Genomic DNA, 136,536 nt, shown 5'->3' with positions numbered 1-136,536 from the left:
ACAAAGACTTGAACATGAATATTCATAGCACCTTACTTGTAATATCCAAAAACTGGAAACAACCCAAATGTCCATTAACAGGTGAATAGATTTTGAAAAATGATATGACTACACAACTGAATACTACTCAGCAACAAAAAGGAGTGAATTATTGGCAAAAAATGCAATAGAATGCATGAATCTCCAAATAGCTATGCCAAGTAAAAGAAGCCAGACAGAAGAATATAAGTATGTATGATTCCATTTATGTAAAATTCTGGAAAATACAAGCTAAAACTTCTCAGCAACTAAAAGCAGATCAGTGGTTGTCTGGGGAAGTGGTAGAAAGAGGGATGGATTACAAAGGGCCATAAGGGAACTTTTGGGGGTGATAAATATATTCATTACCTTGATTGTGGTAATGGTTTCACAGGTGCACACATATGTTATATGTACTAAATATGTACAGTTTATTGTATGCCAATTATACCTCAATAAAGCTGTAAATGAAAAATTACAATAGAGTCCTATTAAATAGACCTTATATTCACTCAAATTGTACTAGAATCCTCCCAAAATACACCAATATGCACAATAAAACAAAGATTTGCCAGCAAGTGAGACCCAGGTGCCTGAGGGACTACCAGTATGCCAAAATATTGAGCGCCCCCCTCCACCCTCAAGAACCAGATAGGACCCCCAAGCCAGCTGCCTCTAGCAGCAAGCAGCCCCTCCACTTACTCCAGTGTTGGTATCCTTTTCTTTTTTTCTTCTTTTTAAAAATTACTTTCTTTTATTTAATAATATAGAGATGTATTATGATGAACTGTTGAAAACAAAAATGTTCTTAACTATCTGATTTAGAAAATTCGAAACTGTCAGAAGAGAAGAGATGCAGAAAAATTAAGTAAGGAAAAAAACTTAGATCATAATGAGAAATGAGTTTTGACCTTGATTTCAATCTCCCATAGCAAAGCCTGTCAAAGAAAATAAATGATAGTTACATATTTAATGAGTTACACCATATATATAAAGGTTATCATACCCTAGAAGAATTATGTAAAGTTAATGTTTGATTAAAATATTTACATCAATGGTGCTTTGTAGACTGTTTGCCTTTTATTTATTTATTTTTTTGATTCTTTAAAAAGATGGACAAAATTTGTAAACCTTTATCTAAACTGACCAAGAAAAAGAAATAGAGAAGACAGAAATTACTAAAATCAGAAATAAAGCAGGGGCACAGCAGAGCAGTTGCTTCTTCTCTTACGCTGGAGTGGGCTTTGAGGAGAGAGACATCCTCTTCTTTTTCTGGTCTCTGATGGTGACTCCCCTTGTGTCAATGCAGTTGGGTGTCTGGTGGGCCACCTGCATGGTAGCCATGGCTACTGCTGTGGCATTGAGCTGCTCTCGTGGCAGCCGTGGCTGTGGCTGCAGTGGGCCACCCACAAGGAAGTGGTGTTTTCAGTGTGCTCCTTGTCTGTTCCCAGGAGTAGGGGGCTGCCCTCGCCTCCTACCTAAGGACCCCAGGAGTGCTCTCGGTATCCTTTCCCTTTGAAGCCATGACACGAGAAAAGTTGAGAGGCACTGAACAAATGGTTGTATGACAAGGTCAGCCTAGCCCAGTGGTTCCCAACTGTGGCTGTACATTAGAAACACTGGGAGAACTTTTTAAAAGTACTGATGCCCAGGTACTTTCAAGAGATTCTGATTTAATTGGTCAGCAGTAGGGTAACAGTATTTTTTAAAACTCCCCAGGAGATTCCAGTCTGTAGCTGAAGCTGAGAACCATGGACCTATCCGTGTGTGTGTGTTTGTGATTGGATCTGGGGAGGTAAGTGTGAAGTATTCACTTCTGACCCTTGGCATCAGCAGCCAAGAAGTGCATGATTTCATAAAATTATCAAAAATCTTTCATTATATCCTAGTGCTTTACCCAATGGGTAACAAACGTATGGAATGTGTTATTCTTTATGATTAGAAAGTTGAAAACGTCAACAGGAAAAAGGTTCAGATAGATTCTTAGGTGGCAAGTTCCATTAGATTCAAAATGAGTCAGGACAAGGGTATACCTTCACCTGAGCTGCCCTTGCAGGACCCCGATGCATCTGTCAGGCACCAGAATCCTGGCCTGAGGGGCATGGCTGGCCCAGTGAATCTGACAACTCTTCCACTTAGGAGGCAGTTCCCCAATGACGGAATAGCCCAAGCCCAGTCTTGGGGTATCTGAAGCAGCTGTCTGCTAATTTCTCTGCCTGTTAAGTTTCTCCACCCTCCTGCAGGTCCCTACAGATTACTTTTTATCCACAGAGGGTATGAGGGAGTCTTGCTATTTGAAATTCAAAGGAGTTGGAAGAACAGATGGATATACCCAGAACTTCGTGGTCCAGAGCTGGGAAACTGGTTCCAGGAAAAGGAGGTCTTAGTGCTTTATGGATAGGAGACCCTAGAGCAATGCTCAAAGTTGGACTGAGCTTAGAGAACGACTGTATTTTCAGCCCTGAACTGGGAGAAATAGAGTATTAAGAGTTGCCTTCTCCAGGCACCATTGCAAGAAGGAAAATCGAGGCCATTAGAAATAATCTTTCCCCACTTCCTGCCTCTCTTCCAATACTAACTTATCCACACTTGCATCCAGCCTCACTGTCTTCCCTTTGGTCTCAGGGGAAGCAGGTTCCCCACCTGCTGCTGAGGCACACCCTCTTGTGCTCTTGCCCCATCCTCCAGCTCCTCCAGGATAATGCTCCAAGGATTTCCCTTCACTCTCCTGTATGTTCAACCTCTTCTCCTTAACGTGGTTTCTCTTTTCAGCCCATGAATACACCTCTTCTAATCTTAAAAAAGAAAAACTAACTTACACCCTAAACAACTTTCCTTGACTTTTTGTCCTCTCTGCTCTTCCTTCCCTTCTCAGCCAAGCTTCACAAGAGAGTGAACTACACCTGACATTTCCAAATTCTCTCTTCCCATTTACTTTCAAACTCATTGTAATCCAGTGTCAGCCCCCAGCACCCCACTAAAACTGCTCTAGCAGCAATGCCCAGGCTGCCCAGCTCAGCAGGCATTTGTATCTGTCAGGACATTTCTGCTGCACTAGGCTCTATAAACCCTTCCCTTCTACTCGAACCCTCCTCTCCCTGGATTTTACATTTTTTTTTCTTGTTCTCCACCTCGTTCTTTGTCCTCCTCTTCCTTTGTCCACCCCTGAAATGTTGGTGTTGGCTCAGAGTTCCATTCTCAGCCCGCTGTTAACTCTCTGCACCCAGTGCTTGAGCAGTCTCATCTATTCTTGTTTCCTGTACATACCACTCACACATTGGTGATTCCAAATGTGTATCTCTCCTGCAAATTTATATGCTCGCCCATATTCTCAAAATCCAAATATCAAAAACTGAACTATCACCTTCTTTCCTCCCTGCTCCTCCTTCTGGTTCCCCATTGACTGGCACCATGAAATCACTGAAGCTAGGAACCTACAATCATCCTGGATTCCTTCTTCCTTTCACCCCCATATCCAATCACCAAGGGCTGGTGACTTTTCCTCCTTAAACTTCCCTAATCTAGTTCTTTCTTCTATTCTAACTGCTGCTGCCCTCATTCAATCCCTTATCTTCCTTCACTTGGACTATTACAACAGCCTCTAACAGTTCCTCCTACTAATCTTTCCCTCCTCGAAGCATTCTCCACTGAGCAGCCAGAGGGCTCTTTCTAAAGTGTAAATCTGATCATCTCACTCCCTGCCTAAAATCCTTCACAGGCTCTCTATTTCCCCCATCTCCCTCTCATGTCCAACCACTCATTACCATGTGTTTGATACCTCCGTGATCTGGTTCAAGTTCTTCCTTCTCCTGGGCATGTCCTTCCCGACGCTATTAGCTTGTGACTCTAACTCACCCTCCTAAGACTTTGCGCAGACCTCATGTTCCTCGGGAAGCCTTCTCTGAACCCCTAGATAAGACCGCTTCTCTATGCTCCCAATAGCAACCTGTATATATCTCAAATATAGCCTCAAAATATTTTATTAAAAATTATATATTTATGGATCTGTCACCCCCACTAAACTCCTCAAGCTCCAAATTCACCCTCATTTCCACTGAGAAAAACATACTTGAACGGGAACGTAAGGGCAGAGCTCTCTCGCAGTGAGAATTTTTAGACATGAGATGGGTAATCAAAATACAGGTGGCGTCCTTCCTTAAGATCCTTCAAACACAGGACTGGGTTTCAAAGCTAACTGGGCTGGGTTTGGCATCTGTAAGGCTGGTGCATGGACAGACAAGAAAACCACACAAAGTGCCTTCATACTCTGGGATTCTTTGATTCAGATCTACTGATTCCCTTACAGTCAAATTTCTCAAATGACTCCAAGGTCATAGGAAATAGAAGGAAAGGCCTGAGGGTGATCCAAGAAGGCCCCACTCCTGAGGCTCTTCCCAGACTGGAATTCAGACAGAAGAAAGACGAGCTACCCCTCTCTAACCACCATTCCCCGGGCTCTGGGCCAGGATGTCACTAGACTGTCTCGGCCATGCAGGGAAGGAAGCCCATCTCGCTGACAGATGTCACACCCGGGGCCACACTGACAGCTGCTCCTTCTCAAAGTCTCAGCACTCAGTTCACTCTGATGCTGAGAGACCAGGGTGCAGTGAGGAGGCAGGACAAACAGCATCCCCCCCCACCCCAGGATCAGGAGAGCCACCCGCAAGGTGAAGCATGGTTCAGAGAGCAGACAGGCACAGGGGAAATGCAGACAGGGAAAGGAGAACAGCAGGAGCAACCAGTCCCAGCAACCTTGGGACAGAGCAAGCTGACTTCTAAGAACCCAGGCCCCAAATTTCATTTTCCAGGGGTGGAGGACGTGCACGGAGCATTTTAGGAATCAGGGTCTCATGTTTCCTGCCTCCCCCCTTCCCCAATTCATTTCTCTCTCTTACAGCCCCATTAGAAACTGTTCTCTTCCTTAGTTCTCAAGGACTACTAGGAATTCTGTAAAAAAGCAAAGCAGACAGACAAGTAGGTCCCAGGAAGGAGGGAGGGTGGATGAGGGCCTGCATCTTTGCTACTCTGCTGCCCATACAGAAAGAGATGCGCCAGCATCATTGTGTTGCACAACTCCAGAGAGCATCTCGTAAATGTATTCTATGTGAATGACACACTGTGACCATAACAAAGAAAGCCACGTGAATGGCGCCGCTTGGAGTTGTGCACCATGGTGGCCCTCGCTGCGTTCTCTCTAAATGTCCATATCTTCGAGAGCTTTGTCTGGAAGGTCAGTAACAGCCTGCATGCACTAATTATTCACATTTTCCCTCATTTGCTTTGTCTCTGCTTAACCATTTGAAAATAAGATGCAAACACCATGCCTTTAAATACTTCAGCCTGAATCTCCTAAGAATTAAGACATTCTTCTATATAAACACAATGCCATTAGCACACCCACAAAATTTAACGTTGACACAATATTACGTAATATCCAGTCTACATTCAAATGACCACAATTGTCATCTGGGAAGTTTTTCAAACACACAGTTTCCTGGTCCCTCCCCTTGAGGTTCTGATTCAGTAGGGTGACTCCCTGGACTTTGTACGTTTCAAAAGTCCTTCAGGTGATCTGGATGTGCAGCTAAATTTGGCCCCAGAGACTAGGATTTCAGAATTCTCAGGAAGACAAGAAGGAACAGAGTAAAGGGACCTCAAAAAGCACCGGGCAGTCAGTTGGTGAAGGAAGAGGACACACTTATAGCAAGTTGGTGCCAGGGTCTAAGCAGCACCAGGCACCAAACTCAGTCCACACAGCTGCCCACAGATGGCTGGGAGCTGCCAGGGGAGGAAATGGGGTCAGGGCAGAGCCACACAATGGCTCAGAGTCAAAGGGTGGAGAGAAAGGAGAGGGGAGTTCCTCCAGTGGAGCCAGTTATTTAGTCCCCATGCCAGAGAGGGAGGGGCCCCAGGGGCCACCACCTAAGCCAGGGGGTAGAGAGGCTTCCTGCTGTCTTGCCTAAGGGCACCATATCAGACTTGTTCTGCTGGGGACTGGGAGAACCTACATGGGTCTGGGTCATCTCTTTCTCACTTCTTGAGCCACAGAATTGGATCCCAGTGGTTGCTGAGTACCAGCTACGTGCCATGCCAGGCTCATATATATATGCTGGAAGTATTATTAAATGCTGGAAGTATTGGGCCGAGCCCGTGGCACACTTGGTAGAGTGCTGTGCTGGCAGCGCGGCGACGCTCCCGCCGCGGGTTCGGATCCTATATAGGACTGACCGGTGCACTCACTGGCTGAGTGCTGGTCACGAATAAATAAATAAATAAATAAATAAATGCTGGAAGTATTCAGATGACCATGGCACGATTCCAGGGAGTTTACAATCCAGCAAAGATGACAGACATATACATAAATGATTCAGTCCCCCTTGCGGCATAAAGCAGGGAGGTGCTGCACTTCTTGGCCCATCTTCTTGGCAGGGAAAATGGAGAGCTCTCAAGCAAGGTGGTGAAAAATATGGAGGCTATCCAGCCCCCAGCCTTGGGCATCCCAACTTCTAGTAGTTTCTACTTAGAGAAGAGAACTCAGTTCTAGGACTGCTCTAGGAAGAGACTCTTAGCACCTCCCTTTAGGGCAGACAGGTTCCATAAGAACTTAACCCCTTTGGCTTCCAGATTTTTCTCCTCAGAGAGGACCCCTGCCTCTATCCATCCCCCAACACCCACACTTACCCTTACCCCAAATCCCACTGGCTTTGCAGCCAGGTACCCATACCCCCACATCTCAGTCCACAGGCCTGCTGCCCTGCTCTGCCTGTCCCTCCCACAGCTTGAACAGGGAATATCAACCTGCACTACCCCGGGAAGCGGACTCCTCCAGCAGGAAGGTATAGCAACGGAGTCAAGTAGGCCAGCTCCCTGCCTCCAACAGACATGCATCTGATCCCTGCTTCCTTATTTAAAACCCACAGGTTTTATACGGCTCTGTGAGCTTCTCTGATGTTAGGTCCATTACTGAATCACAGGTACCAACAAGATCTTTCTCTTATGTAGCCTATGGTCCCTCTGTGAGGCTCTCATGTAGTTCCAAATGTGAGGAGACAGAAAATAACTGCTGTGTTTTCTTCCTATTCATACATCTCCTCTCTAGAGTCCTTTTAGCCAAATTTAAGCAGCCCCACGTGGCTCAGCATTTCCTACCAGGACTTAATCTCCATCCCCCTGTTCCCTGAGTGTGCCATGGACTGTCCACTAATTTGCAGACAAAGTGGATACGAGAGTTTAGTAAAGGGCTTTCTGGGTTCTAGACCAGCAGAGGAAGAGGAATTAGGAGGCTGTGGAACATGATTAGACAGAGCCAGGTTTGCATGAGCTGATGACCTTGATTTGTAGTCCTGGGGTCACCTCTCCCAGCTCAGAAACTATGCAGCTGGTCCTGTTCACATGCACACACAGAGAATCCTTGGAGAACAGAGTTCTTGTGACATACCCTGCAGATCCCAAGCTCTGAGCACAAGGAAAGACAGGAATGAAGAGGCAGCTCGTGGCTCCTCGAAAAACTTTCCTTCCTCCAGAGCCGGCCATTTAGATCACAGGGCCGGGAACCAGAGCTGGCAATCAACTGAATGGAACATTTGGCAAAGAGGGAAGAAAAGTCTTGGCAGTGTGTGGATTTCTAACCCAGGAATCATCCCAGGAGCCAGAATCACCACATCTCCTCTGTCTGCTCCATACCTCTGGCTTCCTCCTCCATCTCTCTCTCCCACCACAGCCCCAAGAACCAGCCCTTCTTGAGCAGTTCAGCCCCAGGCTCCCTCCAGCTTCCTAGGCCCCCCAGAGTAAGGTAGTGGCATAGGATGGTGGAGAGGAAAAGGGACAGTCCCAGGGTGACCTCCCCTTACCAATTTTGGCCTCCAGCAAAGGGGACTCCTGAGGAAACTTCTTTACATACAACTTTCACACCAGCCCATCTCAAATCAGAAAAATATCTCTTGGAGTGAGCAGGACTGAAGCCATGTTGGGACCTAAAACTGCATGGGCTGTAGGCAAATTTTTTAAAAAAACAGTTTTTTCTTAGCATGCATTTCTCTGAGTTTCCTCTTTTCCCATGGTTATTGATATTTTGAACCTTGGTTACAGGGCAAGGTGACATTATTTACATATATGTAAAGTTGTTTTCCAGTCAGCTGAGTTGCAGGCTTGCCATGAGACATGCATTATCCAGATCCCGAAAAACCAAGGAAGACATCAATAAAGCTATGCTGATTCCGTCCCTCCAGCAGGACCCTGAGATAATACCAACGATGAGAACAGAAAACAGATGGAGTCTTGGCAAGACCTTGCACCTGAGACCTTGCATGGAGTCCCCACCGCTCACGTCCCCCTCCCTCCTGCTTTTTACTTCCCACGTTCCATTTCCTCAGCCCCCTCTTTAAAAACCCCTCGGTAAATCTGAGTCTGAGATGGCTTTAGTCTGGCCTTTCTCTTTCAGGTTTACCGGAGAGGTGGGTTAGCCCAACATCTCTCCTCAGGTCACCCGTGTTCCTGAATTAAAGCTGACTTCCATTTTCACCCACGTTTGACTTTTGTTTGTTTGGGGCAGGCAGCTAGTCTTGGGCCTGGCATTACAACCTCGACATTTTCAAACAGCAACCTCGAGGAAATCCCAGACTCTCTGAAGATACTGTAGATCCGGTGAGGTATGAAGGAGACTCATCTGAAGGAGGACGTGGAAAATGAGTAGTGTGGGATATGGGGACTCTGCCGCTGTCTTTAGTCTCTCCCTCCCCCAGCTGTCATCCTCCTCCTCAGCTTTGCTGCCACACAGTTTGCTTCCTGCACCTGAGGTCTCCTGCTTGGCCCAGATCACCTCTGTCACCTCCAGCCTAGGTTCAGCTTCCCGAGCTCATGACCTTGGGAATCCAGTTCTGCAGGATTCCTGCGTGGGTGTGGGTGTGGGCATGGGTGAGGAAAACTCCCTGGAGGAAGCCAGCCCAGTAAGCAGAGTCTATAAAGCAGGTCACAGCTGTTCCCATCTAGCCAGGGCATCAAAATGGGGACAGAACATACCAACAAAGCTTGGCTGTGCCCGGAGGACTCACCAAAGGGAAGACATGAGAGGCAGCGTCCGACGCGCGGCGCTGCTCAGGTCCTGACTCCCAAGTCCTGGCATACTCAGCTGGGCTAACCCATCAGTGTCTGCAAGGAGCAAGGTGGCATTGTTGACGAGTGCTTCAAATTAGGGCCCAGCCCCATGGCAAGGGGATGCAGATGTACATCAGTAACTGAAGGGGCCTGAGACTGAGCAGAGGGCACCAAACAATGCCGTGGAGACCATTCTCTGGAAAGAGGACATCTTTGCTGGGGGCCAATGTTTTGTGTTTTAGCAAGTGTCTCCAATTCACTCAATTATAACAATTCTTTAGGTGTTTTCTAGTAGCATCTTTCTCAGACATCTGAAAGGTTCTCTCTCTTCTCAATGACAGGGTTCTCCTTACTGTGACCGTAAGAGGAGGGTGAGGCCCACTAAAGGTAAATGACTTTGCCCTGGGTCTTACACTGGAGCCACAGCAGAGCTGGGAAGGGTCCATAGACCTGATGGGGGGGAGGCTATCATGGCAGTGATGCTCAAAACAAGTTCGGCCCCAGCCCTGGGCTCTCCCTCTACAAGTGCACACTCAGCACAGTTGTGCCAGAGTTCTGGGACCAGAAGGACAGGGGGTATTGGAACCCAGAAGGATCACAGAGTGGAGAAGGTGGGGCCAGGTGCTGTCCATTGGAAGGGTGGTGCTATAAGCCTGGGTGGGGAGCCAGTGGGCAGGACGGACCATGTGGGCGGTGGGCTGCCTGCAGCTGACAGCCACCTGCTCAGCTCTGAGGAGGGCCAAAGGAAGTCAAGCAGAAAGAGGCCCAGGCAGCCGCCCGTGGGAACCGGCTAAGGCACCAATCAGCCCCCACACCACGCGGGGGGTCAGCTCCTTCCTCCCTCTGGGTAGGGAGGTTCTGCACCACGTGTCCACAAGCCCTACCCACTGTCCCTCTGCCAACATGGCATGCCTAAGCCAGCAATCTAGATGTGTGTTCTGATAATACAGCAGAATATCTTCAGTGAATGCCAGCTCCCCAAATCAAGACCATCCCTCGCAGACTACAGTCATTCTCAGGAACCAAAGCCATGATGATCACACTACCGTGCATGCCTCCCCAAGCACACCCCCTACACACACCCACACCTTCCCCCCACACTCCTTGCTTATCCCATGCCCCTCACACCCTCCCCATACACCCCCTGCATATACCTTTCCACACACCCTCCCCTCCCCCACCTTCCCACACCTCCTATACCCCTCACATGCACCATCCCATACAACCTACACCCCCACGCCTTCCCACGCTACACCCCCACACCCTCCACCCCCCACATAACCTACATACACCTTCCTGCATGCCCCCACCCCCACTTTCCCACACACCCTCCACCCCCCCAACATTCCCACACACGCTATGCCCCCAAACACACCTTCCCACACATCCCACACCCTTCACGTACACTGTCCCTCCCCCGCACCACCCATATTACCACACACCCTCCACCTCACTCACTCTCTCATCAGCTTCCTGAAGACAGGAGAGGACTAGCCCAGACCCCATGAGGTCACATTCTTAGAGTCACTGGCAAAGAAGTCTGAGAGAAGTAGACAGAAGGTTGCACCCAGAAGAAAAAGTTAAAACAGGCCCTGTCACTCCAGGAGACAGCTCTGGCCCTTCCCCAAGCACACTCTTCCTTCTCCATATTCCAGCACCCTGGGGGCCGGCCCAGCAGGCCGGGGAGCACCCAGAGAGAGAGAGAAGGCCAGAGAAGGAGACTCACTCACGTAGGAGAGCACCAAGAGGGGCTTTTCCCAGATGCCACCAGGCTTTCTGTCAGGCCCCAGGGGCTCTGGTTATTTCCTAAGTCAGAAAGGTGTGGAGAAGCCCTGGGGTCCCCACAGACCAGGGTGGGAAAGGAGAGGGGCACCAGCTCTCCAGCAGCCCCCACCTTTCATCCAGAAAAAAGCATGAAAACAAACCACCACCAAACATCTGATACTAATTTACACAGGGGTGTTAGAGGCCAAGGTGTCAGTCCCTCCCAGGGACATTTGCATTTAAAAAGCAGAGCCTAAGAAGGGGAGTGCCCAACCTAACAGGCCCCAGAAACGGGAAGAAGATTTCTATATTTGCTGGGAAGAATGAACAATCCATTAAAAGGTACGCAGGGTGGATCTTAGTGTAGGCCATGCCTCTCTACGGCCTCCGCTCCCGAGTCCAGGAATCTCTTGCCCCTCTCTAGAACATAGCCCCCTATCCAATCCCCAATGCTGCCCACCTGGCAGCCTGTCCCTTTAAGTGACTGACCCCTCCAACCCTGCCCTGGTTATTCTGAGCCCAGCCTGACCAGGTGGCCACTAGGCCTTCCCTAGTAGTCCCGCAGTTCCCAAGCTGGGAGCTTCCACTCTTCCTGGTACCAGGGTGGAAGGATATCCTGCTCCAGGGTCAGTCAAGGACACTGAACCCAGGAGGGAGACCAAGGATTCTACTTTACCCAGATCAAAGAAGAAACCTCACTCGGGGTGCAGGTCCCTAAGAGAGAACTCAGAAATGAGATACTCCCCAAGACAGCCTCTCGGTATCCCAGAATCCCCAAACCATAAGAAGGGGATACCTAGATGGGGAACTGGGGGTGCCAGACCACAGGGGATCCCAGTCAGGACTCTCCGCAACAGTCTGGTCACCCCCTGGCCAGGTCACAGCAGTAGGTTTCAGTTTCCCCTCAGCATCTGCATGTACTACTGCCTGGTCTGGACACACCAGGCCTTATTTCCCATTCTCACCTGACTCTTAGGGCCTCAAAGCCATGGCAACAGCCGGGGGTCCCTTTCCCTTCCTCCTGCTTTCTCTCTCTCCTGTTTCCATCCCAACTCAAGATCCTCAGAGCCTTCCCTAGTTAACCCTTCCAGCCTCTCCTCACTTCCTTTACTCTTGGTGAATCCTTAACACCCTAATGCTCTGTATGTCACACTGGTTAAAATAGCGGTCCTGCTGTCTAAGGGACAAGAGCAACACCTTGGTCTTAGATGGCGTCAAAGCAACCATTTTGCATCTCTGTGCATGGGGAGTCATGAAGATTTTCAAAGCAGAAAGTGAGCTGGGTGCGGGTGGAGGGTGTAGAGCAAGGAATCACACCAAGTACTTTTGATGTTGCTTCATACACGCTCTGACGCCTTTCTCTGATCTCCTATTCCCCAATTTGCACAGGAAGGTCCCAAGGGAGACAGAGGTACCCCTAGGGCAGAGCTGTATACTTGGAAAGGGGACACTCAGCAGAGGGGTGGACAACCTGGCACACTCACATTCCATCAGCCCCTTCTTCATGGGACCCTTGGCCATGTACCCTCAGCCACGGTCTCCCAGGGTAGCAACAGTCAGAGGCCTTTCTCATAAGGAATGAGCTGATGTTGCTTGCAGCTGGATGAGTGTAACCAGAGTGTGACTGCATGTGCAGCCAACAGTCCATAGGAACTGGCTGAAATGCCCTTCCAGTGTGTGAATGCTGTTACAAAGTCTGCAGGATCAGAACGTCCAGGAGTATATCCACTGTTGTGACTGGAGTGGGGGCATTACACTTTGTTTTGGTGAAAGGGAAAGAGGAGAAGGGAGGGGGGCTAAAGGAATATGAACATCACTGAAACAGAAGGAAGGAAACAGACCTTTTTTCCCCCCTGGTGTTTTGTGCCAGGTGTTGTCTTACTTAATCCTCACAACAATCCTTAAATGTGGCACTATTATACTTATTTTACAGATGAGGAAACTAGAAAACAGGAAAGGGATTGAGTAATTTGTACAAGGTCACTCAACTCGTAAACAACAGAATCTGGACTTAAAATGAATCTGTGTAAGTCGAAAATTTATAGTCCTTTTCCATCCTGCTATGAAAACCCAGGCACATCACCTATGACCAAATGTTCAAGCTGATGTTGGCGATGATTCTGGAACACCCCTCATGCTATCTCCCCACACCCCAGAACACTTCACTCTCCCAGGCCACTCAAAACTAAACAAAACAATAAGCAAATAAACAAACAAGAAAAACAACAACAATCCCAAGAGCTTGGACTCCCACTCCAGTGCTCTTTCTAGACTGAGCCATAACCAGTCTCTCTCCCATTCTTAAAATCCTTCAGGGAAGGAAATCCCCCCAGCCTTCCTGTTCCAATCTTTCTTAAATTGATCCATTCCTTTCCAAGCTTCTGATTACTTTCATTAAGTGAAACAACCTATACAAAGCATAAAATTGGACACCAAAAAAGAATTGTTCCTTTCTCTTACCTGAACAATTATTCTCTTACCTGAAAAATTATTCTATTGAGCACCAAAAAAATGCTTATTCCTTCCTCTTACCTGACCAACTGAGATAGCCTCCTGACTAGTCTGTCTCCCCTGCTGACACCCCTAAAGCATTCCTGCAGTGTAGCTCTGGTCATGTCATTCTAATAAAAATGTTGTTTCTCCACGTCCTTATCACATTCTCAAGACTCCACACTGAGTCCCAGCCCAGTCTCCTGCAAGCTCCCCTAAAGGCTGATGGTTATTAACTATTCTCCAGGGCCCAAGTGTTCCTACAAAGCTTCGCACATGTTAGCACCTCCACTGGAATACTCTGGCCTGCTCTCTACAGGTGCCTGCTCTTCAATTAGAGTCTTTGCTCACGCCCAGTGACTGAAAGTGACATTGCTATCTTTTGAACATCTCTAAAATTTTCAGTGTGTCCTACTGCATTTTTATTGTTTTTTATTTTCCCTATTTGTGGTTAGAATAAAAATAGTAACTTTTATTTGTGTAGGTACTTAAAGTTATAAAGCATTTTCATAGACATTAGCCCACTAATCTTAAGAATAAAGATGACCTCTGGGGCCGGCCCATGGCTCACTCGGGAGAGTGTGGTGCTGATAACACCAAGGCCACGGGTTCAGATCCCATATAGGGATGGCTGGTTTGCTCACTGGCTGAGCATGGTGCTGACAACACCAAGTCAAGGGTTAAGATCCCCTTACCGGTCATCTTTAAAAAAAAAAAAAAGAATAAAGATGACCTCTTATTTATCTTTGTTTCCCCCATGGTTTTTTATACAAGGTACATGCTCAATACAGAACTGTTAAATATTGTGTTCTGAAGGTGGTCTGACCAACCCAGAGAAGAGTTAACACCTCCCTGTTGTAGGTCAGAGGTTCTGAGGCTGGACAAGGAAGGTAAAATTATGATGTACTTTTCCAGGTAGATCCCCCACAGCATTTATCAGATTCTCAGAGTTTAGAGACTTCTAATACATTAAGGACTATGGTCCTAGTTTCTATACTTGTATGAAATGCTGTGTAAGACTATACTAATTCTTGGGCACCATATCACAATTGGTTCATATTGAGCTTATAGAATTACCCCACTCCATGAAGAAACTCATCCATTTATCTGCATTGTGGGGGGATACAATGTGGTTCCCTCAAGGTCAGGGACCACACTGAATTCAAGGCTGTATCGCTCGGTTTGGCACAAACCTGCTATTGAGGGATGATAAAATAATTGGAACAACCACCAGCCACTGAGCCACCATTCACCCATATCAGGCACTGCTCTAAGTAGTTCATTAATTAACTCATTTCATTTTTACAACAATTTTTTTGGGGGGGGTACTATGATTTCTCCCAACTTACATGTGAGGAAACTAAAGCACAGATAAATTAAACAACTTTCCCAAGGTCAAGCATGTAAGTGGTGGAGCCCGGCTTTGATCCCAAGTTATGTGGCTTTACAGCCATCCTCTCAACCATCCACTGAGCTTATACTGCCCTTCATCTGATGAATGAATGAGTGCAAGAATGAATGAGCATAGGCACTGAAGACATTTTTGTCGAATGAATAATTAACCAACCATTAATTATCCCTCTTCATAGGAATATCATGAGAGTCCTTCTAAACTTTCCTTGAGTTCAACCAGAGTATATTTCCAAGTAATTCCCTGATCCAGTATAGAATCCTCGTCAATAGAATAAAGAAGCTTGGTTTAATGTATTCTTAGTGAACTAAGTTTTCTCAGAACATAAGCTCCACGAGGACAGGGATGTTCACTGTCTTGTTCACTACCATGCACTGAGAAGAGTGGTGTTGTGCATTCAACGTATGATGGTTTAATGAGTGAAGAAAAGACAAAATGCAAACTCCCTCAACGGCCCCGGCCAGATCAAACCACTCTCAGTTCACCTCTTTCACCACATGGTTCATTCTCCCTCTTGCCCCATTTCCTACTCATCGTTCAGATCTCAGCTAACACTTAATTTCCTCCAAGAAATCTGATCACCTAAAATGTCCCACTTGTGAGTTCACAGGCGTCCCATATTTTCCCCACCACAGCCTATTTACTTGTCTGTACTCCCCACCCAATGACACATTCTGGGAGATTGTCTGCTCCAGTCATCGAAAGTACCTAAAGCCACCGGTAAACACTCAAAAAAAGTTTGCTGAATGAATGAATACATAAATGAGTTCCTTTTTAACATTATGGGACAACACTTTGTGATCAACTCCTCTTCCAGATTTGACTCTGAGAACCCCTTCTGTTATTACCTGGCTCTTGGGGAAGGCCCCTCTCATGCAAAAAACATTGACATTTTTTTCTCACAGGTCCCTTCAGCTCAGCGCAGAAGGAACACAGGTTCTGGAGATACTCTGACCTAGACTCAAACTTTGGCTCTTCTGTGGTTAATTGTACAATCTTGGTCATGTTCTTTAATCTTGCTAAACCTCAGTTCTCTCATCTGTGAAGGGGGAAGAGACAATTTCATCATTATCCATTTCCTCCAAGGTCGGGTGGGGGGAGGAGAGGAAATTAAGGTAATGCTCACAACACTACAAGTGGACAGACACCCAGGGCTGCTAACTGTTCTTCATGTGCTCTTGCCTTTCTTGGTACTTGAACTTTTGCTCCAGTGCCTCCTCTTTTGCCTTCCTTACTGGGATCTTCTGCAACAGCATAGTCAAAAGTGCACTGCTGAGAATTTTCCAACTCTTTGGAACCACGCTATATCTCAAAGTCTCTTGTCAAGGAACTGTATCTTTTCTCTTTTTAATGGAACTGAACTTGCTTTTCTATTTTTTAAATTTTTATTAATATTTTTAACTGATAAACTATCCTTGTATACATTTATGGGGTGGCTATCTATTCTCTTAATTTTAAAAAAATGTGCCTTCTTAAAATCTAGAGTGGAAACCTGACATCCCTGGCTATTACATTCTATGGGAAAATATAGCTACCTTCCCCCAGGTTCCCGCAACATCCAATCTGCAAACAGTCTCTCTTTTCTTGGTCAGAATGAAATCTACTCTAATGGTGCTCCTAGTCACTTCAACTTCCTTTACCCTCTAGAAGACAAAACAGCATGGCAAGTCAGGAATGTGACAGACACTCGGCTCTCAGAAAAGCAGGGCTCTTGGGAGATAGCAATAGTTGAAGAACTCCATCATTACTTGTATTCAGGTTCTAGGTTAGTTTGTGACCTGAAACAAAAAGAGCTCATACCTATTTCTTTTACCTGTCAAGGCAAACTGTAGCATTTCCTAAAAATGGAATCTCCTTGGCCCTCTACTCTTTTCTCCTCACCCTTATTATGCCTTCGGGTTTGCTGCCAAGGATACCAGCTGGTCTAAGAGAGAGAGAGAGAGATGTGGCTGGAGAGAATGCCTCCACTCAAGCTTATTCCTGGTGGGCCTGGCTTAGCCAGGCATGGGCCATGGGACATGAGCCATGTGTGTGGAGCAGCTCTCATGGAGGCACCCACCTCCATCGTGGAGAGGTAACTAACCTCTAGGACAGGATCCCCAGGGGCAGAGACATAGAAGCAGGCACAAACCATAGTGGAAAGAACTGCTTGGAAGAAAAGACACCAATGCCCAAGAGAAATCTGTGGGGAGGACAGTGATAGTCTCACAGTGACTAGGGTTGGCTAAGGTTAGAGAGGAAGGTCCAGGAAAAAGGAAGGTAAGCAATGTTTTGAAGAAGGGATAGTGGCAGGAATGATACAGCTAAGGTGAAAGGATAACAGTTTCCAAAGAGGCAATGATTTTTGGCTTCTCTTTGAAATACTATGGAGCCTCTGCTAGGTGAGACTTCCCGCAGGGTGTTCTCAGGACGCAGAAGGAGAGAATTGCCAAAGATTCCCTCAGCCATGGGTTCTTATTTCTGCCTCAGGACCCCTGAGAACCTCTCTGCCCTTTCTTCTCTATACCTTGAGGGCTTCTGCTCCCCAAAACACAAATGTATTCTGCTTCCTTGGTCTCCTTAAGCAGGTGTTGATTCGGGGTGAGTGGATTCCATCACCAATGAATTTACTAAAGGAAGAGAATTTCTCACCAATGAAGCCACTGATAGGGTTGACACAAGACTCCAAGGTACTGAAGGACAGAGTCTTCTCTTTTTCTTTTTCTTTTTTTTTTTTTTTGGCAGCTGGCCACTATGGGGATCTGAACCCTTGACCTTGGTGTTGTACATCTTTCCTTTCACTGGTCATATTGTGACCTATAGGGTTAGCATCAAGTTCCAGCATTGCTAGTAACCATGTGACCTTGGGAAGTCACTTCTCAGGGAAGTGATCTCCAAGGTCCTTTCCAGTTCTAATATTTTATGTGATCATAAGAAATGCAGGAATAGTTCCTCCAGATTCATTTTATAAGACAGGTACAAAATGAAACTGAGATGAAAATGCCAAAACAAGAAATCTGCCTTAAGTTTCCCAGGGTACCCCCAAGTCCCAAACCTCCTATAAGAGTTGCCCAGAAGGTGGGAAAATGACTTGATCTGATTATACCAAGTCTTCTCCTTCCAGGGAAGGTTGAAATAAAAATGAAAACGCATAGAAAGGCAGGTAAGACAGGAGCACATGGAATTCACACATGTGCCTTAGCTCCCAAACAGTTGGGAATTAAAGAGGTACTAGGCTGGGGGCAGAACAGTCAGCTCAGGTGGCGAGAGCACAGCCTTGTCACACCAAGGTCAAAGGTTCGGATCCCCACACTGGCCAGCCACCAAAAAAAAAAAAAAAAAAAAAAGAGGTATTGCCTGCTTCAGATCCCACCTCTGTCATTTACTAGCTGGCTGACATCAGTAATTGTTAGCTATTACAGTATCTGCCAGCTCGGCATTACCCTGTCTATGGGCAATAGCTAGCCTTTGGAACGTGTTTGTCCCCACAAATATCAAGCAGCCTTTCTTTCTCTCCCAGTTCCCATCCTGCCAACCCTATTTAAAGAGAAATAACCAAGGAAAAGTTACCTTAAAATTGTCACATCACTCTTCTCTTAGCCAAAGAAGAAAGGTTCCAGAACATTCCCTACTCCACACCCCTCTCCCCTACCCCCACCCCCATCCTCGACAACTGTCCTTCTCTTATGACAGAGGCTAAACCCAGGATGAATAACCAATATTTGTACAGTACTCTGCATTTTCAGAGTGTTTTTGCATACAAGATTTCATTCAATTCATGGTAAGGAGTATATTTCATCCTTTAAAAAATCCTGTGAGCCACAGATACTTTTTTCCCCCATTTTACTAAAATCTTAGACAGGTTCATGTCCGTGCTCACACAGTTAGGAAGTAAGTCACACCAGGACTCGAATCCAGGCCCCCTGACACTATTCTCTACTCTTCCACATTATGATATCCAAGTTCACATCCTAGGAGCATGAGAAGCCTGAAGTTTACGGTCAGTTACAAACCCCCAAAGGGAACAGAGACCACCCTCTTTTTTCTCCCCACCAGCCCAGGCAGGGCTGTCCAGGCTGAAGAACCACAGACATGAGACACCCGCAAAGTGCCAGGTCTAGGTGAGGTAGGGACACCACAGAGAGGGGACCAAAGGCCCACAAGAGTGTGGAGTATCTGCCATAGTGGTACTAGGTCATGGCAAAGACCACAGGCATTACAGATCTGGTGATCTGAATCTGGGGCCAGGGTGGTGGGCCCCAGATAAACTGACCCTTCCTCACCCCAGCACACCCGCTTGGCTTTCCCTCACCCATGCTTCCGGTAGAGAGGGAAATGGACAAACTGCCTTCTGGCCAGGGCTGAGAGCTTGATCAGATTCAGACATACACACCCATGCACACTAAGCAGTAAGCTCAGAGCCATCGAAATCAACACTTGGGCTCACCCAAAAGCCAAAAGAGAAGCAGCCATAGCCCGGGTCGAGGGCTCCGGCTCAGAGCCACCATCTTCTCAGACACTGGCAGCCAGGCAAAGCTATAAAATGTGCCTCAACTTAATTTTTCCATGGACACAACCTCAGATGGGACCGTCAGGCTACGGAGAAGCTGTGATTCCAAAGCCTCATTTCCTCTCTGCTCTGGGATCCGGAGCAGGAATTAGGAAGAGGAGAATATTTTGGGGTCAGGGCTGCCACCCCCTGGGCCATTTCTCTTCCTAATATCTTCGCAAGACCTGGTGCAGCAATGGAGTAAGTTTTCATTCAGGACTGATTCAGGGTTGGAATTCGGTGCAAATTGCTTACATCTGCTTGGCCACATCCCAGACAGTCAGGTAGTTTAGAGAAAGGAGGGGCACCGTTGGCTCACTTCTGGGATCCTGGGTAGCTGCTTGCTAAAGAATCTGGTGCCATGCTGGGACCAGCCGGTCCAGGATACAAAACTCCCCCAACAGAGTTGAGAACAAACATCAGGGCAGCCAGAAACAATAGAGATTCCATCCCAGGCATCACTGGTGGGTCTGGAGCAGGGAAGCCACAAAGACCCCAAAAGGGATGGAGGTGGAGGGAGAGAAGGTTGGCCTGAAGGAGCAAGTGCAATCAATGGCAGATCACACACACACACACACACACTCACACACACACGCGCGCACACACACACACACACCACAGACACACACACACACACCACATACACACACACACACACACACCACACACACACCACAGACACACAGACACACGCACACGCACACACACACACCACAGACACACAGACACACGCACACACACCACAGACACGCACGCACGCACACGCACACACACCACACACACACACACCACACACACACACACACACACACACCACAGACACACCAGACACACGCGCACACACACACACACCACAGACACACACACACACGCACACACATGCACACACGCACACACACACCACAGACACACACACACACGCACACACATGCACACACACACACACACACACCATAGACACACACACACACACACACCACAGACACACACACACACCACAGACACACACACACACACACACACACACACACACACACACACACACACTCCAACCTCAGCCAACTAGGGTCTGTGCATTAACTAATCTCATACATTTGGTAACCTCTTCCCACTACCCAGGAGCCGGTCAAGCCCCTGGGCTCCCCACCCCACGCACCCCAGCTTGGCAGCCTAGCTTGGGCTTCCTGCCGCTGCGATTGCTCCCCAACATCAAAGCCAGAGCCGAAAACGAGAGACAAGTACAGGCCAGGACAGCAGCGCCTTCCCTGAAGGCCGAAGAACTCAGGCCTTAGGGTCCCTTTCCCTCTTCCAGGAAGCTTTCTGTCTCATGCTGCTGCAGTATCCTTATAAGGGAGAAGCCAATCCTACCCTCCGCCTGGCTAAAAAATGTATATATTCCCAGGCCAGATGCTGACTTTTCACCCACCACATGGGAAGGCACCAACCCCACTCCAGGACAGGTTTTGCTTTTTATTTCTGATCTTAAACAAACAAACCAACCTCAAAGCCATTGGTAGGTTCTGACTGCCCAGCAGCTGGGAGCTAGGAAGTGTGCGTGGAGAGAAGGGGTGGGGATGGGGTGCGCTGGGCCGCGGAGGCCCGGGGCGCAGCTGGAGCGGGCTGGGGGTGGGCAACCTGCGCCGCGCGGCGGCTGGAGCTCTGCTCCCACGGCATCCGCCGCTCGGCCCGCCGCCGGGAGCCCTTGGCCGCTTCCATTGTTGCGCCTCCGCTGTTGCCATGTTGGAGACAGAGCCCCTCGACCTCCACTCCGGGGGCACTTTGCAGCCCCTGGGGCCGGCGCCCCCGGCTCGGTGCGTGTCCTACCTGCGCTCGCTGAGGGCTTGGCGGCAGGACCCGACGTGTCGCGTGCTCGGCGACGTGGGCTGCTCGCCTCGCGGCTCCAGGCGTCTCTCGCACCCGCGCGATGTGGGGCTGGCCCGCCGCACGCCGCCTTCTCCCGGCCGCTCCCCTCTCCCTGCTTCGCGCTGGCCTGGGAGTCCCCGGGGCGGCGGGAGAGGCAGCGAAGGGCGCGAGGACCAGCTTGGAGGGGGGGAGTGCTCTCCGCGACAGCGTGCGCGAGCTCGCAGTCAGGCCACCCCGGGTGAGACAATAGCGGGAGCAGCGGGCGAGAGGGGAGAAGCCATCTCCCGGACACCCGGCGCACTGCACGGCGACGCGACGCTCGGCCAGACCCTGCCTGGACAGCAGCCGCCCGGCCGCCGGCTCCAGCCGCAGCGCCGACTCGGCCGCGAGCCGGAGGGCGGGGCGGCTGCGGGGAGCCCGGCCGCCCTCCAGCTCTCCTCTCCCCGCCTCTCCCCTGCGACTCCCGCCCTCCTTGCCATACGTGGAGGAAGAGAAACGCGCTGGCGTCAAGTTGAGCTCTGCAGACCCAGGAGCCGGGATTTCCACTGCCCACTTGGGTGAGGGTTTTTGCAGATGGTCGTTAGTTACATTTGCCTGCTGGAACCCTTGGCTTTGGGTCAGACGAAAGCATTCTGTTGCAAATGACAGTGTTCAGATCCAGTGATTGGTTTGATGAATTTCCCCATAATTACAGTGACGATGCCCGAAAGAACCCCTACCTTGAGGGTGGAGGTGGGAGTGGAGGGCAGCTGTCTTCCCACCTGCAGCCCAGAGAAAAGCAGTCAGCAACCTGGGGCCTGGAGAGGGACGATAGGGGATCCTCCAAACCAGCTAGGGGAGGGAGAAAAAAACTGTCATGCAATATGTTATATGTAAAATTTTGACCGTAAGTACCTTTCTTTGAGCAGTGGTCTCTAGAAGAATTTTCCTAAAGACTCCACCCAAAGTAAGCCAATAGTTGGCCAGCTCCGTCTTTGCATTTGGTCTGCATAACTGTGAGCTCTGATCTCAAAAGTACATTTTCCTCAAAACGTGAACCTTCCCCCTTCTCACTACTGCACTTACTTGACTTAAAAACAAAAACGAAAAACCGTGAATCTTGTTCTCCCCCACTGCCTTCCTTTCTTTTCTTTCTTTCCTTTTCTTTTTTGTCAGAGTATGAACATCAGCGCCTGGTTCTCAGCCTCCTTCCCCTCCAGGTATCCAGGGTCTCAAGCCACCCAGCTGCCCACAACTCCCCAGCCAGGGTTCCCATGGAAACAGCTCCCAAGCTTCCCCTTCCTTTGCCTCAAGGAAATATTTAAGATGCTACTATTCCAATCTGTCTTGGGTTCACTAGAGTTAAAAGAGAGAGACAAAAGTGTAAGAAAGGCCTTTTTTAAAAAAATGTGGAGCCTTTTAAAAATTTTTCCCTATTAGTATGAAACTCTGCTGCAAACCCAAACAGAATTCTCCAGGAGACGATGGTTAAAAGTCATCCTAGATTCATAGAATTATAGAATGGGAAGAGACACTAGAGGATAACTATTTATTGGGAATGGAATTTGAATAACTAGAGGAAGTCCTACGTAGGGGAGGAATAGGAAAAGTGAGTTCACAATTCAGAAGTATTTCTCAGGATATTGTTTTGTTCTCTGTAAGATGATATCTGGGCAAATGCAAAGGACCCTTAATTGCAGACAACCCTGGGTGTGACGATAGGAGAAGCCCATGAAAGGAAAGATCTAGGCATAGTGTGTCTTATAGGGACTCAGAAAATGATACCCCAAAGTGAAGGCCTCAGAAGCAGAGTTTCTGCCCTCGTGTCTCTCGCCCCTCATCCTCCCATGAAGAAAACCATAGAAATTAGAATCCCTCTTCCCCAAGGCAGGTCACAGAAACCAGAACCTCTTCTCCCCAAAGCCAGCCACAAAACCTAAAAGTATTACTCTAACCTTCCCCTACCTTTTTCTTTTCTTTTTTTCTTCCTCCACCTTTCTGTGTAAGACCTGGACATTAAGAAATTCTGTGACCTACTTAGTTTGATACTAGATCACAAGACCCCTATTCCAGAAAGGGTCCTGCCCCATAAGTCAGAAAGAAATGCTGCACAGAGAGGCCAAGAACAATATAGACCAGCCTTGCTGGGTTTCCCCACCTCAGTCTACTAGCATGAGATATTTCTACACTGCAGTGCTTTCATCATTGAACCTAAGCATAAAAATAGATAGTTCTCCCTGTCATTTTTGGTCTTCATTCTGAAGGCTCCCATGTCACCTAAAACTATGATTAAGTACATTTGTTATGCTTTTCTCTTGTTAACCTGTCTTTTGCCCTGATCCTTATGATTGGGAGGGAAGGGAACACCCCCTTTCTGCCCCTACAGTCTCTTCTCGACCCACTGCTAAGTGACCTTGGGTACTCCACTTCACCTGTGAACGTCAATAATAGCATCAGCCTCGCCTGCCGCTCAGGGCTGTTGTGAAGATGAAAGGAGAGAATGTAAGTGAAACATCCTGCCAACTGAAGGCAGCCAGCTCTGCACATATATCATAATGTATATGTGCTATTCCTGACCCTCAAGAGCCACGTGGGGTTAAAAAACATTCATTCATTCACTCACTCATTCACCACTTGTTCACAATACAAATATTTATGACAGCTTACTCTGTGTCTGTCATCAGGCCAAGCTCAGAAGCATGAGAGAACAGAGTGGTGTAGGGGCCATTGGTGGTTCAATGTGGCTGGAGTGAAAGGTCTGAAGTGAGGGGCTGGCCCGTGTCTTACTTGGGAGAGTGTAGTGTTGGTAACACCAAGGCCACGGGTTCGGATCCCTACATAGGGATGGCCGGTTAGCTCACTTGGGAGAGCGTGGTGCTGACAACACCAAGTCAAGGGTTAAGATCCCCTTACCAGTCATCTTTTAAAAAAATTTAAAAAGAAAGTTCTGAAGTGGAGAACTAACAGGAGATAGGCCTGAGTAGCTGGGTGGAGGATCACATCAAGGCTTTATAGTACATTTTGTAAGGAGAAAATTTTGGTAAAGAGAAACCAGGGCATGCCAAAAATTTAGATTGTGGAGGAGACAGAGAACCCAGGTGTGCACAGATGGAGCTGGAAAACTTTCTGGCATGTTATAGAGGAGGATTTAGAAGACACATTGCATGTCTGCCCTTTGTCTCTCAAGATCCAGATTGGCCCTCTGGCTTCCTAGTAGGAGTTGGCCAATGGGGAGCCATGACAAGAGATTGAGCAGGGGGAGGGAGGTCACAGAGGTCTGGATGTTTATTATTCAGTATCCCTCTCTTTGCGGTCACTGTGGGCTGCCTGCCACTCTCAACCAAAGATCATAGCTCCCACCAGGTGGCTATCTCTCTTTCCCTGTCTCTGGATTCAGATAATCATTCCCTTCTTTTGACTTTTCAGGCCTGGTGGTGGAAACGTTGCTTTAATACTAGATGTAGTATACTGCACACTATTCCTGTGGTTTTCCTATACCCTGCTGACCCTGTATAAGTTGTCTATTTTTTAAACACTCCTCAAATTACTCCTCAAGTTGGAGTGTGCCATGAGCTTCCTGCCAGGACCTATCTGATGCTGGTCAGGAGTATAGACTGGGAGCTCAACAAGGACATCATGGCTACATTCAAGGTGTGAGATCAGGGACTCTCAAAACTGTGCCACAGTTGTGGCAGTGAAATGAAAAGGAATGGACAGATACAAGACATAAGAAGTCAAATCAATAATATTTGATAATGTGTGCTCACTTCAGCAACACATACACTAAAATTGGATCGATACAGGGAAAATTATTGGTGAAGTGTTCCATAAAATAATAATAGTAATAATATTTGATAATGTATTGAATGTAGGGAATTAGGCAGGAGAGGAATCTAGAATTACCCCCACTCGAAGCCTTAGGAATTGGTGGCAGGTGGTGCCATCCCCTAAGTTAGAGACTATTAGTAAGACAGGGCCCAGGTGTTGGGGGAATGATCCTGAGTTTAAAGTAGGACATGATGAGTTTGAGGTGTCTGTGGAATGTCTAGGTGGGGATGTTTAGTAGATAGACTTATGAAACTAAACTCAAAGCAGGGGAGTGGATGAGTGATATCAATTTTTGACTCCTTAGTTTACAGGCAGTCAATGAAGTTATGAGCATGTATGAGATCATCCAGGTGGGCCTATAGAGGAAGGAAGAGGCTTGCAAAAGAAATCTAGAAGAAACAACCAGAGAGGTAGGAGAAAACCTGGAGCCTACACAGGGTCAGAACTAGGGTGGTAGAGCATATCAGGAAAGAATGACAGGGTAACATAAGTGCAGCAGAAACAACCAGGAGGATAGGGCTAGAAAATGTCCTTTGGGTTAAAAGGAAAGTCACTGGTACCCCAGAGTGAGAGCAGTGCTAGTTAAATCAGTCTCCAAAAAAGATGCTCTCTTTCTAGAAGCTTGGCAATTAAAGAAAAGGAGAAATATAAGGTCAGGGGATAGAGGGGAATGAAGGATCAAGGCAGAGTTTTATGTTTTTCTTTTTGAAGATGGGAAGGGCTTAAACATGTTTGTATGTTGAGAGGGAAGTCCAAGGAGAAGGAGAGAGAGAGATTATAAATGAAAAAAAATGTCTCCGAGGAGATGGAACCCAGACGTGGGGGCAGAGTTGCCTGGGATGTCTTTGAGAGGAAGATGTACAAAGCAGATGCATTGGCAGACTGGTAAACCTTGAGGCTAGACCTTGAGGGGACTGGTTGCTACCTGATAGTTTTTAAGCAATCTGCTAAGAGAATGGGTCAAAATGGGGTTGAGGACTTAAGGAAAGCAGTTAAGGTTAAAATAGCCACCCGGAGAAATGAGAGCAGCAGCTCCTTAGAATGGACTTGTCAGAGTTGAGGAGACAGCCGACATTGGATATTCTAGGTTGTGGCTACAATCTGAATTTTTCATCATTTTCTTCTGCAGTGCTTGGAAGCCCAGGTGTAGAATGTTAGGTCAGGGTTGGGAGCTTGTAAGATAGGTGCAGTGGAGGGATAAAGGGGAAGAGGACTCCTGATAAGAGAGGAGGTGCCCAAGGAGAGAAATGAAGCTGAGGAAAGGCTGTGAACCTTGAAGAAAGAGGAGTAAAGAGACTCGGCTACCCCTAGGCTTATTCTCTCTCCAATCTTTTCACCAGCACCCCAGACAGAGTGATCTTTCTAAAACAAACATTTGCTTCACATGCTTGAAGTCAACTAGCATGTAGGGTGTGGGATTTTTGCCTTTGGTTTTTAAACTTCTGTATTCCCAGAGCCTAGAACAGTGCTCGGCACATAGTAGGTGCTCAATAAAATTTTGTCAAATGAAATGAATGGATGGCTCCCTATAACTCTTACAGTCCAAACTTCTAAAGAAAGCCTATGTGGCCTCTCACAGTGAGCCCTTGCTTTTCACTCTAGCTCACGGGGACGAGGACTTTGTCTTGTTTATCCCAGTTGTCAGGCTAGGGTTCAGAGACACTTCGAACCCATTGGACAGAGTGGGTCACAGACTCCTCACACGTCAGTCTGGGTCACCAGATCCCTCAAATGTATGTCATGAGCTGGTAGCAGGAAAGAGATCCTGGGAGCTGTTGGCAGAGTTGACAGGTTCATGCCAATGGGAGCTCAGAGCTCAGTCCTCAGCAGCAGCAGTGATGGTGGCCTCCCGGGGGCCTTGGCAGCAACAGCCTCCAGCAGTGGTAGCAGCCTCCCTGGGGGCCCCTGGGGGGGGCATGTTGATCAGAGCCATTCATCCCTTATACTTAAGTCCGATAACCCAGGACACCTGGGTGCTAGTCAGACAACACAGGCACACCTGGGCATACATGTGCAATTACATCAGACAATAACCAAGCAACACCTGGGTGCACGTGTACAGTTATTTACATCAAATGCTCGGCCAGATTCTGAACCCCTGAGAGATCCTGACCATTTACTTTCACTTTCCCTACACCAGTATCCCCAGAACAGCACCTGCCGCACAGTATTCAATGTGTATTGGATGAATAACCTCCTACTTTCCAATGCAAACTCCAGACTTTGGTCTTACTGAACTCTGTGCAGTTCCTTGAAAACACAATATTCTCATTTAGGGGCTTTTCTACAAGTTTTTCTTGCTGCCCGGAAAGGGCCTCCTGCCTCCAATACCCACGTATATCCCCTTTCCTTTATGTGGCTGACTCTCTACATGGTAGGCATAACAATTGTTTCCCCAAGGATGAAATGTCTACTTCCTAATCCCTGGAAATTATGAAGGTGTTATTTTACACAGCAAAGAGATTTTAAAGATGCGATTAAAGTAAAGACCTTGAGATTGGGAGATTATCGTGGATTATCCAGGGCCCAATCTAATAACACTGGTTCTTAGCAGCTGAGAACCTTTCCCAGCTAAAAACAGAGACGTGATGATGAAAGAATGGTAAGAAAAATGCAACATCGCTGCCTTTAAAGTTGAAGGATGGAGGTCCTAAGCCAAGGAATGCGAACGGACTCTAGGCATTGGAACAGGTGAGGAATAGATTCTCCTCTAGAGCCTCGAGAAAGAAACACAGTCCTTCAGATACCTTGATTTCAGCCCAGTGAAACCCATGCTGGACTTCTGATCTACAGAAGTGTAAGACTAAAATTTGTGTTTAATCTACTAACTTTGTGATAATTTGTTAACAACAGCAATAACAAACTAATATACCCCTACAACTAGTTCTCCAGGTAGTTTCCAGAGAGTGCCTCAAAGAGTGTCTAGATACCCAACAGCTACCAAGATTGTAACACTGGTCATGAGGGAGATGTAATTGCTGCTTTTTTTTTTTTTTTTTTTTTTTTCTGGTTGGGGAGGAGACGGAAGAGGGGAACTATACTATAAATTCCTCAAGGACAAGAAAATCTCTGTTGTGTTTATGTTTGAATTTCTAGGGCTAGTTTATTGCCTGATTCAAAGCTGGTGTTCAATAAATACTTGGTGAGTGAATGAATGAAGACCTTGATCGAGTGATCAAGCCAGACAATAGAGAGCTTGAGAGTTTAAGATTTCAGTGGTAATAACAAGAACTGGCTGACTGGTCAGAGAGTAAGTGGCTGAAATCAATGAGAAGAGAGATCATGGAATCTGTTTACTTATGCGATATTCTTTTAGACCTCTGCTCTAGGCTAGGACTAGTTTGTAAGATGAATTCAAGCTAAAATTGAGAAAGGCAGTATTTGTAACATTTATATTTTAAAACCCTTTAGTAGGCTTTCTTAAGATTCAAATACCTTTGATGGATGAATGGTTATTGGAGATGGAGTAGGGTTGCTCTGAATATTTTGTGGACAGATGGACTTCTTCAGTCTGTTGACTCATACTGGCTTTGAAATCAGTCCAGCTTCTTCCTTTTCAATGACCCATGACATTTGAGGGCTGCATTGTTGAGAGAGTATTTAGCTCAGTATTGAGCTCTTGAAGTTGTACAAGATTCTTGGGTTGCTAGCCTCCCAGTATTTACAGAGAGGAGGCTGGTAGGAGAGAGTTTGGAAGGCCCACCCGAAAACCAGGCTACTCTCAGTCTGGAGTCACAGGCTGAAAACACAATCAGAGACTTCTGAAAATGAGGTCTTTGTACCATGCATTTTCCAAGACCTTATAATGGTCTCAGCTTCAAAGACTCTAACAGTGATGATAGGAGACTTTGTCTCTGAGTAGGTGACTACTCTTGCTATTGGTTTGGGGAGCCCTGGGAAGGCCCCCAGAAGTTAAACATCTTCCTGTTGGCCTAAAATTCCACCATTAGAGATGTGCTTTCTGACTCTTCAATACAATTATGTTTAACTCACAACTATCTCCATGCCAGAAACCCATCCACACACCACTGTGGAGAATCTCAGGTTGAGGAAGATAAAACCTCACCATCCAAGTAGGTGCCTGAGCCCCTGTGAAAATTCATTGCTCCAAGGTGCCACCACTTAAGCCAATATTTGCTTGTAGAAGTGTACTGTGTGAGGTCCAGGTGACAAACGGGGCCATTGATAGGGCAAAGCTGTGAGAATTGCAAAAATAAACCTCTCATGCTCCATGACTTCCCCCACATCAATACAGAGTTGATGGTGAATTTTTTCTTTCTTTTTTTTTTTTTTTAAAAGATGGCCGGTAAGGGAATCTTAATTAACCCTTGACTTGGTGTTGTCAGCACCACGCTCACCCAGTGAGCTAACCGGCCATCCGTATATGGGATCCGAACCTGTGGCCTTGGTGTTATCAGAACCACACTCACCGAGTGAGCCACGGGCCGGCCCATGGTGAATTTTTTCAAAGACAGATAAATGTGAGTAGGAGGGTAGAAAACATTCCTTTAAAATTTAGTGGGATTGACTGGTCCGAGTACAGTGGTGTTTATAACTAATTGATCGCAACCAGTTACTGATTTCTTTGTTCCTTCTCCACTCCCATTGCTTCACTTGAATGGCCTTTAAAAAAAAAATTAGTAGGGATCAACAAAATGAAAAAGGCACTCTACAGAATGGGAGAAAATATTTGCACACCATACATCCAAAAAGGGGTTAATATCCAAAATATGTAAAGAACTCATACAACTCAATAGCTGATAATAGTAATCTGATCTTAAAATGGGTCAAGGACCTGGATATTTTCCCAAAGAAGACATACAAATGGCCAACAGGTATATGAAAAAGTGCTCAACATCACTGACTATCAGGGAAATACAAATCCAAATCACAGTGAGGTATCACCTCACAGCTGGTAGAATGGCTATTATCAAAAAGACAAGAGGTAAGTGTTGGCGAGGGTGTGCAGAAAGGGACCCTTGTATATTATTGATGAGAATGTAAATTGGAATAGCCATTATAGAAAACAGTGTGGAGTTTCCTCAAATTAAAAAGGGAACTACTGTACAAGCTCGCAATTCCACTTCTGGGTGTATATCCAGAGGAAACAAAGTCAGTATGTTGAAGAGATATTTGCACCTCCATGTTCATTGCAGCATTATTCACAGTAGTCAAGATATGGAAACAACCCAAATGTCCATCGACAGATGAATGGATAAAGAATGTGGGTGTACATATATACTTGAGACAACATGGATGAACCTAGAGGAGATTATGCTAAGTGAAATAAGCCAGGTGCAGTAAGACAAATACTGTATGATTTCATGTAGGAAAAATATAAGAAAATGGTCAGGGCCCCTCAGATGTTCAGAATCTTGCTGAGCATTTGATGTAAATATGCACGTGCGCCCAGGTGTTCCTTGGTTATTGTCTAATGTAATTGCACATGTGCACCCAGCTGTCCTGGGTTATGGATTTAAGTATAAAGGATGAGTGGCCCTGATCCATCGCCCCCCCCCCCCAGGATGCCCCAGGGGGGGGTCACGGGGAGGCCTCTACTGCTACTGGAGGCTGTTGCTGCCCACTGCCCCTGGGGATGCCTTGAGAGGCTGCCACTGCTGCTGCTTAGGACTGAGCTTGTGTTGTCTTCCGATAGCTCCTGGGATCTTTCCCAATTGCCTAACTTTGCAACTGGCATAGTTGGCAGGATGCCAAGCAGGTAGAAGAGCCATTAGCTCCTCGGGATGGGGGGGAAATGTGGTTATCTTTGGGTGTGTGGTGCCCAGTGGCCACTTTCCTGTTGAATGGGGTCTGGCTGTTGTTTGCTGTACTGTAAGTCAACATGGACCAGAAACCCGATGAAGCATTGAGTTTTGAGACTTGTAGTAGAAAGGAGACAGGTTGGAAATGCGAGTACATGCCCTGGAGGCTGAAGTCCAGCAACATGTCTTCTCTACTTCTGACACTGGGGATGATGACGCACCCAATGGTGAGTTGAAGATGGTGCATTTCCTGGAACAACATGTTGCTCATCAGAAAGTGAAGCATGAGTAGCCTGTGGGACTGGGCAGAATGGTAAGCAACGCACAGATGACTCAATTCACTACCTATGTCCTATATACCCAGGTTGAATTGGCTGGCTTGGAGAAACAAAGTGGCAGAAACAGAGCCCCTGGCTGCTGCAGCTATGGGACCTCGGGTAGATGGTGTAACGTGCTCTGGAGACAATGGAGTAAATGCATGTCATGTTTGTCCGAAGGCAGATGGCTCACTGGGTGCCATTTAAACCTGAGAAGGCTCAGAAGGTGCCGCTTAAACCCAATGACTCTCTGGGTGACATATAAACTCAAGGAAGCAGATAGCTCGCCGGGTGCCATATAAAACGAGAAAAGAGTGCCGCATGCAGATGGGCAGACGGACCTGAGGACGGGTGGCCCTGCGGAATTTCAAGTATGTTTTCACTTGATGAAAAGGTGGAAAAGTTAGCCTCTGTTACTATGCACCTGTCTCTGTAGCATTGGTTACGGAACAGCCACTCCTCAATGGACTGGGCGAATGCAACTGTTCAAACTATGTGGGCAAACTCTGGAGAACTGCCCAAGACTGTGAGTAAATAGCCTGTGTAAGCCAAGCTGATTCGAGTAATTCAGGAGCCGCAGAGGGAACAGCTAGGTGCTAATAGCCAAGACAATGGGAGAAAGGCCCTGAGGGCGTTTCAGAAGTTTGGAAGGGTGCCCCTCCCATCATAGGCCTGGAGGCCTAAGAGAACTGAGTTTCTCCAGAGGGCCTGGGGTGCCACTGCCCTTGGGAAACTGCTTTCTGCATCCCAGCCCTGCCTCGAGTGGCTCCAAGTATGGTTCGTGCAGCAGCCCCAGAGAGTACAAGCCAGAAACCTTGGCGTTCACATCATGTTAAGTTTGTAGGTAGGCAGAACATGAGAACAGTGGAGTTGTGGGGGCCTCCACCCAGATTTTGGAAGATGTAGGAGAAAAACTGGGGGACTCAGGCAGAGACCTACTGCAGGGGTGGAGCTGCTGAGGAGGTCGTCTATTGAAGCAATATGGAGCAGAAAAGTGGGATTGGAGCCCCACCAGAGAACCCCCACTGGGGAAATGTCTAGTGGAGCCAGGACTGCAGGGCTGCCATCGGGAGCCCAGAACTGTGGGGCTGCTGGCAATGTGTAGTGCCGGCCTGGAAAAGCGACAGGCACCAGGGCAGCTCAAGGGACTGCACCTGGCAGAGCTATAGGTGCAAGGCTGCCCAATGCTTTGGGGCCTAGATGCCCCAGTGTGCTTAATGTTTGCTTTGTTTGGGGCCTGTTTCTTCTCTTTCCTGGTCTATTCCTCCCTTTTGGAATGGGAATGTGTACCCAATGTCTGTCCCACCACTGTGTCTTGGAAGTAGATAAACTTGTTTTTGGTTTTTTTTTTTTTTTTTTTTTTACAGGTACACAGCTGAAAGGAGTTTTGTCTTTACTCTCAGATGAGACTGGACTTTTGAGTTGATGCTGCAACAAGCTAAAGAGTTTGGGGACTATTGGGTTGGAATGTATAATATGTGAATGCAAGGGTCAGTTATCTTCACTAAAGGAATATTGTGGAAGACTCTGAACATGTAGATTGTACAGCGAGGGACCCTGAAGGGGTGAATTATAGGGAAAGTATAGGAAAATGGTCAGAGCCCTTCAGATGTTCAGAATCTTGCTGAGCATTTGATGTAAATATGCACGTATGCCCAGGTGTTCCTTGGTTGTCTAATGTAATTGAGCATGTGCACCCAGGTGTCCTGGGTTATGGACTTAAGTATAAAGGATGAGTGGCACCCCAGGATGCCCCCTGTGTGGGGAGCTTGGGGAGGCCAATACTGCTGCTGGAGGCTGTTGCTGCTAGTGCCCTTGGGACGCCCCTGGAGGCCACTAGGGCAGCTGCTGCTAGCTACTTGAGCTTGTATCTGAATAAAGCCTATTCATTTTTTTTTACCGATGGCTCCCAGGATTTTTTCTTATTACCAAACTTGTGGGACCTGTATGTGAGGGGTTTGTGACCCAGTCTGTACAACAGGTTTGTAGGGTCTGTGAGCCCTAGCAATACACTTCACATGTATGTGGAATCCAAAAAGGTCGAACTTATAGAAGCAGTGAGCAGAACATGTTGCCAGGGGCTGGGAGGTGGGAAAAATAGGGATATGTTGATAGAAAGGTACAAACTTTCAATTGTAACATGAATAAATCTGGGGGATCTAGTGTATAGCATGGTGACTATAGGTGATAGTACTGTATAATTGAAATTTCTGAGTGTAGATCTTGTGTTCTCCCCCGCTAGTGTACACACAAAAAGTTAAATTAGTGGGATCGATTAAGAAAGACACTTCGAACATAGAATATGTGAGTTTAGTCTGCCCTCTAGTGGGAAAATAAATCCAGTAGTCTATGAAAAGTGAGAAGCTTTAAGAAACTACTCCAGGTAGACTTTATGCTAAATAAGGTACGAGACAGAACACTTGTGGTGGTGGTTTTAATGCAGCATAGGTGAAGCAGATTCATTTCATGCTACGTCAGGTGGTCTTTGCAATGTTGACAAGCCAAACTTTCAATAGTTCACCATCGCCTGTAAGATAAAATTAATCTCCTTAGCCTGATGTAAGCTTGGTCAGCTGTCTCTAATCTGGCCCTACCTCTCTTCTACTTTCCTCTCTATTCCAGCCAGATTATTCACCATCCTGTAAATACAACTTGCACTCCCCACATTCTTTCTACATTTACTGTTTTCCTCCCCACTGTGCATAGCTGACTGATATGGAAATAGGTACTCAATAAGCAATTTGATTGGCTAATCCCATTCCGTCTATTTAACTTTAAATAGCTGGGTTTTTTTATCCTAAAGGAAAGGGAATATGATATAATAGCCCTTGGGCAGGAAAAAATTTGAAGGCTCCTTTATTCTTGCCCCTTTAAGGCGTCCTGGGCAGATACCATTTCTCTTTCTTAAAAAATTGAAGGTACAGTTTTCCCTCGGTATCCATGGGGGATTGGTTCCAGGACTCCCCTAGTACACCAAAATCTGCAGATGCTCAAGTCCCTGATATAAAATGGCGCAGTATTTGCATATATTTATGCACATTCTCCTGTATACTTTTAAATCATCCATAGATTACTTATAGCACCTAATACAATGCAAGTGATATGTAAATAGTTTTTATACTGTATTGTTTAGGGAATAATGACAAAGTCTTTACGTGTTCAGTACAGATGCAATTTTTCTTTAGAATATTTTTGATCTGCAGTTGGTTGAACCCATAGATATGGAGGGCCGACTGCATAATTCACTTCCACATCATTCATTGAAACGGAACTAGAAGTTTTTCCTTTAACTGTTGGGGCTCAGTACACAATACCCCAAAGTATGATGCCTTGGCATGTTGAACACTTTGAAGGAAAGGGGCTTAGAAGTAAGATCTTTCTGACCTCCTCTTACTTTTCTTTGCTCTGCTCCTTTCTCCCACGAGGCAAGCCTTAGAAACTAGAATTCTTCTTCCCCAAAGCCACCCATAAAACCCAGAAATATTATTCTAACCTTCCTCTGCCTTTCTGTGTAGGGGCTGGCCATAAAGAAATTCTCTGACCTACTTCGAAAGTAGATCACAGTACCCCTCATTCCAGAGAGGTTCTGCCCGATACCCAGAAGGAAGAAATGCCACACTGAACGGTCAAGAAGAATGAACAGACAGACCTTGCTGGCTTTCCCCAATCAGTCTATTAGCACTAGATCACAGCCTTTGTCACATTTTTGCAAGGCTGTCCACTCTTCATTGAATCCTAGCATAAAAATAGACAGTTTCCTTTGGGTCTGCATTTCTGAAGGCTCCAGTGTCACGTAAAACTTTGATTAAATAAATTTTTAGTGCTTTCTCCTGTGAATGTGTCGGTTTTATTTCAGACCCAGCCTGGAACTCTAGGAGAGTTGAGGAAACTCCATAACACAGTGCTCAAGAAATATGTCTAAATAAATAAATGTCTCTGATAAATTACATTTTTTTAAATACACCTCTGACAAATGCTTGTTTAAACTCAACTCTGATCACGTGGTTTCCTTGAAGAAAGCTCAAGTGACACTGCCCTCATTTCACAGGCCCTACCTTTCTGTCTGTTCCAATCTCCTGCCACACCTGCCCTTAAATTTTTGTCACTGCATTTATTACTTTATGTTAAAATTGTTTCTGTGTCTGCCTTTCCTAGGCTGTTAGGATCCATGTCCTATTCATCTCCGACTGTAGAGCCAGCACAGAGTCTAAGCCATAATAATCAATGTTTGTTAAATTAAATCACTCCTTCTTGGTGTATTTTGAATCTGTTCCTTCTAATCTTATTCACAATGGGAAAAGTAACAGAATGGTAAAACTTTATAGACTTAGAAGGTATCTTAGAGGTCGTCTAATCAATGTCCTTCATTTTATAGATGGGGAAACCCAGGCCTGTTCAGCATCACACAATTTGTTGGTCTTTGTTCTAATAGAATCAAACAATTGTAGGAAAGAAAAATTCCTCTGAGTAAGGCCGAGCGATTTTGTTGTTCATTGTGTTCGGAAACTTCAAGTTCTCAGAAACAAAAATGAATTCCCTTATCGGTCTCGGAAATTTCATAATCCTGTGTTCCACACCCTATGCGTCAGGGTTGAAACTGATTTTAGGAAAAACTAGGCTGATCTGGAGATTTTTTATTCTTCATACCCCATGTTGCCTCCACTGGGACATACTAACACTGCTTTGGAAGGATTCCTCTTGTGAGATTGTCTTCAAAACTGCAACCTGCCTGAAAGGGGAGAAAAGGCAAAAATTCAATCAAAATCTAAATTCCCTTTCCCACAACCTAAATTCAGACCCACCTTTCCAGTAGCTTCTATTTTCCTATAATATTAGCTCCTCTACTCCTGAATCAGACGTCTTTTCCTTTTGTGCTGAGGAATGCTGGTCTAACAGCTACATCATCTGGTGAATGGAAATGTATTTTTCCATTAATGGAAAATGTGCTATACTCTGGTTCAGTGGAGTCACTAAAATTAGGAGTTCCTATCAGGGAAGTGATAGATGGAAGACACAAGTGTACTAAAAAGAGGTTGCAACCCTGTCTGAATTTTGAATTTTCATCATGTTTGCCCGTTTTTCTGTAATTTACTACCATTCCTTTTGTTTTAGAGAATTTAGTAGATACTGGCAACTTATCAAACATGGAATAGGAAAGAAGTTAAAGAACACATGTCTTAAGTAGATTGGCCAAAAAAAGAGAAAGAAAATGTTTGCTTTATCTTACTAAAAATAAAGCCCAAAACCTTTGAATCTAGTGAAAACCTGCTGTTGACTTGCTGAAATGAAGCAACCTATTATATCAAGTAAACAAAAGAGGGCGACGTGTTGCAGAGAGCCCGGATAGCTCAGTCGGTAGAGCATCAGACTTTTAATCTGAGGGTCCAGGGTTCAAGTCCCTGTTCGGGCGCTTACGGCTTTTGCTCCTTAGATTACCAAACACTGGTTTGTGTAGTACCCTAATGCTGACTGGATTCAATTCATTTTTCATTGATTTCAGAATACGCTAGGTAAACATGTTCTCTGGGAGGGGAAAAAAAAGAATTATGCAAAAATCATTAAACCTCCTAGCAAGTATTGAGGTTTTGCAGGTGGTTGCCTAGCGAGAAGAATTTTTTTTCAGATGACTAAGAATGGGAGAAAGGGTGAAAAAAAAGTTGAAGCGAAGCGCGCTGCGTCCTCGCCACAAAAAAAGTCCATGAGGTAATTCACACGTTAATTAGTTTGATTTTACGCATTCCACATGTGTACGTATTTCACAACATTACACTGTACACCATAGATACATATTTCTATTCGTCAATTGAAAAAAAAGTTAAAAAAAATTGAAGCGCCCGAACAGGGACTTGAACCCTGGACCCTCAGATTAAAAGTCTGATGCTCTACCGACTGAGCTATCCGGGCTCTTACTGCAGTTGGCTCGCGCTTCAATAACTTACATAAGAATGAGAAACCTTGCGTAATTGATTGCACGCCCCAGCATTTTATGAAACGGCTTTAAACCCAGGAAAGCTCGGGATTTATGCGCCAAAGAAAAACAGAATGCTCAAATTCGAGCACCGCCTTTCACCAGTATTGCCAGCTAATCCAGAATTGCGAGATAGTTATGTGCCTAATAACCATTGTTCAGGAGGCTGCTTTGATCTGTAATAGCATAGGTTTAGGACTAAGAAAACGGTGAGGCGTCGCTTTTGAAGCGCTGTAGTGACATCAGGTCTATATTACCGTTGACAATAGGGTGGATTTCAGCGCTAAAACCCACCTGACACCAGAGAGAAATGTCTGTGTAAGAGTATACAAATATGCTGTTCTGAAGCTGTTGGGTTGAACTGTGGAGTACAAAGCAACAGAAGGGAGGGACAGTGAGATTGTCCTGCAGGGCCCCTAAAGGCGTCCAAGTAATTTTAAGCTGTGCAAACCCTGGAGGGGATTACCTGCAGTGACCTTGGAGGCAGAAGCCCCAGGAAGCCGAACAAGGTAGCGGAGAGAGATTGTATTTATTCTGACACTGGAGGCTCTTTCCTTCCACAGCCATCAGTAATTTGAGCGATGGCTTCTGCAGTGGAGCTGGCGTTGAGAATTACCCACAGTAGAGCTTCAAGAGCGGGACACTAAAGGGTTTTTGTTAGCTGCTGTTGCCTTCCCTTAATTCCATCCTTCACTGCTTTCGAAGTGATTGCTCAGTAATTCCCCTTTTAGGAATTTGTCCTAAAGAAACAATCAGCGGTGCACAAAATGACTACGGAAGAGATCGTCATGGCATTTTAATTGGAAATGACATAAATGGCTATATAAATTGTAGTATAGCCTTAATATGGAATATTGTGCAGCCATTAATAATCGTGTTACAGAAGAATATGACTTGGGGAAAATTGCAAAATATTAAGTTAGGAAATATTTCAAATCAGAGGTTTGTTTTTTGTTTTGTTTTGTCAAGAAAAGAGTGCACATACGTACATTGAAAAAGAAAGGATAAATCCTTCCACAAAAGCCCGAGTTCTAAGTCCTGACTACCATTATTGTAATCTTGAGCAAGCTACATCTTTGTGTCTCAGAACAATAGGATGATTGTGAGAGTTAACTAAGATAGTATATGTAAACTATTTACAACAGTATCTGACGTGTAATAAATATTCATGAAGTCACTTATAGACTTAATAGCAAATATCTAATGAAAACATTACACACTGTGGAATTCTGCTATTATTTTCTGACACTATCCACCCTTCAACAAAGGCTTTATATGTTTGATTGAAGTAGAGGGAGATGTAGAAAATTGAGAAAGCTGACAACATTAGGTTAATTCCAGGCAAAGGAATAACTTTATCCTTTAATCAATGGAGAATATTAAACATTTGTTACATTAACGTTTTCCCACTCAACATTAGATTTGTTCCATTTGTTTTACATTAAAAACAATAACAAGGCCTACCATATTAAATATTCTCTGTAAGAATCACATCCAAATACTATCCAGATCTAGTGGTAGAATGGTTTCTAAAACTGGCTATGTTCAGATGGGATGCTGAGTCATCAAATCAGGAATATTAGACTGCCTTTTCTTTGCTCAAAACCCTTTGATTCTTCCTCACTACTTATTGAACAACATATGGAACTTGTTATAGCAGCTGTTACAGTAACTTTTGAATATATATTCAAAATCCTGTACAATTTGACCCCAGCCTACTTCGCTAGCATTCTATATCAGAGCTATTCAATGGAAATATAATGCAAGCCACATATGAAATTCTAAATTTTTTAGAAGTCACATTTTAAAAAGTAAAAAACAGGTGACATTAACTTTAATAATATATTTTATTCAACCCAGTATATCCAAAATGTTATCATTTTAACATGCAATCAATATAAAACATTATTAATGAGATATTTCACTTTTACATTCTTTTTTTCCTACTAAGTCTTTGAAATCTGATATATTTTACATTTACAACACATTTCAATTTGGACTGGCCACATTTCAAGCCATGTGTGGCTGGTGGTTACTATATTGAACAGTGTGATTCAATACTATATTCAATACTACATCAATATTCTACACAGTAAATACCAAACTCAGAATAGTGGTTTCCTCTGGGTTGAAGGAGGGAGATGCCACACAAGGGACTACGAGGAACTTATTTATATTGGTAAAGTATTGTTCCTTAGGAAGAGTGGTGGGAAAAAGGAGATTATATTCTTCTTCATACCTTTTTGTATGTATGAAGTAGTTCATTATATTTTTCTCATCAATAATACTGACTTCGAATTCTTTCAAAAGTAGAAGGGCCATAAAAAAAAATCATCTAATTCAGCCATTTTATTTTACAGATTGGAAAACTGAAGACCTGAAGAACTGTGTAACTTTCTGGTTTCTAGCTAAACTAGAACCCTTATTTCCTGTCTGTTTATTAAATCCACAGTGTGTGTGCATAGTTTTTAAAGAAATGGTGATGATTAAGAGTCAGTTATGAGTTCTGATGACAATTTCATTTTCTTTTTTGGTAAAGTTATTTGGTAAAAAAGAGACATACTATAGTTATGTTTTTTTTTTTTTTTAAATTATTATTACAGCAAGTCATTTGATGAAGTCTTATGAAATCCTGGGAAAGGATGGAGAAATGATGCCAGATGTTAACCTCTATTAGGTGGGATCATTGTGGTTTAAGAACAACACTGGAAGATGAACAATTAATTACGAATCAGTGTCAACAATGATTTGAAAAGCTCTCTTCTTAACCATGTTCTATTCAACATATTTATCAAGGCTTTAAATAAAAACGAAGATGTTGATCAATATTTTGCAAAATGCTAAAGTGAAAGGGTTAATCTCTCTTGACCCTGCAGGCAATACTAACTCAGCTTATCAATCATTGCACTTATCACATTCTCTTTACCTGGACAGTCTGACTCCTCCACAAGACAGATGCCAGGTCTTAACGTGTTTAAGAATCCTCTGGGTTGGTGCTTGGCGCACAGCAGGTGTTCAATAAATACTTGTTGACCTTAAACAAACAGTAGGAAGGGACCTAAACTAACCAAATACCTAAACTAACCAGATTTAAAAGACACAAAAATTCCTGTTTGGAAATTTTTTAAAACATTTATTTTAAACATGTTTTAAAACATTAATTGCACAAAAGGAGAGGGGAAAATAGTTGACAGTGGTTCACCTAAAAATGTCCCCACCTCCCACCATCACCATTTATTTGGGGGGTGGTTGCTGACTTCAAGCTCTCTGACTTTAAGCTCTCTATGAGCAACTGTGAAAAAGGAATTAATTCTCCAGCTCCTTTACAGAACTCTGGATCTCCCAGCTATGCAGGAGGTTATGCTAGAAGTAGCCCAAAGTGCAAATGTAAATTAAGGAAGGTCATTGCCCTATTTTCTTTGAGACTGTATCTATCTCTGGGAGCCACATTTTAAACTGAACAAACATGTGCTTGTCTAGAAGATGGTGACAAGAATGGCAAGGGGGCTTGAAGCCATGCCAAATAAATAGTTGAAGGCTCGAGGGGATTTTTAGCCTGCAGAACGAGGGAGAAGGTTGGACATGTGAATTAGAAGCTGTTTTCAAATAACTGAATAGTGTTCATTTTGGAAATAATGAAGCCTTGCTATGTTCTCCGAAGTGTAGAGCTAAAACCGAAAGAAATTGGAAGGCAACGTATTTCAGCTCAGCAAACCCTCTAACATTCAGAATCATCCTGAAACAAATGAAATGAGGTATCTGGGGGAGGTAATGCTATTTGGCACCCGCAGAAGTTGAAGACAGCCCGCCTGAAAGGTTTGCTGAAGTTACCTGTATATTGGGAAAGGTTAGATGACATGGTTGTGTGATCCAAGTAAGCTCCATCTCACTGTTCTTTGCACCTCTCTTTCAGCATGTACCACATATCTTGTAGTTATTCGTGTATTTACCAGCCTTTTGGGCTTGTTTTATCTTTTTTTTGTCTTCTTTTTTCCCTATATATACCAATCTTATCTCCAATTAGCGACAACACTCCAACCACCCCGGGGGAATGAGGACGAGTAAGTCAACACTGAGAACAGAGGGGACGGCAGAGGAAGCGTAGTTTTTCCGAAGAGCTGAAGGTTGCCTCCGACTCTGCTCTTAGCTTTCTTCTTTCCCTGTTTTTCTGATCTCCTAGGACACGTATGTAGGTGTTACAAGACCCTGCGAGAACCCCATACGCTGTCTTTGGATATCTCACGACTATCAGGGCTCCAGCTCTCGCGACTCTCTCCCCGGACTAGGATTTACTCTATGGTAGAGAGCGCAACCTTTCTAGCCCTCTAGTCCTCCGATTGCCCTCATCTATGATTTCCGGAGGCCTCACCGAAAACTCTCGTGGGAGATGGTTTGGGAGGCCGGAAGTTGCGCGCTCAATACTCGCCATTTCAAAATGGTGCTGAGGCCATAGGATCTGTGACTGCCATCCCCCCCCCCCCGCGCTCGGCGGGGGAGCGACTCATGGAGCAGCTGTAAGGTGTGGCTCTCGGCTTTTGTCTGCGGGGTGCTGGGAGGCCGGGAGCGGGAAACGGGGAGTGGGAAGCAGGCGGCGGTCTGCGGGTCTCGGAGCGGGGGTAGCGGGCGGGAGGAGATGGAGGCGTGTGTGGCGGCCTGGGGAAGGTCGCGCCGGGCGGAAGAAGGGCTGGTGGGGGAAGGGTTGGGAGGTGAGGGTCCGCGGAAGATAAAAATGGAGGGGGAGGGACGTGATGTGTTGGCCAATAGGTGACAAACGTAAAATCTAAGTAGTCGGATTGACCGGGTTTAAGTGGACGCAGTATTTGAGGAGTCCCGAGGCACTTTGGAGGAAAGAGGGGGGAGGGAGGCGGAGAGTGTGACACTGACGTGTCGTAAGATTTTAAGGTAGTAAGTTTTAGGGCTGCGGACCGTCTGACTCAGACCCTTGACTGCGTGTTTGAAAAATGCTGATTTTGGCGCCACACCCAGACCTACCGAAAGGAGAGTGTCAGGGCATGGGGCTTGGGGAGATGTATTTTCATCAGCCCACCTCCTAATGATTCTTGTACACCCTGCAGCTTGAAGACCCATGTTTTGAAGCGGCATCCGGAGAAAATGCTGCTGTTCTTTTCCTTCATCCGGTTATTATTATATAACGTTTCACAGTACAAAACTTAACTTTGTTATGCACTATTTTATTTTCTCTTCTGTTCTATTTTATTCATTTGGGAGGGATGTTAAGACCAATTGAGGTACAGCTTGCAGTTTGAAAAACTCGACACTAAAGACACTTGAGAGGTGAGAGGTAAGGAGGGTAGTCAAACTCAAGAAACTGAATACATTCATTATGGTGGGTGTTGAGTGGTGGAAATGGAGACTTGGAAAAGAGTACTAAGATGGAGTGGAAAGTAAGTTGGACACCGATCACGAAAGCTTATGTGCACGTACCCCGTGAGGGTGGCGAGTTCCTGGAAATGGGAGTGCCTACTGAGTCAGCTCTCCAGGCCCATTTAGGATAGCAGTTTGTGCATAAAAGGCCTTGAAAAACCATGGTATTTTGGCTTGCTTTGTATATTGCTATTTCTGTTATATTGTGGAATGAGTCATCCCTAGACTGTTGTCAAAAAATACATCCTTCTTGAGGGAGAGCCCTTTTGAGAGGAAGCAAACTGAAAAAAGGACTTCCCTCATTTATTTAAAAGCAGGCAAATTATTTTCAGTTCTCTATATTCATCCCTAGGGTTTATTTTATTTTATTTTCACTTTTTTCTTTTTTTTCCTCCATATCCCCCCTCCCCTCCTTTTTTGTCCCTAGAGTTTATTGTTAGTTGGAAAGAAACACATCTTCAGAGAGCCAAAGCAGTACAGGCTAGTGATACCGATTCTTTTGCTGTAACTGGGATATTTTCTAAGAGTACCAGTTTTTTTCAAGATATAATACATTTACAAAGAATTTTTATGTGAATTCTTCCATATTTGTTGTGTACTATTCAGTAAGGTAATTAAAACCTATTTACTCAAAGCAATATTTTTTTCTATCTTTCCCACCTTTTTAATAAATATTTTAAAGCATATCCAGATGTGTCATTTTACCTTTTAGTAATTTAGTATTTAGTATGTATCTCTTATTTTTAGGTAAAAGAGGTTTTTTAAAAAAATCTCAGGTAAGGATTTTAAATTAGCCTTTCTGCTACAATTAAGTTTCTTAGTAGTATTTCATATCTGTACATAATTCAGAATTCCCTGATTGTTTTAAAAAATGGCAGTTTATAAATGGTTTGTATCAGGACTTAAACAAGATCCACACATTGCATTAGTTTTATGTTTTGTTTTTTTTTTTTAAAAGATGACCGGTAAGGGGATCTTAACCCTTGACTTGGTGTTGTCAGCACCATGCTCAACAGTGAGCGAACCGGCCATCCCTATATGGGATCCGAACCCGGGGCCTTGGTGTTATCAGCACCGCACTCTCCCGAGTGAGCCATGGGTCAGCCCCCTGGTTTTGTGTTTTTTAAATCTATAACAATCCCGCCACTTCAGCTGCCCCTTGTGCCCTAGGTCCTGTAGAATTTTCTACATTCTGGATTTGGCTAATTGCCTCATTTTAGTATTGCTTACTTATTCCTCTACCATCATTTTCCCTACAAACTTGTAGTTAGATCAAGATTTCGATTCTTTATTTTTTGGTCAAGAATACCCAATGGGTAGCGCTGGTTGCTTTCATATTGCATCATATCAGGAAGTACATGATGTCTGAATGACTGTTTTGGGACTGTCTTTTAGTGATAAGATTGGGGTGGGTCAAGTGGTCAGCCTGTTCCATGCATTTTAAAATCCACCCCCCCCCCCAACTTTTTACTTAAATGGTTTTAGCATCTCTTGATGACTGAGGAGTTGATGTTTAAGCTGAGACTTGAAGGTTCAGGATGAAACTGTCTTGTACAGAACTCATAGTGCCCCAGATGAAGGAACAATGTGTGCAAAGGCCTTGAAGTAGGATGTAAAGGCTGTTTGAGAAACTAAAAGATGAGTGTGGCCAAAGTGCAGCAAGCAACGGGGAGAACAACAGTGCAAGATAAGACAGGAAATGTGCGGAGGGGCTAGTGCATGTGTTTAGAGCAGTAGCAAGTTATTGGGCAGGACCTGATGCTGTCTGTAGTGTGGAGTTTGGATTGGAGTAGAGCGAGAAAGACCAGGTTAAAATCTATTGCAGCTACCCGGACAAGAAATAACACTTTTTGGTCTGGGCGAGTGAGTGATCATGCAAATGGAGAGAAGGGATAGTTTTGAATGATTTAGGAGTTTAAATCTACAAGGTTTGGTGATGGATGTGGTAGTAGGGCTTAGAGGGAGAGGTCAAGGATGACTCCTAATTTTCTGGCTTGAGCAACTAAATGTGACTACTAACTGGCAAGATGTTATAGTGGAAAAGGATAAGCTTTAGACCTGGGCGAGTCATTTGACTTCTTTAAGCCTCAGTTTTTTCTTTAAAAAGCATTACCTAACTCTGCTGTATTCAAAAGGGATTCTAAGTGGAAAAGAGACAAAAATCTTGCTTTGAATTCAAAGCCCATTGGTTAACTTCATTTCTCACTGCCTTCACTGGTGATTTTTCTCTCCCATTCTTTCCAGTATTGTCCCATTTTAAAATACTACCGCTCCTACCTCCAGTCCCTCTTATTCCTCCTCTGCCTTGCCATCAAAAGTAATTTCTTCTGTTCTGAACTTGCATGGCCCTTATACCAGTATCTATGTAATGGCACAACACTTTCTATGTGATGTTAAAGTAATTTAAGAAACTCGTTGTGGTTTAAATTCTTCAAAGCTGTCAGTGGTCAGTTTCTGTTATTACCAAGATGCTGAACTAGCATGACTGCTACCTCCCCTTCCCCTGTTCACTTCTGAAGGAACTATAAAGGGGAGGTACTGTGGGAGACAAATAGGTGATGTGGGCTGTTTTGAACTATGTTGGGGGTGGGGTGTGGAACTGCCCCGCACAGCTGGCCTGAAACAGTCAGCCAGGCACAGCTGTGGGAGAATAAAAACCGTGGGAGAAGAGAACTGTTGGAATAATGCTCTAGTTTCTCCCCTACTTCATTACTTCAGAATTACCTTTTTCCACACCATCTGTGACTCAGAGCCCTAGTCCAGCTATCCTCAAGAGTAAATCAGGGCATGAAGGAAAGGAGGATGCATCTGTACACAAAGGAGAGATTAAAAGAGAATACTGATGACCCTGTGCCAGCAACTTTCAAAACTTAGACAAAAATGGAAGAAGAAATAAAAAGTTTGCATTATCTAATGTCTATTAAAGAAATCGAAGCAATGATTAAAAATCTTCCTACAGAGAAAACACTGGGTTATAAGTTTTACAGGTGAGTTCTACCAATCATTCAAGGACCAGAACATCCCAATTTTGTAGACTTTTTTCCCCAGACATAGAAAAGTAAGGACAACTCAACAATTTGTTCTGAGACCCGTATAACTCTGATATCCAAACTAGACAAAAAATGTGACAAAGGAAGCTTTAAAACCCTTTTTATTTGTTAATATAGATTTTAAAACCTAAGTAAAATATTAGCAAATCCAAACCAACAGTGTAGAAAAAAAGATAATATACAAATGATAAGTTAGGTTTACCTCAGGTGTGCAAGGATTTAATACTAGAAAATCCATAAATGAAATTCAAAGTTTGCCATATTAATAGACTAAAAGACACAAAAAAATCATGATTATCTCAAAAGATACAAAAAAGCCATCTTTTAAGTCACTCTTTCATGATATATTCTTGGTTAATGAGGAAAAGAAAGAACCCTTCTAAGCTGATAAAGAGTAGCTGTTAAAAAATAAAACACGACAAAGGTCCAGGGTTTGATCCTGTACTGGCCAGCTGTTCCCCCCCCCAAAAAAAGAGCAGATATTATGTTATAAAGGGAAATATTAGAAGCATTCCCTTTAAAGTCAGAGACAAAGATGCTTGATTTGTATATTCAATATTGTATTGAAGGCCTTAAGCAGTGATTGGTAAGATAGGTAGAAGAAATTAGAGACATGAGAATTGGAAAGGAGGGAATAAAATTTGTTGCATGATCATTTACATAGAAAACCCAGAAGGATCTACAGACAAATGATTAGAAATGATTATAGAAGGGTTGGCTGGTTAACTGTGGGTTAGAGCACAGCTTTATAACACTAAGGTCACAGGTTTTTGGATCCCCTAACCGGCCAGCTGCCAAAAAACCCAACAACAAACAAAAATAATTATGGAAATGTAGCAAGGTGACTGGATACAAAATTAATGAAAGTCATTTGTATTTCTGTTCATCTGCAAAAACCACTAAAAAACAATTAAAGGGAAGGTATTACAGTAGTAGAATATCAGTTTCAGAAATCTAGCATAAATGTGCTAGGCCTCTGAAGGGAGTATTATAAAATGTTATTAAGAGATATTAAATAAGTCCTTAATAAATAGAGGAATATATTATGTGTATGGATTAGAAAACAGTTTGATCTATATATTGAGTGTAATTTCATTCAAAATCCCCACAGAGATTTTTCCACTTGATAAGATGATACTAAAATTTATATGGAGGAGTCAAGGGGCCAAGAATAGCAAGTCACTTGTAAAAAGGAATAGGAACAGAGAGGAGAGGACTTACCATACCAGAAAGCCAGACTTTTTATAAGATACTGGAATTAAGATAGTGTAAGTGTAGGATTGTATAAACATAGAAAAATTGACCAGTGGAATAGAATAGAGAGCTAGAAACCCCCATGCATGTAAGGAAAATTTGATACATGACAGAGGTGGCTGTCTGTCAAGAAAGAAAGCCATGTTCAATAAACTGAGCTGGAAAAAATGGCTGTCCATATGGAAAAAGAATAAATTGTTCTCTAAAAAGAAAATAAGCTCCAGATGGATTAAGGATTTAAACGTCATAGACAAAAGTTTAAGAATCTTAGTAGATCTCTATCTTTCCCTCCATCTTAATAGAAAGCATAGGTGAATATGAGAATTTGGGGAGTAAAAGATTGCTTCAGCAATGTGCAAGAATGTTAATAGCACTACTCATAAAAGTGAAAACCTAGAAACATCTCAGACGTTTATCACACAGGACTATTGTACAGAATTTAAATGAAAAATGAAATAAAGTATCTTACAACATGGATGAACCTTGAAAACTTTTTACTGAGCGGAATAAGTTAGACACAAAAAGGGCAAATATTGTATGACTTCACCTGTATGAGCTGCCTAGAATAGGCAAATTCATAGAACAGAAAGAATAGTGGTGACTGTGTGCTGAAAAGGAGGAGTAATGGGGAGTTATTGTTTAATGGGTACAGAGTTTCAGTTTGGGATTATGAAGTAGTTCTGGAGATGGATAGTGGTGATGGTTGTACGACATTGTGAGTATACTTAACGTCACTGAATCGCACACTTAAAAATGGTTAAAATGCTAAATTTTATGTAGAGTTGATCACAAAAAAGTTTTTAAAAATGCACTAAAGGGACCTGACAGTAGGAATTAATCTATTTTAGTAAAACAAAACTCCCTCAAATTACATGTAGTATACCTGCTTGTTTAAAAGGTAAGAACAATCTAAAAAATACACACTTTTTAGGAATCCATTTTGATTCAGTAAAATACATAATATGGAAAGCAAGGGAATGAAAATGTAGGATTGAAGAAAATTGTTGCTGAGAGGCAGGGCAGTGGAATGGGGGATATTACGGTTAAATGTAGGTTATTGTCAGAGTTCTAGTTTGTGGATGCTTACTGCATTATTAAAAATACAAAATAAGTTGTGTATGGATGAACAATTGCATGAAATTATGATTAATCTAATTCTGTGCATTTGAGGTCTAATGGGAACAAAATGTTACCGAATAGGGACTTCAGAGCTTGTCTGAATTTGAAATCTTGACTGCAACAATTTACTAAAGGTGCAATCATGGGCAAATAACTTTTCTGTGCTTCTCTTACCTCATCTGTAAATTAAAGGTGATAATAATCTACATCGTACGGCTATTTAGATATTAAATGGATTTACTTATGTGCCTGGTACAAAGAAAGTTCTGTGAGTCTTTGTTATTTGTCTCAGTTATCCTAACGCTATATAATAACCACCACAAAATATAGTGGGTTAAAAAAAAAGCCATTTTAGTTATTTCTCATGATTCTGTGTGCTGACGGGCTGAGTTGGACAGTTCTTCTATTGGTCTCACTTGTGGTCTGTCCATGCAGCTGTGGTCAGGTAGCAACTGGGGCTGGAAGAATTATGGTGCTTTTGAGGGTATGGTTCGAAGTCTTGGCTCAACTGTACATCTGGGCCTCTCTCTCGTTCTCTCCATGTGGCCCTTTTGTACTGTCTCTGGTAGGGTTAGGGCCTCCAAAAGCACAAAAAATGAAGCAATAAGATCTGGAATTAGCATGTTATCATCTGCTGCATTCTAGTGATTAACTTAAGTCACAGGGCCAGTTAGGAGGTGTGGTTCATTGGGGGCCATTTTTGGAAACCATCCACATTATTATTGTTTCTGTTGACCACATTACTCTACCATGTGTATAGTCGTCAGCTTTAGGCACTGGGAATATATTAATGAGCAACTAGATACAAATCCCTCCCACTTGGAGCTTATGTTCTACATAATAAATAATTAAAATGTACAGTGTGTTGGTTGGTAATGAGGATGGTGAAGAAAAAAATTAGGGAAGGAGCTAGGGAATACTGGGGGTTTGCAGATGCACTTTTAAAAATGAGTAGTTATGGGAGGACTCATTGACAAACTGACATTTGAGCAAAGACAGAAGGAGAAGGATAGGAACTAGATGGTAAGGATGGAAGTAAGAAAACCTTTAGGAGGTGTGGCATTGTGAAATATATATATGTGGTCTTCTTTCCCATTTCCTGGCATACAACTTCTAAAATCCTCGGAATCTCCAAATTAATAAATGTCTTTTTGTATGCTCATGAGTTGACTGATACTGGCAGCCCCTAGGTAGCTTCAGGGTGGGAGCTGGTAGTAATGTGGAAGACCAAGGCAGGATTAAAGGGTTGGGATTTTTTTTTTTTTTTTTTTTTTTTTTTAAAAGATGACCGGTAAGGGGATCTTAACCCTTGACTTGGTGCTGTGAGCACCACGCTCAGCCAGTGAGCGAACCGGCCATCCGTATATGGGATCCGAACCCGAGGCCTTGGTGTTCTCAGCACCGTACTCTCCCGAGTGAGCCACGGGCCGGCCCCAAAGGGTTGGGATTTTTTAGCCCCATTCCCCAGCCTCCTGGGAGGAGAGAGGGGTTGAAGGTTAAGGTTAAGTTGATTGTGAATGGCCAAAGATTTAATCAACAGGCCTATGTAATGAAGCCTCTATAAAAACCCAAAAGGGTGGGGTTCAGAGAGCTTCTGGATAGCAAACACATAGAGATTCCTGGAGGGCATGGAAGCTCTGTGCCCCTTTCTACATATCTTACTCTGTGCGTCTCCCATCTGGTGTTCATTGGTAGTCTTTGTAATAACCTTTATAATAAACCAGTAAAAGTGTTTTCCTTAGTTCTGTGACCCACTCTAGCAAATTAACTGGACTCGAGAAGGGGATTGTGGGAAGCACAGTTGGTCAGAAGCACAGGTAAAACGACCTGGAGCTTGTGATTGGCATCAGGAATGGGGGGCACTCTTGTGGGACTGAGGCCTTAACCTGAGGTATCTGATGCTATTTCCAGGTAAAATTAGCGGACACTTAGTTGGTGTCTGATGCAGAGTTGGTTGGTTGCTGGTATGGAGAAATCTCCACACTTCTTGGTGACCAGAGGTCACAAAAGTCATCTGTGTTGAATGAGGGTTTAGGAGAAACTGAGTTTGTTATTCCTATATTCTCTGAGGCAAATGCAATTAAGAAATGGGGGGCCTGGATTTTGGATATTTTGAAGATTACAGCTTCAGAATTTATTTATGGACTTTGTGTGGAGTGTAAGAGAAAGAGGAATCAAGAATGGCTTCAGGGTTATTGACCTGAGCAACTGAGATGATGGAGTTTCTCACAAGGAAGACTGACTACAGGACTAGCAGCTTTGGGGAGATCAGAATTGGTTTCATATTTGTAAGGTTTGAAATGTCAATTAAAAACCAGCTTTAAAATTGTAAATTGTACTTGTATCCTATTTGGCTTCCTATTTCGTAGCAAAGGAAGCTAATGGGGGAGGGAGGAATTTATACTTTGTTAAATAGCTAATAAACCTTCTCAAAGAGTGGGGGGATCTTAGCCTCCACCAGCCAGTGTGTTTGTCAGTTGTTTTTCTAGGCTCCTTTCACCCATTCCCTGATGTGACTTGTTAATCACAAATTCTACTAATTATCACCTTTTTATTAGAAAAAGGCCTGAAGGTAAACTCAAGTTTATTTAAAAATTTATTTTCCGTCTCTGTAGCTTTTTTTTTTTTAAGGAGAAAAGGTACAATGTAAAAATTAATTAAACCTTACTCTGTATTTCAATTCATGCTACATCTTTTCCCTGATGATATATGTCCATCGTGTTTTAAACTATTTTGTATGTATCTAGTTGCTGTGTTTTTGGGGGGTTTGGTACATTTAAAGGCTGTTTTGACTGATACTGAAAATGTTGATTCTTCTGTGGTCCTTGTTAAGACATGTTCCAACATGTTGTAGAAGTTTTCCTTGAAGTGCTCTTGGAATCTTAAATCTGTTACTCATTTTGGTAACTCCCCAGCCCTGTGTCTGTCTTCTAGGTGGTGCTCTTGAGCACCACCCAATAGATGAGGAGATAATGAAGAACTGTCTGATATATCCATTGGAGAGGTAATGATTGTAAATTTGACCTCCAGCTAAAACAATTTACTCATTAACATCATTGTCAAACTTGGAGCATGCCTGAACCTGTTTCTGTTTCAGCTTCACCTGAGGTTTTTACTTTTAATTAAGCTCTTCAGTTTTTTGCAGAATCTGAACTAAAAAGTGATGAGAAGGTATGAAAAACCCCAGCATGGATATATTGCATTTGTGTAGGGTGCTGTGATATATGTGTCATATGTGTTTTTTTTTACTTCTGCTGGATGCTTTTTTGGAAGTGGTAAAGAGAATTTTCTACTTCAGATTTCATAAATTTCTTTTTCCTTTTAGTCGTATTAACAGACTGCAATTTCTTCACTGCCAAAATGACATCATTTTCCACCTCTGCCCAGTGTTCAACATCTGACAGTACTTGCAGAATCTGCCCAGAACGAATCAATCAGGTAAGTCATTTTTGAGTATTTCTTTTTTTTTTTTTTTTTAATTGAATTGAGGCATTTAGCTGACTTCACTGACTAGGATTTTATACATCATATTAAGGAAATGAGTCAACTATCAGTGCTCTTAAAATTGGATTGATCATTGGCTAAATAAATATTTAGAGGTTACAGATTACTCAAATGGTACATTTTGAAAAGTAGCATGTTTTAGGATAGAGATGGCTAGTGGAAAATTTGGGGCTGGGTTATATAAATTTGTTTTCTGTCTACCTAACTTTGTTTTCTTTAAAAATCAATTTTGAACTGTAAATATAGCAAAATCCAAACTTTTTATGTTTTTTGTCAAATGATAAAGACTCTTGATCATTTTCTTTCCCCAAAGTACCCTCCACAAAGACAACACTATTACCAATTTGATGTGCCCTGTTCCAGACCTTTTCCTCTAACATAACATGGTGTTTTTATAAACATTTCACAATATATAGCATTCTGTACCTTAATAGATGATAAAGGTAGAACTTGGATTTGGTAAGAAAAAAAATGTGGCTTATATAATAAATGGTTTTGAGATAATTAGCCATCTTTAGAAGAAAACAAATGAAGACCTCTGAAACCTTGTACAAAAATAAACTCCAGGTAGATTAAAGATTTAAGTGTAAAAAGTGAAATAAAAAATATTAGAAGAAAATTTAAGAAATATTTGTAAAACTTTAGAATAAGGGAAGTCTTAAGACAAAATTGAAGAGACTATAAAAGAGACAAATTTGAATATAAAATAATCTTAAAAACAAAATTATGGCTAAAGACTCTACCGTCAGAGTCAAGAGATGGCAAAGTCACTACCCTTGGGTGTATATACCACATTTTGTTTATCCATTCATCCATTGATAGACATTTGGGTTGTTTGCATCTTTTGGCTGTTGTGGATAATGCTGTTATGAACATTGGTGTACAAAAATTTTGTTTAGTCCTGGCTCTCAGTTCTTTTGGATATATACCTAGGAGTAGAATTGCTGGATCATATGGTTATTCTATGTTTCACTTTTTGAGTAATTGCCAGATTGTTTCCCATAGCAGCTGCACTGTTTTATATCCCCACCAACAATGCACAAGGATTCCAATTTTTCTGCATACTTGCCAACACTTATTTTTCTTTAAAAAAGTCTCTTTTTCTTTTTTTTAAATTATAGCCATCCATGTAGGTGTGAATATGCTATCTTTTGAAAGTACGATTTTACAGGAAGGCAGCAAGTAGTCAGATCATCTGTAGTTATTTTCTGCATTGGAGAATTGTACATTATTAGGTGATAAGTATCTACAGGGTGTTTTTTTTTTTTTTCCTTAAGCGTTTGAAGAGGTTCTCTCTTTCCATATGGTTTCAGAAACCAGTCTAATTGAAATGTAAATAGCAGATTTATTTTATGTTTATATTAGGTACGACCAAAACTGCCACTTTTGAAGATTTTGCAGGCAGCAGGTGCACAAGGTGAAATGTTCACTGTTAAAGAGGTAAGCCATCAAAAAAAAATTCTGTTTTAAGAATAGTCGAGAAGTAGAAGTCAGCAAATATGTAGCTCTGAAATCAAACCCTAAGAAAGGAAGTACTACTCTTGACAAACTGGAGGGGCAGCTTTTGCTCTGTTTTGAAGACTGTCTAGTTAAGTTGAACTTCATATTTCAGGTGTATTATAAGCTGAACATAAGCTTGTAATTAATCATAAATTCATTGATCTCAGAGTTAAAATACAAAACATTTATAGATTTTTAAAATGACACTATGATTTACAGGATATGCTGCCAGGCAGGAATTAAATGCAGTCGTTTTTCGTTGTAAATGTGTCAGATACTCTTCTGAGCACTGTGAGTTATTTTAAACACTTATGCATTTTTTTTTTTTTTTTTATAAAGATGACTGGTAGGGGGATCTTAACCCTTGACGTAGTGTTTTCAGCACCACACTCTCCCAAGTGGGTCACGGCTGGCCCAACACTTATGCATTTAAATAACTTACTTAGCTTCTGAAGTTTTTTTTTTTTTTCTTTTTTTCAACATAAACAAGTTATGTGGAAAAGAGTATTAAAATGTTAATCTGTTGGAACTGCTTACATTTATAGTAGGGTAGATATTTAACCCTTCTTAAACAGGAAATAAAATTATCGATTTTTTTTTTTTTTTTTTGGCTTTTCTTACAAGCTTAACCCCTATCAGCACTGCCACACTCCTGAGCCATTAAATCTCTCAAAGAAACAAATCAGGAGACATTTTAGATTTTTCTAGAATGCTTTATTTCCTTTATCATTTTAAATTAAGTACATCATTTTGGACTGTATTTCTAAAATTCTGATACATACAACTTTTTTTCAAACTGTTATTAAAGTCTGGATTTTTATATCATCGAAGTTGTTAGAATGAATTAGATTTGCCCAAGTTTACATGATAAGCTTTCTATTATGAACCTTGACCTTACCTAGTACATGAAGAACTTCCTGATTTTTATTTTTAAATCTTGGTTCTCAGTGCGTGCATTGAGGTAGTATGATATAATGAGGAGAATAGTGTTATATACAAATTTAGAGTAGTGTTTTAGAAGAACCTACTTTATATGCTTAGAGTGGCTTTATTTTTTCTGAAAGTTGGATGGACATAGAGAATATCTTCTCATTTCTTCCAGTGGATGCTTTTCCTCATTTTTTTCCCCCTAGGTTACTCACTAGTTGATTAGATGTGAGAACTCAGCTAATCCATTAATACTGGGACATGTCGGGCAGGGGGAAAGGGAACACTAGGAACATCATTGGTTCAATATAATGGGAACAGTTGGAAAAATCTATGAAGATATCCAGTAATTCCTGAGAAATTGGGGACTAAAGATAAAGGTAGCTGGGCCGGCCCGTGGTGTACTCGGGAAAGTGCGGCGCTTGGGTGCGCAGCGCCGTTCGGATCCTATATAGGGATGGCCAGTGCACTCACTGGCTGAGCGCGCTGTGGACTACACCAAGCCAAGGGTTGCAATCCCCTTACCGGTCACAAAAAAAGACAAAAAAAAAAAAAAAGATAGCTGCTTTGGTCTGCTTGTGATCAGTTGACAGCAAAATTCTTACATCATTAAGTGAACTTAATTATTGAGTAAAAGTTTAAAAATATGCTACTTGTAGAGAATATTTTTTTCAATAAATTCAATGTGGTTTTTTTTTTTTTTTTTTTTTGGTGGCTAGCTGGTATGGGGATCTTAACCCTTGACCTTGGTGTTATTAGTACCATGCTCTCCCAAGTGAGCTAACCTGCCAGCCCCTTACTTGTTTTTTTTGTTTATCATAAAATTCACCCAAGTCCATAGGCAAAATGTGTCAAATTGGATGATATAAAAAAGGTTATATAAAATGCTTCATCTACAAATTAGATAATTATTAAGGTTTGAATTGTGAACCTGTCTGTGTTCCCTTCCATTTTGTCAACTGAAAAAAAAAGCAAGATAGACTAAATTTTTATTTGATAAACACTTAGATTCTGTGTTTTGTGAACTTACAGTGCTGATGACTTATTAAACATTGTACTTCATTTGTCAAAAGAATTAAGTGAACACACATCAAAAGCCTAGAGTTATGTGCCCATGGACTTGGAAAATATTTTTATGGACCAGGCAAATTTAAAGTTTATTACTTCTAGTAATAGAACAGACTGCTTTATTTGGACTGGTGAGAAAATTTTTAAGGGGATACTAGATAAATTTACCACTTTTTCTCATTGTCAGATCAGTACATTTCTGTGCTAAAAAGTCTGGGTCTGTTACCAGAAAGATAATGAGTGAATGAACCTAGTAGTTGGGAGCAAGTATCCTGTTGTAGGACCCTTTGCACTGACATTCTTGTAAATATCTTTTTCTCTAACAAACCACCTTACCAGATTTCCATGTAATTAATTTGTGTTTTTGGCAGCAGCTGGACAGACTGCATTATGTTTTTTATTGCGATGCAGGTCATGCACTATCTAGGCCAGTATATAATGGTGAAGCAGCTTTATGATCAGCAGGAGCAGCATATGGTATATTGTGGTGGTGATCTTTTGGGAGAACTACTAGGATGTCAGAGCTTCTCCGTGAAAGATCCAAGGTAAAAAGAGTGAGGATTTGTATATCTTTTTGAGTGCTTATACCTAGCCACTTAATCTCCATAGGTTATTAATGGCTATTTATTCCCTTAGTCAACACATATTTAAGGGCAGTATATGTTAGATAGCCTATGAGGCACTGAGAATACAGTAGTGAACAACATAGACAGGCTTTGATTTTATGGAGCTTACACGGTAGTGAAACAGTAGATGCTCTTCCTCCATCTTAATCAAATTATCACACCAGTACATGGTAAAATTACACTATGATAAGTGCTGTAGAGACAAGAGGTACATGAAATGGAGTTCGTGGAATTTAGAGTGTTAGGGGCAAAGGAAAGGTTCCTCGAAGAGGTAAAATTTGAACTGAGAGCTGAAGGATAATTAAAGAGTTGATTAGAAGGGGTTAGTTGCTTGAGGCAGATTGAACATCATTGTAAAGGCCAGGGTAGGAGGGAGCTTGATGTGGCTAGGTTAGAATTTTGTGAAATTGTTGGAAGAGGGGAAGAATGAGCTGATGAGAGAAATGTAGAATTACTGGGCAGTTTGGGGTTGATGATGAGCCTAGTAAGAATGACAGTAGAGTTAATCTGACCTGTTGTGTGATTTTCTCCTCTTACAGGGGGTATATGGATGGTTTTTAGCTTATACAGCCAAAAGCTAATTAATAATCTAGGAGCCAGTGTTCTCTCTACAGCTTTGAGGTGACTGCCTCTTCTGAGCTATTTTGTCTTTCATTGTTACTACTCCTCTCTACTTCCAGTCTCCAATTAAAGTGTAAAACTTAACTCCTAGAAGGAAGGAATAGTTTCCAAAGGAAATCTACCCTCTTGGGTTACTTTAGCTAATGAAATAAAATGTAATCAGTTTTTTTAATAGGGGCAGATTAACACAAGGGCCTGGGCATTAACATCTTAGTATTTAAATAATTTAAAAAAATGTATTCTGTGAAAAAGATTCTGCCTTCCTATACCTGATAAAGTTGAGAGATAACATATCAGAAAAGACATTTAATATTTAATAGAAAACTGATATCTTCAGAGTGGCATTTGGCATTAATTTTTTATTTTCTCTCTTTAACAGTCCTCTCTATGATATGCTAAGAAAGAATCTTGTCACTTTAGCCACTGCTACCACAGGTATGTCACATCATATTTCTTCAGTTTGTATAACAGTTTTTTGGGGTCAAGGGGGCAAATGATGGGAAAGAAAGGAGGATCAAGGTGGAGATGGATGCTGTCTTTGGCGTGACTGGGAGGGCTATATACTGCCTGTCATACAGAATGTTATTACTATGTTTTTTAACTTTTCATTGTGAAAAATTTCAAACATACTGAGAATAGAGAGATGCCCACTTCCTAGATGTAGTAACCGTTAACATTTTGTCATATTTGCTTTATCTAGAAATACTTTTTTCCTTCATATAACTGCAATACCATTATTATACTCAACAAAATTAATAACAAAGAAAATGAATAATAATTCCATAATCCTATCTAATAGTTGGTTTATGTATTGTTTCCCCCAGTTATCTCAAAAATATGTTTTCTTTTTGGCTTGTTTGAATCAGGATCCAAAGTCCACATACATGCATTTGCTTGATATGTTTCAGAAGTGTCTTTAATCTGTAAAACTTAACCTTCCTTTTGTTCTCATGTGATTTATTTGTTGAAGAAATGGGTCATTCTAGCGTTGGCAGATTGTATCCTTATGATTTTTTTTTCTTCAACCTGATATGTCCTCAGAATTGTGATGTTGTTTAACGTGTTTCTTTATCCTCCCCTTTTTGGTAAACTAGTAATGCTTGAACAGATTCAAGTTTAAATTTTTTGCCAAGAAAGCTTCATAGATGGTGCTTTGTACTTCTCTTTCATCACGTCAGTCATGTAAGGTCTGCCTGTCCTTCTTTCAGTTGTGTTAAGATTTTGAGGCCCAAGTGGTGTCAGTCAAATCCATCTGTTTTAAAAGTTCCCCAAGAACCTTTTACCTAATGATTTGAGCTGTTATCTGAATGCCAATCTGTCTAACCCTTTGCTTGATTCCGGACCTTATGTACACTCCTCTTTGAGTTTAATTTAGTAGGTCTGTGCAGGAGACTGGTTGCTTTGTGTAAGTGTCCAATGTCGTTGTGTGTTAGAGAAAGGTGAATAAACTGGGTACAACTGAAATGTAATCTTTTCTCTCATTTCCAAATAATGAAATTTTTTGTCCTCCACTCCAACATGAAGTCCTTTTGTGAACTTCAAATTAGATTTTAGTTAACATTCTCCTTTGAAGAAAGCTCCAGTTTGTAATTGCTTTAGATTAGCCATCTTTTGACAGTTTACTGAAATAAATAGGTTGAGAAGAATCCATTTTTAATAAAGATTCATGCTATAAAGTCAAGGAAAAAGTATTTGCTCTCATATTAAGACATGATTTTGAATTCACATTAAATTTTGAGACCTGTTGGTTTTGTTGAGCCTTTTGCCTACTTCACCCATTTCGTGTAGCTGTACATTTGTTTGAGAGGGAAGGCCTTGTAAATAATACGCCACTTTATTGAAATCCATTCACTTGTGAAATAGTGTGGCTTTCCTGGGATAAGTCACTAAAGGCTTGCAGTACATGGAGGATTTTATAATTGTTGAGGTACTCTTTCAGAATTTGTTTTCTGACTGATCTATTCTGTGGATATCTAGAGTGGATCTAATTCTCACATTTTTTCCTCTCATTTTCTTTCTCGTACTTTTTCTGCAGTATTTTTAACATGTCATATATTGTAAAGAAATACTGTATAATTGTCATATATTGTAAATAAATGCTCATTATATAATGAGCATTTCGACTGATCCTCACAGCAACCCTGTGCGGAGTGTCTGGAGATGAAGAAACTGAGGTTTTTTAATAGAGTGATTTGCCCAGGATCAGATGTCAGTGATAGTGGTAGAGAAGAGATTTCTGACTGGCCAGTTCTTACTCTTCCTGTTGTTCTACACACTGTGTCTCCTTAACCCTTGCTTGTAACAGAATTTGCTCCCCCAGAATTTTTTGACACATTTTTTCCTCTGAACATTAAATCTTCAAAACATTTTTATTCTTGTCATCTTGAAAAAATTTCAGACTTAGGGCACTTCAAAAAGTTCATGGAAAGATTTGTTTTTATCTGTTAATTCTACTTTTCCACAAACTTTTTGAAGTACCCTCCTATAGAATTCCCATATATTCTTCCCCCCCATATATTCTTTATACAGATTCCCCAAATGGTAACATCGTAGATAACCATAGTACAATGATCAAAAAGTCAGTAGATTGCTCCAAGTAATACTGATTGACTATCTGCTCTGACTTGCACTTGAATTGATGCTTGTGGTTGGCCATCTTTGTTGATTTTTATAAGTTGGGTTGCATGTGTTTTATTTGAAAGGCAAATGAGAAAAGTGCTTTTCCTATAACTTGTTTTCCATCTTTGCAAATTGGTTAAACCTTTTATTTTGATGGTTGAAGAAGATGCCGTTATTTAAAGCGAAGGTGGTTTTTTCTAAATCATTTCTCCAAATTTCCCCATGTGTACTAATTAAATGAAATAGATATGACAAACTCTGTATTTATTTTAAAATCCCTTTTTATATTATGGTTTTCCCAGATAAATTCTTTTTGCTTTTAATTGTTGTAAGGTAGTAAGGCTTTAGAAATATAAATGACAGTAATAGAATTGCTTTATTAAAAGACTGCTTTACCTGCATTATATGTTAATTGAACTTTGCTCTGAAGATCTCTGTGGTCAGAAAATGCTGTGTCTTGAACTTTTCAAGTATCTCCATTTATCTATGAAAATGCTTCTAGAAAAAATGTTCTTTATAATTACAGTTTTGAAAATGCTTTGTGCAAAACAGCTGAATTGTCAGAGCAGTTGTATGATCTGTGTTCTTTCTCTGGTAGTCTTTATTAGAAGAGGATGATGTTTTTCATAAATATTTTGTCACTGGAGCTGGTAGTAGCCGATGAATCTGATCCACAATAGACTTATTTGGGTGCATCTCAGTTACAGTATATATAATAGATGGCCGAGGTTATTAAATTCTCTGCAGTTTGTTCATTTTCTGTAGCCAAGTTTTTAATCTTCTGTTCTGCTTGAAAATTTTCTAATTCCTTGGAATAGATTTCTCTTAGACTAATGTGGTATCTAAGAATTTTTCTCTACTAGGTTATTGTTTTCTCTGCTTCTTTTTGTTGGCCTTGAGAAAAACTTTATCTGCCCTCTTTTCCTTCTTAGGAAATGTTTATAGTAACTGGGAAGAATAAGACCTGATGAAGTAAATCTAATCTGTATTCAGGTGATGGGAATTTAAACCACGAAATCATCATTGACACTTAGAATGTAGGTTTCCATGAAGATGCTATTATTTTATGAAGCAAGGGGGAAAATTCCAGATTTTCAGATCTCATAACCCTGAATAACTTTAACACTTGAAAATAAAAAATTAAAAAGCCATGTATTTTTTGCTGTTTATAAGTTAGGCAAATTTGTTAATACAGCAAGAGATGTTAAAAATATTCTTCATTATTACCTATGTGGAATGAACCACTTTTCATATAAAAATTTGAAAGCTTGCTGTGGAAGAACATTTTTAGTCATTTTTCACTTTTCTCCAGATTTTATTTTGGTAATATATTTTGAATATGGCCTGTCTTGGTCCTTGTCATTTTTATCAGTTTTGATTTTTCCCCTTTTTTGCAAATGAGAGCCTTGCCTAGCCAACACGGAGAAGTATATCACTAGGGACCAAACCTGCTTCAGGGTTGTTTGCTGAGGTCCTTTTTGTGTGGAAAGAATGGTTATTACCAGGGAAGGTTTTCCTTTTGTTTTACCTGCTATCCAGATGCTGCTCAGACTCTCGCTCTCGCACAGGATCACAGTATGGATATTCCAAGTCAAGACCAACTGAAGGTAAAATCACCACACGGTGACTTCTTTTGTTGTACAGAGTGGCCCCTTCTCTGTACCTATGGATCTTGGACTCCCAAGACCTTTCTCTGAATGTGGTAAGAATTTAATAAGAAAGGTTCTTGGGAGTTCACAGACCAGGGACAGAGTGAACCTTCTCTGTTCTGCCCATAACAGAGTTCCAGTCTCTGAATCTTTATTTGGGATGTAGCACTTCTGATCTTCCGTTCTTCCAGTTGCATTTTCTTTGGGTTTTTGTGTGTGTGCTTGTGCACGAGTGCGCGTGTGCGTCTGTGTATGTGTTTGTGAGAGAGATTGAAATTGTGTATATACACAGGTGTTTTAGGGAAGTGCTTTATTAGACTTTAACAAGCTTGTTGCAGTTAAGTTCATGTGAGGTAATTTCCTAAAGCCTCCCCAAACCTGGGGAAACTTTATGATCATCTTGGTACATGGTGAGGGCTTCACATGTTTTCTGAATTATGCCTAATTTTGTAGTAGGTTAGAGGCTTTATATGATAGCTTGTTTTTAACAGTAGATGGCCTTGTGCAGAGGTTTTTTTCCCCCCCAGGTTTGGGATTCTCCTAGCTCTGCTCAGAGTGGGTTGAGAAGTGTTGTCTTTACTTGATGACTGCTGTGAATTCCAGAGTTTTCTTTCTTGTGTGTAACCCGTTGTGTTGCACACTGACTGGCGAGCCAGAATGGAACTGCTACATCCCCTGGTCTCAGTTATTTCTATTGCACTGATAGGCACTTTTCCCTTCTTTCAGCAAAGTGCAGAAGAAAGTTCTAGTTCCAGGAAAAGAACCGAAGAAGGTGATATTCCCACACTGCCTACCTCACAGCATAAATGCAAAAATTTTAGAGAAGGTAAGTTTTGGATTAGGGCTATGTGGATTGATTGATTGATTGATTGATTGATTGATTTCTCGATTTCTCTCTCTTCCTGTTGATGATCTCTAGAAATGGTATCTATCCATATTAAGCACCAGCTGTAATTAAGACTATAATAGAAGCTTTTATATAGAGAATTCAGAAAATAATAATGCTGTCTCTTTGCATGTGAAGTAGGAGGGGAATATGTCATATTTATTTCTCATTCATTTCTGAAAGCCTTTTTTCAATCTAGTCACCATTGTTACCTTTGAAGAAGATGTGGTAGTGCTCTTTTAGCAACCCATGATTACTGGGATGGTTCAAGACCCTTCCATTAGAAAAGATAGCTATACACTTATCAGTTTGCCACCTGGTGAATTTTTTATATATGTGAATTCGGCTGCTTGGCCTTTTTAATCTTGGTACCCCTGTATATATTTTGTTAGAATTTTTATTTTTGTTTGTCTGCTTGTTATAAAGGCTAATTTTCATAGATTTTAAAGTTTGCAAAGATGACAAAATATACTTAGTATCACAGAGCCAAGAATGAGATATAAAAAGCCTAGTTGTTTCTTTGCCCTTTGGATGGTAGTCACCAGATCTTTGCCATTCTATTAGGTATGGCATGGTCAGGCTAAATGAATTAAAACCGATATTTTGGAAGTTTCTCCCAAACCCCATTTTATAAAATGTCTTCTAAAATCATATATTTTTGTTGCTTGTTTTTTGCTTTTTTGCAAAGATGTACAAAATCATAAATTGCCCAAAGGTATTTTGTGACATGATGGCTTCTAGTCTAGGTACCTGGCTCACACTTGGATCAGTGGCAGGTTAGGCCTCTAGCTATGTCTCAGAAAGTTATGCTGCTCAAGTTGTTTTAAATGTTTAAATTAAATTTGAATAATTTTATCATTTTGTTATGTTTTCTTCAAATTGCTTTTGAACGTAAACTGAATTTTGGGCTACCTAGCTACGTCAGAACTGTTCCAGTCTGTATGATATTAAATGTGTAATTTTGTTTCTTTAAATGCAGATTCTTATTTTCTAATCACAAAGATGTTTAAAAGATAGTAACAGCCAATTTAAGAGTCCATATGTAGTTTGTGATGGAAATTTTGGAAATAAATTGTTTAATTTTTTCAAGAAAGTCTATAGGTAGAAAGGACAGAATTTCTATTTGTGGAAAGAATGACCTGTTTCTGTTCACTTCACAATAAGTTGTAGGGCTTGAATAGATGAGGATAACTTTAATATGGCACCATCTCAGAAATTTGGTTTCTGATTATTTCAGCAATGAGTATGTAAAAAAAAGCAAGTGAAGTGTACCTGGCCATAGGCAGGACATAGGCCTTTTAATAGACAGGATTGATATAATTTGTAAATAGATAGGGTAAACTTATGTTCTGGCAGGGATGCATTTATTACAAAAATTCTTTCAACCATGTGTGCCACAGCACATTTAAACATCCATGGTTGCTATCTGCAGACCTAGTGCATTGGGAAGAGGTAGAAGAGAGTGAGAAAACAGGAAAAGAATAAAGCACAACAAAAAAGACAGGAGGAGGATGGGAAAGAAAGAAAGGAATTTCGTGTGTTAGCAACAAACTTATATAACTGCCTTGAATGTCATTCACATATATACAACATGAGATCTTATACTTAAAATATGTGGGACCTTAATATTTGTGCATTTCTGGATTCTTAACTCCAGAAGAGCATATCTATCTAGAAAGGGCATATGTATGTATTTACTTGGACAACCTAAAGTTCAGTGTTTTATAATGGTGGTTACCTACCAAAACATGAATTTTTGAGAAATGTCCCAAAATATGTGATACCCATGAGAGTGCCTTGACAACCTTGTGATTGATTATTATGGTCTGTACCGCCTCGCTTCGATCTCAAGGGTTAGGCTAATATGCTATCACCATTTGCAGTTCAGAAGATAAGCCATTATCAGGCACTGTGTACTAGAACAAGTCATTCTTTAGTTATTACAATGTTAGTTATATTTAAAATGCCAGTAAGTGACCACTTAGAAATTCTTTTAGAACAATGTCATTGTTCAGATGTTTGTAGAGTTATATTCGTTGATAAATGATCATCTACTTTTAGTGTCATTTCTTGTTAATGGAACCCAAACGGGAGGGAGATTTGGGCTCTGCCACTAAGAGAGATCCTTGATTTCTGGAATTTCTTTTTATCTGTTTTATAAAACTAAAGAGGGTTGTAAGTATTCTAAAGAGAGTCTTGGTTCTTAAGTGTCATTACATAGTTATCCTTTTCATTTGACTTCTATAGATGAAGACTTGATAGAAAATTTATCCCAAGATGAGACATCTAGGCTGGACCTTGGGTTTGAGGAATGGGATGTAGCTGGCCTGCCTTGGTGGTTTTTAGGAAACTTGAGAAACAACTATACACCCAGAAGTAATGGCTCAACAGATTTACAGACAAATCAGGTAAATTTTATGTTTGAAGGGGAGCATTTTTCCCTTTAGAAATAGTAACATTCTCGGTTGTAAGAATTCTTAGAGAATGCAACATGTGGTCAAGAGCACATATTGCATTCTCTAAGAATTCTTATTCACTGCTATGACTTTAAATACCATCTGTATGCATATGACTCCCAAATCTATATCTCTAGCTCTGACCTCTTCCCTAAATACCCACCTTCCATATCCACCTACCTACTTAACACTTCCACTTAGAGGATCTGACATTTAACATTTAACATGTTCAAAATAGAACTCTTGATTTTTTTTTTTTTTTTTTTTAAATAACCAAACACTCCTTTCCCAGGCTTTCATTTTTCACAAATCTACCATCTACACAATTATTCCAGCCACATATCAAGGAGATAATGATGTCTTTCAGGTTATCAGCTCTTTATCCAAAATATATCCGAAGTCTTGATTAACCTTTGACCACCTCTACTGTCATACTGTAATTTGAGCCATTGTTGTTTTTCATCTGGGTACTGTAACAACCGTACACCACAACTGCCTACTTGTTTCTTTTCTTTTTTATCTGGTAATTCAGTCTTTTCAAAGAGTAGATTTTTTAATGGATAAGTTATATCATATCACTGCCACATTTATATTTCTCCTGTGGCTTTAGAAAGCAAGTAAAATAAAATCTAGACTCCTCACTATAGCCATAACTGATCCCTCCCCCTCCTGCCTCACCTGCTGTCATTCATTCTTGTTCACTACATGTATTGCAGACCCACCAGGCTTCTTTCTGATCCTATACCCCAAAACTTCTTTCTTTCTCAGGTACCTTAAATTTGTTTTTTTCTTTTTCTGGGATATTCTTCCCTCAAATCCTTTTGTTTTCCTTGTCATGATTCAGGATTTGGCTCAAATGTAATTTACTCAGACAGGTCATCCCTGGCCACCAACACTGTCATGTTGCACATTTCCATTGTGGTCCATTTAGTTTTTGTTTTGGAGCTCTGCAGTTATAAGTAGTGCCCTACACAACCCACCCCTAGTTAAAATAGCCTCCTCCCCAGCCACTCTGCTCCTTTATCTTAGTTTATATTCTCTATTACACGTCTCACTTTGTAAAAATATTATATTTTGTATATATATTTATTGTCTGTTTACCCCCACTGAAATGTAAGGCCAGGGCTTTTGTATTATTCACTCCATTTCATTACCTAGTACCTAGAATAGTATCTGGCACATAATAAGCATTTAGGGTGCATTTGTTGCATAAATGAATGGGCATATATCAGTGGCAAAACAATAAATTGTCTCATGAATGTTGTAGACAAGCATGTGAAAAAAAAAGTCTGTAGATTAATGAAGAAAGAAAGTTCTGTATATCTAAAGGTGTTTGAGTTCAGAAAGTGTCCGGACAAAATACTATCAGGATTTCTCATATGTTTTCAATATGCATCATTGAACATTAAAGGAAAAAATATGTCAGAATTAGTGGAATTTTTTTTAGCATCTCAGAGTGCCACCTGTGGAAAGGAATGTAGAGAATGGATTCTATTTAGTTGAGCAACTATGAGTCCTTTTAAGCCTTTCAGTACTGTTTCTCAGGTGTTATACCTGATTTACTGTTAAAATAGTAAATTCCTTGCCAGGTACCCCTCTATTCATTTATTAGTTATTCGTAGTAGGTGCCAAGTAGATTTCTGTTGTATGAATACATGTTTGTTGAAGAAACGCGAGATGTTCTTTGGAGATGTAGTGTGAAGATGTCGAGTTTTGGGTTCATTTGTGTTGGTTCAGCATCTCTGACCACAGAAACTCATGTTTGTTTTTTTCTATTAGGATATAGGTACTGCCATTGTTTCAGACACTACAGATGACTTGTGGTTTTTGAATGAGTCAGTATCAGAGCAGTTAGGTGTTGGAATAAAAGTTGAAGCTGCTGATACTGAACAAACAAGTGAAGAAGTAGGGAAAGTAAGTGACAAAAAGGTATGCTGTGGAAAAATTTCATGTTGATTGTATTTATTTGCTCATAGTATAATCTGTTCAGGCCTCTTTTTATCTCTTCGTACAACAAATTACTCACATAATCCCCCCTTTCTACTTTTTAATATTTTCCTGTATTCAGTTTTAATGTCCACATTAAGTTAACCAAACCTACCTTTAAAATATTCAGGTTTTATGGTGAAGCTCCTATTTTGTCTGAAGCAATAGGTACCCTTTTTTTTTCTTCGTGCTTATCTAGTCTTTTATTGTGAAGTTTTTTCTTCTAGAAACCTTGCATTGCTAACAACGCAAAGTTCTGAGTGGTCTCAACAGCCTGTACTATGAGAAAAATCCTTATTTCTTGGAAATCTCAATGGCTTCCGTAACCATTTTATACCTAAACAGAAGGACAGATGATTTCTTCCTACCTATTTTAGAGTTCAAATAGGAGTTTAAGTCTTAAAAGAAATTGGGCAGCAGATCCAGTGCCCAGTGCGTAGAAGATTCTCAGCAAACATCTGTTAAATATAGCCCAAAAAAGCAGACTTCAGTTGGGTCATCCTTTTTACTTTCTTACTTTATTTATTTATTTAAGAAATCGTCATAAGAATTTGGGTTCCTGAAGGGTGCCCTGGTATGTTTGCTGTGGGCAGGTAGAATGAGGACAAAAGTGACATTTGGAAACTTTTTTTTTTTTTTTTTATAAGATGACCGGTAAGGAGATCTTAACCCTTTACTCTCCCAAGTGAGCCAACCGGCCATCCTTATATAGGGATCCCAATCCATGGCCTTGGTGTTATCAGCACCACACTTTTCCAAGTGAGTCACGGGCCGGCTCGACATTTGCCTTAAAATTCTTGAACTTTTATGAGAAGGTTACTATACACAGGTTCATAATTGGTTCATAATTGTTTTTATTCCCTTTATTGGACCACAAAACTAGGGTCTTCATATTTAGAATTTTCAATTCTAAATTTTGTTTTATTTTTGTCAGCTGGCTGGTGTGGGGATCTGAACCCATGACCTTGGTGTTACCAGCACTGTGCTCACCCAAGTACATTTTAAAATTTAAAAGACATTCCCCACATTTCTTGACTTTTTGTTTCCTGGTCTATGGGCATGTTTTTATAGGATAGCCAGAGTATCACTTAACTAGTTTTACTCTTGAATGTGTAAAGTAAAATTTTAAAATACTTGTTTTCATTCTTCATACGTGCTTACATTCCCAAGATAAAAATTTTCCATGTTTCATAATTTAGCTTTTCTACTCAATTTATTTAAAGTCATAAATTTGGGCACCTTCTCCCTTCTGAATGCAGAAGGTTTTTGGTAACCCTTCTGGGTGCTTTTCAATCACTTGTGCTACTGAAATGTCAGCGAGGTGTGTGCAAAATCATGTTTTTGGTCTCAAATTTATGCTATCTTCTTTTTAAATGCTAGTGATGGAAGCAGAATATGACTTTTAAATTGAAACTGTCTTTTTTTTTTTTTTTTTTTTTTTTTGCTTTCCAGTAATAGCCTGATCTAAAATAGGTAAACTTTACTAATGAGGTGTCTTTGCCTTCACAGATGGTTGAAGTGGGAAAAAATGATGACCTCGAGGATTCTAAGTCATTAAGTGATGATACTGACATAGAAGTTACCTCTGAGGTATGAATCTCTGGTAAAGGCTGTTTTGCATCTTCAGATGCTGTGATTCCAGCAGTTCCTTGTGTTGAAGAATGCAGTTTTCCCTGTTTCTGTCTGCCTTTCCTAATTGCTAAGAGATATTGGTTTCTTTACATCTTGTTAGAGGTTTTTATTGGAATTTGAGAAGGGAAGGAAGTAATTTGATCTGATTCTCTCCCAGCCTGAAAAAGGATGACTAAAAATGTTCCTGTGTGCCTTTCTCCTTGCCATCAAAACTCTTTGGGAGCTCCCAGATAGCTGAGTATGCGGAGGTTTCCAGAAGGTGGCACACCTGGAGAGGGCATGAAAGCTCCACACCCTTTCTTCCATACCTTGCCCTATGCATCTCTTTATCTGTTTTCTTTGTAATATCCTTTGTAATAAACTGGTAAATGTTAAAAAAAAAAAAAAACCTTTCTGCTTGAAGACAGTGCCAGAATTTTAGCCAGTAAGAGTAAGAAATCGGGGGAATCTGTCTTGCCTAAATTTTTTTTCTTATCATCTTTCATGAATCTTATTAAATTTTTTATTCATGTCTTTTACTCATATTATTATATATAGATTTAAGGAGAGGGGACATCGGTTTTAAAAGAAATTGTATTCCAAAGAGTTTTAGCACCATGTGAGAACTTTTTGTTTAATTAGCTCCTTGAAGACAGTGAATATGTTCTAAAACAGTGCTTTGAACAAATTAACTCAATAAATTAATAAGTAAATAAATACATTTTAAAAAAATTATTGACCTAAAGAATGAATAGCATGATATAAGCCTCCCTGAAAACTGCTACTATATTTCCAGGTGCAACAAGCTTTTTCTAAAATCACTGAAAACAAGAAGTGGTAACCAGCTATTTTAATCTTTTCATAATTGTTGAAAAACAATTTTTTAAATGTTTCTTAAAGGCCTTAAAAAAAAAAAAAAAAAACTTCAGACATGATGCATTGGAGGCATAGTGTTATTCAGAATATTCCTGCACTATTTTTCCCCATTAAGCACCTCTCTGTAATCCCAAAGACAGACCTATATGCCATCTAAAATTTTTTTGAAGTACAAAAATAATATTGTCATTGCTTTCTTAAAAAGAAGCAAATAGGAAATGGTTTAATTTCCACAGATTAATATTAATGGAGGGCTATAAAAGATTTGGTATTAAGTTCTTAGGTAATAGGTATGGATTTGTCACCAATAGACAACTCAGGTGTAGACCTTGATTTTCTCTGTTCATGTTATTTACCCATTTTCCTTTTAGTACTTCTTGCAGCTGACTCACTGTGGGAAAAAGAGTGGTGGTGGAAGGATAAGAAAGAGATTTTACATTTTGCTGCTTGCGGATAGAAACTTTATTAGGTATCTCTGGTGTTGATCTTCCCTGGACTCCCACTGCACCACTGTTGACCATGATAGTAATTCATTGCAAATTATCTGTGCATAGCTAAGTAATAAAGTGGAACATATTGGTCCAGTAAGTGAAGTTGATGATCATACAAATAAGAGATAAATGTTTCTATCCTAATCAGACTTCTGTGGCTTCTTGGCCCCAGAAAACCTATTAAGCCAGTAGACCTTATTTCATCAAATCAAAGATGCCATTGAATTTAATAAGCTCTATTATTTTATGTACTAATAAAAAAGAAAAAGTGATGCTAATTAAACTGTGGCACACCATCAATTATGAATTCCAAATCTTTATGAAGTTCCTTTGAGTATTTGTGTAGCATTTCAGATGAGAATGGAGGATCTTAAGCTGGTCGGAGTGTTTTGAGGCTCTCTGGAGAACATCCCAGTTTAACAAATGGTCGTGTCCCTCCCTGACTCTCAATCTAGACAATTGAATTATGACTTCTAAACTTAAAGTGCTTGGCCTTAGTACTAAAAGTAATCAAGTCAGCCTGTGTCAAATCATTGATCTTGTGAAATCCAAGCAGTTATCCACATTGAATACTGTTCCAGGTAGCTACCTTGGAATTAGGCAAAACATTTAAAATTTATTGAGCTCTAGTGTCTCCTAATTTGAATATGGAGAAGTAGGGGAAAAATTACTTAGCATTCAAGGACAAGAACATTCATTTTTCAGAGAGTGTGATTTAGGCATACGATTAGCTACCTGTGGTCCTGAGAGTAGAGAGAGCATGAGTAAGCTTAGTAGTTTTCAAATCTCATTTTAGTTTTAGCTTACTTTTTGCCAAATTTTATAACGTTTGTTAATTAGTAGGAAAGAGTATTCTCTCTTCTTCATTCTTTAGCCTCTTGGCCAGTAGAGGAGTAAATTGTGCAAAAGATGACCTAAAAGAAGGCAGTGGGGAAGAGGAGACAATGTAAATTTCACCCAGCCTGGATAGAAAGCCAAAGTATTTAACTTTTTTAAAGTTAGCTATATATTTTGGCTTGAAAATGGCAGTTGTAGCGCCATCAGTGTAAAACTTTGAAAGACTTTTGTCCACGTAGCTGTAGAATTTGTTAAAATCCTAGGCTAGACCACTGATGTGGAATGTCTGGCCTATCACTAGCTTAGTGAGATGAGAATTTGTTCTATCCTCCCTTTTTTTTCATCGTCGTGTTCATCATTGAGTGAGTATTGATTGGTTGCACTTGTCTTTGTAGGATGAGTGGCAATGTACTGAGTGCAAGAAATTTAACTCTCCAAGCAAGAGGTACTGTTTTCGTTGCTGGGCCTTGAGGAAGGATTGGTATTCTGATTGTTCTAAGTTAACTCATTCTCTCTCCACATCTGATATCACTGCTATACCTGAAAAGAAGGAAAATGAAGGAATTGATGTCCCTGATTGCCGAAGAACCATTTCAGCTCCAGTTGTTAGACCTAAAGATGTATACATAAAGGAAGAAAACTCCAAACTTTTTGGTCCTCGTAACTCAGTGGAATTCTTGGATTTGGCTCACAGTTCTGAAAGTCAAGAGACCATCTTAAGCACGGGAGAGCAATCAGATCACCTTTCTGAACAGAGAACAGATACAGAAAACACGGAGGATTGCCAGAATCTCTTGAAGCCATGTAGCATATGTGAGAAAAGACCGAGAGATGGGAACATTATTCATGGGAGGACAGGCCATCTTGTCGCTTGTTTTCACTGTGCCAGAAGACTAAAGAAGGCTGGGGCTTCATGCCCTATTTGCAAGAAAGAGATTCAGTTGGTTATTAAGGTTTTTATAGCATAGTTAAATGAATGAATTGCAGAGAAATATTAAAAGGGCCAGGCCATATATCAAAACATCAGTATTGAGCATCTCTACTCAGTATGACCCACACTGCGTGTGTTCATTTATTTATGTAAATGTTTGTGTTCTGGGACATTTTTGCTTCTAAACTTATATGGAATTTGAAAGCAAGTTCTTTAGAACTAGATGATCAATTTGGGGACTCCATTATGAAAAGTCTACGTCATTCTCCCTCTAGAGATGAGGGACTGGGAGGGAACAACTGCCAGTACAAACATAAAGATGCATTCATTCATTCACTTACCAAATTATTTGAAGATTAATCCTTTCTTTAGTTAAATTTATTCCCTGCCCTACTGTTAGGGAATGTTCTTAGACATCAAAATCCAGGGTAGCTATTAGAAAAATATTAGAACTAACAAGAAAAAATATCTGATTAGTAAAATTTTGAAGTGCCGTACATCACTTTATGTTGCAGTCAGGCTGCATGGTTCAGAGAAACCAAAAGAAAAAGTACTGAAAAACAAGATTTCTTCCATGTATGCCTAGTACAATGGTTATCAAGTATTTTTGCTAACATACCCATAAAATAATTTTGAAAAAGCATATGTAGCTTTTTGCACATTTTAGAAACTGAGGTGTAATTAACACATAATAAAGTATTCCCTTCTGATGAGTTGTAGAATCTGAGTAACCAAACAAAACAAGCCACTGCACAATATGCCCTCATGCCCCTTTTCAGGCAGTCCTTCAACCATTTCTTGGCTCATCCTAGGTTTTCCTTTCGCACATCTTTAATTTGACATCTAAATTTTTAAAATTTAAGTACTTACAAAGGATATGCCGTCCAATATATTGTATATTACATATGTGCTTTAAAGATATTTTTATTGAAAACTTGGAGCTTTAGATTTAGCCGATTAAATTTATAGAAAAGGTCCTGTCATAAACTGGCAAAGCCTGTTTTTTTCCTTGCATGTTATTTCCAGCACCTGTCCTCATTTTAAAATTAATCAGCCAAATCAGATTTAACTTTCAGTCAGAAAATGTCTGACTTAGTTTTAATTGAAATAAATGCATTAAGATATGTCTCTGGTGCAACCTTCTCAATTATCAGTTCTAAAATAAATAGAAAAGGCATGGAATTTTTAACCACAGCTTTCTGCTTAGCTCTCTCAGTCCTCAGTTGTCTCTTGGTCCTTTTGGTTCCTCTAGAGTAGTTTACACCCTGAGGCAGTGCCCTGTAGTAAGATTCTGGATGGGTGAGAGGCAGCCTTTCTTTTGAGAATAGAGAGTACGGCATTTGTGAAAATGGAAGTAATTAAAGAGAAGTGGTAGATCTAAGGAGGCCTTATTAGAGCATATCAGCTTTAGAAAAATATATATAGAAATTGAAGATCTTTAAGTTGATTTCCTTATGGCTATCCATGTTTGCTTCCCTAGAATTGTCAACCTAAGGATCATAAGAATCACCTGGGTTGCCTGTTAAAAATGCCCAAACCCCCAGAGACTGATCCCTGAAGTCTGGGTCAGAGATCTGCATTTGAACAAGTGTTCCTGGAAACTCTAATGCAATTTTCTGCAGACCAGGTTTTCTCTGGAAGCGCTGTGCTAGAAAGAAGGGTTTTTCCTTACTCTTTTTCTAGGTACCAAACAGAAAGACAACAAGATCCCTTTATAACTATATTTAGTTTCTAGAGGGGAAGGTTGTCAAAATCACAGATTTTAAAAACTCAAATGCACTCATACTCAACATGTACTCAACCTCTCTTATTTTGCATGTGAGGCTAAATGACACAGCTAGTGTTAGAGTTATTACTAGAATTCAAGTCTCTTGACTAGTAAATCTTTAAACAATATGTTACCTTCTCATTATTTGTTAAATATTTTAAATGGTGCTTATTGAATTTGAGACAACTAATAACCTTAAAATGCAGATCTTCTAATAAATGGTTTTAGAGAATATGATTTGCAGCCAAAATAGGACTTTAGAGAGAACAGTGACTTTTAACACTTTCCCAAAAGAGAAAGGCCCTGTAAATGTCACTCCTGTAAATTTTAAAATTCAATCAAAATTACCTCTGCCACTGAGAGGACAAGTAAAGGTAGCGCAGAGCCCTGAGCCATTTTCCCCAGTATTGCTCCCTCCTGGGGAAGGAAGCTCAAGTCTCTGGTTTTCTAGGTATTAGGGCCGAGTTCTTCTTTAAGCAGTATCGGTCCTTTGAGTTAAATGTTTTGTTAGACCATTGCCGATGTTCTCAGACTTTAGAAAGTTAATTTCCTCTTTATCCCCCCTCCCCATAATAGTCTCTTCATAATAGTTTGCTAGTGCTCAATTTTGTTTTATTTTTATTTCATAAGTACTTTTGCAAGTGATAAACTGGAAGCTGGGAGAATTGGGGATCTGCACTTTTACCCTGTGATCCCCTTCCGTAAAGTTGCAGTTTTTTTTTTTTTCTGCAGTTTTTTAAATAAGAATTAAACATTTTATTTATGCATAGATATTTGGTACTCATTTGGTACATTGTTGCCCAGCACGGAATCCTTTTGTGCTCTTCAGCTTTTCTCCTTTTCCTGTTTGCTAACATGGGTTTTTCACTGCCCCCTATAGCACTAAGAACTTTGTTTAGATTATCCTAAGCTATATGTTTAAACCAAACCTCATCTTTACCTGCAGCAAACTTTAAACTATCTTGATCTGGTTTTGATTTTGTTCTTTTTTCATTGCCACTGTAGTACAGATTTTTTTTTTATTCACTGCCACTAAAGCAAGGCCTAGTTTGTGAAGTCTTGCGCTTACCACTGTAAGGTGGAGAAACTCTTGATTTCCAAATACTACCATTCACCTTTTGTAGTTGTGAGGACCATATGCTGGCTACATACATACAGCACTACAGTGCTGGCTTGCCCGTTATTCAGCATCACATCTGGTTTGTTTCCATCTCTCCCCTTTAACTTTTTTTTCTTTTCCCTTTCCCTTTTAAATGTCTTCCTTTGGACTTTAAATTATATGGTCGCATTAGTTATAGGCGCCATGCTTGAATTGAAATTTTGATTGCAAGGAAGCATCTGTTAAAGTAGGTGTCAGTGGAGTTGATTTTTTCTGCTGCATCATGACCTGTGAATAATGAAATTGTACCACATTAGCATAAAATTTCTTATTTTAGTTGTCATTTTTATTAATATATGATCATATTAAGTTCAGAGCAGAGATGACAAATCATTAGAAAAACAATGAATTTCTAGGTTATAGCTAAAAAGTTCTCCTGTCTCAATATTAACTCTCCTTTCAGTGTACTTTACAGTAATTGGTATGCTTTTATGTTTAATACTTAAACAAGTCTTTATAAAAATCTTAGACCAAGACTTTACCTTTGTATTATCATTTCATAGGTTTCCAATCTTAGGCTTGAAAAATGGATTGGTGTTCAGCCAGGCTAGCTTCCAAACTGCCACAGACTTGTGTAATACGAGATTGAGTCACTGCCAAGCCTTTGAAATAGGCAGTCATGTTTTAATTATAATTTATGTATATTTAGATGTATGTAAATACTTTGTGGAGTGTTACTTAGTTTATAAGAATTTATTTTTAAAGGTCAGTCTAGTAACATTTTTTGTGTATGCCTATTCAGTGCAGTGTTGGTGCCTTTGAAAAGTCATTAATGACAAATTGGTGAATGTTCTTAGGTTCTACAAAGCTACAAATATTTTTGTAATGTTACCTCTTAGTTCTCTTTAGAAAGGAGGAAACTTGTTAACCAGCTACTTAGGTTTTTTTTTTCCCCCACAGAGCTATGTGAACTTCTGAAAAGTACATGGTTTTAGATACTGTGAATCTGTTGTTTTCCATTTAGCCGGTTGTCTGCTTAAATTGTTCAGATCCAAACCTTAAAAATTCAATTTGATGCTTCTCCTGTTCGTGAGCGTGTATGTGCACGCACACACTATCAAGACTGATGCTACTTTTGCTAAAAATGGCAGTAGATGTGGAACTAGCTGTGTTTAGAATCTGCACTTCAAAGATAAAGGAACCTGCAAGCACCGTTATGCCGAAAGTAAAATGTACAATGTTTACAAATGTCTGGAATTTTGCACTGTAATAGGGAATGTTGAGGTTACTTTGCTGGAATTTCTCAGATTTGTGTGTAGCCAGAGTTGCAGTTTAGCATATGAGGGGAAATACTGAGGACCCTGAGGCTAAACTGGAAATGAGGAGTATTTGAGATAGTGGTTGAAGTGGCTCCTCAGACCTAATTTGGGAGTTTTCCTGATTGCTTTGAGACGTCCTTTCTGTTGACAGAACTTTCCTTATTGTCTGCCATTGCTATATTCTTCCTTTATTAAGGAGCCAGATCTCTTCTCTCCTGTGGGAGAATGTCCCGTAGGCATTTTGAGATCTTCTGACGTAATAAATGTGCAATCCCAAGTAATGCCATTATTGGTGAATGTGGCATTGTTAAAAAAAACTATTACAGTAAACCTGCACTTGGATTTACTGTACCTCTATCAGTAGCCTTTTGAATGATTGAAAATGTTACAGAGAAAGAGGCATATCTGCAGAAAGAGGTAGTTAATAATTCTTTGTAGCTTATCTGAAGTCCAAGTGCTGCCTCGTGTGCAGGTTGTTTTCTTTCACGGAGGGTCCTCATTTCATAACCTCTGGAAGCTGTAGCAGAGCTAGAAGAACTCCGCATTTCTTAAGGTGGAGAGGGTCAAGGATACCTAAAAAGGGCCAAATAGTGCCATAAGAGCAAGTCCTCAGAACAGTTGCTATAAATTGGCAAATGCTTATTGAAAATTGTATTACATTGTAACACTTTGAGAGTTTATCAGAGCATCTCATTTCTTATCTGGAGGCTTTTTTTTAAAAATAGTACTTTGGTGTCAGCAGACATTTCCTCCTCCTCCCTTCCTTACTGTTCCTCTTACATCCTCTTAGTTCAAAGTAATTATCTATTCCTGGGTATTGCTTTTATACCAAAGGCCTTCTCTGACACCCTTTGGATGGTTGTAACTACATTATTTTTAGGTAAGATTCTGCTTTTCCATTTAGTCCTGGTGAATGTTTCTGTTGTGAGTTAGGTGATGGGTTCTAGCAGTTAGGAAAGGAAGCTCTGATGTCAGAGCTACTGTTTAATAAAGTGGCAGCTTGTAGTTGAGGTTTCCTTTGTGTGTTATGGGAGGATAGGGGAATTAGCCTCTCTCTTGACTCAGCACTAAGAAATTGAGGTCGGCCTTCCTTCTTCTATAGGAATATTCCTTTTCCCTGTCATTTGCCTCATTATTTTTCACTTCATTTTCAATAAGAATTAAAATGTCTGCCTTGATTTTTTTTTTTTCCTTCTCCCTTTTAAAACCAATCAAAAATGTTTTAAAGGTGGAATGAAATGTCGGCCTCCTCTGCACTTGGCATGGTAGGAGTCATAAGCAGCCTCTGAATAGGACTCTCCTTAGTCTATAGCTACATGCTATTAAGTGCCTCTTGGATAGAAGCAATATGATTATTCCACTGTTTTGTGTCCCAGTCTTGATCTTTTTAAGCCTCAGTTTTTCTCATCTGTAAAATGAGTATACAAACCTGCCCTTTCTACCTCATAGTTGGTTGTGGGGATTAAATGTGCGGGAGCAACTTTACAACCTGTAATTGCCTTGAAAAGATAGAAGCAGTTATTATGCCTGGGGTATATATTCAGAATACTTCATGTGCTGGAAGCTGAGCACAAGCTCTCCTTTATGCCTGCCTAGCAGAGCCTATGGTGCATACTACAAGCCCTTTTACCCACGCTTCTAGCTCAGATATCCTTTCTGTGATAGAGGCTCTTGACTAGAAAAGAGTTCTGTCTCTGGGTGTTCTGAGAGAAGCTATAAATTTGGATAGTAGGTTCTATCCTGATAGAACTGCCTTGCTGTGGTCTTGATGTACAAAAATTCCTTTTCTATGTACACATGAGTAGGTGGCATAAAATGCACTGCCAGTATACAGAAAACATGCAGTTTTCCAAATATTTTTGATCAGGTAGTTACTGTCAACAGGGCTAGCAAATGGCAATTTAAAATAACTTTTTGAATAGTGGCCAGCTTGCTCACTAAATGAGGAAAGAGGGAGGGAGACATTTTCATGCATTCTTGCCTAGTTTTTAAAATAAGCACCGCTAAGTTAATAGTTCTGTATCATTTGGGTATTTGCACTATTTAATGCTTTTAATACCTTTTGACTTTATTGTGCTTTTTTGTGTATTAAATATTTTTCATTTTGCTATTGTGTGTTGTCATTATTGGGAAAATATGTAATTTCGTTTGCATATAGCTAAATCTCATTTTCTATTATATATTGTCTTGTCTGATTTGGGAGAAGTTGTTGGAGTTAAAGTCAACAGCAACTTTGGATATTTCCCCCCGGTTACCTGTTAGAATAATTGCTGTATTTCACTTTCACGTTCTCAGTCCTGAAGGAAACCCTCGAATTTCAGAGTATTTTTTAACATTGAGCTTATGTTTTGAATTGGGGTTAGTGCAAGAGGTACAGAAGGTTTATCACATAATGTACATTAATCACTAAAATGCCTAGCATCTGCTAAGGTCTCTAGCAATGGTTCTTAAACTTTTGGGATTATAATTTTCCTCGAAAAGCTAATGAAATTTATGAAACCTTTTATAAAGAGCACACAGCATTTTCCATTTGATATCAGGAGCTCCATGGGAGCCACTGGTCCATGGCCCTCAGGTTCTGTTCTTCAGAGGGATGTCAAAGAAGAGTGAATAGCCCACAAAGAGCTTGATAGCACAAATTGCTGTTCAAAAGGTCATTTTCTTATAGCTAAAGCCATTAAGGTGAAGGAAACATCCAGTCAGTTGTCCTGAGCTTAGGGTGGGGATGGGGTTACCATATAGTTGGCACAAATTGGTGTATACTGCACAATGATTTGGGACACTGGTCACAAACTGCCATACAAATGATATCCCATAGAGGTGTGTAGTGTACACCTGTATGAGGAGGCCCTGGGGATGGGGCGGAGTGATATGGGAATGCCAGGCATAACATTTTAAAATGAAAAAGGGAGCATTAGAGACGATGAGGCCAGTTTCTTTGTCTATGCAACCCTGTCCATGTTTTGTGACCTCCCTGAGGTAGTTTTAAATGTAATTCCAATTTCTTAACATGTTTTGTTTCCTGGGTTTTTGTATCCTGCTCACCTTGAGTTCCTGGTGCTGCAGATTTGTCATTTTATTGATTATAGTCTTGAGACTAGAGGAAGGCAAGCTGAAACTAGTAACTCAGCTTGCAAGCTGTTAGACAAATTCCAAGTCAGTGCTTTTTTTTCCCCCTTCTAGAATTGCACAAATCCAACATATAAAGGCATAAAAAGAGTTAATGCTATTAGAAAAAGTCATAACAGGTTTGGGGATACAGGGATAATTTTGCTATATACATCCCCAGCCCTGAACTCATTTGATTAATTCTCTTCAAAATGAAGGATAAGAGTTAAATTTATTCAATATATACTCATTAAATGTTAATATCAGCCAGAGAATGATTGGTACTGAATACAACAGTAAATAAGGAAGCTGCTCTCACGTTGCCTACAAGTCTAACAATGGAGTTAGGTACCTAAGATAATTTTCAGACGAGCCAAGGAAGCAGTCAATGAAAACTGAAGGTGAAAGAATGGCTTGTTTGGGGAACTCTTAAGTTGTGCCATGTGACTGAAGCAAACAGTGTAGTGGGAGAAGTGATGGGAGGTGGGGCTGGAGTGGTGAGGAGGCTGGGTAATGAAGGTGTGATATGTGAAACTAATAAATTTCAACCTTATGGCGAAGGTGTAGAAAGCCGTGAGTCTTAGGAGAGCGGCATCATCTCATTTGCCTTTTGGGAAGATCATTCTGGCTGCGTCGTTGGGAGGAGACTGGAGTGATGGCTGGACAGAAGCAGGGAGAACAGTTAGTGGCAGCCATCTGGTTGGGAGTGATGCTCCTCTGGTAGTGGCTGTGGGCCTGGGAAGAATGGTAATAGATAACATTTACTGAACACTTAGGGGGTGCTGACTATTATTCCATCATTATTTATTATTAGTAGTAATAGTAGTAGCAGTAGGTGCTATCTATTATCCCACGAAGTATTTAAGGCTTGGAGATGTTAAATAACCTGTGCAAGATAACAGAGTTGCAGAGTCAGGCAGGGGTTGAACCCAATATGGTTGAAACAAAAGCCCAAAAGAAGTGCATGGGTTTGAGAAAAATCAAGAAGGAAGAAGTGACAGACTTTGTGAATAAATGAATGTGGTGCGAGGGAAAGGGAGGAGTCAAGGATGGCTTGGACAGCTGGTGGACAGTGGTGCCACCCTTAGAGATCAGGAATGTAGATAGAAGCGTATGTTGGTGGTGCTGGTGAGAGAGGAAAAAATGATTCGTTTTGGGTGTGTTGGCTTTGTGCATGTGAGAACATCCAAATGGAAATGAAGCTCAGGAGAGAGCCAGGCTATCCATAGTAAGTACCTCATGTATTTTGTATTTCCTAGATACTGGGGATACAGTGGTGAAGAAGATGAACACGGTCCCTGCTCTCGTGGCTTAGGGAAACGCATTAAATGCATAATATTAGCATAGCAAATGTTCCATCGGGAGGCTACATGTTCTATTGGGAGACTCATGCTGCTATGAGAAATAGAGAAGGGGAGACTGATTTAGTCAAGGGTTTCAGAACAACCTCCTTGAAGAAATGAGGAGCTGAGATCTAAAGGGAGGGAGAGTGCCACGGTGAGGAGAAAACATGCCAAGGTTTCCAGGTGAGGAAACTGGCATCTGGGAAGCACTGAAAAATTTGAAAGCATGGAAGGAGAGAGTTGAGGATACAAAGTTTGAGGAGAAGGTCTGAAATAGGTACTCTGGAGAGTAAGAACAGACTAGGAAAACTTCAGCAAGACAATTGCCTGAGATTGCCCCATCTATGGACCAGGGTTTCTCAACCTCAGCACTGAGAGTATTGACGTTTTGGTTTGGAAAATTCTGTTGGAGGCTGTGCTGCATCCTTGGCCTCTCTCAGTAGATCCCAGTAGCACTCCCCTAATTATAACAATCAAAAATGTCCCCAGACATTGGCAAATGCCAGTTAGTGGGAGAATTGCCCCTGGTTGAGAACCGCTGGGCCTAGCTGCTGAGTGCTACAAGAGAAAAGTCACACCATTTGCAGATCAGTGTCACTACAGCTTCATGGTCCCGACCTGGCCTCTCAAGTGATGGTTCTTACCCAGAAGACGGGAAGACGAGGCTAACTTTCCGTAGTCCCCGATAACTCACAAGATAATAGATGTCAAGTTAGCACCTACTGAGTGTTCAGTAAGTGTCACCTATTGTCATTATTCCAGAGGGGGCTGACAGGAGCTGAAAAGCCTGAATGAAATTGAAGAACAGTTTAGTAGGAGAGGACCGGGAACTGAAAGGTCAGGTCACTGTATTCTGAGAGAGAGAAAGGGATTCTAATAAAAAATTTCAAAGGTTGTGGTAGATTGTATTATTGTCAAAACATTTGCCACTTTTCCCTATCAGGCCTTGGAGAGGATTGTACTTCCTGCCTGTCCCACCGGCAGCCGGCGGGACAGTGGGATGCAAGTGGAAAGCAAGCATGGGACTTCAGTCTTTGGTGGGTCAGTTAGTGTTCCTTTCCTTCCATGTGAGGCTGCTGCTCCCAGAATGGAGCTGCTGCTTCAGCCTGGCTCCAAGATGGAAGACAGCAGGGTGCAGAGCTGCAGCCATCCTGACACGGACAGAGAAACAAGCCTCTGTTATTGTAAGCCGCTGAGATTTGGGGGTTTGTTAGCACAGCGTCATTTACTCTAAGATGACTGGTATAGAGTGGAGCATCCCAGGTGAGGGCAAGTCCCAGGGCGTAAAAAGAGTGAGTGGTTGAAGTATCATGGAGGAGACATGGTTTGATATCGAGGTGGTCAAGGTCCAGGGAGGCTAGGGTGTGGAGTGGGTCATTCACGGGACATTGATATCATCTGGGATGACGGCAGGATGTGAGAACCCAAAGTCTATGATGAATGAGGGAAAGTGTCTGAAAGTCAGCAGATAACCGCAGTAAGAGAGGAGGAATAAAGGGAAGCAGAGATATAAATCTCAAAAAAGCAGAGATTTACAAGTGTGGGAGAATTGTGGTCTGGGTGCTGTCCGTATCCTGTACTGAAGGTACATGAAGTGCGGGAAAATGACCACTAAGATGCTTTGGGGGAAAGCCAGGTATTTTTGAAGGCCAATGAAGTGTAAGAAAGAAGAATTCTTGGATATGGGCAGGGAGATGTTTACCATGAAACAAAATTACAGTAGTAGTTCATAATTTGAGGTCAAGAGATGACTGCTCTGAATCCAAGAGGTGGCTGCTCTAGAAAAAGGGTATATACATGTGCAAAATTATGTGCAAATCCAAGAAGCTTTTAGATTCCCTAAAACCATCTGTGGACCCTAGGTTAAAGAACCTGTTCGAGAACAACGGTTCTCAAACTTTAGCAAGCGTCAGAATCATGTGGAGGGCTTTAACATCAGACTGGTGGGCCCTACCCAGAGGTTCCAATCAAGTAGTTCTGGGTAGAGCCCAAGCATCTGCATTTTATCAAGTTCCCAGGTGATGCTGGTGTTGCTGGTCTAGGAACCACACTTTGAGAACCACTGCTGAAGTCTAAGACTAAGCTGGAAAGGTTTGGGAGGAAGGAAACAGAACAGTGGGAAATGGTTAGGTCGTGAGAGCATCATGGGGTTGAGGTGGTGTTTTACTGGACTCATAGATTTTAGTTAGGCAGACACTCCAATATTTCTACCATACACATATGCAGAAAATCTTTCAGGGGTGGAGAAAGGGAGAGAGGGGAGTGAGCACTCATTTCAGGTTTAGGGCAAGGTGTACAAAAAATATATTTCAGGTTAACATGGCCTTAAGGATCATTTTCTTGAACACCCTTTCTTTACAAAGGCAGGAAGTGATATCAAGCACTACATGGCTGATGAATGCATTTGGTCAGGGTAACCCAATCTTGCCTCCTCTCAGTCTTGGGCTCTCTCCCCTTCTTCATTAACATCTAAAAGAATCACTAGTGGGAAATAAGTCATGCATTCAAATCAAGGTAAAAAGACTTTACACTTCCAGTGCCCTAAGCTGGGAAATCTTAACTCGAACTCCAGCAAAGGACACTGCTTAAAACTGGGTAAAGCTGCTTCCTTAATAGGGGTCACATTTTGGGGATATTGCATTTGCTTTCTTTTTCCTTTTGTTTGTGTGTGTGAGCATGCATGAGAGTGTGTGTATGTGTATGTGTGTATGTGTGAAACACTGACCCTCAGTGTTCCTGTAATCACTGGCACTGAATTAGGACTGCCAGTTAGCTGCTGGCCGGGCAACTTTGTGCAATTCACTTATGCCTCTAAACTTCACCTTCCTGATCTGTAAAACAGGCTTGATGAACAGACGAGGTAATGTGGGCGAGGTGCTGAACACTATTTCCTCCTCTTCTTGCTAGTACATCAGAGCCGGGGGTTTGCAGCATCCTCAAACATGGGTGACCAATCAAGTCTCTGGCTTCTAACCAGAAGATGTGACCTTTATCTTCCACCAGAGGGCACAAGTAACCTGTAGAATCTGAGGGGAAGGCTCCTTTGCCCTTAAAACAATGTAGTTAAATCTGCCTGAGGATAACCTCCTAGAAATCTTCAAATATTCTTACTCTTGGTGTTTTGAGGAATCATTTTAAAGATTCTTCAACCCAGGAGGAAAATCTGGAGTAAAAGCGTAAAGTAAATGATACTCTAACTCCTCACTAGACATCAAGAGAATTATTCACGTATTTCCATTTTTTAGTTGGTCCGTTTTTACCATCCAATCTCCATCTCCTCAAGACTATCTGTAACCTGGTTACAAATTATTCTCTCAGTAATAACCTATTGTATCTCCTTTCTTTCTGGTTCATTCAAATGAATGGAACTGCTGCTTTTTCCCTTTGATGTACAGACCCCCCAACCCCAATCTTGGCCGCCTCCCTTTCAGCAGGCACAGCGGGGAGGGGTCTGTTTCTGAGTCTCTGAGGAGCCTCAGGAGCTGTTTCCCTGAATCCCTTTGTGGTGAGAATCTAGTGATCAGCAAGCACACATCATAAAAGGCTGTATGCTGGGGAGAAAACTCTTTCTCCATCTGACAAAGGGGACACTAGGAGAAGTTGAGGCCACCGACCACCACGCCCTTCCTCAAAACGTCACAGACTTCAGGGGAGCAGTGATAGCCAGTGTGTATCTGCCCAGTTCACAGGGTTTGTTCTTTATCTGTCTTTGTTCAATATCTCACGGGGAAGGAAATATAGCCCCAGGACAGCTTTCAGCATTGTACCTGGGTATGCTGGCCCAGACAAGGAAACTGAAAGAAAATCAAAGAGTATGCCATGTGTCTTATTAGGAACACAGAGCCAGAGAATATCTGGGATGAACGGAACTCCAGAAATCTAGTACAAACCCTCATGGTTCAGAGAGGGGAAAGGACCTGACCAGGGTCACACGGTTTGTTAATGGTAGACTAGCTATGCTAGCAGAACTAGAATTCAGTTTCGCAGGCAGGCACACTGACTCTTGTTTCACCATTCCATTTTCTAAATCAGTCATCACTGCTAACATTTATTGTGTGCTTACTATGTGTCAAGTATCTGTTTTGTTTTATCTCATATAATCCTCATGACAACCCTGTGAAAGAAATGTAGTATTATATGACTGAAATACGTTATGCCCATTTTACGTAGGCATAGAGAAGTTAAACTGATGACATAAGACAAAAGTAGCCAGCATTCCATTTAAATCAGTGTTTCTCCATGAGGGTTAGTAGCATTTTGTTTTTGTTTTTGGTGGCTGGCCGGTATGGGGATCTGAACCCTTAACCTTGGTGTTATAACACTGCACGCGCGAACTAACTGAGCTAACCAGTCAGGCCTCATTTTGAATGGGACAAGTTGGGTTTTTTTAAATGGGACTATCCCTTGCATAGCAGGATATTTAGCATCTCTGGACCCCAAGCACTAATTTTCCAAGTCATTATGATAATAGCAAAAATTTCCAAAGACCCTGAAGATAGGGTAGAGGCGGTCCTACTGCTAGTTGAGAGCCACTAATTTAAATACATAGGCACAGGAAGAGGAATGGTAAAAAAATTTGCTTTGCTGATTTGGTTATTTTTATATTAATGAAGGCTACAAGATGGAGGTAGGAGCAAGACAAGAGGAAGGAAATCCTTGCGGGTGAGTGTGGCTCTGAAATGGAAGAGGCTAAATCATAAAAGAAGGGAATGAACACTTGGCCCAGGAGGGTCCTGGTATATGGTCGCTGGCAAAATCTGGAGCATGGATAAGGTCTGGCCTAACCCACAACTTATAGTGACCAGTGGGATCTCATAGGCAAGGAAAGCAGCTGGGTTAGGGGTAGTAGGGAGTGCTGGGGACTGGGGTAAGTTGGAAAGCCATGCCCACATCAAGCGGGCAACCACCACCCAACTCCAGCCAGGTGTTTTCAGGTGGTAATGTGGGGTCATTGTTGCCAGCCCTTCTAATAGATCAAGAGAATCCACAAGGCCAGATTTTTCTAGAAAATCTCTGTTATAAAAATATTGGGTCAAAAAAAGTTTTAAAATATTAGGTAGGCCAAGAAAAGTACACTTGCAGGTGAATTTGGGTAGTCTGTGACCTGTGGGATCTCAGGGGACATTGCTATCTAAGGTGTTATGGTACATGCCCACTGTGCTGGCTCATGGAAGGGAGGCAGGTTTCAGAAAACATAAGAAGGGATTTACCACTGGTCTAAGCTGGCAAATAGTGGGCAGGCTGGGCAGAGTATTCTCTGGGGCACTAGGCTCCACAGAGGCCAGGGGAGCTGAAGTGGGGATTCCTGTGTCATCTCCAGGCCCTTCTGGATCTGAGATTCTGGGGCTGTGACTCCTTGAAGGCAGAGCCAGGAACATGAAAACTCTAAAGCCCTGCCAATGCCTGTAGTGCTAACAGCACCAATCCCTGGCAATCCTTCCTTAGTGTGGCCCTGTCATTCCCCCTGCTGTGTAGGAAAGGGGAAAAGAAGCTGCTTGAGTCCCTGCTCCATGAGGCCTTTGCCTTGTTTCATAATAATGGCAGTTTATAAAATCAAGCTGTTTTTATTTTCCATCAGCCAATGAGTCCCTGACACAAACCTCAGAGCTAAACAACCAATTTTGCAACCCAGCTGTTCAGCTACGCTATGCGTTTAAGTTTAAATGCACTCCTCTTTAAAACCATTAGGAGCTATCTCCTTTCCCCTGCTCCCTTTCTCTCCTGTTAACCCAGCAGAAAGCAGGTACTGCAGGACAGCAGTACTTAACATGCTGGTGCCTGCAGATCTTCCACTGGACTCAACTCACCTTCCCTTTCGGGGCCATGATGGGATGTCCGACTTGTTCATAATGAAACCAAAAACTCCGATGCGTGCGCTCTACCAGGTCTTTCTGGGAGGGGCCTGCCATGGCTTCTCAATCTCTGGTTGTGTAGCGCTGTGCCTTAAAAAGCAGTGCCTTTGATGCTTCTGACTTTCAGCTGTGAGATAGTCAAATATGTGGGAGGCAGCGGGGCTTTGCCAACCACTCCTGATGTGGAGGAATTGAGAAACTGGGCTGCAAATGTTAACATCTAACATGCTCAGAAATCTCTGCTCCAATACAACAGGTACTCGTGAGTCTTCTCGGAAGTGCATAAACCCTTTCATTCCTTGCTTTGTGTACTTCCCTACACTCTGGGTGCTGGGGTGAGCTCTCAGGAAGGGAGATGGTCCCAAGCCCTATTGCCTGTCTTTCTTGGCCTGCATGCCAGCTTAGGCCAGGTTTTAGTGAGCCTCAGAAATTTCTCTGTTATGGACAGAGAGGATGGTGTAGGTAAATGTTGTTGACAAGCTGTCTTAGTCCATGTGGGCTGCTATAACAAAATACCTTAGACTGGATAATTTATAAACAGCAGAAAGTCATTGCTCACAATTCTAGAGGCTGGGAAGTCCAAGATCAAGGTGCTGGCAGATTCGGTGTCTGGTGAGGGCCCATCCATCACAGAGGGCACCTTCTATGTTTCCTCACAATGTGGCAGAAGAGGCAAACAGCTTCCCTCAGGCCTCTTTTATAAGGGCACTAGTCCCATTCATGAGGGCTCTACCCTTATGACTTAATCATCTCTTAAGGGTCCCACCTTTTAAAACTATCACACTGGGGATTAAGTTCCAACATATGAATTTTGGGGGGACACTAACATTCAGACCATAGCACAAGCTAATGCAGTGCAATACACAGAATGAATTCAAGGCCAGCAACAGAAAAGGTGATTTTCTGCTTCACGTATCTCAGCCTCCCTCTGGCACCCCCCAGAAGTCAACCCAAAAGTCATAATTTTCTTCTCCCTCGTCCGTTCTGCCTCAAAATTGGGACGCCCAATCTGTCCAGGTCGGCTTCCCATTCTCCACCAGGACTAGGAGAACTCTGATGGGCTGGGGGACCTGGGTAGTATTGCCCAGGAATCATCCTTTAACCAATTTATCTATAATGCAAAGTTCAGAATTATGAACAGGATCAGAATTTCTAGATTTTTGTCTATCACAGATGAATAAAATTAAAAACAGCAAAACATAACAACAAAAACCATACATATTTTTTTAAGATGAGGACTGACAAAGGATTGCCAGCCTTTATTTCATCAAGCGAGTACATTTAAAAAAGAACAACAATCACTACTACCATATACTACTATCACCATCTTTTCATCAAGGAAAAGAGATTTTAATGCCACAAATGTAGGAAGGATATATAATCTCTAATAAAGGAGAGTTCTTTGAAGAAAATCATTTAGCTCTGTAGAAAAACTTCATTCATATTTTTCTAATTTCATCCCAGATGTGACATCCTTGGCATGAACCTCCCCAGCCTCAGATGGGACTGATACTTGGGAACCACTGGACTAGAAAACGTTCCGTTTTACACTTTCCGAGCCTATCTTTGTCCTTTCTGCTTTGTCATGAAATGAGGATAATTGCAATATTAGCAAAAGTTGTGAAAAACTTTCAAATGGTCAAAAAAAGAGTATTATTAGGTGTTCTGTCCAGTTTGCCTTTGGGTTATCTTTGCCTTTCATTGTCTTTGAGCTATTTTATGACTCTGTCCATAGAAATGCAAACTGTATCCACTGGAGATGCAATTGATCATTGCCCTGTGGATATTGACCAGTTTTGCATCTGTATTAGTCCGTTTCTGTTGCTTATAAAAAAGTACCTGGGTGATTTATAAAGAAAAATGAGATTTATTGCTTACAGTTTCTGAGGTTGCGAAGTCCAAAGTCCATCTGGAGGTGGGAGCAGTGACCCAAGGGTCCCACATTGCAAGATAGTGGAAGCAGAGACAGCAGAGAGAGCAAGACTTTCTTCTCTCTCCTTTTAAAGCCCTCAGAACCACGCCCCCGACCACCATTTTTAACCATTCACAACTGCATGGTCCTACAATCCAATCACCTCTTCAAGGCTCCACCTTTCAATTACCATAATAGGATTTCCCACCCTCTTAACAGTCACAGTGGGGGCCAAGTTTCTAATACATAAAACTTGAGGGAAACATTTCAAGCTTCAGTAAGTTTGGGGGAAACATAATTCAATCCACCACAGCATCTATTGGGCAAATTAATTTCAGCATTCTAATGGCTTATGTATGAGTTTGCTCTTTGGAACCTACTTTGAGCAGTTGTAACATCTTACTAATATTCCCTCAATTCTCTAATTCCCTTAATTGATGAGTTAAATTAAATCATGGCCAGGTGTTAATTTTACATTTGTATAAAGTTATATTTGTACAAGGGTCTTGATTTTATCTTTAAAAAATTATTCTTTAACAATAACTACCTGTGAAAGTTGTCAGGGGGGTGGAATGCGGTCATGGATAGGAGAGTGTGTGGCTTAGGGCCTTGCATATAACTTGCCATTCATAGTCAAGACAATCCTTGCTTTCTCTGGGTTTCTGTGCTCCAGGGTAACCTGTATTCTCACAAACAAAATAAACAAATCTTTTGATTAAACTTTTCACCCTACAGTATTAGTGACTTTCACAAGGATTTTCATATTTCAAAACAGGACCTTAGGAAGAATATAATGCTTACCCAGTGGAATGACTGTAATGGTGGAAATCCAGAGCAGGGAAGTACACAGGTGCTGTAGATATTTTGGGCCAAGTGCCTTTAAAATTACCTGCCCTGCTGGAATTCAGCTACAAAGGACAATTTGATTCCCCTATCTTCACCACTCCCCAGTGTGGAAAGTGCCAGTCTTACCTTGCTAAGGAGAATGGTTTCAACTTTGTACCAGGGTCTTTAAAATATATATACTTCTTAAATCCTCTCCTCAGTTAGATCTGTGAGGTGTATCTGTTTATCCCTGTAATTGATGAGGAACTAGGAGAGGTTAAATGATGTGCCCAAGTTAAATGATGTGTTATCCAGGTAAGTTGCTATGCCAGGACTTAAATCCATTGTCTAAATCCAAAGCTCATGCTGCTATCTGTGATTTGAGCCATGAAATAGCCCTTCTAGTCAAGACTCATTTTCCTTTCCCAAACCCATCACCACTGTTGAAATTCACTGCTAAGTGTTACACCTGTGCAAAGACATTGCTCCCTGTTAAAATGGAAATGACCTGGAAGGCACAACACGCTTGCCATGAGAATAATGTCAGAAACAAATTGATGTAAATCTGGGAACAGGTGTTGATCCAAAGGGTAGGGCACAGTCCAGGGAGGACCAGCAGATGTGAGAAGGGAGCTCTGTCCAGCAGGGGCCTCTGTGCTCAGTGGGGCTGAGGGGTGGGAATAGGTTGCCAGGAGAGGGAAGAAGCTGAGGAGGAACAGACAAGAGCCGTGGGAATTCATGTGCTCTCTCCTTCTTGGACCCTGATAAGTGGGGAAGATACAGAGCATAGGAAGAGAAGTTTGCAGGTCTCAGGAACTGAGGTAGGTTACACCCAATAAACAGCTTCCTAAATTTTAACTAGCCAAAGCCACTTCTTCCTCCATGGGCCAGGCCAGGTGGCAAGGCAGGTGGATGCTGGGATGTCCCAAAAGGCAGGATCAAGGACAAGCCAAGCCAAAGTAGCATCTCTGGTGAGCAGGGAAAACAGTAAGCCTGTCCACATGGAAGCCAGGTAAGTGGGTGTCTTCGTGATGGATGAGACTTCCCTTGCAACAGTGACCTTTCCTTCTGCCTCATCCAGCTGGACAGAGCCAGTGGCTCCAGGGCCTCTTGTCATACACTGATTGCTTTGTGATTAATGCACAAGTCACTTATTCCCACCTCCTGTCTCTGCTCCATTCTCCCCCAGCTCCTGTGGCAGACCCTTCTGCACTTAGGTAATTTGCTCAGAAATTATTGTCCCTAGAATCTCTCAGTATGCTTTGTGTACAGGTAGTAACCAGGTTCTGCATGTGATTTCTCTGTGGAATTCTAAGCTAGGACAGACAGATCACTTCCAGCACCATGGAGAGACTTAAATATCTGCAATAAGTAAAGCAAGGCCGAGCTGAAGGCAGACTGCCCTGCAGGAACTGCCCCTTTCTCCTGCACACTTTTGGACTCAGCTGGAGAACAATCAATTTCCACATGGTGGCCATTCACTGGAGCTGCCTGTGGGGTCCCAATGCAGTTCCACATAAAAGGGGCAGCCTAACCCTAATTTACCTGGAAACCAGAGAAAAGCAGGTGGAGGAGCTGGAGGCCACTTTCAAGTTCCCAATATCAAGCCAGGTAGACCCTGTCCTCTACCAAATATGTAAAGTGAATGGTCCCAAATGGATATTCTTACTTCTTTTTAACAAATATTTCCTTCACTTTGGCCTGGGGGCCCAAATCAAAGATTGCATATAAATTAGGTCTGATGCTGATTTTGCTACATGGACTTTATTAGTTATCAGAACAGGAGAGACAGAATCACATTCATTCAACAAATATTTACTAACTACCAGACAGAGGAAAGGGATCACTTGTGTTAATTCATTGGGAAGAGCATTACATTAATAGTACTTCATGCTGTTCATTTTTTCATGCTGTAGCAGAACTTATTCAATTATCCCTCTCCCATCTCCCACTCGCCTCCCTACCTTCCACTACAGGAAGCTTTGTCAGGTAAAGAATTGGCGGGAGGGCAAATGCTCTATTTGCAAAATAAGGACAGGATTATGAGTTCTTGAGGGATAGAGAAAAGTTATGAGAGAGGAATGTGAATTCTACCAATAGACCAAATGGGAGCTTTGAAAAGAAATTAATCTTCTGATGGCAAGGTGTACTTGATTCAGGACTTGTTAGGAGGAAGCCAGCTGCTGTGAGGGTGGGAATCTCACATTCAGAGGGCAAAGCTCTCTTCTGCAAGCAGCACTGAGACCAGAGCTCAGCGCTGCCCTCTGCAGAGCTAGCAGGCATCCCTGTTCCAGGAACTACACAGAGAACAAGGGCTTCCAAAGATGTCCCACGTGCAGGCTCCCTCCTTGCCCGATTCTCCCCACTCTCTCCCCCTAATCTCTCCCCCATTAAATGATGGTCCAATCCCTGTCCCCCTACTCTCAGATGTGGCCTTGGGGGGACAACGCACAAGAGAATGCTCCCAGGTATGGCCCATCTGGACTCACCACTGCTTTGGAAAGGAGCCTTGCCAGCTGGCCCAGGGAGATGTGGTTAGAGCAGTGCTAGCCTGGCTTACACGGTGTGCTCTTCTAAGCAGATATTTATGGATATCAGCTCATTAACAACAATCCTGTGAGTCAGATACTGTTATGACCCAATTTGACGGATGAGGTATGAAGAAGTTAAATGACTTGCCCAGGGTCATACTACTAGCAAGTGGTAGCGAAGGGATTTGAATCCAGACAATCTGCCTCCAAAGTTCACACACCTAACAGCCATCGATTGTGCCCTTCTATATGAGCATTCTCTTATGACAGACTTTTTTTTTTTTTTTTTGCAAATTCAATATTTATTTTATTTTATTTTGTCCATATACAATGTGGTTGATTATTGTGGCCAGTTACCGAAACCTCCCTCCATTTTCCCTCTCCCCTCTCCCTCCCAACAATGTCCTTTCTGTTTGCTTGTCCTATCAATTTCAAGGAATTGCAATTGTTATTTAGGTTAGACTCTTTTGAATGCAAATGACAGAAACCCAAACCAAGGACACTCCAGGCAAGGAAGCAGCAGTTGCAAAGGCTTGGAGGCCTGAAACAGAAGGAATGTGGTGGTTACAGTGAGGGTTACAAGCTATTGGGAACAGAGACTGAGGGAAGTCACAGGAGGGGTCTTCAACTGGGCCAGGTGCATGATGGCAGGAGGCTTGCTTCAAGGGCCCGAGCTGAAGACACCAATTGTCACCGAGGCTGGGAATCAGGAGAGACACCAGGGAACCAAGCATGGCCTGGAACCTGGTGCTCTCCTATGTTCCTCACGCCCGCCTCCTCCTGACTCCCGTTTTCCTTCACCTATTTTTTGTGGCTTTCCACATCTTTCTCCTGCCGCCAGCTTCCCTGGAGAGTAAGTGCTCCACGGAGGCAGGTTTGATCTGTCTCAGCTGCTCCCAGAGGGGCAGTCTCTGGTGCAGATTAAGTGTGGAGCTTGACACAGTCCCCATGAAAGTCCCATTCTTTCAATTAAAGATTCGATAGGAGGGTGGTCCGTGCCAGGTGCTGGGAGCCAGCAGGGGCCACGGGAGTGCATTGGAAGCCTTTTTCTTCAGGGGTCTTGCTCTTGATTGATTTTCCCCCTTTGCCATTCCCCACTTCCTCCACTGCCAGTGTCGACACTGGAGTTCTCCCTGAATTCATCCGGTGAACTGACTTAGAAGACAGTGCTGCCTCCTCTTTGTCCCACCCTGTCAGCCCAAGTCCTGTTCTGGACACTGGCTATTGGAGAGAGGAGGATAAGGCCAACCTAGTGACCCAGCCACGCTCCTGTCACACTGAGTGTCTTCCTCCTCAGTTCTTGTGTTGTAGAAAACAAATATAACTTTACCATGCTTAATTTGCTTCTGTATTTAATGCTTACTAAAAACGAGAAAACATAACTAATGTCATTTTAAGTAAGGCAGGCCCAGACACATTAAATTAAAGGAAGGGAGTAAAACACCACTGGGTTCCAGGAACTGACTGACCAGTTCCTTATCTAAAAGCCACCTGGAAGATAAACGATTGGGAAGTGCACTGTTCCTTATCAGGGTACCAGCTCGCTAAAGCCCACTAATAAATCCAAAGGTCACCTCTGATAACCTGTAAACAGTAAACAACTCATCCTATTGTGAAAGTCTGTCTAAAAAACTGTATAAAAAGCTCTTGTGTTAAAGGCTCGGGGTTGCTTTTGTCTTGAATGCTGAGTGACCCCAGCATGCTGGAAATAAACTCCTCTTGCTTGATTACATTGGTCTCTGTCTCACGGTCTTTGTGAGGTGAGCCATCCTGACATGTGAGGTTTGTGCACGGTGCACAGATCTTACAGTGTATCCACTTGAGTAAGCCATTCAACCGTCCTGGGCTTCTGCAACCTAGTGCATCAGGTAGGGCGACTTGTGACTGCTCTTCCCACACAGGGATGGGCTGTGGGACAAATGGAACCAAGAGGAGGCCCAGTACACAAAGGTCCAAGTTGTCTTTTCCCTGAGATGCCCAAGCCAGTAGCCTCTCACTCCACCCCCTCCCCCACAAGCCCAGGCAAAAGATCGAGCTGCAAGGAGTCTCCAGCTGTTTGCCTTGGAATCTGTTAGGCTCCTGTGGTTGGTGGGTGGGTGGGTGCAGGGAGGAGAGGGGAGACTGGAGCTGCTACAGTGGCGGAGCAATCAGCACAGCCTCTCTTTGCCTTCCCTCCAGCCAGCTGCAGTGCTGGCAACCAGGGCTGGGTGGAGAGGTCTGTTCAGGAGCAGGAGGCAGAGGAGATGGGGGCAGTCCAGGGAGCAGAGGACAGGCCCAATATCCCTGGGCACTGTGTCCTGTGAAAGACAAGCCAGCAGGGTGCAAGGTATAGCCTTATACCCCCTCCACTGAATGCCTGGGAGCCCCTGAGAGTCAGTGTAGAAGGGACCTTAGAGACTGTAAGGACAACTGCCTGATTCTACAGCTGAGGAAGGGGAGGTCTTGAGGAGGAAAAGGACACATTCCGGTCTTGGAGCTTGTGAGTTGCAGAGCTAAGAGCTACATCTATTTGCTGAGGGTTTAGACATTTCTGACCACCTCCCAGAAGTATCTCCCCTACACCTAACCAATACCTGAATTAGGTAGGGTGGTCCTAGGTGTGACTTCTGATCTCTGGAGGACTTCCACCTCCCAGCACCGAGCCTTATTAGATGGTAACTCTACGTGGTAGAGGAAAGAGCAGACTTGTCTGGGCTCTGCCTCTAGCTGGCTCTGTGAACTTCACCAAATCATTTCCATTCTCTGGTCCTGGTTTCCTCATCTGGGGTAACTATGCCTGCCCTCTTGTGCCTCATGGGGTCAGGGGCTATAAAGGGACCATTCTCTCTTTTCAGACATCTACAATTTAATTCCATACTAGTTCTTGACCCAGCTAGATGGGAGAGATACTTTTTTTTTTTTTTTTGGTTATGAATATTCATGGGGTACAAAGCTGACCATCACTACTCCTGCCTAAGATGTGATAGCCAGATCCATATTGGCAGCATGCCCATTACCACAAACTGCGATTATACCCGGTGTCCCCCACCCAATTAATCCCTGACCTCCCTCCACCTCCCCCTTTCCCCAACCCCACTTTGTATCCCTAGGTACGCTCGGGAGAGATTCTTAAATGTACCTATACAATTTTGGAGGTCTGGTTTTACTAACTTGAATAATTTTTCTGGGATCCCAGGAAGGTTCTGAAGACCAAGGGAGGAGCAAGGCCCCATGAGATGTCTTAGTAACACACCCATAAGGCTTACAGTGTACTCACCCCTGGCTGCAAAGCACTGCAGTTAAAATAGGGTTCTAAAGATAAAAATAGGTTATATTCATTGAGGGCTTTTTTTTTTTAACGCTCCAGTTTCTCCATATTTCATTTAAGGGTCACCATCTCACCAATTACTATTGTCGTCCTCATTATATACATGAGGAGACTGGGGCTTGGATAAAGTAATTATGTCAAGTCACAGAGCTGGTAAATGGCAGAGCCAGGACTCAAACCAGGGTTTGGTGAGTTCCAAAGCTGGTGCTTGGGATCCTGGTTCCACACAGCTTCGGTTGCCCTCTGCTGGCCCTGGGGACTTGGCCAGAGGGAGGGGCACCATGAGTGACCCTGCAGAAGCCTAAGTGCCTGGGCTCCCTGAGGGCCCTAGGGGGCTGAGGGGACTGCTGGCTCTCTTGCGTCTTCCCAAAGCTGAAGGAAGAGTCTATGCTGAAGGGGTTAGAACTGGAGACAGCTGGACCCTGTCACAAGACTGCCCAAGTCCCCTTGACAAGGCAGAGCTCCAGCTTGGCAGCCTTCCTGAAGGCCCTGGGGAACTGTCCCTGACTGTACTTCCACAACATGCAGCCAGGCCTCTTATAGCACACACTAATGTTAATATATTATGTTATCGTCATTTGTAAGTAACAAAGTTAGCTGGGGCTTTTTCTCATTCCCCTGTAAAGTCCTTAAGGACAGGGACTTCATTACACACTGCCCAAGACACCTGATAGAGGCCTTGCAGAGATTAGTAGGTTGTCCGTGACTATCTGTGGAATGAACTATTAGTGGTGATTATTCCTAAGACTTTGATTTCATATACATTATTTTCTTTACTCATTCGTTCAAATCCACATGCACTTACCGGGCCTACAATAGTACGCCTAGACTTCATTAGATTCTGGGTATGCAAAGACAAATCAGACACCCTGTCTGTGCCCCAGGAGCTGTAGTGGGGTGGGAGTGGGGGCAGCAAGGGGAACAGACTTAAAGAGACAAGACCAAAACACTGAAAACACAGAAAATGTGGCAGTTTGTGCAGCCAGGGTCAACACAGGTGCTGGCGAAGAAGCCTGGTCTAGAGGGGTCAGGGAAGGCGTCCAGGAGAGAGCTAGCAGGGCTGGGCTGTGGGCCAGGCAGGAGCCAGTCAGCCAGGTGAGGGGGGCGGTAGGGGGTGCTGGAGGCGGGGGAGAACTGGGGAGCCCACGTGGCCGGTCATACGTGTTAGGTAGTTCAGTCCTGGCAGCTGCCTGTTGTGGGGAGGGGAGTTTCGAGAAATGAGGCAGGAAGAGAGAAGAGTGGAAATAACACTTTTATTTGATGTTGGAGTGCTTTGTATTTCTCAAAGCACTTTCACATCTATTATCTCAAATTAGCCTAAAAACAACAGCTGCAGCAGCAGCGACATTGACATTTACTCCGTGCCAGGCTTGTTCTAAGGGCGTTTATCCCGTGTAATCACATTGAACCCTCGCTACTACCCCATGAAGTGGGAACTTTTATCATCTCCTCTGTGCAGAAGAGACACAGAGGCACTGAGAGAATTGGGGAGGGGTGGGCACTGTCATTCTCACTTTACAACTGAAGACAGGAAGCTCAGGGGGTTAAGTGACACATATCTGATCATGTGACATACAGTAGGCCCCGGTCTTGAACTCAGGCCTCTGGACTCCTAGCCTGGTGCCTTCTCCTGCAAGTTTCTGAACCAAAGCAAACAACCAGACCACGAGTGGAAATCAACTCAAGCTTCCCTGGTGTTCCTCCATGATGAGTTTCTGTCCCTGTCACTGAAGGGGCCAGGATGTCACCACCAATGGCAGTGACCTGGGCTTTGAGTGTAGCATCTTACCTGGTCAGCCAACTGTGGGAAGTGCAGAAACTAGTCCCTCCCTGTTACAAACTACCCACGTTGCCCCACCAAAGCTTGTTACTTAATTCCATTGGCAAAGTTAGTCAAGGGACCCCATGTTCCTAGAAGTCTCCAGTTTTACTTCTGGGGCTTCCCGTTCCCTACACCCAGCCTGTCCTGGGCTTCTCAGTCTCCAAGGAAGCAAGAGTCTTTCTGTTGGTTTCTTCTGGGAGGAGGAAGAAGCCCTCTGTAGCCCTTTACAACCCACGAGCCCCCTGATTTCCTTCTGTTCTCAAAGTCCCCTCTGCCTTGGTCTACAGCGATACACATTCCCCTCTGTACTTGCCCCTCACTTTTTGGAAACTTCTCCGATAGACTTACCTCGGGAAGGGGACATTCTCCTTTCTGGCTGCAGATGTTTAGCAGTGTCCCTGGCTATCTACTAGTTACCAGCAGCACCTCTCTTCCCCCAGTTGTGATAACCCAAAACATCTCCAGACATTGCCAAATGTCCCTTGGGGAACAAAACCACCTCTAGTTGAGAACAACTGAGTTACACTGTAGTAACTCTTCACTAGTTGCAAGTAACAGAAACCAACTGTAAGCCAAAAGAGGGGACTTTAGGGCTGGCTGGTTAGCTCAGTTGGTTAGAGTGCTGCCTTGCAACACCAAGGTCAAGAGTTTGGCTCCCAGTACTGGCCAGCCATGGGGGGAAAAAAGCAGGGGGTGGGTGGGACTTTATTAGAAGAATCTTAGGGTATCATGGAACTTAAGGGCATGGGTGAGACTGGGCCTCCTCTTCTCAGGTCTCATTCTTTTCCTGCAGACTGGCTTTCTCTGTATTCTTGACTATATGGAGGAGAAAATCCACCACTAACATTTCTGAAGCTTACATATCCCTTTTCTTTGTGAGAAAGTCAGATTACATTGAAATTTCTTGGTTCCAAATCTAAACTCTCAGGGAAGGACTCTGATTGGCCCAGCTTAGGTGGGCCGTGCACAGATGCTCCAATCAGTGTGGCTGTCAGTGTGGCTCCTGTGAGTCTTGTCATAACCATGTGGAGGTGCAGTTTCTGGAAAAGAGACTGCTGGGCAGCTGAGCCTCTTGGGGTCCCCTAGATGCCCATACATCAAAGGAGGTACATCAAGTGCACACACACACAACTGTACAGACATTCAAACTGGACACTTTGCCCAAGAGGGCAGGGACTGGCTGTCTCAAATGGTGTCCCCCCTCCCAGCTCAGCCTAGACTTACAGGCTTGGTGGTGACAATGGCTGTGCCAGCCAGGTGTTGGTTTAGGGGTCTTTTAGAGTGGAGGGGAGTTCCTCTGTGACTGACTGACATAGCTTACTCAGACAGGTCCAACCTAGAGAGCCAACTTTAGAGTCTGACGTCTGCAAGTCCATAAAGGTGTTTTATGTGAGAAATAACTGCTGGTCCTCCTTCATAAAGCCACCCTTGGAGCATGCAGCCACTGAGTCAGAGGAACCCTGCACCATCCCTGCACTACTGCGAGTGCTAGAAATTCAGCCTCTGCCTCCAATATGAGAGCAGGTTTGTGCATAGTCAACATCACACTGAAACCCTGCCCCTGGGAACAGAGATGTCTCCACCCATGGGTGGCTTGAGCTGTTGGCAATCGGCAATAGGGCAGGGCTGTTCCTTGTGCTAAAGGCAAGGTCTGACCTATTCTGAAAGTCTTTCCAGCTCACAGATGCTACTCCTTACCATGCTATGTGACCTTGGATGGGTCATTTCTTTCAAAGCCTCAGTTTCTTCATCAAAAATGGGACTGATACCTGCCCTGCCTTCTTCACAGCATCTAAAAAGACATTTGATGGGAAGGTACTTCCATAAGTACACTGCAAAAGCAGTGCATGTCTTATTGTAATAAAGGTATTTATGGTCATTATTTCACGTCCGGGGAAATTCTAAATCCTTTGAAGCCACTTATTGCTCGATAGAGGCAGAGTTGGGGGCGATGCTTCTTCTTAGCTGTTCCTCCCAGACCTAGAGCTGGCTCCAGATTTCTGCTGCTGTGTGAATATTTCAGGGAAGTTTCCCCTGGAAACCCAGGACCCTGAAAATGAGTTTGTTCTCCATTACCTGTGTGACTGTGGGCATATTAATTAGCCTCTCTGGGCTTCAAACTCAGCATCTGTAAAGTGGGTGTCATAGTAGCATCTACTGCATAGATTATTCCTGCATGTAAAGCACTCGTGCCTGGCGCATTTTAAGTGCTCATTCAATGTTTACACTGCATATTTATATCATAAATATGTACCAATTCTGGGTGCAGAGAGATGAACAGAACATGACCAGCCCTTCAGAGACTTCTGGTTTACCCAAAGAGGAGGCGGCACCCAAAGTATGTTATAAAGCAGTGTAGCAAATCAGATGATGATGATTCATCTGCCCTGGGGCTGGGGTCCTCTCAGAGGCTCCACCCGCGGTTACAGGAGAGATGTCAGGTGAGTCAGGACTCAGGTAAACACCCACGATCCCGGGCTCTCTGCAGAGCAGACAGCTTCAGGACTTACCTGCTCTGAGGATTTGGAGGAATGCTCTCCTCCTCGCCTCTCAGGCTCACAGGAAACACGTTCAGGGGGGAAAAACCCTCTGGTTTTGTTTGTTTGTTTGTTTAAAGTAGTTTCCCAACATTGTCAACCCTAGGGCCATGGTTAGGGAGAGGACATCTCGTAGGTGGGATATAATGCAGTCAGTAAAACTAAAACCACAAAGATTGCATCTGACATGGAAAAGCACTTATGTGGTGCGTTGTAGAGTCACTGGCTCTCTGCTTTCCCAGCCCTTCAAATCAGCAGGAAGAGCAGGATTTCATGAGAACTGTTGGCTGTGTGCAAACCTATCAGCTGGCAGGAAACGGGATGGGGGGCACCCTACATAGAAGGGGTAGTGAGGGAAAGAGATCAGAAGCACAAAGCAGATACAAGGCCAAGGCCAAGAGCTTGGCTGGGGAAGGGGAGGAGCAGGGGACAGCCAGGAGGAGGTGACTTAGCTAGGAATCTGTGGTCTAGGACTTTGCTGGGTGAGGCAAGGCTTTGCTCTCCTCAGCCGGGAATTGACCCTAATGACTTTGAGTCTAAAACATTGGGCCATTGGACCTTTCTCATCTCACCAAGGTAGTCGACTGCAGAGGGACTTGCCTCTCAAGTGGGGGGGGAGGGCAGAATATAAAATTCTGTCTTCATTAAGATGATAGTGAGGCACATACAATCACATGTGCACATGTATGAAGACAGGGAAGGCACACAGGAGATGAGAACGGAATTGTTAGGGCTGTAGAAGAGTGGTTGGCTTGTTTTTAGGCCTTTCCCCATTTCTCTTTTCCCTATCAGGATGTATGCTGTGCCCACATGAATCCACCTCCACGTCCATCTGCATCCACATCCAGTGCTATGTCCTTATCGCCACCCTCACTCACACCCACAAGTACACTCACACCTGCACGTGTGTGTTGGTGAAGAAGCTCCCTTCCCACTGTGGGTAAATGCCACCTCTCAGAGGTGGAAAAAACACACTGGCTTGGTTCCCCCAGGCCTTGTCTTTCTTTCCCTCTCCACCCTACCCGCCTCCTCTCCTTTCCCTCATTGACCTCTTTTCCTTTCCTATCTGTTGTCATCCCCCCCACCAAACAACTCCCCTCTCTCCACTCCCCCCCCCCCAGTCTGCCAAACCCACCCCCACCTAAAATGGGGCCCTGGAGTCTCTGACAAGATGTCCTGTCCTGAGAGCGGGAGCCCCAGGCTGCCTTCATTTTGATGAGGTCAAGTAAGAAGGTACAACCTGAGGGTCCAGAGGGAGGCTTGGAGGGTACAGAGGATTGAATGTGTCCCCCCAGAGTTTAATGTGCTGGAGGCCTGGTCCGCACTGTGATGTGTTAAGAGGGTGGGAAATCCTATTATGGTAATTGAAAAGTGGGGCCTTGAAGAGGTGATTAGATTCTGAGGACCCTGCTCTAGTGAATGGATTAATAATGGTGGTCAGAGGTTCTGGGGGCTTTAACAGGAGAGCACACGAGAGTCTCTCTCTCTCTCTGCTCTGCCATTTTTTTGCCATGTGAGACCCTGCATTGCTGTAAAGCCACCACCAAAGAAGACCCTCACCAGATGTGTTCCCTGGACTTTGGACTTCCCAGCCTCTGAAACTGTAAACAATAAATTTTGTTTTCTTAAAAATTACCCAGTTGCCGATATTTTTGTTATAAGCAATAGACATGGATTAACACAGAGGGGGTGGCTGGGGTGCATGGGAGGAGGTGATAGTGTTTCCAAATTCTACAAACAGGCCATACGTGGAACCCTCGCAGAGCCCTGGCCTACTGGTTTTTTGTCTCTTCGTGTTGCCCTGAGCAGTCTCTCCACTCTCGTGGCCTAAAACATGTGAACACAGATGCTCCCAGATCTACATGGCATCTCTGAACTTGAGTCATGAATTTATTTATTTTTTAAAATATTATTTATTGTAAGCATATTATTATTACAAATCATGATTTTTCTTTATGCCCTTTACCCAACCTATCCCTCCCCAACCCCCGCTCCAGCCTCACCCCCATCTCTAGTATTCTTGAATGAGTCATGAATTTAAATACCTGCAGGACATTCCCACCCCAGGGGTTCACACACTCCTCAAACTCAGTATGTCTGTCTGAGGCAGAAACCATCTCAGCCTGCCCCCACGCCGGCCTCCAGTGGACCCTTGGTGAGTCACGTTGCCCAACCTGGAGTCCAACTGGAGTCAGCTTGCCTGGGCATCGTCCCCCAGTGCATCATTCATCATGTCTGTAACTTGTCTCTCCTTCCCCACTGTTGTAGCCTTAGTCGACGTTTTTTCTTTTTAATAGACTTTATTTTTTAGAGCGGTTTTAGGTTCACAGCAAAATTGAGAGGAAGGTCCAGAGAGTTGCCATATACCCCTTGCCCCCACTCATGCCCAGCCTCCCCCCATTATCAACACCCCCCATCAGAGCCATACACTTGTTACAGTTGATGAACCCACGTTGACACATCACTGTCACCCAGAGTCCACAGTTTACATTACGACTCGCTCTTAGTTTTGTACATTCTGTGGGTTTGAACAAATGTACAATGACGTGTATCCATCATTATCGTATCATACAGAGTAGCTTCACTGCCTGCAAACCCTCTGTGTTCTGCCTGTTCATCCCTCCTACCGTCCAAGCCCTGGCATCCACTGATCTTTTTATTGTCTACATAGTCTTGCCTTTTCCAGAATGTCGTATAATTGGAATCATCCAGTTTGCCGTCTTTTCGGGTTGGTTCTTTCACTTAGTAATATGCATTTAAGTCTCCTCCACATCTTTTCATGGTTTGACAGCTCATTTCTTTTTAGCGCTGAATAATATTCCATTGTCTGCATGTACCACGGTTTATTTAGTCCTTCGTTTACTGAAGTACGTCTTGGTTGCTTCCAAGTTTTGGCAATTATGAATAAAACTGCTATAAACATCTGTGTGCAGGTTTTTGTGTGGACATGAGTTTTTAACTCATTGGGTAAATACCAAGGCGTGAGACTGCTGCATTGCATGGTGAAAGAACGTTTAGTTTTGTAAGAAACTGCCAAACTCTTCCAAGTTGGCTGCACCATTTTGCCCTCCCACCAGCAGTGAGTGAGAGCTCCTGTTGCTCCACATCCTTGCCAGCATTTGGTGTTACTGGTCTTCCAGATTTTGGCCATTCTCATACGTGCAGTGGTGCTATGTTGTTATAGTTTGCGTTTCCCTGATGACATATGATGTGGAACATTTTTACATGTGCTTATTTGCCGTCCATCTATCTTCTTTGGTGAGATGCCTCTTAAGGTCTTTGGCCCACTTCTTAATCAGGTTGTTTTTCTTATGGCTTAGTTTGAAGAGTTCTTTGTATGTTTTCGATAATAGTCCTTTTTATCAGATGTGTCTTTTGCAAGTATTTTCTCCCTGTCTGTGGCTGTCTCCTCATTCTCTCTTGTTTAGCAGAAGTTTTTAATTTTTTTTTTTTAAAGATGACTGGTAAGGGGATCTTAACCCTTGACTTGGTGTTGTCAGCACCACACTCTCCCACGTGTGCTAACCGGCCATCCCTGTATAGGGATCCGAACCCATGGCCTTGGTGTTATCAGCAGTGAGCCACGGACCAGCCCTGGAAGTTTTAAATTTTAATGAAGTCCAGCTTTTCAGTTATTTCTTTTGGACCATGCCTATGGCATTGCGTCTACGTGTAGGTGGACCTCACCAATGGTCTGACTCCTGACCCTCCACATCGTTCATCCCCTGCCCTCCCTGCCCTGCACTTTGAGGATCTCTGCAAACTCCGTTAACATCAGATTTTCATGCTCCTGCTCACCGTGGGCGACTCCTACTGTGTCCTTCTTCCCCAGCTGTTTGCCCAGGCTACTCCCACCCATCCTTTGGACTCAACACAATGTCACTTCCTCAGGGGAGCCTTCTCTGACGCCTCAGTCCAGCTCAGGACGCACCCCTCCATTACATCTCTCCCAGCCCCTGTATTTCTACTTTCTTCCACTTCTCACAATCATCAGATGCAGTTTCCCCGCAGCTTCAAGATTTATGTTCCATGAGGGCAGGTGGAATTTCTTTGCTGGTCACTGTCTTATCTCCACAGTCTAGTACTGTGCTCTGGACATAGTCATAATACTTTTTTAACAGCAAAAACATCTATAGCAGTATGTGCCAGGAACCCTCCTAAACGGGTTACATATTTAACTCATCTGTTCTCTGCAATAGCTCTATGAGTGAGCATGTGATTATTGCCAGTTTAAGGATGAGGTATCTGAGGTCCGGTTTGCCGAAGATCACAGAGCTAGTAAGTGGAAGAGCTTGCGTTCAAACCCAGACACTCTCTGGTTTCAAAGTTAGTGTTCTTTGTAGTGCTGGATTGCTTCTCAAGCACAACACATCTTTGCTGAATGACTGCATGAGAGAGAAAGACAGAGACAGTGACAATTAGGAAATAGTATAAGAAAGCAGGTGGTTAGAAATCAGAGTGAATGAAGTCAGCATTTGTCTCTGAAGGGCTCCTTAATGGTTGCTGACTGACCGACAGACTCTGGAACAGGGATATGTATCCTGCCCTAGCCCCTCCTCCCTTCTGGGGATGAGCAGCACAGGCAGATAATTGGTGGGACAAAGCCTGAGTCCTTTTTGAGGCGTGTATTGGAAGGATGCCACAGGGCACATTAGTACAGAGTCACCTGGGGTAGAGATAACCTGAGCTGCAGATAATTACGGCTGAGATATCTAGATTCAACCAGTCATGCCTGGCAGCTCTGGCTCAGCTACAGCCCTTTATAGGGGAAGACACTGGAGCAGCAGAGTGCACCGAGGTCATTGCCCCCCTTCCTGCATCTGACCCAGTCCCTGGCCACATCGGGGGTCTCTGTTGTTGCAGACACTTGGGGAATTCCTGCAGCCTTCCCCAGTTGCCCTGTGTCAAGAAATTTTGATATCCAGTTGTAATGAATAAAAGCAATTTTCCCAGACTGTGAAAACATAATTGAGGAACCTTGGGGAATGTTTTTCTCCTCCCTGGGGAGCACCTGGATGTCATACCCTCAATCATCAGGGTTGCTTCTCTGAGCTAGCTCGTTCACTTGGTGAGCCAAGACATTTCTGTTGTCCTTGCTCTTTAGAGCAGAAGAGAGGCACTTTTCACGTGGGAAACAGGGACTCGGTGCACCTCCAGAAAGGGAACACAGAATGAGACAAGAGGCGTTGAGAAGATGCGGACCCACAGACCAGCTGATGTGGAGCCGGAAGACCCCAGGAAAGGTGGCATCCACCCGGGAGGCCTCCAAGCTCCTGGAAAGCCTGACACAAGGTGAGTGCCCTGGACCTGGGGAAGAGGCTGGGCCTCCCTGAGCCTGGAGACATGAGGAAAGTGTGGTGAGGCAGGTACAGGACAGCTGGACACGCAGGGGAGGAATTTTGAGGCTGAGAGGGATGAGTCTTCCTTACCCAGGAGGCTGGAGTGAGACCCCTGAAGCCCAGAGCAGGAGCAGAGCAAGGGGCTGGCACAGGCCAAGTGTGCCCCAGGCACCTACGCCTTGAGAAGAGGTAAGGGGACAGGCCCTGGGAAGGTCAGAGGCTCCCCAGACCCAGAATGTTGGGGGTCTGACCCTGAGCTTCTGTGGTCAACACCCCCCCTCAGAGGGTTAGGGCAAGCAGAAGGAACAAGGGATTTGGGTGGCCTGGACAGTGCCAACCAATCTAACCCTTTCTATAGCATAGTCAGGACTGAACCAGAACTTGGTGACATGTCACTTCATTGTGTTTGGGTATTTCTGAGGGTTTGCCCTTAACTTCTTACAGAAGTCCCTTTTTAAAACCTTACCTTATTACGTTAATGGAAAGAAGCCATTTACACGTTTAAGTTCACCGGTGTGGAGTTCATGAACTGGCAAAACACTTCTCTGGTGATAAAAATTAGAACGTGGTGGCCTCTGGTGGGAACTTCCAGGGGTGATGGGAATATTCCATATCTCCATTTAGATGATGGTTACGCGAATGTATACATTTGTCTAAGCTTAGCAGCCCAGCTGCTGGAGCCCTCCAAATATACTCATTTTGGAGACTTCTTCCTTCCGGCCACCATCTACCACTGTGTCATGGAGATAGAGGTGCTGAGGGACTGTGAGGCAGGACACATGGCTGTCCCCTGTCCTTCAATACCCTGCCACAGCCTGTGAGGACTCGCTGCCTCCCCCAACGCCATGTCCCTGAGCAGATGTGTCTCCTGTCTTGTCAGCAACACAGCGGCTGTCAGGAGTTTGCATTATTTATCTGCTCTGTAACATTTACTGGGATTTAGTGTTTAATAACTGTCACTCCAATATATCTTTTCTTAATCCCTTCAGATCTGCTGCTGTAGCAATTTTAAATATTTATGAACACTGTTCGTGTGTTCACTGGTTGAGTTGCAATTTTCTTGTAATTAAAGATTTACAAGACACTGCTCGAGATTTACGAAGCACGGGTAGAGATCACAGGGGGAGGGGGACAGAGATCTGGTCTTGGAATCCATTACTCAGAATCCAAAGGTGGAGTTTGCTCTCCAGGGAAAGGTGGAAGCTCATTCAGAGCTCATAGCCCGCTCCTTTCTTTCTCCTTCACACAGCCAGGTGTTCAGAGTAAGTGGACCTCACAATAAGATACAGGCCACAGTGTGGTCCTGCATTACTCTGGAACCCCTGCTATGTGCCAGGCTGATGCTAGGTGCTCAGGGACAGTAGGGAGCAATACAGAAAAGGTCCCTGGTGACATAGCGCTTACCTCTAGTGGCAGAGAGAGACAATAAACACATAAACAAATAATTCTCAAAAAATCATTTTAGATTTTGAAAAATGATATAAAGGGAATAAACAGATAATGACTAAGGATGGGACACTAATGTCAGAGTTCTGCCTCTGGAAAACTTAAGCAAAGAGAAAAATCTGGAAGGATAAGGGGAGTCCATAGAATCAAAGGAAAGAAGAAAAGAGAAAGGATAAAAGATGACACAAAGACCAGGGTTATTTGGGGGATCAGGGTTATGGCAGGCACTAACAGTCTCTTCAGGGGGTGGCTGTTGGGACAAATGTCTTCCAACAATGTCCTGTATTTGTGACACTATGTTCAAGGTTCACAATCCAGGGACAGAGGTCCCTCAGTCTTTCACCAGAGGAGACCAGGATGCAGACCAGGGAGCGCTGATTGACAGTTTCATCAGGACTATAGTTATTGAAGAAGAGGCACTTATCCAAAGCAAGATGTGGGTGATGATATAAAAAAAGGGTAATAGGTAATGAGCATGCTGAAACATCGGGTGGACATTATATCACAGGCCTTTCTAAGGACATCTGAGCTGAAGCCAAAATGAGACAGGAGCCAGGCACATGAAGAGCTGGGAGAAGAGGGGACAGCCAGTGCACATGCCCTGCAGTGGGAAAGAGCTCAGTGGGTTTCCAAGGGTCAGGGTGGCTGGGTTCTGCCTTCCCTTGCAGATTGGGCTTGAGAAACGGGCACGTCTCCATGGGCCATGTTAGGGGGCCCAAATTTTGTTTCTTCCAAATAGAATAGAATAGAAGGCTCATGTCCAGAGGGTATCCTTCTATCTCTGGTGACAGGGAAACCAGTGAGGGTGGAATTTTGGTCAAGTCAGGTTATGTTTCTGAAGGCCTGCAGTGGACCAGGCATTGTTAGGTTCTGTGGACTGAGGATGGATAAGATGTGTATGCAGGCCTCAGAGCACTTGCAATCTTGTGGGGAGCTATAAACATCGTTACCGCAGGACTGAGATAGAAGGAAGTTGGAGAGTTGATAGGAAACCTTCTTTTCTAAAGTAGGTGTTTAGAGCCATAAACTTCTCCCTAAGTACTGCTTTAATGGCATCCCACAGATTTTGATATGTTGTGTTTTTATTGTCATTCAATTCAAAATATTTCCTAATATTTCCTTTTCTTTGGCCCACAGATGGTGTATAAGTGTGCTATTTACTTCTCAAATACTTAGAGATTTCCTAGTTACCTTCCTATTATTGACTTCCAATTTAGTTCCACTGTGGTCAAAGAACGTACGTAGTATGACTTAAATCCTTTTGAATTTATTGAGTTTTATTTTATGGCTCAGAAGATGATCTCTCTTGATAAAAGTTTCATGTATACTTGAAAATAATGTGGACTCTGTTATTGCTGGGTAGAGTGTTCTATAAATGTTGATTAGGTCAAGTTGGTTGATATCATAATTCAAATGCAGTCATGGGTCATTTAACGATGGACATATGTTCTGAAAAATGTATTGTTAGGTGATTTTGTCATTGTGTGAACAACATCGGGTGTACTTACACAAAGCGAGGTGGTATAGCCTACGACACATGTAGATATGGTATAGCCTATCGCTCCGACCACTGTGGTACATCACGACTGAAATGTTATGTGGTGCATGACTGTATTCTATACCCTTGCTAATTTTCTGATTACTTGTTCTATCAATTATTGAGAGAAGGGTATTAAAATATCTAACTGTAACTGTGGATTTGTCCATTTCTCCTTATATCAGTTTTTGCTTTATGTAATTTGAAGCTCTGTTATATGGTACATACATGTTAGGATAGTTATATAGCAAAGAGCTATTTGGCTCAAAATGTCAATTGAGAAAGTTAAGAAACCATGGTTTAGGACTAATTATTACCCACAACTGAGGCAAGACTCTATGTGCTCTATGCAATGCCCCAAGAGTCATGGGGTTTTCCAGTCTGGCCTGTAGGAACAGGAACTATTTCCAGCTTGTGTGAATATCAAGCACTGTTCCCTTTCATCTTTTCAGATGATATTTTTTCCCGCAGCCTCACATAGATTTCTCACATGCATGTGCTGAACAGTACTCAGATGAATACTTCAGGGAGGTTCTCTTTAGATCTCCAGAGTTCTCCCTCTGTGCAACATCTTCCTCTCCAGTTTTCTTTCCTGTGAGTTCTAGCGCGTTGTAGTCTGAGCACTGTTTCCTCAACTCAGGGAATCCATCAGGCTCCACCTGGGTTCCACCTCCCTACCCTGTGGCGTGGAAACTCTCTGAAGACAGTAAGCTAGAGTGGTCATAGGGATGACCTTATTCATTTCCCATTATGACCATTATTTATTTCTCAGGGATCACTGTCTCTCATCAACTTGTATATCATGTCTTACAAATGGTTGTTTCATATATTTTGTCGGTTTTTTGGTTGTTTAGGTGGAATGGTAAATCCTATCTCTGTTACTCCATCTTGGCTGAAAGCCAGGCTCTTTGGATTTGACAGACCAATTTGGAGATGCTGTGGTAAACCCAGTAGGAGAATCCCAGTGGAGGTCCCAAGGATTTGTGAGCAAAGACAAGCTCTCTTTGTTAGGTCACTATTTTCTTTTGGAGAAATAGTTTTGGCTTATTACTGGCCCTGATAGACTAAACCTCTGACCACTGGACACCACATGAGCATGCAACCCAGGCTACCCATCATGAATGACCAAACTGTAAATTCAGGCCTGCCCAGAAACACTCCATAATCAAGCACCAGTGATGTAAGTGGGAGGGGGCCAAGCAGATACCGATGGCTCATGTAAATCGTCTGAGGAAGTCACTCAAGCTCTGAGCATGCCTACTCCTGCTGCACTGCTGCCTCTTCCTCAATCCACACCTACAGCCACAAGGAGAGCTGACTGAGGAGGAAAACAACCAAGACTAGTTTGCAAAGCTCTTCACCATAACTTGGCACCCACTCAAACTAAACTGCTCTAGGATTATAGCTCCATTCAGGAGTGCCCCTGAAGGAGAGAGCAGAAATCCTCCTAGTGGTCAGTACTTGGAGTGGTACAACTTGTTGACTACTTTGCTTGGTGGGAGAGACAGCCTGACTTCACTAGTTCATGTACTTTGTTAGTGGTTTGGCCAGATGGTCAAAAGCTTAGAAGGGGTAAGATTCAAGGATTGGTGACAAGGATGTTTAGAAGAAAAGACATGTGGTTGGGTCTCTTGGAATGGGCACAGAATAGAATATTTGTGTTTCATGTGGATATTTACCGAGCTTCTGTTGGTAATCAGGTAGACAAGATGGTCCACTTTGTGGATGCTTATTAGTCTTTTCCCCCAGTGACCTAGGGTTTGCCCGGTCAGCTTATGAAGAGAGCAGCCCTGGCGGCTCAGTTGAAGGCTTGGCGTAGGCTTAACCACATGGACTCAACAATACTAATCTGATTGCTGCCATCGTTGAATGCCCAACGTTCCAAAATAGAAACCAACCCTGAGCTCGTGACTTGGTACCATTTGCTGGGGGGATCAGCCAGCTGCTTTATGCCAGCTTGGCTATTTCAGATCCCATTCACGGAAGGGTTATAATTTGTCCTCCTGGAACAGACATTCTTACTGGAATGAGGATCTCTGCAACCAGTCAGTTTAGTAATGGCGGGAGATGGTGGAGTCTGTAGACCTCTTTTTGTTTGTTTGCTTGTGGGTTTTTTTTTTGCCCAAGGAATAGATACCTGGTGAATGGGGCTGTGGCAGACAGATCTTGCTGCCATGATGGATCATCAAAAGGGCCCAGAGATAGCCTGTGAGGTGGTACATGAGCCAGAGCCAGCTGCAGGAATGAACGAATGGCCAAGCCTTGGTACATTTATGCTTTGTGCAGGGCTCAGTGTTTGTCATGCAGATGAGGTCACGACAGTGTGGCAGTGCGTGTGTGTGTGTTGCATGCCAACATCTCATCTTTCTGATCAGCTGGGGAGGGCTTTGAGGCCAGGAGTGATTACAGAGGTCTCAGAGGGAAGGGCAGAGAGAGAGAGGCAGTCTCTAATCCCTTATATATTCAGAGTCATTTCATTTGTTGAATGAGAAAAAAGAAAAAGGAAAAGAACGACTGAGTGAATCTGTACATCCTTTGAGTTGGAAGAGATCTCAGAGATTGTCTGGTTCCATCCCCAACCATATGAGACTCTTTGTTGGCATCCTCTGACAACTGGCCACCTAGTGTCTGCTGATTATTACTTGTATTTCTAGCTAAAATGTGTCAAGTGTTTACTATTATGAGGCACTCTGTATGCATTAACCTCACATAAGCCTCCAAACCCGAGCTCGTGTAGAAATGAAGAAACTGAGTTTTAAGTAACTTCCTCAAAGTCACACAATTAGTAAATGACAGAGGCAAGAATTGAAGCCAGGTGTCCATAGCTTAAACTCTTACACACTATGCTGTATTGTTTGAATATATATCGTGACAGAGCTCTCATCCCCTCACGAGATACCCTATCATTAGCCAGCCCTTGCTGTTAGAATGTTTTCTTATATCTAGTTAAAACCTACCTCCCTGTAGCTCACACGCACTGTTCCAAGTGTCCTCCCTAAAACTTCTGCAATCTATTCTCCTCCCTCTTTCACACGACTATCCTCCAGCTGTCTGAAGGTGACTCTCAAAGGCCACAAGTGTGGAAGGGCCCCATCTAGACCCCCTAGGCTGGGTGCCTTTGCTGAAGAAACTCCAGTTTACCAATGTCCTTAGTAAGTGGCTCTCAGGCTAAGCAAGGTGAGGTCCAACCAGTGCAGAGAGTTTCAGGGCCGTTACCTCCTGTCTAGACACTGAACTGATGTTATTAATGCCATTTCACCTTGCATTAGCTTTTCTGGCAAGAGAAATTCTTCCACTGCTCTGGCCTGCTTGGCTGAATTACTGCAGAATTTAGCTCAAAGCAGGAAATATGAGAGCAAGAATAGCAAGCTCCCCTGGGTCTGCCTGAGTCGTGTGGTTCTGGTCTCTGAGTGTAAGTGCTGGGGCAGAGAAGGAGGTGGGAGGTTGCACATGAGCTGGAGGCTGCCCCTGGCTTGCAGGTGATACTTGGCAATCGCCTCTTCTTCAGTAGAGCCATGGGGGTGGGGGTGGGGTGGGGAATGCACGTGTGTGTGCATGTGCATGTGTGTGTGCATGCAAGATGGACCACAGTGATCTCTTAGAACAGCTGTCAAGTATCCATCTAAGCCTCATCTATCTGGGCCTTTCCTTTCTTTGGTGTCACCTAATCTTATTTCACTAGAAAAACTTTCTTACACACTGAACTCAGCTCTGCACATGAGAGGGTTTCTGGACCTTCCCTGTTCTTTCAACTCGCAATGCAAACAGATAAATAAGGGGGCTGCACCTATGTGGAAACCCAGGAGGTCCCAAAGGCCAGTTCTGGCAGCCATAGGAAGGCTGCGAAGACTGGCCCAAGCCCTAGGCCTGGGCACTGCTGGGGATCGCTGCTCTCCAATAACAAGCTCCTTGCATGCAACTCCGTGCTAATTGCCTCGGATTTCCTCTAATTAAGATTTAATGCAGCTCCTGATGGATAGAAGAAGAACGAGGGCACAAGAAGGTCTCGGATCCTCTGTTTGACCTTCCCGAGTTCCACGATGGGAAAGGGTGGGGAGCCAGAGTGTCCACAGGGAAGAGGAAGGATGGGAGGGACTGTGCTCACCCTCACCCACCACCTTGCTTTGCCCTTCTGCCCTGGGTGCTGCCAAACACCTCTCTTCTGAGGGACCCATTGAGAGAGGGAATCTGAGGAGCCATAACCTCCTGAGACCTTTACAGACATGCCCCTGCTGGGCCTCTCTTCCTGGAAAGGGGCAGGGTCGGGGGTGGGGGGGAAGGGGAGACCCTCCCGAAGCACCGCAGCTCTGCAGCCTGCTGTTTTGCCTGAAACTGGAGAAACGCTTGCTTCTTTGTCAACAGAAAAGCCATCTTACGTGTGGTGGAGAAAGAAGCCTAGATTCCAGTCCCAACTGTGTGACCGTGGGTCAATCACCTAACCTCTCTGAGCCCCATGTTTCCCATCTGCCAGCTGGAGAGACAAATGCTGCTCTGCCCACCTCACAAGATTGTGCTGTGGGTGGGAAAGGATCTGTGAATGGCCAGGTCCTTTCCAAATGTGGGGGTTGTGACAATGAAGGTAACTATGGTGGGGGTGGGGTATTAGCTCTGACATGCCAGTACTGTAGCAAAGGGTGGGTTGGTAGTTTACCTTTCTCCTCTCCAGATTCATCTCAGAGTTGACAGTTTTAATGGCTATTGTGGGAGGCAGGATCCCTTAAAGAAGGACACAGTGGTGTGTGAAGTATGCATAAAACAAATGTACTTCACAGGGCCTTGTTTTCCAAAGCCTTGCAGTTTCAAATACTGATCTTGCAAAGGACAGGAAATTTTCCCCAGGCAGTAGTCTCTGTTGTAAAATAAAGAATTGTAACACAGCAAGGCTGATGGCTCAAAGACAGACAGGTTACTGATTGATATGTAAAGATACTGGGAAATTGCTGTAAGAAGAGAATGTTTGCAAGCTTTTGTTGCAAATTGCATTATAGAATGTCACCTTACTGAATGTTACCAGCTTCTATTGTTAAACTTGTTAAACGGTACTTAGCAAAAACCCCACCTATGTTCTCTTCCTATAACTTCCTGGTCTGGAGAATAAACGTGGGAAGAGAACCCCAATTTGTGGTTAATTTCCCAAATGGAAGGAATGCCTCTATCCTGAAGGTTCTGCAAGATTAACCCCTTTTCAGGGCTTCTCACTGCTCAGAAGAGATGCACTTTGAGTAATCTTTGGTGGCTCCATCACCCAGGGGAAAAGGGGTAACAAATCTGTGGGAGGCAAAGCAACAAAAAACAAATGTACTTCAAAGTGGTGAGGCTAGCCAAGGTAGGAGGAATTAAGAACCTGTGTATGTGCACTCCTATGTTCCTTTGAGGGGTGTGGGATGGGGGTGCCTTGCTACTAGGCACATTTGGCATTTGGAGGAGTGGGGGTCAGAACTGAGAACAAAGTCTAGCCCTGGCCAGGCCTCCTGGGCAGAGAACTGTGCTGTTAGAGGGCTCTAGTCTAGGCCCTTGGGCATCAGAGAACATTGACACATGTGACTACTAAGACACTTGAAACCATCTCATGCCCAGCCCTTCCCCTTGATGGCACAGAGAGGACTCACAATGCTCTCCCAAGCTGGGACTGCCAGGGCCTGGGAGTCAGAAGCAGGATGGACCAAGCCTGGTTCCAGCCCAAGGGGACACTAGATGGCAAGGTCTTCTCTCCAAATGGAACGGCCAACTTTATGTCCTGGGATCCCTTTCTGCTCCAGCGATCCCAGACCGAGTCTATCCCCTGGACACTGACCCATCAGTGCCTGAGGTTGGCTGCTAGGGCAGGGGGCAACCCAGCAGGCTTCTGGGGCCAGGGCAAGTGTCTTGGGCTTCCATCCCAACATTGCCCCTGGCTAGCTGTGTGATGAAGAGCTACATGTCACCCACCTGCCACATGAGGGGATGGTGCTAGAGGATAGAAAAGGCTTGGGCTCTGAAATCAGACAGACCCTGGTTTAAATCCTGGACTTGATATTGGGTAAATCACATAAACTTTCTGGGCCTCAGTTTCTTTGTCTATAAAATGAGGTTAAAACTCTCCACCTCAGCCCAGAGGTTTTTTAGGGCAGTGAAACTGTACATGTCATTATACATTTGTTCAAACCCATAGAAGGTATAACACCAAGAATGAGTCCTAATGTGAACTATGAACTTTGGATGATGATGATGTAGGTTCATCAATTGTAACAAGTGGACCACTCTGGTGGGGGGGTGTTGACAATGGGGGGGCTGTGCCTGTGTGCGGGCAGGGGTGTACGGAAGTAACTTCTGCTCAGTTTTGCTGTGATCCTAAAACTGCTCTAAAAAATAATGTCCATTAAACAAACAAATAAAAACAAAACAAAATGAGGGTATTATAAACTTAATGCTGAATAATAATTCTTATTATTAAAAACTTAAACTTGCATACTGCTTTAGATTAGAAAACAAACAACTCTCCGCCTCTTGGATTGTTGGGTAGATTGAGGATAATGTGCATGGGACACCTGTCTCACAGGGACCATGTAATAAACAACACTAGTTATAGTTGTGCAGAGACCCTGCCTACCCCCCACCCTCTCCGGATGGCAAGAGAGTGAAAGGGTTAATAGAGAAGCACGTTCTTTGGGGTTCTGCATGCTACTATTAGTTAGAGCAATAAAGACAATAGTACCCTACATAAAATTCCCTAATACTTTGTGTTCCTAGAATGTGCAAGCTCTGGGTGCCCTGGGGCAAGAACTGGCACTTCCGGAGGGATCACTTCCTTTCCCCCCTCCCCCAAATCATTGCTCTTCCCTTCTGAAAGCTCCCAGCTCAGGGACTTGCTGTTTAGCAGCTACAGGAAAAGATTCAGGATGCTATAAGGGAGAATTTTGTCCTGCTAAATCTCTACGTTCCATGGAGAATGGCCAATTAGAGCCCAACTCAACCTGATACATCACTGTCACACCTGGCCCCTTGGGCCTCTGGGCCAGGCTGGATCCCAGGGAGATGTCCATAGATCACAGCCATCTCCTAGCAGGAGGAGGAAGGGGTGGATGTGGTGGTGGGAGGTGGTGGGGGCTGAAGCGAGTAGGACATGACTGGGAAGTCAGGGAGGGGCTTGAAGAATCCATAAACTCCTCATTACTCAGTGTCTCAGGGCAGGGGAAAGCCAGATAAATTTATATACACCGATAATCCAGGCTTTGGAACAGCTTTCCAAAAGAACTCAGGTTTGTGTTTCATTTGTGGCATTCCTAGTCCTTTTTTTTTTTTTGCCTACCTTTATTTTCCATAATTTGGGGGAGACACTAAAGGCTGGAGGACGAGAAAGAAGCCAAAAGTTCTGGCTAATTTCTGACCTGACATGGTTGTATGTTAGAGTGCTTTGGAGTTCTGTGGGTGCGAGGGAGGGTGTCTGATAGTCCCCCACTCCTCCTGGGTCTCATCAGCCCCACGATTTGGTTCTTCACGTATTCACACCTTAAAACACTTTTAACAAACACTGAGCCTCAGGCAGTGTTCTAGGTGCTAGGGTCAAAAGGGACAAGACTCTGCTCTCCTCACAGAAACTAGTTTCTCAGGAACACAGGCTAGTCAACAGGAAACACCTAGTGACAAGTCCTGTGATAAGCCCCTGGTAGTACTGAGAAGGCCTGACTCAGAATCAAAGGACGGCATGGAAGGCTTCCTGGAGGAAGTGACATCTAGGCTGAGACCCCAAAATGAGGAGAACTAGCTAGACAAAGAGGACGGGAGAAGGGTGGTCTGCGGGAGAAGGGTGGTCTGCGGGAGAATGTTCCAAGCTGAGGGAACACTGTGTACCAAGGCCCAGCAGAAATGGTGAGTGTGGTATGTTCTAGCAACTGAAACGCATTTGATATGGCTGGATCTCAGAGTGGAGGGAGCGACCCAGCAGAAGATACTGGAGAAGGAGGCAGGGGCAGGTCACAAAGGACTGTGATTGTGCATCGAGGAGTCTGAGCTTTAGTCTGAGGGCAGGAGGGAGCCACCGCAACATTTTAAGCAGGGAAGTGATAGGACCAGATTTGAATTCTAGAATGAGCCTTTTGGCTGCTAATTCCCCACCACAAAGCTGAAAGGTGGGGTTGCAGGCTGTCATGGTGGATCAGGGGAGAGCTGATGGTGGCCTGGACTTCTACCCCGGTGCCCCCAGTCCAGCCTCTCCCCTTCCGTCTCCTCGTCCTGTGCTGTGGCTCTCAGGAGGGAGTGGCAGCCCTCTGTGCTCCTCACCCTGAGTCTCTCATTGCCGACTGCTCCTGCAGGGCGGCTGCACCGGAGATCTTTGCTTGTGGTGTTGGTTTTACTCATGCCTTGGAAGTTCTTCCTTCCTTTTGTTCCTCCCAGGCCTGCTGGAGGACAGACTCCTCAGGGGCTAAGTAACAGACACGAGGTTCCTCCAGAAATGAAGTGGGGGCTCCGCAGAGAAGGCAGGGAGGGGCCAGGACAGTGGCCAACAAGCCTGACTGAGGTCCTGCTTTCTCATTTCATGTCCAGAGATGCTGAGGAGCACCTAGTTCTCAATGGCCATTTAAAAAAGCAAAGCAGGATGGAGAAATTAAAACTCTTGTGCACTGCTGGGGGGAATGTAAAATGATGTAGTCGCTATGGAAAACAGTACAGCCATTCTTCAAAAAATTAAAAATAGAATTACCATATGATCCAGCAATCTCACTTCTGGGTGTATAAGGATATTCAAAAGAATTGAAAACAGAGTCTTGAAGAGATATTGGTAGCCCCACGTTCATAACAACATTATTCCCAGTAGCCAAGAGCTGGAAGCAATCCAAATGTCCATCAACAGATGGGTGGATAAACAAAATGTGGTATTACATGCAATGGAATATTATTCAGCCTTAAAAGGGAAGGAAATCCTTCACATGCTACAACATGGACGAACCTTGAGGACATTATGCTAAGTGAGGTAAGCCAGTCACAGAAAGACAAATATTGTGTCAATCTACTTATAGGAGATATCTAGAACAGTCAGATTCATGGAAACAGAAAGGAGAGTGGTAGTGGCCAGGGGCTGGGGGTGGGGGAAGTGGGGAGCTTTTGCTCAGTGGGTACAGAGTTTCCATTTTGCAAGATGAAAGAGGTCTGGGGATTGGTTTACAACAATGAGAACATAACATTGCTGTACACTTAGAAATGGTTAATATGATAAATTTTGCTATGTGTTTTTGCCACAATTAAAAATAAAAAGAAAAGAAATTTAATAATTTAAATTAAAAAACAAACCAAACAAAGCAGGCACAATGGTGGGAGTGGGGGCGTTAGTAGCTCTCGCTTCCCAAGGGCAACAGGAAGTGAGAGGAGGTCGACCCAGGCCCAGACTCCCCTCATCTGAGCTGCCTCAGGTCAGGTCCTCGGGACCCCAGGCGCTCGCTTCCCCTTGCAGGGGATGGTGAGGACTCAGAGACAGGCTGGAGAGGAAGAAGGAGGGGAAGAAGCAAGGCATTTCGCTCATAGCCAAATGGCCAAGGATCCCAGCTGCTGTTTCCCCAACCGCACCTCCTGCACACGCGCACCCCACATCGCCTCTCTGTACGGTATTCACAACTTACCTTCCCCTTGATATTCATCTTGGCCTGTTCCTGCTCTGTAAAAATAATGGGGAGGCTGAAAGGCAGGCAACAGGACACTGCGTTGGGTCCCGCACCCATTTGGGGGGGGTCTCTGCCTTCCTGTTCCTCCCACCTATCTCTCTGGGGTCCACAGGAGGCAGGGATGGACGGGATGACAGGTGGGAAGTCTTTCTCCCAAATAGGGGAGTGGCAGCGTGGAGGGGAAGCCTGCTAATTGCCGTTGACTTCCCTTTTGCCCAAATTTGATTTTGCTCATTCCCATTCCCCCTCCAGCTAAAGCAACCCAAGGGGACCCTTGGCATGAGCCTGCGGGCCTCAGGGCACCAGAGGCCTGAGCACTTTCCCAGATATGCCCTCCTTCACTGTGGGGCTCGTCCAGCCTTGGCCTTCCTCCGCCACCTGGCACAGTTCATTGCATATCTATGCTCCTGGGATCTTGACCATAAATACCACAACTAGGACATGGTGGGTTCCCATGGAGGAGACAGGCGGGAGAATGAGTGGTGTGATGATGTGCGTAGACATCCTGCTTCAAAACCAAGCTCAATCCCTCCCCCTTGGCAAAGCCTTCACTGGCCATTCTAACCTCCACCAGGCCTCCTCTTCTGAACCCTTAATCCATGTCCCCCTCAATCTGATCTTGGTCATCACTGCCTTGCATTATTAACACAATATAGAAATTCTTTTATTGGGTCAGACTGGACTCCTTCATCAACTGGTAGACTCCTGGAGGGACACACTTTCATTCCTTGTTTGACTTTTGCAGCAGGATCTTAAGGAGGGTCTTTGGTTTGCAAAAATACAGTGCTTTATCCATTCCCACAGACCTCTCTTAATCTTTGATACCCAGATTTACTTTTGAGGTATTGTGTCCTGATCCTTGTTGATTTTCTCTTCTTCAGTTTAATTGGTCTTCCCCTTATTTTTTCAGTGGCTTTGGGAGTAATTTAAACAATTCTCAAATATTGATCTCATCAACCTCATTAGAATCTGCATTTGAGGGAGCAAGATATGTAATTTCACTTTGCAATTGGTTCATATTATATTTGTCTTGTGTCACAAACAGCAGAGACTGACAAAGACTGTGACACAGTGGCTTGGATCAGGCTGAGGCTGAGGTCAAACAGGCAGGACGTGCGCACGATGGGTTAAGGTTAAAGAGCGGATAGGTCATTGGTGACTATTTTTGTGGTATGTTGACTTTTGTGTCCTAGCACAACCTGTGAGAGCTGGGGAGTAAATACTCAGAAAAGACCCCTGTATTGCCCTTCTGACGTGTGGATGGTAATTATAAATGCACTCTGGATTTTCAGGTTGTATTTCCTCCCTCCCCTGGAAGGAGTCCCTACATAGCTGCAGGCCGGTCATGTAAGAGCGGAAGCCTGGGACGAGGCGCTTCCAGAGTTTAGAGCTGATGAGTGGGAGTCACAGGGGAGTGGGTTCAGTTGTCTGAGGAAGAACTTTTTAACAAGTAGAATTGTTAACATGGATGGGCTGCCTTGTGAGGTAAGGTGCTTTCTGTCACTTAAAGCTGGGACGAGATGATGGGGGCAGGTGGTAAAGAGGACTTCTGTGGGCGGTGGGAGGTGGGGCTGGAGGACCCTTCCAAACCCAAGAGTCTACCATTCTACATCTTTGGTACCATGTTACAAACTGCTGAGGACAGGACTGAATTTACTCATCCCCGCATCTCCCAAGCACCTCGTAGATGCAGTGATAGCAGATGGTTGATGATGAATGAGTGAAGGAGTATCTGACTGAATGAATGAGCCAGCTCTTGTCTTCCACGTGGTCCTCAGCACCCACTCTAGGAGCCAAGCCGAGGTTAAGAGGCCCCTCACTCCTTCCTGTGGGAGCCAGAGTGGGAGAAGGGACCTTGGGAAAAGGAGAGGAGAGCGAGCCCCTGAGAAGAGAGACAGCTGGGTAGTTCATAAAGGGCATTTTTAATTTATTGAGCTCTTAGTATAGTCACTCTCAACCTTGACTGCACATTTAAGTCACCTGGGAGCTTTAAAAAGAATGGTAATGTCTGTGTCTCGCCCCTAGAGACTCTGACTTGATTGGTCTGCGGTGCTGGGCATCAGGATTGTTTAAAGCTCCCAGGTGACTCTAATGCACAGCCAAGGTTGAGAACCGCTACCTCACTATGTGCCAGGTGCTTAATATATATTATCTTATTCAATTCTCATAACAAGCTCATGAGTTTGGTCACTGGCTCTCAGAGTATGGTCCCTGAACCAGCGGCACCTTGGGAGCTTGAGTTAGAAACACAGATTTTCAAGGCCCCCTCCAGACTTAGGGAACCAGCAGTTTTGGGGTTGAGACTCCATAAACTGTTTTGTCATCCTCCAGGTGATTCTGATTCATGCTCAAGTTTGAGAACTGCTGAGTGAAGTACTAGTAGCCTGCGTTCATAGCTGAGGTGGAGAGGTTTAGTTATTATCTCAAGGGTGCATGTGTGGTGAGGATCAGAGCAGGGATTTGAATCCAGGTATTATGCTTCTGCCCAGACCTGTATGTCCTCCCTTTTTACCTATGGTCCTCTACACTCAAGAGCTGAGACACACTGCTCGTGGGGATGGCACTGGGGTCTCCTGCTAGCCCTCAGTTGACTCTTTCTCCTCCTCTGCGTGGTAGCAAAATTTAGCTCCATCTGGAGCCCATTTGCTCTTGCCCTGGGGAAGCAAAGGGCAGAACACCCCAGGATTTGTTCTAAAACAGTTTTATTAGGTGCTTAAAATAGCTTCTGGCAGATGGCGTGTAGAATGCGGGACTGGAGCAGAGCTGCATATGACATTTGCAAAGTTGTGTGTGTGTGAGCACATGTACGTGCATGTGCGCATGGTGGGGGTCAGAGAAGTTGGGGAGTTGGAAAGATAGAAGAGAATGGGTGATTCTAATCTACCCAAGATTAAAGAGGACTTTAGACTAGGTCTCCTATGTCTCTTGGGTGAATCTTCTGCGCTCCCTGGGCACATGGTGGTCATATAGGTGTTGTTGTCTGGCTGAGTGAGCTCTAATGTGGCTCTCAAGGGTCAGGGGCAGCAGAGTTCCAGGAAGCTTGCAGGTTTTGATGGGCTGCAAGCTTGAAGATTTGACTAAAGGTTAAGAGCACACATAGGAGCCCTTGCTTTGCAAATGAAAACACTGGGAATTCACTTCATTTTTCTTATTTTAAAGGAAATGTCTATATATGTAAATCAGAATCCCATTTAGGTGCAGAGATGTTAGATGTTCATCAATCTAATTCTCCCTGACAGACCTGCAAATCATTGTGGGTGGCTCTGTTTCCCTTGGCAACTCCAAACTGCAGATGCGATCCTGCAGTTGTGAGTATGATTCTTGGACCCTCTAATGCAGCAGTTCTTGATCTTTCTGGGTTTTTGACCCATTTCAAAATCATATTAAATCCAAGGTGCCCTCTCTCCAGAAAATTTCACATGTACGCATACACAGAAAAATTTGTCAGCAGTTCTTAGAGATCCATGGACTGCCGGTCTTTGAACCACTGGCTTTGGTGGAGGCCCTGAGAAGATGGCTCATCACTTTCCAGTGACTCTTAATCCAGCCTTCCCCGAGTCGGGAGGCCTGTGTTCCAGTTCCCCCTCCACCACTCACTGTAAAATGAATGAAGATAATGATATCTAGACCATTAGAGGGCAGGGGTCTGAGCCAGATGACTCCTTGACGCTGCCTTGAGCTGTGAACATTGGAATTTTACCCAACGATGGCTTCTGAGCTCTGGAATGGTGAGGCTCCCACTCCTCAGCCCCGGCTCCTCTGGCTCGGTCAGCTCCCCCCCCCTGCATCCTGGGGTCAGTCCATGGGCTCTGGCAGGAGCAAGAGGAGCTCGTGCCCACCACACACCCAGCTCCTATCATCCTCAGCACTGCAAGTGAAATCGTCTCCTCTTTATCCTCTGTAGTGGCTACTTGGTTGTCTCCGTCCAGCATCACATACCCCTGAGAGAAGTTCACTCCACCCACTTCCCTGTTCTTTATGTGGAAGGTAGGGTGGTAAGTGAATCGAGCATGGGAATTCAGAATCAGAAGACCTGGGTTCAAATTCTAGCTCTCCTCTTATTGGTCATGTGACCTTGGGTAAGTTATTTAAATTTTCCAAGCCTTAGTCTCCTTACCTGTAAAATGGGGATAATAATAATAATATCTGTTCCTCCTAACTCATGGAGATATTACTAAGAGCAAATGGGAAAATAGGTATCAGTGAGCTTAGTAACATGCCTCCATAGACCACACGTTATTCTTATCATATATGTTGAGCCTGGGGTCTTGTTTCTTCTCACAAGCTGACAGTCTGGCCCTTTTTGATTCCTGAGGGTGGAGACGAGGAGATGAGGAATAGTTACTTAGCACTCCCTTAACCTACTAGTTTTTCTGGTTGCCCAGGAAGCTGCTGTTTTGAAATGATGGCTCTTTCAGAGCTCGAAGAGGTCCATAAGCAAAACAAACCAGGTCTTTCTTTGTGTGCAGCTGTGGTGAAAGTGGGGGTGGGGGCTACGATGATTGGAAATGTCTACCAACATGGCAGAGGGGTACTCTCTGGATTCTTTGGCTGGGGACTGTAGAAAAGGGAACCTAGAGGAACACACAGATTTGGAGTATGTGGTGGACGGTGGGGGTACCGATTCATGACTGTACCAGGGCATGAGACATCAACAGGAAGAAGAACCAGCCTTTGGATGGGTATAAAAGGACAGTGGCTCAGGGGGGCATTGTGGGATGACAATGATACAGGCACCTGGCTTGAAGGAGACCATGGGTACCACGTTTTCTAACTGATGCTATACAATAGGCATGGAAGCCAGATGAGGCAGGGATGGGGACTCCTGCCATCTAGATACTTGCTTGGTGCCCGGCTCAGCTCAGCATCAAGGCTCTGGTGAGCTTCTGACTTGCTCCGTGGACATCTGAGCTCAGAAGCAAAGGAAACCCATGGGCAAAAGCTGTTCTGGACTTAATTCTGACCACCAAAGAAGAACCGATTGGTGAGGGGCGTGATGAGAACCTCCAGAGGAAACCACTATAGAATTTTCAAGTTGATGTGATACCGGAAATGAAAAGGTAAGGGTGCATAGTCAGACTTCTAAAAAGCATATTGCAAAACTCCGGAGAAAAGATCATCAGCTGTGGTTCTCCAGAGAATATAGTTCAAGAGGTTTTGAAGCTGAAGTCCTGACCATAAAGTGGTAAATTATTCTGAGCTTAAAAAAGGATCGGGGGGAGGCAATATCTAAAAATAAAAGTGGCTACACAAGGAGCTCTCTAATGCACACAGATTTTAGTAGTTCTTATGTTCTCAAAAAACTTTCAACATACTTTTAAAGTATTTGAATTTGAATATGGTAGAGCAGAGTGGTTAAGATGGAGGCTTTGGAATCAGACAGCATTTGACTCCTGACTCTGCTACCTGCCAGCTGTGCGATCTCAGGTTATCACTTAACCTTTCTGAGCTCTAATATCTAAATCTGTAAAATGGGAATAATAGGGTCCACTTTATAAAGCAGCTGTGAGTGGAATGAAATGGTGCATGTGAAAGCCCTACTGTAGTGGCTGGCATGTAGTGAGTGCTCAATCCGTGTGAGCCACTCTTATTACCACTCTACAAAAAATGAGACACTATTAAACTAAGGGCCACTGCAAAAGAATAGTGCAAATGGGTGAGAATCATACCAGGCAGGTTAAAGGGCAGGTTGATCTGATGCTTGTGAAACCTATGAGGAGCACACAAGGGTTCTTTTGGTAAAATCATCAAGAAGGAAGGTAGACATCAATGGCCAGGCATCATTAATGGCTGAAGGAAGGGCAGGATGGAGACTCGCTCATGTCACTGTCTCCCTGGGAATGATGTGCTTTAACAACACACACAATTAAGATGAAACTAAAGGCCAATAAAGATCATTCCTCACCACCTTAACTGAGTTTCAGTCTCTCTGTTACAAGGCAGGGCACTGACGGGGCTTACAAATGTGATGGTGGAAACTTGGTCTACACAAACTATTTTGAACAACTATTTTGAAGAGTTACAGGGAAACAGAGAGAGGTCAAATGCCTGTGAAAGAGTAAATGTGGTTTCAATTTTCAAAACTAGGGGAAAGGATAGATTTTAAAAATACAGAGGTGTGCTCAGTGGCCACCCTGGCAAAGTCCTGGAGGAGATGATTACACTGAGATTTTGACTGTAGTAGCCTCCACTTCTGCCCTGTGCACTACAAACCCCCATGCTCTGTGCTCAGTCCAGCAAGTAGATAGACCTCCTTAAGTCAAATCATGCCATGTCTGCTCAGAACCCTCTGGTGGCTCTGCCTCTTGCTGGGAGGAAAAGCCAAAGTCCTTACTGTGGCCTTCAAGGCCCGACACAGTCGCCTGCACTGCTCCCACCTCAGGTGGGTCTCGTGGTTCCTACCCCTCTGTTGCTCCAGCCATGCTAGCCTCCTTGCTCTTGGCCTTTGCCCTTGCTGTTCTCTCTGCCTGGGTCACTTTTTACCCCAATAACTGCTGCTTCACTCCCCCAGGTCTTTGTTTAAATGTCACCTCAATGAGGACTTTCATGACCACCCTATTGAAGCCCCCCACTGCTTATTCTCTTCCCTGACTTAATTTTTCCTCCATAGCATTCATTACAACATATATATTTGTACTTATCTCTCCTGTTCATCAACTTTTTCCCCTCACTAAAATGCAAGGTCCTTGGGCTCAAGGATTTTTGTCTGTATCCCCAGTTCCTAGAATGGTGTCTACCACAGTCATGTTCCTTAAATATTTGATGGGTGGGGGGCGTGGAAGATGGCTTGGGTAGACTTAGAAAGAGTTCATTAGATGAGCCTGACCAACCGTCCCAGTTTTCCCAGCACTGAGAGAGTTCCTGAAACATGGGACTTTCCGTGCTAAGACCAGTCTCATCTACTTCTGTGACACAGTGACTAGACTGATGGTTCCCAGGGATGCCACAAACTCACTAAATCCTCATTTCAGCACAGCCTCTCACAAAGTCTGCCTCGCCATCCCTACGGATGAGATGCAGTAATGTGGGCTGCAAGATAGTTCACTTAGGTGGTCTGTAGCTCCCTGAGTGGTCATACCAGACATGTTCATTAATGGCCCAGTGCCGGGCTGGTGGGAAGGCTGCTATGGTAGCCCCAGGATCGTCTGCTTCACAGTCTATCCAAGCCATGCATGAGGACATAGAAGGCAGGATGGAATTTGCCAGTGGCATGCACTAGGGAGGGAAGACTACAGCTGGACTGGGTTTTGAAATCATCTCAATAGATGGAAATGATGGCCCTAAGTAACAACTTAAAATTTAAACAGGAATAAATATCATTTTCTATTTAGGGATTAAAAGAAAAGAAGCAATCTTAAATGTACAGAAGAGATCAGGCTTTCTAGCTGTTTTGTTTGTCTTAAGCCCAGCATGTTTAGTTGCACTCACGCTCAGTCCAGAGTGAAAGCTCAGTCTCCAAATGCCACTTTAGGCTGTGATAACAGACACACAGCACCGTGATGAGGGCAGGGGATGGTCCCTCATCCTTCCTCCTGGTGGAAACACACCCGAGCCCTGTGTCCAGCTCTGTGCCAGGGGAGAGGTGCGCACTCTCATTTGCTCAGTTTGTAGCCATCTCAGGACACAGCAACCCACAATGTTCCTTTTCCTCCCTCTCTCCAACTGGCTATGTCTTTGCAGCGTCATCACTGTTTACAGAAGAGAGGTCACTCGCTACCTTCCCTTCCTCACGTCCCCTGACTTCCCTGGTGTAGCCAAACAGTTCAGGACCTGGAAATTCAGTTGACAGATTAATAGTCATAACTGACCTTTCCCCCAAGAAGAAGGGATTCGTTTTCAAGGACGTGAGCGGCTGTGAGCTCCACGGCAGCTGGAAGCAGCAGTGCCCTGAGAATCAGGTCCGTGAGCCTGGGAGCAGAGCTGCATCCTTACAGTCGGGTGGCTTCTCCCTTTCCCCAGGTGCTCACGGCTCCCAAGCCCTCTCACACTTTCTGTGTCTGAGCAGTGTGAGCAAAATGGGGGTAGCAGAGAGATCAGAGGAGGCAGAATGTCCCCCTTTCCACCTTCCAAGCGCAGGCACACTTGAAAGTATTTTGAGCTAGACGGAGTTAACGCCTTAGGCTGTCTAGATCTGTTGTGGCCATTGTTTTGGTTGCTATTGACCGAGCCAGGGCTGTTTGGGAAGTTGTGGGTGGCAGTGGAGGTGGCAATGGGAGAGTGCTGCAGGGCTCCACGGGCTCTTACAGCACTCGGGGTGCTAGTGCAAGGGAACAGCACCTTAATTCTGCATGGCGTGTGGGCCAGCCAAGAAAGGCAGCGAGTGGTGATCTCAAGAGGCATTGGTTTCTGTCTCCAGTTTTCCATGATCAGCACAGGCCCTGCCCTGCCTCTTCCCTACAGAGCTTCTGGATCATGGAGGATGGCAAATAGGCTAAATCTCACAGGCCAGCTCCAGTCACTTCACGGGGCTACCTGGAACGTGGCAGTGATGATCCCAAAGCTCATGAGGAAGAACCCTCGAGGTGTTAGAAGTGGCCAAGACCTGGAGCAGGAGTGAAAAATTCTAGCCACTGCAGGCCTCCACCCAGTAGTTCTCAAAGTGCTGTGCCCAGCCTAGCGTCACCTGAAAACTGGTTAGAAATGCAAAGTTTCAGGCCCCACCCAGCTCCAGTAGATCGGGAAGTCTGGAGTTGGGACAAGCCATCTGTTTTACTAGCCCTCCAGGTGATTCTGATGCAGGATGGAGTGTGAGAACCCCTGCCCAAGAGGAAGGAGGCTTCTCCACCCCCTGATGGCCTTCCGAGTCCTGCTCACCTCGTGCTTTGGGTGAGTGTCCTCTTTCTAGGTCCATGGGGCCTGATGCTCTGTCACTGGTCTGGCTTCCACCTGTGTATACATTTGCAGTTTTGATGGTGGCTTAGAATCTGCTTCAAGCACATCTGCCAAATGTGTTCTGTAGCACAGGGGAGCCCTCAGGCTCGTGTGTGACTTTGTCAGTCTCAGGAAACTCATTCCTTTTGCCAGCCTGTCTCAGAAACAGGCAGCTTTTGCTCAGTGGCCTCTGGCTCTGCCACCGCCCCCTCAGTTGGCCCACAGTGGCCTCTCTGCCCTAGGCTCTGTTGGCTTTCCAACAGATGTTCCCTTCACATTTGGTCCTAAGAAGTCAATCAGTTAAAAACAGACTGCAAAAGCAAACCAGGCTTATTGCAAATTATACGGAAATGGAACAGAAAGATAAATGCAGCAATTTTCTTATCCCACAGCCCTCTCCTCCCCGAACCCTCTTTCACCCCGTGCCCCTCCTGCCCCAGCCAGCCAAAGTTCTTGCTGTCTTGATGATTTGCAATTCTCTGCATGACTCTGCCTCTTGGGTTTTTTTAATTAGAAATAGGCCGGGAAGTGCTTCCCATGCACTGGCATGTTAATTGCTTATCAAAGAAGGAGAAGGGGTGACAATGTTTGGTAATGGAAATTTCCGCTCTCTCCCCATCTCTGGATTTGTTTAGACTTTTTTCTCTCACCCCTCTCCTTGCCTCCTGCATGCTCTTCCTCGTGGTCACTGTCAGCCTCTCCTGCTCTTTGTCTTTCCCCAGCTCTTCTGCTCACAGCCACGGGCTGGTAGCAGACCCAGAGGCCAGGATTCAAACAGGAAAAACTGTCCCCTCTCACACCATGTCCCTCTCTCTTTCTCTTCATCTTATCACATCCCAGCTTCCAGGTTTTGAAGAGATTCCAGAGCAGAGATCTCTCTCGTTACACCCACTATTCAAAGGATTATTTTCCTTTCATCTCCTTTCCCCCAACATTGTTATTATTATTATTTATTTTTATTTTTTACAAAACAGGAGAAAAGAGTGAATTGGGTTGGGGGAGGTGACACATTTCTCCACAAAGGTACAAAATTGCCTATAGAAAGTCAACTTCAGAGTGCCAAGCCCAGGCTGCCAAGACGAGCGAGGCATTCTTGGGCATGCTTCTCCCCAAATGTCCTTCAGATCTGGCTGGGGGTCACTCCCACTTTCAGGGTGGTCCCCTGAGATGGGTAGGAGAGGCCTCCTTCAGTCCTTGCCCAGGAGGAAAAAGAGCAAGCAACTGAGACTTTACAAAGAGAGAGGAAGGAAGTGGATGCATCCTGCGGGCCAAGGGCCTGGGGACACAGGCATGGGACGACCAAGCGGAGGCCCAGGAGCCTCTGGGCATGTAGATAAATGGGGACATGGGAGGTTCTAGCAGAGCCCTGCCTGTTCCTTGGAGATGTTCGTCAGCATGGCGGCAGAGGAGCCCCCAGAAGGTAAGGGCAACTTTTTGGAGCCTGCAGGAGCACCCCTAGGGGGCCACCAAGCTCCACCTGTCTCTGTCCAGCTGCCAGGCCTCAAGCACATGGGTCCGTGTCACTTTCCTGGCAGGGCATCTGGCCCAGATTGCTTCTCTTTTGGTAAGAAGTAGTACTGGTTATTTTTCTACTGCTGAGAACAGGCTGAGCTTCAGGAATTTTGAGACCACGGTGGCGACACCATCTCCCCCTCTGAGTATTTGGACAGCTTCCTCCCCGGATTCCAGGGCAGGACAAGGGGTGCAGATACCACCCGAACAGAGGGGGCACTCCAGCCCCAGAGAGCCCAGGCTGGCAGTAGAGGCCGCCCACCTACCCCCTGCCTGGGCTGGCCTGCGCCAAGGTGGGCCACTAGCCCAGCTGCCAGCAGGAAGACAGCAAGTGCCAGGATGGCTATGAGCCCAGGCTGGTCCCCTAAGGCTCTGAGGCAAGGAGTGGCCTCTTTAGTCCTGGCCCACACACAAGCCAACTGGGTGTGGGCATCAGCAAAGGCCACTTGCAGGCAGGCCCAGTATTCCGTGGCCTGAAGGAGGCGGGTGATGTTGTAGCTGTGGGTATCGCGGGGCAGACGGGCCAGAGCAGTGGCCCCCTGGCCCCGGAGAGAGGAGGCGCTGGACCAGGTGAGGTTGGTGGAGACTGTGTTGGGCGGGGGGACCCAGGATAGCAGGATGTGATAGGGGTGAGTCTCCTGCACCCGGAGCTCCAGCCCCTGGCCCTCGTCCCTACCTGGCTGGAGGGGAGCACGGCCAACAACCACACTGACTGTCTTAGTGTCAGCCCCCACCAGGTTCTGGGCCACACAGGTGTACAGCCCTGCCTCTTCCGCCGTCACCCTCCGCAGCTCCAGGGTCCCTTCGGGGTACACTCGATACCTCCTGCCTGCATGAGCAGGTGAAAGTCGAACCCCGGCTGGAGTGACCCAGTAGATCTCAGGTTCTGGTTCGGCCAGCGCCCGGCAGTGTAGCACCATGCTCTCTCCACTGGCCACCTGGAGGCTGGGGGGGAAGCTGCGGGGGGAGATGAGGGGCAAGCAGTGGTCTGTCATCTCCCGGAAGGGCACCTCACGCACCGGGCGGCGCTGGAGGTCTGGCGGCTCCGCACACAGAGTGGACTGCGGCTCGATGAAGCGGACACGGGTGCCCGTGGCATTGGCCCAGCGGATGACACAGTCACAGCGGATGGGGTTGCCGTGGAGCCCCACCTCCTGCAGGTTGGGCAGGGACTCCACCGTCTGCTGGTGCAAGGCACTGAGAGCATTGTTGTTGAGCATGAGGGTCTCCATCTGGGGCAGGTGGTGGAAGGCGCGGGGGTGGATGAAGGACAGTCGCGGGTTGTTGGTGATGTCCAGCTTGGTCAGCTCGGGGAGGTTGATCAGGGCGAACTTGTCAATGGAGACCAGCTCCTCCATGTTGTTCAGCCCTAGCTCCTTGAGGTGCAGCATGTTGGCAAAGTCACCCGGCCCCACCCGCTGGAGTGGGTTCTTGTTCAGGTCTAGGAACTTGAGCCCAGGCACCTGCTCTAGCGCCCGCCTGGGCACGCGGGCCAGCTGGTTGTCATAGAAGGAGAGGCTCTCCAGGCTCTGCAGTCCCTCCAGAGCATAGTCGGAGATCTCCTGCAGGTTCATGCCTGCGAGCACCAGGCTGCGCAGGTTGGCCAGGGGCCGGAAGTTCATGTCCAGAATGGCATCTACCTTGTTGCCACCGATCATGAGGATCTCTAAGTTGGGCAACATCTCAAACCAGCGGCTGTCAACGGCCCTCAGCAGGTTGGAGTTGAGGTGCAGCCGCAGCAGGTTGCTGAGGCCCGCGAAGGCCCTGGGGGCGATGCGGTAGAGCTGGTTGTGGTTGAGATAGAGTTCCTGCAGGCTGGCCAGCCCTGCAAAGCTGTGGTCCTCCAGCCGGGTCAGCTGATTCTCCTCCAGGTGCAGGCTCAGCAGCTGGGGCAGGGCATGGAAATCACAGTCTCGGGCATCCGAAAAGCTGTTCTGGGACAGGTCCAGCTCTGTGAGGTTGGCCAGGTAGCCAAGCTCACTCTGGTCCACACGGACGATGCTGTTGCTCTGCAGCAGCAGGGTCTGGGTGCCTGCGGGGAGTGCTGGGGGCACTGCCGTCAGGAAGAGGTCATTGCAGTCTACAGTGGTGGCCTCACGGTAGGATGAGCGGGGTGTGTACCAGGGCCGGATCTGGCAGGCACACTGAGGGGGGCAGGGCACATGCCAGGGAACCACGGGCACAGCGGCAGTGGCACCAGCCACCCAAGCTAGCAAGAGGGGGGCCACCAGCAGCCTCATGGTGGAGCTGGTGGGCAGGTGACCATCCACAGGAAGAGTCTGGAGTCCTTCTGCTCCTTGCGTTTTGTGGGCTGAGGGTCAGCAGCCCTGCCAGGGTCTGGGGAACTACCCTCCCAGGGCAGTCATTCTATACTGGATGGGTGGGCATCACTGCCCGCCCTCGTGGGTGCGGCTCCTCATCCTTGTCTGCTGCGGCTGAGCCTGCTCATTCATTGCTGCGCCTCACCAGGGCCACCCTGGAAGAAGAGGATGCAGAGTTAGGGTGGTGGCAGAGAAGCAGCGTCTACTCCCTGCTGTCAGGTCCTTTGACTTCAGAAGCTGAAGGAGCTACAGAGGGCAAGGCCAGAGCCAGAGCCAGGGCTCCTGGGTTCTGTCCTTCAATTCCTAAGGCTTTAGTGTCCTTTTCTATGACCTGCTCAGGGAGCGAATGACCTTGAGTCTTCAGGGAAGGAGTGAGGGTTTGAGCCTCGGGCGTTCCCAGGATAACTCAGAGGAAGGTGTGTGAGTGTACGTGTGCATGCATGAGTGTGTGTAAGTGCGTGCATGCGTGTGTTTGGGAGGGAAGGAGAGTGGCTAGGCTGGAGCTATTGTCATCTTCAGATACCTGAGCCCAGAGAGACATGAAGTAGATTCTCTAACTTTTCTTACATCTTCCCTCCCTCCCTCCTCGGCTCACTGGGTAAATAGAAGATAAAATGATAGTTTCCATCATTTTATCTACTCTGGTGGAGTAGATGAGAGGTGGATAGGGCGTGGTGGAAACAAATACAGTTTCTAAACTCTGGGATGGGTGACCCAGGACCCTGGAGGTTGGAAGTGGACCCAGGACCCACATCCAGACAGCAGCAGGGGAAGCGGGAGTGATGCCACCTGGGGTCTGCCTAGGCTCTCCTGGGTGGGAGTACTGCTTTGGATTTTGTCAGCTTCCCCACCTTGGAGGCAGGGGCGTTCCCTTTCCCAACAGCGTGGCAGAGCTGCCCAGGAGGAGGCTGTCAGTTTAAGAAGCCAGCCCCGCAGGTAAGACGTTCTGTGACCTGGCCCGGCCACTTCCCCTGGCTTCTCTTGTTGCTACCCCACTTACACACTGTGCACAAGCCTTGGGTTGAAATTACGCTGACATGCCGCTCTTTCTCATGTCTCCTCCTCATTGTTTCCAAACAACTCCTACTTGTTCTTCAAGACTCAACTCAGGTTCAGTCACCTCCTACAGAAAACTTCTCCAAAGTCTCCCCCACCCCTGCTGGCCAAGGGGCTGGCTTTATGCTCTTACGGTATCCATGCTTCCTTCTGTCACAACCCTGACCACATCCCATAGAAAGGTCTCTCCAACTACAGCCCTGGCTTGCTTATTGTTGTACCCATAGCACAGGACAGGTAGCCAGTGCGTGTTTATGGTATGAATCAATATTGGTGGCCCCAGGAGCCCTTTCCCCAGGAGGTTGGGAACCCCCCCCAATCTAGAATCCCAGCCACTGCAGTTTCCCTGCTCTTGTGTGTGGGGAATCTGTCCAGGTTCTCTCTTGCCTTGGAGGCAAGTCCAGCCCTGGCCTAGAACAAAGATGGAAATAAAAAGGGACCAGGCTTCTTGAGCATGGTCTGACTTCTGAGTGGAGGTCTTATTCCAGGTAGATTTCCAGCTGCAGGTATCAGGGAAGCACACAGACACTTACTGAGCACCCACCATTGGCCAGGACTCTTCACAGACTCTGAATGTCTTATTTACTTTAACCTTTGTAACAGGTCTACAAGAAAAGTATTATCACGCCCAGTTTGCAGATAAAGAAACTGAGGTCCAGAAGAGGTGAAAGAACTCAATTCAAGTCACAGAGCTGGTAAGTGGAAGGAAACAGGAATCAGCCTAGGTCCAGAGGTAGTGCCATCCACACCTCGCTTCCCTGCCCTTGAGTGTGGCCCGAGCTTGCCCTGGGCCTCCGGAGGGTCTAGGGTGCACTGGTTGCTCTAGCTGCAGGCTGGGTGCTCATTCTTGTCACCAAGGAGCTGCAGAAAGCTCATAGCTGCATCTCCTACCACCATCTAGGCAAGTGCCCCTCAGCTGGCCAGAGGGGTTCTTTGCTCAACTCCTCTTGCTTCCAGGAGGCTGGGGCTGGAGAGGGGAGCCACTAGAGGCAGGGTACCCTTCCTGGAGCAGGAAAGCAGTGTGCCTGTTTACATTTGACTACTTTCCACTTTCCTCTGCAGCTATTTCTGAAGGTGGGAAAAACAACCGTGACTTAAAAGGCACAGAGGTTTTGCGTAGGGGTGTGTGTTCACTGACGCGTCAAACTCCGGGTAAACAAACACACGTGCACACATGCACGCATGCCTGCATACATGTGCAAGGGGAACCCTGGGGAACCCAGCCACCAAAGCCAGTGATTTGGGGTCTGGAAGGGGGGAGGGAATTTTGTGGTGTACAGTGTGGGTGGAGAGGAAGCAGGAAACAACCTGAGTCCCTGAAAGGTCCCTGTCATGGAACTGGACCTAAGGCCAGTGGTCCTGCCACACTTACATACCAGAGACCCCTGACTCCCACCTAGACCTGCACCAAAGAGCAGACAACAAGCAAATAGATCAGGACTCAAGTCTTGGCTCTACAGAGCACTCACTACCAGAGCACCCTGGGAAAAGTTACTTGACTTCTTTAATCATCCATTTCCTTACATATAAAATGAGATTGTCATGAGGATTAAATAAGTTGAGTGTGTTGCACACAGAAGGAGCTCCATAAAGCTAGCTCCTTTCCAGCTCCAGCCATGTCTCAGGGTTGGGAGGCTCTCCAGCCATAGGACTTCTTAGGGGACAATTGAAGTTGGATCTTTGACCAGGCGCCCAGGGCTGGGCCTTAGGATCCAGAGAGAGGCAGTGGCTTGATGACTCAGGTTCATACTGCACCCCTGACCTGAAGCCTTGGCAAAGGCCCAGGCAAGCCCTCCCCCTCACAGCTGAGCATGCAGCCCCTTCCAGGCTGGAGCTCAGAGCTGCCCACTCACCTGCCATCACCATATAAGGCTGTCTTGCACATGGCCCACTCATGCAGGCTGATTAGCAGTTTCTACTGGGGAACTGCAGAGAAAGCAAATTGTCTTTTCTCTATAATCTCCCAGCGTGATCAGGAGTTCAGACATGTACATTTTCCCCAACTGTATTTCAAGTTCCTTGTGGCAGGGACCATATCTTATATGTTTGTTGTGTCCCCAGAGCACCAAAGGTGGGGTTGAGCATGTAGGGGGTGCTCATGAATGGACATAAATAGTAAAACAGGTACAGCACATGCGCATTATATTTAATCCTCCCATTAACCCTGAGCGTAGGCACAGAAGAGATTATTTAGCCTCATTTTGCCTGGGAGGCAACTGCTGGTCAGAACGCTTAAGTGACAAGTCATAGGTTGCACAGCTTCTACTTGGCAAGGCTGGGATTCAAAGATTCATCACCAGCCCAGCCAATGCAAATCGATGCCTGCTTTATAGGAGCAGGGTACAGGGCTGGCTCAGAGTGCCTGCCCCAGTTGCAAGTCCCTTCAGAGATGGACCTGGGTCCTTAGCTCCTCCACCCCAATTGCCACCTGCTGGGGTTCCTTGACTCCCAGCTAGAGTGACCCTCTTGGGGAACAGTGGGGAAAGGGACATTGGTTCTGTATGAGTGTGGCTGGGCCTGGAACCACAGGGAAAAGCAGCCAGCTGCTGCACACAGACCTCAGCCTGCCTTCTGACTGGGAGCTGGGGACTGCTCTTTGTGCAATGACTGCTGGCTAGCCATGGGCTTCAGGGACAGGAGGCAGAAAGCCCTGGAGCCACAGTCTGGGACACAGAGTTGGTAGCTCACTCCAAGGGCAAATTTTTCCCTTGGAAGGGCTGGCTCTGCAAATACTACCTCGTCCAGGTAGCTTCTCTGGATTTAGCAGAAAGTGTGGAATTAATCTCCTAAGCAAAGACCTTGGTAAAGCTCTGAAGAAGAGTTTGGAGCCACTGTCATCAGGAGCTGGAGCTGCTTCTCTCTTTCCTCCTCTCGCCCACCCCCAGCACAGCCTGGTGGTCCTGCCTGGTATTGAGATCCAGGGGGTGGGTGGATGCAGTCTCTCCCTGCCCTCCTGCCCCTCCTCTCCTCTTCCCTCCCTGATGGCCCCCACCCAGCCCCCAGGAGCCGAGGGTCCACAGGGAGGACATCAGGCAGTGATCGATTGCCTGGCCTTGGCTGCCTCAGAGCCAGGTCCCCTTTTGCTGCGGAGACAGATGGGCAGCGTAACTGAGTGTGGCGTTGATAAACTCCGGCCTCCTCAGCAGCAGATAAGCACTGGGTGGGAAGGCCCAGGGGAAGACGAGCCCTCCATCTGTGCACCTGGCCTCTGGTTCCCCCTGGGAGGTGAGCATGGCCCCTCACTTCCACCTCTCCTTTAATCACACACGACCAGACCTCAGGGCTGGAGGACACCTCAGCGTTTATCTAGTCTCCCAGAGTCTGAATTCCATACATAACTTATGTGAAGGAGGGATGGAGGAACAGAAGGAGCCTGGGCTTTGCCATCAGAGTTGGAGCCTGGCTCTGCTGCTTCTGCGTGACCTTGGGCAGAGTACTTAACCTTCTGAGCCTTAGCTGGGAAAGGGGGGTAATACACTCCTCAGGGATCGCTATGAGGAGCGCTGGGTGTAAGGGAGATAAAGCACTGGCTAGTTCCTTTCTCTTCCCCCCATCATTGTGGCCTCTCCCTCCATCTTACCACCACTTCTCATCTCTCACCATTGTAATAAACTTCTAAAAAATATTGTTGAGGTATAACACATGTACAGGAGAGTGCATAGAGCACACTAGTCCCAAGCGGGATGAGTTTCTACGTACGTGGCTACCAGCACAACCACCACCCAGGTCAAGATATAAATAGTCTCAGCACTCCAGAAGGTTCCTACGTGCCCCTTCCCAGTCAATATTCAGCCCCCACTGGGACTTAACCACTGTCCCGACGTCTGTCACCATCAATCAGTTTCCTCTTTGAAACCCAGAATTCCCCTTCCTTTTCCATCACAACTTGGGACCAGGGTCTTTGGAAGTAGGTGACAGGCATTAAGGAATTTTAAATGCACTTAACTCATCCTCCTACTTCAAAGTGGGTTATAGCTTCTCAGGGTCTCACTCTTAACTGGTGATCTCCAGGAAGAGAGACTGATTCTTCTCTCTTGTGCTGGAGTTCCTGGATCTAGAAACTGCTCTAGACCTTAGGGCCCCAGCTCTGGCTAGAATCCTTATGGCCTGGGAGTACCATGCTGCTGGCCAGGTGACCTCCTGGTCCCCATGCTCCTAGGTCTTCTCATCACAGAGTTCTGGGGCACTAGGCAAGAGGGTGAATCAGGGTGTCTGGGAAAAAGGGGCCCAGACCTGCACTCCTGACTGTTACCTGGACCTCTCCACCTGGCAGTCTCAGAGGCTCCTCACACGCCAAACCCAACATCTCCCTCCACCAAACCCACTCTTGCTTCTTTGGCCCATCTCTGTCCGTCAGCACCGCATCCACCAGTGTCCAACACTGGACATCTCTGTCATCTGGATCTGTCCCCCTGCTCATACACACACACAAAAACTCACTTTCTCTTTTCATTTCTGGTCTTAACCCTTACAACAGCCCCTTCTGGGCTTCCCTGCTTCCTCCCCTACCACCTCTCCTCCCAGACACCCCACACTCCCGCTAACCCAGACTCACTCTTTCCTCCCCCGCCTCGGGCCTCACGCGCTGCCTGCAATGCCTTCCCCCAGCTTCAACTATCGAACTCCTCTTCAGCCGTAAAAGCCCATCCCAAATGCCACCTCCTCTGCAATGCTTTCCCTAGTTCTCTTTGACAAGGGTGGTTACGCCCACAGCGGTCGCTACTTCCTCACTGTTAGGCTGTGAGTCTGACCTCCCCACCAGGTTGGCCTCCTCCAGGAAAGGATGGTTTGTTACTGATTTTTGTATCCTCAGTGCCTAGCACCGTGCACTTTCCCTGTAGGAGTCGGGGTGGTTCTACCGGGAACTGCAAATCACAGTCCATTAGCAGATCATGAAAGCAATTTAATGTGGATCATAATCTACATTTTATTATTTTTATTTTTTTAAAGATGACCGGTAAGGGGATCTTAACCCTTGACTTGGTGTTGTCAGCACCATGCTCACCCAGTGAGCTAACCGGCCATCCCTATATGGGATCTGAACCCGTGGCCTTGGTGTTATCAGCACCACAGTCTCCCGAGTGAGCCACGGGCCGGCTCGCCATAATCTACATTTAAAAAAAATGAAATAGGATAGGAAATATCAGAGTGCATTATATGTAGCTATAGTAAACATTGTTTTGTGTTTTCCCCCTATTTTACACAGGCGAGTACAGGGATGTGATGCAAGGCATTTTTTGCCTTGGGCCATAGCTATAAAAGCTTGAAAACCGTAATTTTACTGAGCATCTCTCTTTCGGTAACATGAGTCCCTTCAACTCCAGTTGATGCCACTGGGATGACGACAGAAAGCAAAGTCTCAGAGGAAAGATGTGACATTGCTGAGGCCCTTCTATGTGCCAGGATTTCTATTCGCTTGCCACTTTATATACCTCATCCCATCCTCCCAACAACGCTGTGAGGCAGGTACTTTCTAGATGAGAATCCTCAGCTCAGTGAAGCCACGGGACCACACCAAGGGCCCACAGCCAGTGAGAGGAGGCCTCAAGACCTGAACCCAGACGTATCTCATTCACCAGACCTTGTTCTTTCTGTGACTCTGGTGCCAGAGGCTCATCTGACCTCCAAGGGTGGCATGAAGGGAGGGACCGGAGGAGAGTAGAGGTGGAAAACTGGAGGGCATCTCCTGGTCACAAGGTGAGGTTTCTTTTGTCCCCCCGCCCCTTGCCCTCCTCTCCTCTCTGGAATGACAGAGGTCAGGGTTCCCATAAGAACCCCTTCCTGGGCCTGGGAAGGAAGGAAATTGTCCCCAGGCAGTAATCTACATTTACAGGTCTCCTGGCTGGCCCGGGCAGGGGGTATCAGAGCTCTGATGCCTGGAAGGGAGCCTGCTTCATTATTTCTTAATTAGGAGCAGAGGGCACCAGTAGGCAGCACATAAAGTCACCTCTGCCTGATTGCACTGCACCAAAAAGGCTGCAGGGGAGTAGCTGAGTCCACGGCCGCTGGCTGCCAGGGTTTCTGCCGATCCTCAGGGGAGCCTTCTTAGACTCCCACATCCCTCTCCTGGCCTCCCAGGGTGCCCCAGCATCCCTCCGTCCTAAACTGGCTGCTTACTTGTCTGCTTATCTCCCTCACCAGACTGTGAGCTCCCCAGGGGCAGGAACTGTGCCCCAACTTGCCAGTTCCTCCAACAGTCTAGCACACAGTAGGTGCTCAGGGAATATCTGGAGAAGGAAAAAAGAGGAAGGGAGAGAGGAAAAGAAAGGCAAGGCCAGGAGGGAGGCAGGGACTGTCTGCCTCAGAGCTCAGCAGCCCAGGTGGACCAGCCACCTAGGAGGTGGCCGCTGTCTGGACTAAGACCAGAGCCTGTCCTCCCTGGGCACACATCCGGCTCTCCGGACCTGGTTCTGGCCACTCCGTGGCTGCTTTAACCCCTCCCTGGTCACTGGCCTCTGGCAGTGAAGAAAGCACTTTTCTGAGCCTCAAGTTCTGCCTCTGGATTGGCCGTGATCCTGTGATGATCTTCACCCTTCTGGAGCTCTCTCCGGCTCCTCCTTTGGAAATCTTACGTACTCCACCTCCTGTCTGAGAGCTGAGGCCAGTGGTTAAATCAAGGGCTTTACAGCTGGCCCTACGCTGGAGTCCTGTTGCTGGCAGTGTGATCTGCAGCATCCTCCCTCCGATTCTTCATCTGTAAGATGGGGAGAGACCTGCCTCACAGGGGGGAACCGAAAAAAGACGTCTGTCAAGTGCCTGGTGCTCAGTAGAGTTTCTTTCCCTTTTTATCTGTCTCAACTTGTCGGAGGCACATTTCCCTGGCTGGGCCGTGCCTTGGCTTCAGCCACCTTTGTACTAGGCCAGCACTAGGTTGGCCCCGTCTGGGCACATGGCCTCTTTTCCTAGGACCCATCTGCTGCAGCCAACACTCTTTCCCAACAGGAGCCACACTCTCCTATGTCAACTGTAAGCACTGGCA

The 136,536-nt window shown here is 44.4% G+C and overlaps 2 protein-coding genes and 2 non-coding genes across 7 annotated transcripts; 2 read left to right on the top strand and 2 right to left on the bottom strand.

The window, feature by feature from the left end:
* Positions 1 to 36,390: 36,390 nt before the first annotated feature.
* TRNAK-UUU (transfer RNA lysine (anticodon UUU)) lies at positions 36,391 to 36,463 on the top strand. Its single transcript has one exon. It is a non-coding gene; the product is annotated as a tRNA-Lys (tRNA).
* A 421-nt stretch (positions 36,464 to 36,884) lies between these two features.
* Positions 36,885 to 36,957, bottom strand: TRNAK-UUU (transfer RNA lysine (anticodon UUU)). The gene has a single exon. It is a non-coding gene; the product is annotated as a tRNA-Lys (tRNA).
* Positions 36,958 to 41,452: 4,495 nt separating this feature from the next.
* Positions 41,453 to 76,711, top strand: MDM4 (MDM4 regulator of p53). Of its 4 annotated transcripts, none has more exons than XM_063114041.1 (11): positions 41,453 to 41,540; positions 51,155 to 51,267; positions 52,699 to 52,773; positions 55,240 to 55,373; positions 56,455 to 56,510; positions 60,234 to 60,301; positions 61,070 to 61,169; positions 63,477 to 63,637; positions 65,465 to 65,599; positions 67,181 to 67,261; positions 69,882 to 76,711. In XM_063114041.1, exons 2-11 carry the CDS (start codon positions 51,190 to 51,192, stop codon positions 70,452 to 70,454), a joined length of 1,461 nt encoding a protein of 486 aa, XP_062970111.1. In that variant the 5' UTR covers positions 41,453 to 41,540; positions 51,155 to 51,189; the 3' UTR covers positions 70,455 to 76,711. The 4 variants fall into 4 exon arrangements, 3 of the variants coding, with proteins under 3 accessions (XP_062970111.1, XP_062970110.1, XP_062970112.1); XM_063114040.1 differs by having other exon boundaries at positions 65,465 to 65,614; XR_010024874.1 differs by lacking the exons at positions 60,234 to 60,301; positions 65,465 to 65,599; positions 67,181 to 67,261; positions 69,882 to 76,711 and having other exon boundaries at positions 63,477 to 63,563.
* Positions 76,712 to 126,281: 49,570 nt separating this feature from the next.
* Positions 126,282 to 128,420, bottom strand: LRRN2 (leucine rich repeat neuronal 2). The gene has a single exon (XM_063115435.1). It carries the CDS (start codon positions 128,418 to 128,420, stop codon positions 126,282 to 126,284), a length of 2,139 nt encoding a protein of 712 aa, XP_062971505.1.
* Between the last annotated feature and the right edge of the window lie 8,116 nt (positions 128,421 to 136,536).

Source organism: Cynocephalus volans, chromosome 11 (assembly GCF_027409185.1).
Source record: "Cynocephalus volans isolate mCynVol1 chromosome 11, mCynVol1.pri, whole genome shotgun sequence".
Lineage (NCBI taxonomy): Eukaryota > Metazoa > Chordata > Mammalia > Dermoptera > Cynocephalidae > Cynocephalus > Cynocephalus volans.
Note: the sequence above shows the minus strand (reverse complement) of the source record. Positions and strands in the feature narration are given on the sequence as shown.

Coding starts and splice junctions, on each gene's coding strand:
- LRRN2 (XM_063115435.1), bottom strand. CDS start 128,420: ATGAGGCTGCTGGTGGCCCCCCTCTTGCTAGCTTGGGTGGCTGGTGCC.
- MDM4 (XM_063114040.1), top strand. CDS start 51,190: ATGACATCATTTTCCACCTCTGCCCAGTGTTCAACATCTGACAGTACT. Junction 55,374..56,454: donor TTCTCCGTGAAAGATCCAAG/GTAAAAAGAGTG, acceptor TCTCTTTAACAG/TCCTCTCTATGATATGCTAA. Junction 61,170..63,476: donor ATGCAAAAATTTTAGAGAAG/GTAAGTTTTGGA, acceptor TGACTTCTATAG/ATGAAGACTTGATAGAAAAT.